This window comes from Coregonus lavaretus (assembly GCF_964263955.1).
Source record: "Coregonus lavaretus genome assembly, chromosome: 29".
NCBI classification, from domain to species: domain Eukaryota; kingdom Metazoa; phylum Chordata; class Actinopteri; order Salmoniformes; family Salmonidae; genus Coregonus; species Coregonus lavaretus.
In genome coordinates, this window is record NC_140016.1 from 32,905,851 (window position 1) to 33,034,134 (window position 128,284).

At 42.3% G+C, this 128,284-nt stretch overlaps 1 protein-coding gene across 1 annotated transcript; it reads left to right on the forward strand.

The window, feature by feature from the left end:
* Positions 1–44,512: 44,512 nt before the first annotated feature.
* Positions 44,513–109,733, forward strand: LOC311105185 (BTB/POZ domain-containing protein KCTD8-like; the record flags this gene model as incomplete). Its single annotated transcript, XM_084147241.1, has 2 exons — positions 44,513–45,335; positions 109,234–109,733. The coding sequence occupies 2 exons, from the start codon at positions 44,513–44,515 to the stop codon at positions 109,731–109,733; spliced, it is 1,323 nt and encodes a 440-aa protein (XP_084003367.1).
* Positions 109,734–128,284: the final 18,551 nt, after the last annotated feature.

The window sequence follows — 128,284 nt, forward strand, 5'->3', positions numbered from 1 at the left end:
GATAGTTCCCAACTGAGGGGGTATTGCTCAGTGGAAGGTCATTTGTCTGCAGATCAAGAGGTCTTAGTTCAAATCCTGCTGCCCACTTGAAATCAAGTACTCTATAAGTGTGTTTTGAGGGAGTTTTCTGTATTATGTACTGTAACTATTCATCTAAAATGTCACTTTTGAGACGGTATTTCTCCTTATTAGGATATATAACTAACAGAGGGGGTATAGCTCAGTGGTAGAGCATTTGACTGCAGATCAAGAGGTCCCATGTTCAAATCCTGGTGCCCCCTTAACATCAGCTACTTTTTAAGTGTGTTCTGAGAGAGGGAGTGTTCATTATTAGGAGATGTACCTCGTTATTAAAATTGTCTCTTGTTGTAAATTTTTTCACCCAATTAGATTGTTTCCTAACAAATGGAGTACAACTCAGCGGTAAAGCATCTAACTGCATATCAAGAGGTCCCATGTTCAAATCCTGCTGCCCCCTTCAAATCAAATACTTTATAAGTGTGTTTTGGGAGAGGGAGTGTTCATTATTAAGCGACATACATCTTAACCTAAAAAGTATTATTCGATTTTTCTTCTCTCCCTTAGATACTTCCCAACTGAGGGGGTATTGCTCAGTGGAAGGTCATTTGTCTGCAGATCAAGAGATCTTAGTTCAAATCCTGCTGCCCACTTGAAATCAAGTACTCTATAAGTGTGTTTTGAGGGAGATTTCTGTATTATGTGCTGTAACTATTCATCTAAAATGTCCCTTATGAGACGGTATTTCTCCTTATTAGACTATAACTAACAGAGGGGGTATAGCTCAGAGGTAGAGCATTTGACTGCAGATCAAGAGGTCCCATGTTCAAATCCTGGTGCCCCCTTAAGATCTGGTACTTTTTAAGTGTGTTCTGAGAGAGGGAGTGTTCATTATTAAGCGACATACATCTCAACCTAAAAAGTATCTTATTAGATTTTTCTTCTCTCCCTTAGATAGTTCCCAACTGAGGGGGTATTGCTCAGTGGAAGGTTATTTGTCTGCAGATCAAGAGGTCTTAGTTCAAATCCTGCTGCCCACTTGAAATCAAGTACTCTATAAGTGTGTTTTGAGGGAGATTTCTGTATTATGTGCTGTAACTATTCATCTAAAATGTCCCTTATGAGACGGTATTTCTCGTTATTATAATATAACTAACAGAGGGGGTATAGCTCAGTGGTAGAGCATTTGACTGCAGATCAAGAGGTCCCATGTTCAAATCCTGGTGCCCCCTTAAGATCAGGTACTTTCTAAGTGTGTTCTGAGAGAGGGAGTGTTCATTATTAGGAGATGTACCTTGTTATTAAAATTGTCTCTTGTTATACATTTTTTCACCTAATTAGATTGTTTCCTAACAAATGGGGTACAACTCAGCAGTAAAGCATCTAACTGCATATCAAGAGGTCCCATGTTCAAATCCTGCTGCCCCCTTCAAATAAAATACTTTATAAGTGTGTTTTGGGAGAGGGAGTGTTCATTATTAAGCGACATACATCTTAACCTAAAAAGTATCTTATTAGATTTTTCTTCTCTCCCTTAGATAGTTCCCAACTGAGGGGGTATTGCTCAGTGGAAGGTTATTTGTCTGCAGATCAAGAGGTCTTAGTTCAAATCCTGCTGCCCACTTGAAATCAAGTACTCTATAAGTGTGTTTTGAGGGAGATTTCTGTATTATGTGCTGTAACTATTCATCTAAAATGTCCCTTATGAGACGGTATTTCTCCTTATTAGAATATAACTAACAGAGGGGGTATAGCTCAGTGGTAGAGCATTTGACTGCAGATCAAGAGGTCCCATGTTCAAATCCTGGTGCCCCCTTAAGATCAGGTACTTTCTAAGTGTGTTCTGAGAGAGTGAGTGTTCATTATTAGGAGATGCACCTTGTTATTAAAATTGTCTCTAGTTACACATTTTTTCACCCAATTAGATTGTTTCCTAACAAATGGGGTACAACTCAGCAGTAAAGCATCTAACTGCATATCAAGAGGTCCCATGTTCAAATCCTGCTGCCCCCTTCAAATCAAATACTTTATAAGTGTGTTTTGAGAGAGGGAGTGTTCATTATTAAGCGACATACATCTTAACCTAAAAAGTATCTTATTAGATTTTTCTTCTCTCCCTTAGACAGTTCCCAACTGAGGGGGTATTGCTCATTGGTAGGGCATTTGTCTGCAGATCAAGAGGTCGCAAGTTCAAATCCTGGTGCCCCCTTAACATCAGCTACTTTTTAAATGTGTGTTCTGAGAGAGTGGGAGTGTTCATTATTAGGAGATGTACCTTGTTATTGAAATTGTCTCTAGTTATACATTTTTTCACCCAATTAGATTTTTTCCTAACAAATGGGATACAACTCAGCAGTAAAGCATCTAACTGCATATCAAGAGGTCCCATGTTCAAATCCTGCTGCCCCCTTCAAATCAAATACTTTATGAGTGTGTTTTGAGAGAGGGAGTGTTCATTATTAAGCGACATACATCTTAACCTAAAAAGTATTTTATTCGATTTTTCTTCTCTCCCTTAGATAGTTCCCAACTGAGGGGGTATTGCTCAGTGGAATGTCATTTTCTGCAGATCAAGAGGTCTTAGTTCAAATCCTGCTGCCCACTTGAAATCAAGTACTCTATAAGTGTGTTTTGAGGGAGATTTCTGTATTATGTGCTGTAACTATTCATCTAAAATGTCCCTTATGAGACGGTATTTCTCGTTATTATAATATAACTAACAGAGGGGGTATAGCTCAGTGGTAGAGCTTTTGACTGCAGATCAAGAGATCCCATGTTCAAATCCTGGTGCCCTCTTAAGATCAGGTACTTTCTAAGTGTGTTCTGAGAGAGGGAGTGTTCATTATTAGGAGATGTACCTTGTTATTAAAATTGTCTCTTGTTATACATTTTTTCACCCAATTAGATTGTTTCCTAACAAATGGGGTACAACTCAGCAGTAAAGCATCTAACTGCATATCAAGAGGTCCCATGTTCAAATCCTGCTGCCCCCTTCAAATAAAATACTTTATAAGTGTGTTTTGGGAGAGGGAGTGTTCATTATTAAGCGACATACATCTTAACCTAAAAAGTCTTATTCGATTTTTCTTCTCTCCCTTAGATACTTCCCAACTGAGGGGGTATTGCTCAGTGGAAGGTCATTTGTCTGCAGATCAAGAGGTCTTGGTTCAAATCCTGCTGCCCACTTGAAATCAAGTACTCTATAAGTGTGTTTTGAGGGAGATTTCTGTATTATGTGCTGTAACTATTCATCTAAAATGTCCCTTATGAGAGGGTATTTCTCCTTATTAGAATATAACTATCAGAGGGGGTATAGCTCAGTGGTAGAGCATTTGACTGTAGATCATGAGGTCCCATGTTCAAATCCTGGTGCCCCCTTAAGATCTGGTACTTTTTAAGTGTGTTCTGAGAGAGGGAGTGTTCATTATTAAGCGACATACATCTCAACCTAAAAAGTATCTTATTAGATTTTTCTTCTCTCCCTTAGATAGTTCCCAACTGAGGGGGTATTGCTCAGTGGAAGGTTATTTGTCTGCAGATCAAGAGGTCTTAGTTCAAATCCTGCTGCCCACTTGAAATCAAGTACTCTATAAGTGTGTTTTGAGGGAGATTTCTGTATTATGTGCTGTAACTATTCATCTAAAATGTCCCTTATGAGACGGTATTTCTCGTTATTATAATATAACTAACAGAGGGGGTATAGCTCAGTGGTAGAGCATTTGACTGCAGATCAAGAGGTCCCATGTTCAAATCCTGGTGCCCCCTTAAGATCAGGTACTTTCTAAGTGTGTTCTGAGAGAGGAAGTGTTCATTATTAGGAGATGTACCTTGTTATTAAAATTGTCTCTTGTTATACATTTTTTCACCCAATTAGATTGTTTCCTAACAAATGGGGTACAACTCAGCAGTAAAGCATCTAACTGCATATCAAGAGGTCCCATGTTCAAATCCTGCTGCCCCCTTCAAATCAAATACTTTATAAGTGTGTTTTGGGAGAGGGAGTGTTCATTATTAAGCGACATACATCTTAACCTAAAAAGTCTTATTCGATTTTTCTTCTCTCCCTTAGATACTTCCCAACTGAGGGGGTATTGCTCAGTGGAAGGTCATTTGACTGCAGATCAAGAGGTCTTGGTTCAAATCCTGCTGCCTACTTGAAATCAAGTACTCTATAAGTGTGTTTTGAGGGAGATTTCTGTATTATGTGCTGTAACTATTCATCTAAAATGTCCCTTATGAGACGGTATTTCTCCTTATTAGACTATAACTAACAGAGGGGGTATAGCTCAGAGGTAGAGCATTTGACTGCAGATCAAGAGGTCCCATGTTCTAATCCTGGTGCCCCCTTAAGATCTGGTACTTTTTAAGTGTGTTCTGAGAGAGGGAGTGTTCATTATTAAGCGACATACATCTCAACCTAAAAAGTATCTTATTAGATTTTTCTTCTCTCCCTTAGATACTTCCCAACTGAGGGGGTATTGCTCAGTGGAAGGTCATTTGTCTGCAGATCAAGAGGTCTTGGTTCAAATCCTGCTGCCCACTTGAAATCAAGTACTCTATAAGTGTGTTTTGAGGGAGATTTCTGTATTATGTGCTGTAACTATTCATCTAAAATGTCCCTTATGAGACGGTATTTCTCCTTATTAGATTATAAATAACAGAGGGGGTATAGCTCAGAGGTAGAGCATTTGACTGCAGATCAAGAGGTCCCATGTTCAAATCCTGGTGCCCCCTTAAGATCTGGTACTTTTTAAGTGTGTTCTGAGAGAGGGAGTGTTCATTATTAAGCAACATACATCTCAACCTAAAAAGTATCTTATTAGATTTTTCTTCTCTCCCTTAGATAGTTCCCCTTTGAGGGGGTATTGCTCAGTGGAAGGTTATTTGTCTGCAGATCAAGAGGTCTTAGTTCAAATCCTGCTGCCCACTTGAAATCAAGTACTCTATAAGTGTGTTTTGAGGGAGATTTCTGTATTATGTGCTGTAACTATTCATCTAAAATGTCCCTTATGAGACGGTATTTCTCCTTATTAGAATATAACTAACAGAGGGGGTATAGCTCAGTGGTAGAGCATTTGACTGCAGATCAAGAGATCCCATGTTCAAATCCTGGTGCCCCCTTAAGATCAGGTACTTTCTAAGTGTGTTCTGAGAGAGGGAGTGTTCATTATTAGGAGATGTACCTTGTTATTAAAATTGTCTCTTGTTATACATTTTTTCACCCAATTAGATTGTTTCCTAACAAATGGGGTACAACTCAGCAGTAAAGCATCTAACTGCATATCAAGAGGTCCCATGTTCAAATCCTGCTGCCCCCTTCAAATAAAATACTTTATAAGTGTGTTTTGGGAGAGGGAGTGTTCATTATTAAGCGACATACATCTTAACCTAAAAAGTATCTTATTAGATTTTTCTTCTCTCCCTTAGATAGTTCCCAACTGAGGGGGTATTGCTCAGTGGAAGGTTATTTGTCTGCAGATCAAGAGGTCTTAGTTCAAATCCTGCTGCCCACTTGAAATCAAGTACTCTATAAGTGTGTTTTGAGGGAGATTTCTGTATTATGTGCTGTAACTATTCATCTAAAATGTCCCTTATGAGACGGTATTTCTCCTTATTAGAATATAACTAACAGAGGGGGTATAGCTCAGTGGTAGAGCATTTGACTGCAGATCAAGAGGTCCCATGTTCAAATCCTGGTGCCCCCTTAAGATCAGGTACTTTCTAAGTGTGTTCTGAGAGAGTGAGTGTTCATTATTAGGAGATGCACCTTGTTATTAAAATTGTCTCTAGTTACACATTTTTTCACCCAATTAGATTGTTTCCTAACAAATGGGGTACAACTCAGCAGTAAAGCATCTAACTGCATATCAAGAGGTCCCATGTTCAAATCCTGCTGCCCCCTTCAAATCAAATACTTTATAAGTGTGTTTTGAGAGAGGGAGTGTTCATTATTAAGCGACATACATCTTAACCTAAAAAGTATCTTATTAGATTTTTCTTCTCTCCCTTAGACAGTTCCCAACTGAGGGGGTATTGCTCATTGGTAGGGCATTTGTCTGCAGATCAAGAGGTCGCAAGTTCAAATCCTGGTGCCCCCTTAACATCAGCTACTTTTTAAATGTGTGTTCTGAGAGAGTGGGAGTGTTCATTATTAGGAGATGTACCTTGTTATTGAAATTGTCTCTAGTTATAAATGTTTTCACCCAATTAGATTTTTTCCTAACAAATGGGATACAACTCAGCAGTAAAGCATCTAACTGCATATCAAGAGGTCCCATGTTCAAATCCTGCTGCCCCCTTCAAATCAAATACTTTATGAGTGTGTTTTGAGAGAGGGAGTGTTCATTATTAAGCGACATACATCTTAACCTAAAAAGTATTTTATTCGATTTTTCTTCTCTCCCTTAGATAGTTCCCAACTGAGGGGGTATTGCTCAGTGGAATGTCATTTTCTGCAGATCAAGAGGTCTTAGTTCAAATCCTGCTGCCCACTTGAAATCAAGTACTCTATAAGTGTGTTTTGAGGGAGATTTCTGTATTATGTGCTGTAACTATTCATCTAAAATGTCCCTTATGAGACGGTATTTCTCGTTATTATAATATAACTAACAGAGGGGGTATAGCTCAGTGGTAGAGCATTTGACTGCAGATCAAGAGATCCCATGTTCAAATCCTGGTGCCCCCTTAAGATCAGGTACTTTCTAAGTGTGTTCTGAGAGAGGGAGTGTTCATTATTAGGAGATGTACCTTGTTATTAAAATTGTCTCTTGTTATACATTTTTTCACCCAATTAGATTGTTTCCTAACAAATGGGGTACAACTCAGCAGTAAAGCATCTAACTGCATATCAAGAGGTCCCATGTTCAAATCCTGCTGCCCCCTTCAAATAAAATACTTTATAAGTGTGTTTTGGGAGAGGGAGTGTTCATTATTAAGCGACATACATCTTAACCTAAAAAGTCTTATTCGATTTTTCTTCTCTCCCTTAGATACTTCCCAACTGAGGGGGTATTGCTCAGTGGAAGGTCATTTGTCTGCAGATCAAGAGGTCTTGGTTCAAATCCTGCTGCCCACTTGAAATCAAGTACTCTATAAGTGTGTTTTGAGGGAGATTTCTGTATTATGTGCTGTAACTATTCATCTAAAATGTCCCTTATGAGAGGGTATTTCTCCTTATTAGAATATAACTATCAGAGGGGGTATAGCTCAGTGGTTGAGCATTTGACTGTAGATCATGAGGTCCCATGTTCAAATCCTGGTGCCCCCTTATGATCTGGTACTTTTTAAGTGTGTTCTGAGAGAGGGAGTGTTCATTATTAAGCGACATACATCTCAACCTAAAAAGTATCTTATTAGATTTTTCTTCTCTCCCTTAGATAGTTCCCAACTGAGGGGGTATTGCTCGGTGGAAGGTTATTTGTCTGCAGATCAAGAGGTCTTAGTTCAAATCCTGCTGCCCACTTGAAATCAAGTACTCTATAAGTGTGTTTTGAGGGAGATTTCTGTATTATGTGCTGTAACTATTCATCTAAAATGTCCCTTATGAGACGGTATTTCTCCTTATTAGAATATAACTAACAGAGGGGGTATAGCTCAGTGGTAGAGCATTTGACTGCAGATCAAGAGATCCCATGTTCAAATCCTGGTGCCCCCTTAAGATCAGGTACTTTCTAAGTGTGTTCTGAGAGATGGAGTGTTCATTATTAGGAGATGTACCTTGTTATTAAAATTGTCTCTTGTTATACATTTTTTCACCCAATTAGATTGTTTCCTAACAAATGGGGTACAACTCAGCAGTAAAGCATCTAACTGCATATCAAGAGGTCCCATGTTCAAATCCTGCTGCCCCCTTCAAATAAAATACTTTATAAGTGTGTTTTGGGAGAGGGAGTGTTCATTATTAAGCGACATACATCTTAACCTAAAAAGTATCTTATTAGATTTTTCTTCTCTCCCTTAGATAGTTCCCAACTGAGGGGGTATTGCTCAGTGGAAGGTTATTTGTCTGCAGATCAAGAGGTCTTAGTTCAAATCCTGCTGCCCACTTGAAATCAAGTACTCTATAAGTGTGTTTTGAGGGAGATTTCTGTATTATGTGCTGTAACTATTCATCTAAAATGTCCCTTATGAGACGGTATTTCTCCTTATTAGAATATAACTAACAGAGGGGGTATAGCTCAGTGGTAGAGCATTTGACTGCAGATCAAGAGGTCCCATGTTCAAATCCTGGTGCCCCCTTAAGATCAGGTACTTTCTAAGTGTGTTCTGAGAGAGTGAGTGTTCATTATTAGGAGATGCACCTTGTTATTAAAATTGTCTCTAGTTACACATTTTTTCACCCAATTAGATTGTTTCCTAACAAATGGGGTACAACTCAGCAGTAAAGCATCTAACTGCATATCAAGAGGTCCCATGTTCAAATCCTGCTGCCCCCTTCAAATCAAATACTTTATAAGTGTGTTTTGAGAGAGGGAGTGTTCATTATTAAGCGACATACATCTTAACCTAAAAAGTATCTTATTAGATTTTTCTTCTCTCCCTTAGACAGTTCCCAACTGAGGGGGTATTGCTCATTGGTAGGGCATTTGTCTGCAGATCAAGAGGTCGCAAGTTCAAATCCTGGTGCCCCCTTAACATCAGCTACTTTTTAAATGTGTGTTCTGAGAGAGTGGGAGTGTTCATTATTAGGAGATGTACCTTGTTATTGAAATTGTCTCTAGTTATACATTTTTTCACCCAATTAGATTTTTTCCTAACAAATGGGATACAACTCAGCAGTAAAGCATCTAACTGCATATCAAGAGGTCCCATGTTCAAATCCTGCTGCCCCCTTCAAATCAAATACTTTATGAGTGTGTTTTGAGAGAGGGAGTGTTCATTATTAAGCGACATACATCTTAACCTAAAAAGTATTTTATTCGATTTTTCTTCTCTCCCTTAGATAGTTCCCAACTGAGGGGGTATTGCTCAGTGGAATGTCATTTTCTGCAGATCAAGAGGTCTTAGTTCAAATCCTGCTGCCCACTTGAAATCAAGTACTCTATAAGTGTGTTTTGAGGGAGATTTCTGTATTATGTGCTGTAACTATTCATCTAAAATGTCCCTTATGAGACGGTATTTCTCGTTATTATAATATAACTAACAGAGGGGGTATAGCTCAGTGGTAGAGCATTTGACTGCAGATCAAGAGATCCCATGTTCAAATCCTGGTGCCCCCTTAAGATCAGGTACTTTCTAAGTGTGTTCTGAGAGAGGGAGTGTTCATTATTAGGAGATGTACCTTGTTATTAAAATTGTCTCTTGTTATACATTTTTTCACCCAATTAGATTGTTTCCTAACAAATGGGGTACAACTCAGCAGTAAAGCATCTAACTGCATATCAAGAGGTCCCATGTTCAAATCCTGCTGCCCCCTTCAAATAAAATACTTTATAAGTGTGTTTTGGGAGAGGGAGTGTTCATTATTAAGCGACATACATCTTAACCTAAAAAGTCTTATTCGATTTTTCTTCTCTCCCTTAGATACTTCCCAACTGAGGGGGTATTGCTCAGTGGAAGGTCATTTGTCTGCAGATCAAGAGGTCTTGGTTCAAATCCTGCTGCCCACTTGAAATCAAGTACTCTATAAGTGTGTTTTGAGGGAGATTTCTGTATTATGTGCTGTAACTATTCATCTAAAATGTCCCTTATGAGAGGGTATTTCTCCTTATTAGAATATAACTATCAGAGGGGGTATAGCTCAGTGGTTGAGCATTTGACTGTAGATCATGAGGTCCCATGTTCAAATCCTGGTGCCCCCTTAAGATCTGGTACTTTTTAAGTGTGTTCTGAGAGAGGGAGTGTTCATTATTAAGCGACATACATCTCAACCTAAAAAGTATCTTATTAGATTTTTCTTCTCTCCCTTAGATAGTTCCCAACTGAGGGGGTATTGCTCAGTGGAAGGTTATTTGTCTGCAGATCAAGAGGTCTTAGTTCAAATCCTGCTGCCCACTTGAAATCAAGTACTCTATAAGTGTGTTTTGAGGGAGATTTCTGTATTATGTGCTGTAACTATTCATCTAAAATGTCCCTTATGAGACGGTATTTCTCCTTATTAGAATATAACTAACAGAGGGGGTATAGCTCAGTGGTAGAGCATTTGACTGCAGATCAAGAGATCCCATGTTCAAATCCTGGTGCCCCCTTAAGATCAGGTACTTTCTAAGTGTGTTCTGAGAGAGTGAGTGTTCATTATTAGGAGATGCACCTTGTTATTAAAATTGTCTCTAGTTACACATTTTTTCACCCAATTAGATTGTTTCCTAACAAATGGGGTACAACTCAGCAGTAAAGCATCTAACTGCATATCAAGAGGTCCCATGTTCAAATCCTGCTGCCCCCTTCAAATCAAATACTTTATAAGTGTGTTTTGAGAGAGGGAGTGTTCATTATTAAGCGACATACATCTTAACCTAAAAAGTATCTTATTAGATTTTTCTTCTCTCCCTTAGACAGTTCCCAACTGAGGGGGTATTGCTCATTGGTAGGGCATTTGTCTGCAGATCAAGAGGTCGCAAGTTCAAATCCTGGTGCCCCCTTAACATCAGCTACTTTTTAAATGTGTGTTCTGAGAGAGTGGGAGTGTTCATTATTAGGAGATGTACCTTGTTATTGAAATTGTCTCTAGTTATACATTTTTTCACCCAATTAGATTTTTTCCTAACAAATGGGATACAACTCAGCAGTAAAGCATCTAACTGCATATCAAGAGGTCCCATGTTCAAATCCTGCTGCCCCCTTCAAATCAAATACTTTATGAGTGTGTTTTGAGAGAGGGAGTGTTCATTATTAAGCGACATACATCTTAACCTAAAAAGTATTTTATTCGATTTTTCTTCTCTCCCTTAGATAGTTCCCAACTGAGGGGGTATTGCTCAGTGGAAGGTCATTTTCTGCAGATCAAGAGGTCTTAGTTCAAATCCTGCTGCCCACTTGAAATCAAGAACTTTATACGTGTGTTTTGAGGGAATCTTCTGTATTATGTGCTGTAACTATTCATCTAAAATGTCCCTTATGAGACGGTATTTCTCCTTATTAGAATATAACTAACAGAGGGGGTATAGCTCAGTGGTAGAGCATTTGACTGCAGATCAAGAGGTCCCACGTTCAAATCCTGGTGCCCCCTTAAAATCAGCTACTTTTTAAGTGTGTTCTGAGAGAGGGAGTGTTCATTATTAGGCGACATACATCTTAACCTAAAAAGTATCTTATTAGATTTTTCTTCTCTCCCTTAGATAGTTCCCAACTGAGGGGGTATTGCTCAGTGGAAGGTCATTTTTCTGCAGATCAATAGGTCTTAGTTCAAATCCTGCTGCCCACTTAAAATCAAGTACTCTATAAGTGTGTTTTGAGGGAGTTTTCTGTATTATGTGCTATAACTATTCATCTAAAATGTCCCTTATGAGACGGTATTTCTCCTTATTAGAAGATAACTAACAGAGGGGGTATAGTTCAGTGGTAGAGCATTTGACTGCAGATCAAGAGGTCCCAGGTTCAAATCCTGGTACCCCCTTCAAATCAAATACTTTATAAGTGTGTTTTGAGAGAGGGATTGTTCATTATTAGGCGACATACATCTTAACCTAAAAAGTATCTTATTAGATTTTTCTTCTCTCCCTTAGATAGTTCCCAACTGAAGGGGTATTGCTCAGTGGAAGGTCATTTTTCTGCCGATCAAGAGGTCTTAGTTCAAATCCTGCTGCCCACTTGAAATCAAGTACTCCATAAGTGTGTTTTGAGGAAGTTTTCTGTATTATGCGCTGTAACTATTCATCTAAAATGTCCCTTATGAGAAGGTATTTCTCCTTATTAGAAGATAATTAACAGAGGGGGTATAGCACAGTGATAGAGCATTTGTCTGCAGATCAAGAGGTCCTAGGTTCAAATCCTGGTGACCCCTTAACATCCGGTACTTTTTAAGTGTGTTCTGAGAGAGTGAGTGTTCATTATTAGGATATGCACCTTGTTATTAGAATTGTCTCTAGTTATACATTTTTTCACCCAATTAGATTGTTTCCTAACAAATGGGGTACAACTCAGCAGTAAAGCATCTAACTGCATATCAAGAGGTCCCATGTTCAAATCCTGCTGCCCCCTTCAAATCAAATACTTTATAAGTGTGTTTTGAGAGAGGGAGTGTTCATTATTAAGCGACATACATCTTAACCTAAAAAGTATCTTATTAGATTTTTCTTCTCTCCCTTAGACAGTTCCCAACTGAGGGGGTATTGCTCATTCGTAGGGCATTTGTCTGCAGCTCAAGAGGTCCCAAGTTCAAATCCTGGTGCCCCCTTAACATCAGCTACTTTTTAAATGTGTGTTTTGAGAGAGGGAGTGTTCATTATTAAGCGACATACATCTTAACCTAAAAAGTATTTTTTTCGATTTTTCTTCTCTCCCTTAGATAGTTCCCAACTGAGGGGGTATTGCTCAGTGGAAGGTCATTTTCTGCAGATCAAGAGGTCTTAGTTCAAATCCTGCTGCCCACTTGAAATCAAGAACTTTATACGTGTGTTTTGAGGGAATCTTCTGTATTATGTGCTGTAACTATTCATCTAAAATGTCCCTTATGAGACGGTATTTCTCCTTATTAGAATATAACTAACAGAGGGGGTATAGCACAGTGATAGAGCATTTGTCTGCAGATCAAGAGGTCCCAGGTTCAAATCCTGGTGACCCCTTAACATCAGGTACTTTTTAAGTGTGTTCTGAGAGAGTGAGTGTTCATTATTAGGAGATGCACCTTGTTATTAAAATTGTCTCTAGTTATACATTTTTTCACCCAATTAGATTGTTTCCTAACAAATGGGGTACAACTCAGCGGTAAAGCATCTAACTGCATATCAAGAGGTCCCATGTTCAAATACTGCTGCCCCCTTCAAATCAAATACTTTATAAGTTTGTTTTGAGAGAGGGAGTGTTCATTTTTAAGCGACATACATCTTAACCTAAAAAGTATCTTATTAGATTTTTCTTCTCTCCCTTAGATAGATCCCAACTGAGGGGGTATTGCTCAGTGGAAGGTCATTTGTCTGCAGATCAAGAGGTCTTAGTTCAAATCCTGCTGCCCACTTGAAATCAAGTACTCTATAAGTGTGTTTTGAGGGAGTTTCTTGTATTATGTGCTGTAAGTATTCATCTAAAATGTCCCTTATGAGACGGTATTTCTCCTTATTTAGAAGATAACTAACAGAGGGGGTATAGCTCAGTGGTAGAGCATTTGACTGTAGATCATGAGGTCCCATGTTCAAATCCTGGTGCCCCCTTAAGATCTGGTACTTTTTAAGTGTGTTCTGAGAGAGGGAGTGTTCATTATTAAGCGACATCCATCTCAACCTAAAAAGTATCTTATTAGATTTTTCTTCTCTCCCTTAGATAGTTCCCAACTGAGGGGGTATTGCTCAGTGGAAGGTTATTTGTCTGCAGATCAAGAGGTCTTAGTTCAAATCCTGCTGCCCACTTGAAATCAAGTACTCTATAAGTGTGTTTTGAGGGAGATTTCTGTATTATGTGCTGTAACTATTCATCTAAAATGTCCCTTATGAGACGGTATTTCTCCTTATTAGAATATAACTAACAGAGGGGGTATAGCTCAGTGGTAGAGCATTTGACTGCAGATCAAGAGGTCCCATGTTCAAATCCTGGTGCCCCCTTAAGATCAGGTACTTTCTAAGTGTGTTCTGAGAGAGTGAGTGTTCATTATTAGGAGATGCACCTTGTTATTAAAATTGTCTCTAGTTATACATTTCTTCACCCAATTAGATTGTTTCCTAACAAATGGGGTACAACTCAGCAGTAAAGCATCTAACTGCATATCAAGAGGTCCCATGTTCAAATCCTGCTGCCCCCTTCAAATCAAATACTTTACAAGTGTGTTTTGAGAGAGGGAGTGTTCATTATTAAGCGACATACATCTTAACCTAAAAAGTATCTTATTAGATTTTTCTTCTCTCCCTTAGACAGTTCCCAACTGAGGGGGTATTGCTCATTGGTAGGGCATTTGTCTGCAGATCAAGAGGTCGCAAGTTCAAATCCTGGTGCCCCCTTAACATCAGCTACTTTTTAAATGTGTGTTCTGAGAGAGTGGGAGTGTTCATTATTAGGAGATGTACCTTGTTATTGAAATTGTCTCTAGTTATACATTTTTTCACCCAATTAGATTTTTTCCTAACAAATGGGATACAACTCAGCAGTAAAGCATCTAACTGCATATCAAGAGGTCCCATGTTCAAATCCTGCTGCCCCCTTCAAATCAAATACTTTATGAGTGTGTTTTGAGAGAGGGAGTGTTCATTATTAAGCGACATACATCTTAACCTAAAAAGTATTTTCTTCGATTTTTCTTCTCTCCCTTAGATAGTTCCCAACTGAGGGGGTATTGCTCAGTGGAAGGTCATTTTCTGCAGATCAAGAGGTCTTAGTTCAAATCCTGCTGCCCACTTGAAATCAAGAACTTTATACGTGTGTTTTGAGGGAATCTTCTGTATTATGTGCTGTAACTATTCATCTAAAATGTCCCTTATGAGACGGTATTTCTCCTTATTAGAATATAACTAACAGAGGGGGTATAGCTCAGTGGTAGAGCATTTGACTGCAGATCAAGAGGTCCCACGTTCAAATCCTGGTGCCCCCTTAAAATCAGCTACTTTTTAAGTGTGTTCTGAGAGAGGGAGTGTTCATTATTAGGCGACATACATCTTAACCTAAAAAGTATCTTATTAGATTTTTCTTCTCTCCCTTAGATAGTTCCCAACTGAGGGTGTATTGCTCAGTGGAAGGTCATTTTTCTGCAGATCAATAGGTCTTAGTTCAAATCCTGCTGCCCACTTAAAATCAAGTACTCTATAAGTGTGTTTTGAGGGAGTTTCTTGTATTATGTGCTGTAAGTATTCATCTAAAATGTCCCTTATGAGACGGTATTTCTCCTTATTTAGAAGATAACTAACAGAGGGGGTATAGCTCAGTGGTAGAGCATTTGACTGTAGATCATGAGGTCCCATGTTCAAATCCTGGTGCCCCCTTAAGATCTGGTACTTTTTAAGTGTGTTCTGAGAGAGGGAGTGTTCATTATTAAGCGACATCCATCTCAACCTAAAAAGTATCTTATTAGATTTTTCTTCTCTCCCTTAGATAGTTCCCAACTGAGGGGGTATTGCTCAGTGGAAGGTTATTTGTCTGCAGATCAAGAGGTCTTAGTTCAAATCCTGCTGCCCACTTGAAATCAAGTACTCTATAAGTGTGTTTTGAGGGAGATTTCTGTATTATGTGCTGTAACTATTCATCTAAAATGTCCCTTATGAGACGGTATTTCTCCTTATTAGAATATAACTAACAGAGGGGGTATAGCTCAGTGGTAGAGCATTTGACTGCAGATCAAGAGGTCCCATGTTCAAATCCTGGTGCCCCCTTAAGATCAGGTACTTTCTAAGTGTGTTCTGAGAGAGTGAGTGTTCATTATTAGGAGATGCACCTTGTTATTAAAATTGTCTCTAGTTATACATTTCTTCACCCAATTAGATTGTTTCCTAACAAATGGGGTACAACTCAGCAGTAAAGCATCTAACTGCATATCAAGAGGTCCCATGTTCAAATCCTGCTGCCCCCTTCAAATCAAATACTTTACAAGTGTGTTTTGAGAGAGGGAGTGTTCATTATTAAGCGACATACATCTTAACCTAAAAAGTATCTTATTAGATTTTTCTTCTCTCCCTTAGACAGTTCCCAACTGAGGGGGTATTGCTCATTGGTAGGGCATTTGTCTGCAGATCAAGAGGTCGCAAGTTCAAATCCTGGTGCCCCCTTAACATCAGCTACTTTTTAAATGTGTGTTCTGAGAGAGTGGGAGTGTTCATTATTAGGAGATGTACCTTGTTATTGAAATTGTCTCTAGTTATACATTTTTTCACCCAATTAGATTTTTTCCTAACAAATGGGATACAACTCAGCAGTAAAGCATCTAACTGCATATCAAGAGGTCCCATGTTCAAATCCTGCTGCCCCCTTCAAATCAAATACTTTATGAGTGTGTTTTGAGAGAGGGAGTGTTCATTATTAAGCGACATACATCTTAACCTAAAAAGTATTTTCTTCGATTTTTCTTCTCTCCCTTAGATAGTTCCCAACTGAGGGGGTATTGCTCAGTGGAAGGTCATTTTCTGCAGATCAAGAGGTCTTAGTTCAAATCCTGCTGCCCACTTGAAATCAAGAACTTTATACGTGTGTTTTGAGGGAATCTTCTGTATTATGTGCTGTAACTATTCATCTAAAATGTCCCTTATGAGACGGTATTTCTCCTTATTAGAATATAACTAACAGAGGGGGTATAGCTCAGTGGTAGAGCATTTGACTGCAGATCAAGAGGTCCCACGTTCAAATCCTGGTGCCCCCTTAAAATCAGCTACTTTTTAAGTGTGTTCTGAGAGAGGGAGTGTTCATTATTAGGCGACATACATCTTAACCTAAAAAGTATCTTATTAGATTTTTCTTCTCTCCCTTAGATAGTTCCCAACTGAGGGTGTATTGCTCAGTGGAAGGTCATTTTTCTGCAGATCAATAGGTCTTAGTTCAAATCCTGCTGCCCACTTAAAATCAAGTACTCTATAAGTGTGTTTTGAGGGAGTTTTCTGTATTATGTGCTGTAAGTATTCATCTAAAATGTCCCTTATGAGACGGTATTTCTCCTTATTTAGAAGATAACTAACAGAGGGGGTATAGCTCAGTGGTAGAGCATTTGACTGTAGATCATGAGGTCCCATGTTCAAATCCTGGTGCCCCCTTAAGATCTGGTACTTTTTAAGTGTGTTCTGAGAGAGGGAGTGTTCATTATTAAGCGACATCCATCTCAACCTAAAAAGTATCTTATTAGATTTTTCTTCTCTCCCTTAGATAGTTCCCAACTGAGGGGGTATTGCTCAGTGGAAGGTTATTTGTCTGCAGATCAAGAGGTCTTAGTTCAAATCCTGCTGCCCACTTGAAATCAAGTACTCTATAAGTGTGTTTTGAGGGAGATTTCTGTATTATGTGCTGTAACTATTCATCTAAAATGTCCCTTATGAGACGGTATTTCTCCTTATTAGAATATAACTAACAGAGGGGGTATAGCTCAGTGGTAGAGCATTTGACTGCAGATCAAGAGGTCCCATGTTCAAATCCTGGTGCCCCCTTAAGATCAGGTACTTTCTAAGTGTGTTCTGAGAGAGTGAGTGTTCATTATTAGGAGATGCACCTTGTTATTAAAATTGTCTCTAGTTATTCATTTTTTCACCCAATTAGATTGTTTCCTAACAAATGGGGTACAACTCAGCAGTAAAGCATCTAACTGCATATCAAGAGGTCCCATGTTCAAATCCTGCTGCCCCCTTCAAATCAAATACTTTATAAGTGTGTTTTGAGAGAGGGAGTGTTCATTATTAAGCGACATACATCTTAACCTAAAAAGTATCTTATTAGATTTTTCTTCTCTCCCTTAGACAGTTCCCAACTGAGGGGGTATTGCTCATTGGTAGGGCATTTGTCTGCAGATCAAGAGGTCGCAAGTTCAAATCCTGGTGCCCCCTTAACATCAGCTACTTTTTAAATGTGTGTTCTGAGAGAGTGGGAGTGTTCATTATTAGGAGATGTACCTTGTTATTGAAATTGTCTCTAGTTATACATTTTTTCACCCAATTAGATTTTTTCCTAACAAATGGGATACAACTCAGCAGTAAAGCATCTAACTGCATATCAAGAGGTCCCATGTTCAAATCCTGCTGCCCCCTTCAAATCAAATACTTTATGAGTGTGTTTTGAGAGAGGGAGTGTTCATTATTAAGCGACATACATCTTAACCTAAAAAGTATTTTCTTCGATTTTTCTTCTCTCCCTTAGATAGTTCCCAACTGAGGGGGTATTGCTCAGTGGAAGGTCATTTTCTGCAGATCAAGAGGTCTTAGTTCAAATCCTGCTGCCCACTTGAAATCAAGAACTTTATACGTGTGTTTTGAGGGAATCTTCTGTATTATGTGCTGTAACTATTCATCTAAAATGTCCCTTATGAGACGGTATTTCTCCTTATTAGAATATAACTAACAGAGGGGGTATAGCTCAGTGGTAGAGCATTTGACTGCAGATCAAGAGGTCCCACGTTCAAATCCTGGTGCCCCCTTAAAATCAGCTACTTTTTAAGTGTGTTCTGAGAGAGGGAGTGTTCATTATTAGGCGACATACATCTTAACCTAAAAAGTATCTTATTAGATTTTTCTTCTCTCCCTTAGATAGTTCCCAACTGAGGGTGTATTGCTCAGTGGAAGGTCATTTTTCTGCAGATCAATAGGTCTTAGTTCAAATCCTGCTGCCCACTTAAAATCAAGTACTCTATAAGTGTGTTTTGAGGGAGTTTTCTGTATTATGTGCTGTAAGTATTCATCTAAAATGTCCCTTATGAGACGGTATTTCTCCTTATTTAGAAGATAACTAACAGAGGGGGTATAGCTCAGTGGTAGAGCATTTGACTGTAGATCATGAGGTCCCATGTTCAAATCCTGGTGCCCCCTTAAGATCTGGTACTTTTTAAGTGTGTTCTGAGAGAGGGAGTGTTCATTATTAAGCGACATCCATCTCAACCTAAAAAGTATCTTATTAGATTTTTCTTCTCTCCCTTAGATAGTTCCCAACTGAGGGGGTATTGCTCAGTGGAAGGTTATTTGTCTGCAGATCAAGAGGTCTTAGTTCAAATCCTGCTGCCCACTTGAAATCAAGTACTCTATAAGTGTGTTTTGAGGGAGATTTCTGTATTATGTGCTGTAACTATTCATCTAAAATGTCCCTTATGAGACGGTATTTCTCCTTATTAGAATATAACTAACAGAGGGGGTATAGCTCAGTGGTAGAGCATTTGACTGCAGATCAAGAGGTCCCATGTTCAAATCCTGGTGCCCCCTTAAGATCAGGTACTTTCTAAGTGTGTTCTGAGAGAGTGAGTGTTCATTATTAGGAGATGCACCTTGTTATTAAAATTGTCTCTAGTTATTCATTTTTTCACCCAATTAGATTGTTTCCTAACAAATGGGGTACAACTCAGCAGTAAAGCATCTAACTGCATATCAAGAGGTCCCATGTTCAAATCCTGCTGCCCCCTTCAAATCAAATACTTTATAAGTGTGTTTTGAGAGAGGGAGTGTTCATTATTAAGCGACATACATCTTAACCTAAAAAGTATCTTATTAGATTTTTCTTCTCTCCCTTAGACAGTTCCCAACTGAGGGGGTATTGCTCATTGGTAGGGCATTTGTCTGCAGATCAAGAGGTCGCAAGTTCAAATCCTGGTGCCCCCTTAACATCAGCTACTTTTTAAATGTGTGTTCTGAGAGAGTGGGAGTGTTCATTATTAGGAGATGTATCTTGTTATTGAAATTGTCTCTAGTTATACATTTTTTCACCCAATTAGATTTTTTCCTAACAAATGGGATACAACTCAGCAGTAAAGCATCTAACTGCATATCAAGAGGTCCCATGTTCAAATCCTGCTGCCCCCTTCAAATCAAATACTTTATGAGTGTGTTTTGAGAGAGGGAGTGTTCATTATTAAGCGACATACATCTTAACCTAAAAAGTATTTTATTCGATTTTTCTTCTCTCCCTTAGATAGTTCCCAACTGAGGGGGTATTGCTCAGTGGAAGGTCATTTTCTGCAGATCAAGAGGTCTTAGTTCAAATCCTGCTGCCCACTTGAAATCAAGAACTTTATACGTGTGTTTTGAGGGAATCTTCTGTATTATGTGCTGTAACTATTCATCTAAAATGTCCCTTATGAGACGGTATTTCTCCTTATTAGAATATAACTAACAGAGGGGGTATAGCTCAGTGGTAGAGCATTTGACTGCAGATCAAGAGGTCCCACGTTCAAATCCTGGTGCCCCCTTAAAATCAGCTACTTTTTAAGTGTGTTCTGAGAGAGGGAGTGTTCATTATTAGGCGACATACATCTTAACCTAAAAAGTATCTTATTAGATTTTTCTTCTCTCCCTTAGATAGTTCCCAACTGAGGGTGTATTGCTCAGTGGAAGGTCATTTTTCTGCAGATCAATAGGTCTTAGTTGAAATCCTGCTGCCCACTTAAAATCAAGTACTCTATAAGTGTGTTTTGAGGGAGTTTTCTGTATTATGTGCTATAACTATTCATCTAAAATGTCCCTTATGAGACGGTATTTCTCCTTATTAGAAGATAACTAACAGAGGGGGTATAGCTCAGTGGTAGAGCATTTGACTGCAGATCAAGAGGTCCCAGGTTCAAATCCTGGTGCCCCCTTCAAATCAAATACTTTATAAGTGTGTTTTGAGAGAGGGATTGTTCATTATTAGGCGACATACATCTTAACCTAAAAAGTATCTTATTAGATTTTTCTTCTCTCCCTTAGATAGTTCCCAACTGAGGGGGTATTGCTCAGTGGAAGGTCATTTTTCTGCCGATCAAGAGGTCTTAGTTCAAATCCTGCTGCCCACTTGAAATCAAGTACTCTATAAGTGTGTTTTGAGGAAGTTTTCTGTATTATGCGCTGTAACTATTCATCTAAAATGTCCCTTATGAGAAGGTATTTCTCCTTATTAGAAGATAATTAACAGAGGGGGTATAGCACAGTGATAGAGCATTTGTCTGCAGATCAAGAGGTCCCAGGTTCAAATCCTGGTGACCCCTTAACATCCGGTACTTTTTAAGTGTGTTCTGAGAGAGTGAGTGTTCATTATTAGGATATGCACCTTGTTATTAGAATTGTCTCTAGTTATACATTTTTTCACCCAATTAGATTGTTTCCTAACAAATGGGGTACAACTCAGCAGTAAAGCATCTAACTGCATATCAAGAGGTCCCATGTTCAAATCCTGCTGCCCCCTTCAAATCAAATACTTTATAAGTGTGTTTTGAGAGAGGGAGTGTTCATTATTAAGCGACATACATCTTAACCTAAAAAGTATCTTATTAGATTTTTATTCTCTCCCTTAGACAGTTCCCAACTGAGGGGGTATTGCTCATTCGTAGGGCATTTGTCTGCAGATCAAGAGGTCCCAAGTTCAAATCCTGGTGCCCCCTTAACATCAGCTACTTTTTAAATGTGTGTTCTGAGAGAGTGGGATTGTTCATTATTAGGCGACATACATCTTAACCTAAAAAGTATCTTATTAGATGTTTCTTCTCTCCCTTAGATAGTTCCCAACTGAGGGGGTATTGCTCAGTGGAAGGTCATTTTTCTGCCGATCAAGAGGTCTTAGTTCAAATCCTGCTGCCCACTTGAAATCAAGTACTCTATAAGTGTGTTTTGAGGAAGTTTTCTGTATTATGTGCTGTAACTATTCATCTAAAATGTCCCTTATGAGACGGTATTTCTCCTTATTAGAAGATAGTTAACATAGGGGGTATAGCACAGTGGTAGAGCATTTGACTGCAGATCAAGAGGTCCCAGGTTCAAATCCTGGTGACCCCTTAACATCAGGTACTTTTTAAGTGTGTTCTGAGAGAGGGAGTGTTCATTATTAGGAGATGTACCTTGTTATTAAAATTGTCTCTAATTATACATTTTTTCACCCACTTAGACTGTTTCCTAACAAATGGGGTACAACTCAGCAGTAAAGCATCTAACTGCATATCAAGAGATCCCATGTTTAAATCCTGCTGCCCCCTTCAAATCAAATACTTTATAAGTGTGTTTTGAGAGAGGGAGTGTTCATTATTAGGCAACATACATCTTAACCTAAAAAGTATCTTATTAGATTTTTCTTCACTCCCTTAGATAGTTCCCAACTGAGGGGGTATTGCTCAGTGGAAGGTCATTTGTCTGCAGATCAAGAGGTCTTAGTTAAAATCCTGCTGCCCACTTGAAATCAAGTACTTTATAAGTGTGTTTTGAGGGAGTTTTCTGTATTATGTGCTGTAACTATTCATCTAAAATGTCCCTTATGAGACGGTATTTCTCCTTATTAGAATAGAACTAACAGAGGTGGTACAGCTCATTGGTAGAGCATTTGACTGCAGATCAAGAGGTCCCAGGTTCAAATCCTGGTGCCCCTTAACATCAGCTACTTTTTAAGTGTGTTCTGAGAGAGGGAGTGTTCATTATTAGGAGATGTACCTTGTTATTAAAATTGTCTCTTGTTATACATTTATTCACCCCATTAGATAGTTCCTAACAAATGGGGTACAGCTCAGCAGTAAAGCATTTAACTGCAGATCAATAGGTCCCAGGTTCAAATCCTGGTGTCCCCTTAAGATCACATACTTTTAAAGTGTGTTTTGAGGGAAGGCGTGTTCATTATTAGGAGATTTACCTCGTTATAAAAATTGTATCTTGTTATACATTTTTTCACCCCATTAGATAGTTCCTAACAAATGGGGTACAGCTCAGCGGTAAAGCATTTAACTACAGATCAAGAGGTCCCATGTTCAAATCCTGCTGCCACCTTAAAATCAAACACTTTATAAGTGTGTTTTGAGAGTGTTCATTATTAGGCGACATACGTCTTAACCTAAAAAGTATCTTATTAGATGTTTTTTCTCTCCCTTAGATAGTTCCCAACTTTTTTTTGTTTGTATTTTTATTTTTATTTTTTTATTTAACCTTTATTTAACCAGATAGCCAGTTGAGAACAAGTTCTCATTTACAACTGCGACCTGGCCAAGATAAAGCAAAGCATTGCGATAAAAACAACAACAACACAGAGTTACATATGGAATAAACAAAATGTACTGTCAATTACACAATAGAAAATCTATATACAGTGCGTGCAAATGTAATAAGTTATGGAGGTAAGGCAATAAATAGGCCATAGTGCAAAATAATTACAATTTAGTATTAACACTGGATTGATAGATGTGCAGAAGATGATGTGCAAATAGAGATACTGGGGTGCAAATGAGCAAAATAAATAACAATGTAAATAACAATAATGGGATGAGGTAGTTGGGTGGACTAATTACAGATGGGCTATGTACAGGTGCAGTGATCAGTAAGCTGCTCTGACAACTGATGCTTAAAGTTATTGAGGGAGATAAGTGTCTCCAGCTTCAGAGATTTTTGCAGTTAGTTCCAGTCATTTGCAGCAGAGAACTGGAAGGAATGGCGGCCAAAGGAGGTGTTGCCTTTGGGGATGACCAGTGAGATATACAGTGGGGAGAACAAATATTTGATACATTACATTTACATTTACGTCATTTAGCAGACACTCTTATCCAGAGCGACTTACAAATAGGTGCACTACCGATTTTGCAGGTTTTCCTACTTACAAAGCATGTAGAGGTCTGTAATTTTTATCATAGGTACACTTCAACTGTGAGCGAAAAAAAATCCAGAAAATCACATTGTATGATTTTAAAGTAATTAATTTGCATTTTATTGCATAACATAAGTATTTGATCACCTACCAACCAGTAAGAATTCCCGCTCTCACAGACCTGTTAGTTTTTCTTTAAGAAGCCCTCCTGTTCTCCACTCATTACCTGTATTAACTACACCTGTTTGAACTCGTTTCCTGTATAAAAGACACCTGTCCACACACTCAATCAAACAGACTCCAACCTCTCCACAATGGCCAAGAGCAGAGAGCTGTGTAAGGACATCAGTGATAAAATTGTAGACCTGCACAAGGCTGGGATGGGCTACAGGACAATAGGCAAGCAGCTTGGTGAGAAGGCAACTACTGTTGGCGCAATTATTAGAAAATGTAAGAAGTTCAAGATGACGGTCAATCACCCTCGGTCTGGGGCTCCATGCAAGATCTCACCTCGTGGGGCATCAATGATCATGAGGCAGGTGAGGGATCAGCCCAGAACTACATGGCAGGACCTGGTCAATGACCTGAAGAGAGCTGGGACCACAGTCTCAAAGAAAACCATTAGTAACACACTACGCCGTCATGGATTCAAATCCTGCAGCGCAAGAAAGGTCCCCCTGCTCAAGCCAGCGCATGTCCAGGCCCGTCTGAAGTTTGCCAATGACCATCTGGATGATCCAGAAGAGGAATGGGAGAAGGTCATGTGGTCTGATGAGACAAAAATAGAGCTTTTTGGTCTAAACTCCACTCGCCGTGTTTGGAGGAAGAAGAAGGATGAGTACAACCCCAAGAACACCATCCCAACCGTGAAGCATGGAGGTGGAAGCATCATTCTTTGGGAATGCTTTTCTGCAAAGGGGACAGGACGACTGCACCGTATTGAGGGGAGATCTTGGCCAGCAACCTCCTTCCCTCAGTAAGAGCATTGAAGATGGGTCGTGGCTGGGCCTTCCAGCATGACAACGACCCGAAACACACAGCCAGGGCAACTAAGGAGTGGCTCCGTAAGAAGCATCTCAAGGTCCTGGAGTAGCCTAGCCAGTCTCCAGACCTGAACCCAATAGAAAATCTTTGGAGGGAGCTGAAAGTCCATATTGCCCAGCGACAGCCCCGAAACCTGAAGGATCTGGAGAAGGAGTAGGCCAAAATCCCTGCTGCAGTGTGTGCAAACCTGGTCAAGACCTACAGGAAACGTATGATCTCTGTAATTGCAAACAAAGGTTTCTGTACCAAATATTAAGTTCTGCTTTTCTGATGTATCAAATACTTATGTCATGCAATAAAATGCAAATTAATTACTTATAAATGTGATTTTCTGGATTTTTGATTTAGATTCCATCTCTCACAGTTGAAGTGTACCTATGATAAAAATTACAGACCTCTACATGCTTTGTAAGTAGGAAAACCTGCAAAATTGGCAGTGTATCAAATACTTGTTCTCCCCACTGTACCTGCTGGAACGCATACTACGGGTGGGTGTTGCTATGGTGACCAATGATCTAAGATAACGCATGGATTTGCCTAGAAGTGATTTATAGATGACCTGGAGCAAGTGGGTTTGGCGACGAATATGTAGTGAGGGCCAGCCAACGAGAGCATACAGGTCACAATGGTGGGTAGTATATGGGGCTTTGGTGACAAAATGGATGGCACTGTGATAGACTACATCCAATTTGCTGAGTAGAGTGTTGGAAGCTATTTTGTAAATGACATCGCCGAAGTCAAGGATCGGTAGGATAGTCAGTTTTACGAGGGGATGTTTAGCAGCATGAGTGAAGGAGTCTTTGATGCGAAATAGGCAGCCGATTCTAGATTTAACTTTGGATTGGAGATGCTTAATATGAGTCTGGAAGAAGAGTTTACGGTCTAACCAGACACCTAGATATTTGTAGTTGTCCACATATTCTAAGTCAGACCCACCGAGAGTAGTGATTCTAGTCGGGCGGGCGGGTGCAAGCAGCGTTCGATTGAAGAGCATGCATTTAGTTTTACTAGCGTTTAAGAGCAGTGTTGTATGGCATTGAAGCTCGTTTGGAGGTTTGTTAACACAGTGTCCAATGAAGGGCCAGATGTATTAGGGGAGGGAATGGCCGGCAGGGATGTAGCTCAGTTGGTAGAGCATGGCGTTTGCAACGCCAGGGTTGTGGGTTTGATAAAATAATGTATGTGCTAACTGTAAGTCGCTCTGGATAAGAGCGTCTGCTAAATGACTAAAATGTAAATGTAAATGTATACAAAATGGTGCCGTCTGCGTAGAGGTGGATCTGAGAGTCACCAGCAGCAAGAGCGACATCATTGATATACATAGAGAATAGAGTCGGCCCGAGATTTGAACCCTGTGGCACCCCTAAGAGACTGCCAGAGGTCCAGACAACAGGCCCTCAGATTTGACACATTGAACTCTATCTGAGAAGTAGTTGGTGAACCAGGCAAAGGCAGTCATTTGAGAAACCAAGGCTGTTTAGTCTGCCAATAAGAATGCGGGGATTGACAGAGTCAAATGCCTTGGCCACGTCGATGAAGACGGCTGCACAGTACTGTCTTTTATCGATTGCGGTTATTATATCGTTTAGGACCTTGAGCATGGCTGAGGTGCACCCATGACCAGCTCTGAAAGCAGATTGCATAGCGGAGAAGGTACGATGGGATTCGAAATGGTCGGTGATCTGTTTGTTAACTTGGCTTTCAAATACTTTCGAAAGGCAGGGCAGGATGGATATAGGTCTGTAACAGTTTGGATCTAGAGTGTCACCGCCTTTGAAGAGGGGGACGACCGCGGCAGCTTTCCAATCTCTGGGGATCTCAGATGATACGAAAGTGAGGTTGAACAGGCTATTAATAGGGGTTGCGACAATTTCGGCAGCTAATTTTAGAAAGAAAGGGTCCAGATTGTCTAGCCTAGCTGATTTGTAGGGGTCCAGATTTTGCAGCTCTTTCAGGACATCAGCTATCTGAATTTGGGTGAAGGAGAAGCGGGGGGGGGGGGGGGGGGGGGGGGTGCATGGGCAAGTTGCAGCGGAGGGTGCAGAGCTGGTGGCCGGGGTAGAGGTAGCCAGGTGGAAAGCATGGCCAGACATAATTAAATGCTTATTGAAATTCTCGATTATTGTAGATTTATCGGTGGTGACAGTGTTTCCTAGCCTCAGTGCGGTGGGTAGCTTGGAGGAGGTGTCTTATTCTCCATGGACTTTACAGTGTCCCAAAACATTTTGGAGTTAGTGCCACAGGATGCACATTTCTGTTTGAAAAAGCTAGCCTTTGCTTTCCTAACTGATCGTGTATATTTGTTCCTGACTTCCCTGTAAAGTTGCATATCGCTTGGGCTGTTCGATATTAATGCAATACGCCACGGGATGTTTTTGTGCTGGTCAAGGGCAGTCAAGTCTGGGGTGAATCAGGGGCTATATCTGTTCTTAGTTCTGAATTTTTTGAATGGGGCATGCTTATTTAAGATGTAGAGAAAAGCACTTTTGAAGAACATCCAGGCATCCTCTACTGACGGAATGAGGTCAATATCCATCCATTATACCCGGGCCAGGTCAATTAGAAAGGCCTGCTCGCTGAAGTGTTTTAGGGAGCGTTTGACAGTGATGAGGGGTGGTCGTTTGACCGCGGACCCATTACGGATGCAGGCAATGAGGCAGATCCTGGTTGAAGACAGCGGAGGTGTATTTAGAGGGTAAATTAGTCAGGAATATCTATGAGCGTGCCCATGTTTACGGATTTAGGGATGTACCTGGTAGGTTCCTTGATAATTTGTGTGAGATTGAGGGCATCTAGTTTAGATTGTAGGACCTGTGTTAAGCATATCCCAGTTTAGGTCACCAAGCAGTACGAACTCTGAGGATAGATGGGGGTCAAGCAATTCACATATGGTGTCCAGGGCACAACTGGGGGCTGAGGGGGGTCTATAGCAAGCGGCAACAGTGAGAGACTTATTTCTGGAAAGGTGGATTTTTAGAAGTAGAAGCTCAAACTGTTTGGGCACAGACCTGGATAGTATGATAGAGCTCTGTAGGCTCTCTCTACAGTAGATTGCAACTCCGCCCCCTTTGGCAGTTCTATCTAGACGGAAAATGTTGTAGTTCGGGATGGACATTTCTGAATTTTTGGTGGCCTTCCTAAGCCAGGATTCAGACACTGCTAGAACATCAGGGTTGGCAGAGTGTGCTAACGCAGTGAATAACTCAAACTTGGGGAGGAGGCTTCTGATGTTAACATGCAAGAAACCAGAGAAAAATGAGTAAAATGCAGACGTAGAGAGGTTAAAGTCACCCAGAACTGTGAGGGGTGAGCCATCCTCAGGAAAGGAACTTATCAAGGCGTCAAGCTCATTGATGAACTCTCCAAGGGAACCTAGAGGGCAATAAATGACAAGAATGTTAAGCTTGAATGGGCTAGTGACTGTGACAGCATGGAATTCAAATGAGGAGATAGACAGACGGGTCAGGGGGAAAAGAGAGAATGTCCACATGGGAGAGATGAGGATTCCTGTGCTACCGCCGCGCTGACCAGATGCTCTTGGGGTATGCGAGAACACATGGTCAGACGAGGAAAGAGCAGTAGGAGTAGCAGTGTTTTCTGTGGTAATCTATGTTTCCGTCAGCGCCAAGAAGTCGAGGGACTGGAGGGTAGCATAGGCTGAGATGAACTCAGCCTTGTTGGCCGCAGAACGGCAGTTCCAGAGGCTGCCAGAGACCTGGAACTCCACGTGGGACCACCAGATTAGAATGGTAGCAGCCACGCGGTGTGAAGCGTTTGTATGGCCTCACGCTAGAGAAACACAACCTCATCGGACCAGTATCAACGCATCATCCCAGTTCCGACCAAACAGCAATAGGCTAGGCATATTGACATGGGAGAGAGGCATAACGCAATCACAGGTGTTATTCGAGAGGGCTAAGACAACAACTGGTAATGGCGCCGAAAGATTGGGATGAGGCTAAACAGATAAACAGGATGGGGAACCGTGTAAAGGAACAGTCCAGCAGGCATTAGCTTTGTAGCTGAGTGATCATAAGGTCCAGTGAACAGCAATAGGTAAGTCCGGGAGCAGTTCGTAGGCTGCTACAGCACAGGCGAGCAGGAGGCACGGTTGTTGATTGCGCGTGCTAGCGGGCCAGGGCTAGCAGATGGATCTTCATGTTCGTCGCAACGGGAAGCCTGTTGAAACCACATCAGACGATTACGTCGGCAGAGCAATCGTGATGGATCGGCGGGGCTCCATGTCGACACTAGGAGGTCCCGTCCGGTTGACAGAGAGATAGCCGGGAGATGGGCCTGGCTCGAGGCTAGCTCAAGGCTAACTGGTACGTCGGGACAGTGGTGATTAGCCAACAACAGCCATTTGGTTGTAGCTAGCTAGTTGCGATGGTCCGGTGTTAAGGTCCAGTGTTTCAGTGCTTCCGGCAGAAAATCCGATATGCTCTGGGTCGATAGCACGCTGTGCAGACTCGCCGATAATTGTCCAGGCTAGAGCTGGCTGGTAGGTAGTGCAGGCCACGGACAGTGGTGAAGACCGCTAACGGTTGCTAATAGCAAGTAGCTAGTTAGCTGGCTAGCTGGCAAGTTTCAGCCATAGGTTCTGGATAAAAATAAAGAAATAATAGAATCCGTTCCACATTGGGTGAGGCGGGTTGCAGGAAAGTATATTTAGTTAAAGGATGGAAAGTGAGATAGAGAAATATATATGGAAAAAAATACAAAAAACTAATTAAAAACAGGCTAGTTACACGAGGACACAACAGAATACACGACCGCACTGCTACGCCAACTTGGATATGAGGGGGCATTGCTCAGTGGTAGGGCATTTGACTGCAGATCAAGAGGTCTTAGTTCAAATCCTGATGCCCCCTTCAAATCAGGTACTTTATCATTGTGTTTTGAGAGAGGGAGTGTTCATTATTAGGAGATCTACCTCGTATTTAAAATTGTCTCTTGTTATACATTTTTTCTCCCCATTGGATAGTTCCTAACAAATGGTGAACAACTCCGTGATAAAGCATTTAACTGCAGATCAAGAGGTCTCACGTTCAAATCCTGCTGCCCCCTTCAAATCAAATACTTGATCAGTGTGTTTTGAGAGGGAGTGTTCATTATTAGGTGACATACATCTTAACCTAAAAAGTATCTTATTAGATGTTTTTGTCTCTTTAAAATAGTTCTGAACTGAGGGGGTATTGCTCAGTGGTAGGGTATTTGACTGCCGCTCAAGCGGTCGCAGGTTCAAATCCTCGTGCCCCCTTAAAATCAACTACTTTATAAGTGTCTTATGAGAGAGGGAGTGTTCATCATTAGGTGACATAGTTGGTAATTAAAATAGTCTCTTATTAGACATTTTTTCTTCACATTAGATAGCTCTTAACAGAGAGGGTATAACTCTGCGATAAAGCATTTAACTGCAGATCAAGAGGTCCCACGTTCAAATCATGCTGCTCCCTTAAAGTACTTTAAAAGTGTGTTTTTTGGGAGTGTTCTATATTATGTGCTGTAACTATTCATCTAAAATGTCCCTTATGAGATGGTATTTCTCTCCATTAGAGTACAAACTAGCAGAGGGGGTATAGCTCAGTGGTAGTGCATTTGACTACAGATCAAGAAGTCTCAGGTTGATATTCTGGTGACCCCTTAAAATCAAGTCCTTTACAAGTGTGTTTTGAGAGAGGGAGTGTTCATTAAAAGGCAACGTACCTTGTAAAAATAATTAACGCTTATTAGAAGTGTTTTCTCCCCTTCAGCTAATTCCTAAAAGAAGGGATATAGGTCAGCATTAAAGCATTTGACTGCAAATCAAGAGGTCCCACGTTCAAATCCTGCTGCCCCCTTAAAATCAAGTATTTAATAAGTGTATTTTGAGAGAGTGAGAGTTCATTATTAGGCAACAAACCTCTTAACCTAAACTGCCTCGTATTAGATGTTTTTTCTCCCCATTAGATAGTTCCTAACAAATGGGGTACAGCTCAGCGGTAAAGCATTTAACTGCAGATCAAGAGGTCCCACGTTCAAATCCTGTTTTCCCCTTAAAATCAAGTACTTAATAATTGTATTGTGAGAGTTCATTATTAGACAACATACCTCCTGAGTGGGGCAGTGGTCTACGGCACTGCATCGCAGTGCTAGCTATGCCACTAGAGATCCTGCTTCGAGTCCAGGCTCTGTTGCCATGGGCGGCGCACAATTGGTCCAGCGTTGTCCAAGGTAGGGGAGGGTTTGGCCGGCAAGGATGTGGGTTCGTTTCCCACGCGGGGCCAGTATAAAAAAATATATTTATATATAACCATGTATGCATTCACTAACTGTAAGTCGCTCTGGATAAGAGTGTCTCCTAAATGTAAATATCTCGTATTAGATGTTTTTTCTCTCCATTAGATAGATCTCAACTGAACGGGTATAGCTCAGTGGTAAAGTGTTTAACTGCTGATCAAGAGGTATAGTGTTCAAATCCTGCTGCCCCCTTAAAATCAAATACTTTATAGGGTTGTTTTGAGAGAGGGAGTGTTCATTATTTGGTAACATTCAATTTAACCTAAAAAGTATCTTATTAGATGTTTTAAAAGTACTTTAAAAGTATGTTTTTTGGGAGTTTTCTGTATTATGTGCTGTAACTATTAATCTAAAATGTCCCTTATTAGACGGTATTTCTCTCCGTTAGAGCATAAGTAACAGAGGGGGTATAGCTCAGTGGTAGAGAGTATGACTGCAGATCAGGAGGTTGAAATGCTGATGCCCCCTTAAAATCAAATTTCTAAGTGTGTTTTGAGAGAGGGAGTGTTCATTATTAGGCAACGTACCTAGTAATCATAATTGTCTCTTATTATACGTTTGTTCTCCCTGTTAGATATTTCTAAACAGCGGGGGTATATCTCAGAGGGAAAGTATTTAACTGCAGATCCAGAGGTCCCATTTTCAAATCCTGCTGCCACCTTAAAATCAAGTACATTATAAGTGTGTTTTGAGAGAGGGAGTGTAATTATTAGGAGATGGACATAGTAATTAAAATGGTCTCTTATTAGAAACATTTTCTCCACGTTAGATAGTTCCTAAAATAGTGGGTACAGCTCAGTGGTAAAGCATTTAACTGCAGATCAAGAGGTCCCACATTCAAATCCTGCTGCCCCCTTAAAATCAAATACTTTATAGGGTTGTTTTGAGAGAGGGAGTGTTCATTATTTGGTGACATACAATTTAACCTAAAAAGTATCTTATTAGATGTTTTTTCTCTCCATTAGATAGTTCACAACTGAAGGGGAATTGCTCAGTGGTAGAGCATTTGACTGCAGCTCAAGAGGTCTTAGTTCAAATCTTGGTACCCCCTTGAAATCAAGTACTTTATAAGTGTGTTTTGAGGGAGTGTTCTGTATTTTGTGCTGTAACAATTCATCTAAAATGTCCCTTCTAGACTGTATTTCTCTCCATTAGAGTACAACTAACAGAGGTGTATAGCAAGTGTGTTTTGAGCAAGTGTGTTTTGAGAGAGGGAGTGTTCATTTGGCGACGTACCTCGTAATTAAAATAGTCTCTTATTAGAAGTGTTTTTTCCACATTAGATAGTTCTTAACAGAGGGGGTATATCTCAGAGGGAAAGTATTTAACTGCAGATCCTGAGGACCCATTTTCAAATCCTTCTAACCCCTTAAAATCAAGTACTTTATCAGTGTGTTTTGAGAGGGAGTGTTCATTATTAGGCGACATCCCTCTTAACCTAAAATGCATCTTTTTTTATTGGCGGTGGTGATGCGGTTTAGGATACTCACATCAACCCATCTTGAGTAGTAGTCTGTTGTTACGAGGAGGTGATCTCCTATTGGAAACGGCACACACATGTCAATGGCTAGGATCTGCCATGGTTTAGCTGGTAGCTCTGTTCTGACTGTGGGGACCTGCTTTGGTAGTGTGCCATTGACTTGACACGCTGGACAGGACTTCATGAGCAGTTCTACCTCTTTATCAATGTTTGGCCAGCACACTTTTGTGCGCAGTCTCTGTTTTGTTTTTACTATCCCCTGATGCCTTTCGTGTGTCTTTCATCAACATCTGTTTCTGAGCTGCTCGTGGCATTATAATGCAGTTGCCTCATATAACTATCTGCCCAACAATAGAGAGTTCTTCTTGAACACATTGGTGTGCAGTGTCGCATGTACTCCAGTCACACTGTCTGATGCTTGTTTGTAGAGTAGATAGAACTGGGTCCATTTGCTGAAATGTATTCCAGCTCTCGTGTGGTGAATGCACATGGCACTGCGTGTCGTCCCCGTAGTGTGGAGACTCCAGAGGGTTCAGAGTCAACCGTGACAATGAGTCGGCTGCATTCTGAGGCCCAGGCTTGTATCCAACCTTGAATCTGTAAGGCTGTATTCTCAGTGCCCATCTCTCGATCCTCGCTGGTGGTTTGGATTTTGGAGAATAAATTGTCTCTAATGGCTTGTGGTCTTTACCATTACAAAGTATTTGCCATAGAGAAACACATGAAACTTCTCCCACGCCCAGACTATGGCGAGTGCCTCTCTTTCAGTCTGATAATAGTGTCGCTCTACATCTGTGAGAGCATGGCTAGCGTAGTACACTGTGGCCTGTGGCCCCACTGGACTAGCATCCACAATCACGTGTGTCTCTGCATCTTGACTGAAGTAGTCCAAGTTGTGTGAACTGGCTAGTGCAGTCTTTAGTGAGTTGAATGATGAGTCTTGTTCATCTCCCCATTTTCATTTGCATGATGCTTTTGTGAGTCTTCTCAGAGGTTTGGATGTGGTTGTCAGATTAGGGATGAATCTGCCATAGTAGTTCACTAGTCCTAAGAAACTCCTTACTTCATCAGCATTTGTCGGTCTGCGTGTGTTCTGCACCGCATCCACCTTTGACTGTGCTGCTCCGATGCCGTTCTTCGAACTCCATGAACTCCATCTCCATCAGTCGGAATTCACATTTGTCACTGTTGAGGGTGAGCCCCCTCTCCTGCAGTCGTCTCAGGACCTGGTGTAGTCATTTGTTGTGTTCTTCCCAAACACAATGATATCATCAGAGATGTTGTGGACCCCCTCGATGCCTTGTAGGACTTGGCGGATGATGTGCTGATATGTCTCTGGAGCAGAGACACCGAACATTAGTCTCTTGTAGCGCCACAAACGTGAGTCACAAATGTGTTCAAGGACCAAGACTCAGGTTTCTGTTCGATCTGATGATATCCCCACTTCAGGTCCAGTTTTGAGAAGACCATGGCTCCCGACATGTCCTCCAGTATCTCGTTGATGGTGGGGATGGGGTGTCGCTCCTGCAGAACAGCTTCATTTGCTCTACACATGTCAACACATACCCTGATGTCACTGGTATTCTTGTGTACTACAACTAATGGTGACACCCATGGTGTAGGTCCATTCACTTCCTCAATAACATCCATGTCCTCTAGCTCGTTCGTCTTCACTTCAACTAGCTTCCTGACACTGAATGGTATTCTGCTTACTGGCTGTGCAACAGGTGTGACAGTCTCATCTACATTAATTCCTAACTGGAAGTCTTTCAGTTTTCCCAGCCCTGTGAAACAGTCTTTGTTTTCCTCCTGCAGTGCAGCTTTGAATGTATTTGTATCATCAGCTTGGACTGAGTTTACGTGTGACTTTCGCCCTATGTGCAAAATGTAAAGAACAACTGCTGATTTCTTTCCCAGTACAGCAATCTGTTCATCTTTCACAACTAGAATGTCTGCAGTGACTGACTCAGAACTAACAACTGCTGTAATGTTGGCAGTGAACATGCCCTCAACTGCTAATGGTTGTGTTGAACCGTATGGGTAAAGTCTCTTGGATGTTGGTTTCAATTGCACAATGCATATGGTCTGCAAATGACAGACTGTTGCTGTGCCCACAATATTACAGCTAGCCCCAGAGTCAATTAACATATTAACTGGCTGGTCATTGACTAATAACATCAGTACTTCTGGTAAGTGTGAACACGTTAATAATTGTCATTGTTTGTTTTGACATTTTGTATAGCAGGTGTGTTTGTGACTTGATTTACATTTCAGTTTTTGTCTTTGTTCTGCACATTTTGGAGAAATGTCCATCTTTGCCACATTTGTTGCATTGTCCAGTATGGCCCTCCTGACACATCTGAAGCATTTGACCATGCCCGTCTGGGTTGTTTATGTTCAGATTTCCCATGTTGAATTGCATTGACATTCAGTCTTTCCATTCTGTCCGCCTGCTGGTCAACAGCCTCCATTGCTTTTGCTATATCCATTAGAGCGGTGAGAGTGAGGTCCCTTGCGCAACACATTTGAGTGACACTTGTCAATCACTTGTTCCCGTATGAAATAGTCTTTGAAATCTTCATAAACACATGTAACAGCCAACTGTTTCATTCTGCTCACAAACGTGTCCACTGATTCCCCTTGCGCTTGTTCAGCTTGCCCAAACAAATGTCTCTTGTGGGGAATATTTTTTGTGGAGTGAAGTACTCGTTTAGCTTTGTCAACCTGATTTCATAGTCCTTGTCTTCCCCCATGACATCTAACGTGGTGAATACAACCTGCACATCCGAACCTTCCAGGTGCAATAAAAGAGCTTGTTTTCGTGCTACATCTTTGACTCCTGAAGCAGTGATGAACAGTTGGAAACTATTAATCAATTTTGCCCATCGCAAACCAACACTGGCTGGGTCGGAATACACATCAAGTGGCAGAAGAGAAGGTAAGCTCAGTGCCATTGTTCTTAGTTTATTTTGCTAGCTAGTGCACTTGTTTGCTAGTTAGCTCTGTTAGCTGAACGGCTAGGCTAGGTTTTCGTGAAAGTCCCTTTACAAATTCACTTTTCCTGCACTCACGCAGCTTATTGAATGGAAAAGGTTTATTTTTTGATTTCCATATCCTCGTCGCCAATATATTGACTTGAATCAGAATCATGGGAATCATTGACCTGTACTTTATTCCTGGTCCCAAACCCAACCAACTGCATACCCAAGAATAGCCTACATCTGTGCATCACGTGCCTCATCGTGCCCTGGTTGTATTGCACCATTAATACACTACACTTCCTAACTTAGTTGCCTGAGAGAAAGGAAACTTCTCAGGGATTTCACCATGATGTCAATGGTGACTTTAAAACAGTTACACAGTGGCTTTGATAGGTGAAAACTGAGGATGGATTAACAACATTGCAGGTACTCCACAATACTACTCTAAATGACAGAATTAAAATAAGGAAGCCTGTACATAATACAAATATTCCAAAACATGCATCCTGTTTGCAATAAGGCACTAAAGTAAAACTGCAAAAAATGTGGCAAAGAAATGTACTTTATGTCATGAATACAGTGTTATGTTTGGGGCAAATCCAACACAACACATCAATAAGTACCACTCTTCATACACTACATGACAAAAGTATGTGAACACCTGCTTGTCGAACATCTCATTCCAAAATCATGGGCATTAATATGGAGTTGTTCCCTCCTTTGCTGCTATAACAGCCTCCACTCTTCTAGGAAGGCTTTCCACTAGATGTTGGAACATTTCTGCAGGGACTTGCTTCCATTCAGCCACAAGAGCATTAGTGAGGTCGGGCACTGATGTTGGGCGAGTAGGCCTGGCTAGCATCCCAAAGGTGTTCGATGAGGTTGAGGTCAGGGCTCTGTGCAGGCCAGTCAAGTTCTTCCACACCGATCTCAACAAACCATTTATATACGGACCTCGCTTTGTGCATGGGGGCATTGTCATGCTGAAACAGGAAAGTATATAATTGTATGCTGTAGCGTTAAGATTTCCCTTCACTGGAAGTAAGGGGCCTAGCCTGAACCATGAAAAACTGCCCCAGACCATTATTCCTCTTCCACAAAACTTTATAGTTGGCACTATGCATTCGGGCAGGTAGCGTTCTCCTGGCATCCGCCAAACCCAGATTCGTCCGTCAGACTGCCAGATGGTGAAGCGTGATTCACCACTCCAGAGAATGTGTTTCCACTGCTCCAGAGTCCAATGGTGGCAGGCTTTACACCACTCCAGCCGACACTCTGCATTGCACATGGTGATCTTAGGCTTGTGTGTGGCTGCTTGGCCATGGAAACCCATTTCATGAAGCTCCCGACGAACAGTTATTGTGCTGACGTTGCTTCCAGAGGCAGTTTGGAACTCGGTAGTGAGTGTTACGACCGAGGTCAGACGAGTTTTACGCACTACATGCTTCAGCACTCAGCGGTCTTGTTCTGTGAGCTTGTGTGGCCTACCACTTCGCGGCTGAGATGTTGTTGAACCTAGACGTTTCCACATCACAATAACAGCACTTACAGTTGACCGGGGCAGCTCTAGCATGGCAGAAATTTGACGAACTGACTTGTTGGAAAGCTGGCATCGTATGACAGTGCCACGTTGAAAGTCACTGAACTCTTCAGTAAGGCCATTGTACAGCCAATGTTTGTCTATGGAGATTGCATGGCTGTGTGCACGATTTTATACACCTGTCAGCAACGCGTGTGGCTGAAATAGCCAAATCCACAAATTTCAAGGGGTGTCCACATATTTTTGTATATATAGTGTATCATTCTTAATATATCTTGAGTAAATTCATCCGGTGGATATACAGTGGGGAGAACAAGTATTTGATACACTGCCGATTTTGCAGGTTTTCCTACTTACAAAGCATGTAGAGGTCTGTAATTTTTATCATAAATACACTTCAACTGTGAGAGACGGAATCTAAAACAAAAATCCAGAAAATCACATTGTATCATTTTTAAGTAATTAATTTGCATTTTATTGCATGACATAAGTATTTGATACATCAGAAAAGCAGAACTTAATATTTGGTACAGAAACCTTTGTTTGCAATTACAGAGATCATACGTTTCCTGTAGGTCTTGACCAGGTTTGCACACACTGCAGCAGGGATTTTGGCCTACTCCTCCATACAGACCTTCTCCAGATCCTTCAGGTTTCGGGGCTGTCGCTGGGCAATACGGACTTTCAGCTCCCTCCAAAGATTTTCTATTGGGTTCAGGTCTGGAGACTGGATAGGCCACTCCAGGACCTTGAGATGCTTCTTACGGAGCCACTCCTTAGTTGCCCTGGCTGTGTGTTTCGGGTCGTTGTCATGCTGGAAGACCCAGCCACGACCCATCTTCAATGCTCTTACTGAGGGAAGGAGGTTGTTGGCCAAGATCTCGCGATACATGGTCCCATCCATCCTCCCCTCAATACGGTGCAGTCGTCCTGTCCCCTTTGCAGAAAAGCATCCCCAAAGAATGATGTTTCCACCTCCATGCTTCACGGTTGGGATGGTGTTCTTGGGGTTGTACTCATCCTTCTTCTTCCTCCAAACACGGCGAGTGGAGTTTAGTCCAAAAAGCTCTATTTTTGTCTCATCAGACCACATGACCTTCTCCCATTCCTCCTCTGGATCATCCAGATGGTCATTGGTAAACTTCAGACGGGCCTGGACATGCGCTGGCTTGAGCAGGGGGACCTTGCGTGCGCTGCAGGACTTTAATCCATGACGGCGTAGTGTGTTACTAATGGTTTTCTTTGAGACTGTGGTCCCAGCTCTCTTCAGGTCATTGACCAGGTCCTGCCGTGTAGTTCTGGGCTGATCCCTCACCTTCCTCATGATCATTGATGCCCCACGAGGTGAGATCTTGCATGGAGCCCCAGACCGAGGGAGATTGACCGTCATCTTGAACTTCTTACATTTTCTAATAATTGCGCCAACAGTTGTTGCCTTCTCACCAAGCTGCTTGCCTATTGTCCTGTAGCCCATCCCAGCCTTGTGCAGGTCTACAATTTCATCCCTGATGTCCTTACACAGCTCTCTGGTCTTGGCCATTGTGGAGAGGTTGGAGTCTGTTTGATTGAGTGTGTGGACAGGTGTCTTTTATACAGGTAACGTGTTCAAACAGGGGCAGTTAATACAGGTAATGAGTGGAGAACAGGAGGGCTTCTTAAAGAAAAACTAACAGGTCTGTGAGAGCCGGAATTCTTACTGGTTGGTAGGTGATCAAATACTTATGTCATGCAATAAAATGCAAATGAATTACTTAAAAATCATACAATGTGATTTTCTGGATTTTTGTTTTAGATTCCGTCTCTCACTGCCCCTAAAAAGCAACTAATACCTTTGAAAGTGGCCTATTTGGCATCGTTATGAGCATCGATATGAGTCCGAAACATTTATTATACTGTCAGTAAGTGTAAATATTATAATTTTGGTCATAAAGTCAATCTCTTCTAAAACAGAGTTTGGAACCTCAGTGAGTCACAACGAGTAAATTAAGGTTGGGTTTGGATTACAATTATTTCAACAAATCATGCCCCTTTTTGCCAAGCTCCACTTGCAAATCACCCTCGGCCCACTTTGCTTCCCTTCATTGAATGGTGCTCCGTTGTTTCATCGCCCCCAAATGCGTTCAAAGGATCATGTGCCCTATACGGATTGACTAAACCTCCACAGCCAAAGTTCTATGGTTTGCATGCCCTGCTGAAGGGTCCTTGTATGCGGTCGGAATAGGTGGTTGGAGTTTGTCAGTCCCCAAGTCTGCACCAATAACGCTAGCTTGGTGTGCAACAACCGGTGGTGGTGAGTATAACCAGAGATACTGGAATATACCTCTCTGGTATAGCTTAGCTAACGACGTTAGATAACGTTATTGCTGGTTATGTAGGTAGCTACAGTGGGGGAAAAAAGTATTTAGTCAGCCACCAATTGTGCAAGTTCTCCCACTTAAAAAGATGAGAGAGGCCTGTAATTTTCATCATAGGTACACGTCAACTATGACAGACAAATTGAGAGAAAAAAATCCAGAAAATCACATTGTAGGATTTTTTATGAATTTATTTGCAAATTATGGTGGAAAATAAGTATTTGGTCACCTACAAACAAGCAAGATTTCTGGCTCTCACAGACCTGTAACTTCTTCTTTAAGAGGCTCCTCTGTCCTCCACTCGTTACCTATATTAATGGCACCTGTTTGAACTTGTTATCAGTATAAAAGACACCTGTCCACAACCTCAAACAGTCACACTCCAAACTCCACTATGGCCAAGACCAAAGAGCTGTCAAAGGACACCAGAAACAAAATTGTAGACCTGCATCAGGCTGGGAAGACTGAATCTGCAATAGGTAAGCAGCATGGTTTGAAGAAATCAACTGTGGGAGCAATTATTAGGAAATGGAAGACATACAAGACCACTGATAATCTCCCTCGATCTGGGGCTCCACGCAAGATCTCACCCCGTGGGGTCAAAATGATCACAAGAACGGTGAGCAAAAATCCCAGAACCACACGGGGGGACCTAGTGAATTACCTGCAGAGAGCTGGGACCAAAATAACAAAGCCTACCATCAGTAACACACTACGCCGCCAGGGACTCAAATCCTGCAGTGCCAGACGTGTCCCCCTGCTTAAGCCAGTACATGTCCAGGCCCATCTGAAGTTTGCTAGAGTGCATTTGGATGATCCAGAAGAGGATTGGGAGAATGTCATATGGTCAGATGAAACCAAAATAAAACTCAACTCGTCGTGTTTGGAGGACAAAGAATGCTGAGTTGCATCCAAAGAACACCATACCTACTGTGAAGCATGGGGGTAGAAACATCATGCTTTGGGGCTGTTTTTCTGCAAAGGGACCAGGAAGACTGATCCGTGTAAAGGATAGAATGAATGGGGCCATGTATCGTGAGATTTTGAGTGAAAACCTCCTTCCATCAGCTAGGGCATTGAAGATGAAACGTGGCTGGGTCTTTCAGCATGACAATGATCTCAAACACACCGCCCGGGCAACGAAGGACTGGCTTCGTAAGAAGCATTTCAAGGTCCTGGAGTGGCCTAGCCAGTCTCCAGATCTCAACCCATAGAAAGTATTTGGAGGGAGTTGAAAGTCCGTGTTGCCCAGCGACAGCCCCAAAACATCACTGCTCTAGAGGAGATCTGCATGGAGGAATGGGCCAAAATACCAGCAACAGTGTGTGAAAACCTTGGGAAGACTTACAGAAAACGTTTGACCTGTGTCATTGCCAACAAAGGGTATATAACAAAGTATTGAGAAACTTTTGTTATTGACCAAATACTTAATTTTCCACCATAATTTGCAAATAAATTCATAAAAAATCCTACAATGTGATTTTCTGGATTTTTTTCCCTCATTTTGTCTGTCATAGTTGACGTGTACCTATGATGAAAATTACAGGCCTCTCTCATCTTTTTAAGTGGGAGAACTTGCACAATTGGTGGCTGACTAAATACTTTTTTTTCCCTACTGTAATTACCACAGGTGGCCACCTATGTCTTCCGTCTGTCTTCCGTAAACAAGCGATGTCACATGGAGATATGGCCGTGTGTGGAACACTAACCCTATCAAGGTGTGTAGTAATTTAACCTTTACTTTTTATTTCTCGCTGATAAGAAAGATACGTTCCTTATGTTTCCAAATGCCACACCTGTCAGGTGGATGGATTATCTTGGCAAAGGAGTAATGCTCACTAACAGGGATTTGTGCACAACAATTTAGAGAAATACGCTTTTTTTGCATATGGAAAATGTATGGGAAGTTTTATTTCAGCTCATGAAACATGGGACCAACACTTTACATGGTGCGTTTATAGTTTTGTTCAGTGTAATTAATGGCATTTTTTTGTAGGGGTTGATGCATTTTTCATTAGGGTTGTTTGAGCAATAGGACTTTAAAGTTTCCAAAAGGAAGACTCCCATTATATATTTACAGAAAACCATTCAGGTTTCTTTTGTGACTTTTGCTACTGCTTTCTAAAAACGGATCTAAACAAAGTCGCACTGTTCTGCTGCCTTTAACACAGTCCAGTGCAGTGCAAGCAACATCAAAGTGAATGGCATATGCCCGTACACTAAATGTCCTTTCGTAGGATAGCTGGAGACAAACTCATTATTATTCGTTGGGTGATTGGTTGAGCCTTATTGGGGGTGTGACCTCCAAGCCCTTACCAAAACACAACACAATGGTGGACAATTTCAGTAGTAACCACCAACTTCAATGACAGCTATCTTAAAATTAAAAGACATATCTAATATTCCCGGACGCCAATAACATTGTCGCCGAGGAGGGTTTGTTAGCTAACTACAGGGTTTGAGTCACCTCAGCCGTTTTCTTATAAAACAGCTCAGCTAGCAACAATAGCTAGCTAGCTAATGTTAGCTAGACTGCGACTAGACTTGGCAGCTCATGGGCACATAGACATGTCACATAGGCTTCAGGAGCCAGCTGGTTAGATATGATTCCACCATTGGAAACAACAACAAAATATGTTCAACCCATAGCTAGTTTATCCAGTGACCACAGCATTTAGAATGATAGCTACTGACCATAGCCGCGGGACGTAGGGGTGCTGAGGGTGCTGCAACACCCCCTGAAAAATCTGAATAAAAAAACTAATAATAATAAAGAATTCACAAATTCACAAAAGTAGAGCACTGGGCCTTTACTAGTTCTGTATTAGTGGACCGATATAGCCTTCTGTAGCATGGGCAAACATTTTTATTCCCGTAGCTGCAGCTCTCGCTGTCCGACAGGTGATATTATTCCGCTCATAGCCTTCTAGGCCCTGTAGCATATGTGGGCACGTGTGATAAACTAACAAAAATACACATGAATCAATTTAATGCCACAAAATTATGCAAATTAACTTATAGACCAATAAGCATGACTGGTCAAATGTATTTTCGGCTGCTAACCAATTAACGGTTAGCATTAACATTCCTAATACAAACCTTTAAAACCACAACAAATTAAAGATACACCATGCAGAAATTGCTCTGCCATTTTCTGATTGCTAAAATTCTAATAGTTCACCTAATTTTACTTTATGAGACAAAACAAGCAGGTATAGTGTAGAGAATCATTGTACCATCTAAACCGCTGTGAAATATATTTTCCATAACAAAATATATTGTATTTTCAGGTGTTTGAAGCGGGTGTACAAAACCGAAAGTAAAAGATGCAAAAACAAAACTTGCGAACGGGAAGCATAGAAATAGCGCACATAGACCATATCTACCGCTTCTTAGACTTGCTTTCAATTAGAATGACATATCTATAACACACATTTCTGTGTGAATTTGGTCGGGTCGCCCAAAAAGTTACATATTGCAGCTTTAAGAGACAGAAATACAGTAGCATGTGGTGTCTCCCATAAACTGGGTCTGGTCTACTTAGTTCATTGACTTTTATAACTGCATTTGGAGGCCTATGTTGACCCCATGCATTTGACTGTAGCTCAAGAGGTCCCAAGTTTGAATCCTGGTGCCCCCTTTAAATCAACAGTTTGAGATAGAGAGTGTCCTTAATAGGTGCTTTTTCTCTCCAGCTAAAATGTTATTTATTAAACCATATGTCTCTCCATTCAATATATTAATAAGACGGTGTATAGCTCAGTGGTAGAGCATTTGGCTGAGGTTCTTGAGATGCCAGGTTCAAGTCCCTGTGTCCTCTTTAAATCAAACAGTTTAAACTCATAAGTTCTGGAAAGGGATGAGACCAGCCATGTTTCTCTTATATAATATCAGCTCTCTGATGTTCTTGCCTTTGTGTATAGTTTAGAGAAACGCTTACATATCATTTCTGTCCATATATTTCAAATATATGTAGGGTCTCTTACAAAAACAAATGGCTGCTAGCGAGAGGTTAAAGTTCACAGAGCCTGTCATAGGGCATGTTCCTCTGCCCAGCCGTTGCTGACGCATGTCAGATTTTTCCACGCCTGGAAAGGTATTTTAAGTATCAGCTAATGTTATTGCAATCTGTCAGTCGATGACACAGTTCATGACATGGCACACAATCATTGGTTGATGCATGCAACGTCTGAGCATTGGAAAGCAACCATAGTTTCTGCTGAGGCAGCATGATGGCTGTGACCCAGAGCTGTGGGTGCAAAGCATCGTGGCACATAAGATGAGATCAATTAAGACGTCCTCAAGCAGTAAGCATATTCGATGATGCTCTCTGTCCAAATAGATTGGGGAAAGTCTGACTTTGTCAGATATAATGATTTGAAAAGGTATTGGAGTATGTTCGGTTGAGCTAATGAGTTGGATCAGTATATGCTTGGGGAATGATTGGATCATCTTTAAACAGATATGTACATAAATATAAAAATATCGTTACAGAGAGACAGGAACATTTCTTAGTGATGTATGTGTTTATATAGGCATAAATCTCGTCATTTATTTTGGGTGTCTTCTGTTGTCTAACTGTTCATATTGAGATCGTCTCCTCAACAATATAAATTATAATTTACCCATTTTGTTAAACATTTCAACATTTCTAAATATTCATGTTATTTGTTAGGCAAAAACAAGACCTCAACCATATTTGAGTTTATTAGATATAGAAAATGTTAAGATCATGGGCTTCTTTGAAATGTTTTGCAGCATTCCAGCAGATGGCGCTGTGGGCTTCCAATTTCAACCCAAATGTTGAAATATAGAAATGTGTTGGATATTTTCCACTGCTACAGTATTGGTGCATTTCCAATCAACCCAAAATACATATTGTGTAGGAAATAGGGTTGTGTAGTATATTGGAGCATTTGTTAAAATGACACATGTGAAATATGTAAACAGATTGTGGCATATGTCACATTTTTATTGTCGATATTCCGGAAGCAACATTCGAAAATGCTGGGATTTGTGAGCGTCTGAAAATGTGTATCTGTTTATAATATTGTTTATATAATTTTTATTACCAGGTCATCTTCAGACTTTTGAAGGAGATGAAGTTGGGTAATATTGTAGCAGTACTTCCTCTTTAAAAGGCTGTAACTGCAGCACCTCCCCTTTCATTCAGAGGATGATGTCATCCGGGAGTCACTCAGTGTTTTTTCCCTCCTGCTCCATCGCTCTCTCCTCGCGTGTTTGCTCTCTCCATTAGTGAGGTGACAGGATACTTCTCTGTCTCTCCATCTTTTCTCTCTCTCTTCCACCTCAGCTTCCTCTAACAGCAGGGATGTAGTCCTCTGCCTCTTTCAAACTTCAGCACCTGCCATGCTGTGAACTCCTTGGTGACCTCTATTCATTCTATTGAGACCTTTTTCGTCTCTCGCTCCTCACTGAGATTTTTTGCTCCACTTGTTTGAGAGGATCTAAGAGGACCTTATTGGGTTTGGAAGGTGTTTGATTTCTCTCTATACCCTGGTGGAACAACAGGACCATGTCCATGAAGGAGACCATTCTGCCCATCAGCGAGGTGTCTGGCCCGGCCCAGGCGCCCTACCCGGAGGTGGTGGAGCTCAACGTGGGCGGCCAGGTGTACGTCACCAAGCGCTCCACCCTGGTCAGCGTGCCCGACACCACCCTGCACGCCATGTTCACCCGGTGCCCGCCACGGGAGCTGCCAAGGGACAGCCGCGGGCGCTTCTTCATCGACCGCGATGGCTTCCTGTTCCGCTACGTGCTGGACTTCCTGCGAGACCGCCAGCTGGTGCTGCCCGACCACTTCCCTGAACGTGAGCGCCTGCAGCGGGAAGCCGAGCACTTCCAGCTGGGTGAGCTGCTGCGCCTCCTGGGGCCCCGGGTGGGTTCCAAGCAGGGCTCCATGAATGATGAAGGCTGCCACAGCGACATAGAGGAGAGCTCACAAAGCAGTGAGTACCCCACAGGTCGTACCTTGACTTCCTCGGACAAGAGGTCAGGGTTCATTACCATCGGCTACAGGGGATCCTACACCACAGTGCGGGACAACCAAGCCGATGCCAAGTTCCGACGCGTGGCCAGGATCATGGTGTGCGGACGCATCGCCCTGGCCAAAGAGGTGTTTGGGGAAACGCTGAACGAGAGCCGTGACCCAGACCGGCCGCCGGAGAAGTACACGTCACGGTTTTACCTCAAGTTCACGTACTTGGAGCAGGCATTTGACCGGCTTTCTGAGGCGGGCTTTACAATGGTGGCGTGTAACTCCACGGGAACAGCCACTTTTGTCAACCAGTACAGGGATGACAAAATCTGGAGCAGCTATACAGAGTACATCTTTTTCAGTAAGTGCAAGATGACTTCTCACCCATTCACTAACATACATATTGGAAAGGTGGGTCCAACATGTTTTGTCAGGTTTTAGTATTGTGTCAAATTTCGCTTCACAAGTGAAATGATTGAATGGATTATTTTGACTTGGATTGTACAGGCTATTAAAGGTAAAGAATACCTTTTTCTCTGTGTGGTTCCAAATACTCATTACCAGCTTCTTCACTTTCCTTTAGAATATCCTCCCTGTTCCTCTCATCAGTTTTTGACATTTTCCAAATCACAATACATGGGTAAAAGTGAGAGAATAGATTAGAGAGAAAGGCGTGTATGAGAGTAACATATAGGGCTCTATTTTAACAAACCTAATGCAATGGTAAGTCTTAGCACTGGCAGTAGGCTATAAGTTCGGGGGTATGTCAGAAATATCTTTGCTATTTTCACAACCAGAATTATGGGCGCAGTAGCTGACGGTGGCGTGAAAGGCCTGGGTTTTGATGAATAGGCTTGACACCTCACTTGTCAATTAGAACATGCACCACGGCTAAATATGTGGTTGCTTCAAGTTGTCTATTTACGGTCTTTTATATATTGCATTGTCATCAAATCCAATACGAATGTTAGTCTGTTATAGCCTAGTTCGTTGAATTGGCTGCCCCATATTTGCTAAATATATTGAACATATTTGCAGTCCCATTGTTCTAATTGCATTGCTTCAATATGGAAATACATTAATTAACATAGGCTATAGCATTCACACTGATATAGAGGCTAGGCCAGAGGAGGCTGGTGGGAGGAGCTATAGGAGGACGGGCTCATTGTAAAGGCTGGAATGGAATAAATGGAATGGTATGAAACACATCAAACATATGGAAGCCACGTTTGACTCTGTTATATTAACCATTAAATCCATTCCAGCCATTACAATGAGCCTGTCCTCCTATAGCTCCCACCAGCCTTATCTGGGCTAGGCATACTGTAAATTGCAGTTTGGACATGCCAAACATAGTCACTAAGCAAGATTAAATTCACTAGAGTATTGATAAGGCTTAAAAAGACAGTGTATGATTCTAATCCAATTTTAGGGGAAAACGAAACAACTTGTTTTAAATAGGCTGTCTGAATACAGTTACAGGCATCATAATTGCTCCCCGTAGGGGCATATAATACAGACAAGGCAACTGAGACTATGGAGGGTTTTATGCACATCCAAACTTTTCACAGGAGCTGGACAAAGATGCAATATAAAGAGAAAGGGGGAATGTCCACTCATCGTTATACTGCTCACAAATCTAATCTTTTATAAACATCATGGAACCATCCTATAGGTCATATTTGGACTTCTCCAGAAATAGCAGACGAAATTGCATTGCATTCGAGCCATGTATGTTCTCAACATAAACCCATTGACGGTGAATCTTTCTAATAAGTTTGTTTTTTAATCAAATGAAAAGAAAAACAATCAATCCGTTTTTTAAAACAACAACAATATTTCTAAATAGGATCGGGTCAGAAGCATGATATCATAAATCGCATCTCTCGTTCTATGAGCATAAGGCAATGTGTGAACACGTAGGCCTAAAGGCTCTTTAGCAGAAGGCATGGATGTTTGTCCTATACATTGAAGATTGAAGTTTATTAAATAGTATACAGTAACCCTACAATAGGCCTAGTTATAACAAACATATAGCCAATCTAGATTCTTGTATTTTTTTCAATATGGAAATAGTCGTCTACACACATTGCATTCGTATTTCGAAAGTGTATGTTCAAGCCACGGACAATTGGACATTGCCCAAACGTTGTAATAAGATTAGCCTACCATTAGCCTACCATCCCGTGATTTGACAGGTCCAATAGGCTAGATGAAAGTGGAAGATGCAATTTTTTTACTAAATGACAAAGGAAAAGCAATAAGAAGTCTATTGTATTAACTTGATGTTCCAAAAACAGACTTCCTACAGTCACTAACACCTTTCATTCAATAGGCATCACACATAGGCATAATAAGTCCAAAGTTTTCACAGAAGCTGCATGGAGAAAAATAATGTCCAATATAAATAAAATAAAATGGGAATATCTGTTGACTGTTTTGCTGCTCCTGATATTTTAATAAAACATTGGTTATAGGCTACTGATTAGGCTACTGTGTGCCTCCGCTGGCAAAATCGATGCCATAACCAATCACATTACTGCTAAGACCAGCTTTTGGTGAGTCTTAAATATCACCAGCAGTGCTGCTTGAAATTGGAAAATGTGTATTTTTAAGGACACACCTCAAATATTTCCACCCCTCCCACCTCAGCGCAAGCCAACCCAAATAGCAGAGCGCTGGCTTTTGCAAGTCGAAATTTGCCAAAGAGCGTGGGTTTGACATTAGTGCCACATTAACACCAGCCGAAAACAGAGCCCCTAGTTCCATTGGAAGGAATGATTGAAGGATCGAAAACTGCCTGAGGGCCTTAAATAGATGGGGTTTTGGTGGGGTGAATCTAGGGATGAGGTGTGTCTGGGGAATATGGTCGGGCAAATCTAAACAGATTGGAGCAGTCTAATCAATACAAATAAATAATGAGAAAGAGGGGAGTGTGTGTGCATGGTAAGCCTTTGTGGATGTACATTACCAGTCAAAAGTTTGGACACACCTACTCATTCATGGGTTTTTCTTTATTTTTACTATTTTCTACATTGTACAATAATAGTGAAGACATCAAAAGGATGAAATAACACACATGGAATCATGTAGTAACCAAAAAAGTGATAAACAAATCAAAATACATTTTATATTTGAGATTCTTCAAATAGCCACCCTTTGCCTTGATGACAGCTTTGCACACTCTTGGCATTCTCTCAACCAGCTTCACCTGGAATGCTTTTCCAACAGTCTTGAAGGAGTCCCCAAATAAGTTGAGCAGTTGTTGGCTGCTTTACCTTCACTCTGCCATCCGACTCATCTCAATTGGGTTGAGGTCGGGGGATTGTTGAAGCCAGGTCATCTGATGCAGCACTCCATCACTCTCCTTCTTGGTAAAATAGCCCTTACACAGCCTGGAGGTGTGTTGGGTCATTGTCCTGTTGAAAAACAAATGATAGTCCCACTAAGCCCAAACCAGATGGGATGGCATATCACTGCAGAATGCTGTGGTAGCCATGTTGTTTAAGTGTGCCTTGAATTCTAAATAAATCACAGATAGTGTCACCAGCAAAGCACTCCCACACCATAATACCTCCTCCTTCATGCTTTATGGTGAGATCAATCCGTTCACCCACACCGCATCTCACAAAGACACGGCGGTTTGAACCAAAAATCTCCAATTTGGACTCCAGACCAAAGGACAAATTTCCACCGGTCTAATGTCCATTGTTCGTGTTTCTTGGCCCAAGCAGGTCTCTTCGTCTTATTGGTGTGCTTTAGTAGTGGTTTCTTTGCAGCAATTCCACCATGAAGGCCTGATTCACATAGTCCCCTCTAAACAGTTGATGTTGAAATGTGTCTGTTACTTGAACTCTGTGAAGCATTTATTTGGGCTGCAATTTCTGAGGCAGGTAACTCTAATGAACTTATCCTCTGCAGCAGAGGTAACTCTGGGTCTTCCATTCCTGTGGCGGTCCTCATGAGAGCCAGTTTCATCTGAGCGCTTGATGGTTTTTGTGACTGCACTTGAAGAAACTTCCAAAGTTCTTGAAATGTTCCATATTGACTGACCTTCATGTCTTAAAGTAATGATGGACTGTCGTTTCTCTTTGCTTATTTGAGCTGTTCTTGCCATAATATGGACTTGGTCTATCTTCTGTATACCCCACCTACCTTGTCACAACACAACTGATTGGCTCAAACGCATTAAGAAGGAAAGAAATTCCACAAATGAACTTTCAAGAAGGCACACCTGTTAATTGAAATGCATTCCAGGTGACTACCTCATGAAGCTGGTTGAGAGAATGCCAAGAGTGTGCAAAGCTGTCATCAAGGAAAAGGGTGGCTATTTGAAGAATCTCAAATATAAAATATATTTTGATTTGTTTAACACTTTTCTGGTTACTACATGATTCCACATGTGTTATTTCATAGTTTTGATGTCTTCAGTATTATTCTACAATGTAAAAAATTCTATAAATACAGTAAAGTGCTTGAATGAGTAGGTGTGTCCAAACTTTCGACTGGTAGTGTAGGCTATGTGTGCTTGTGTATCTTTGTAGATGTGTGTCAGCATGTGTGTTTGTATGCCTGCAAGTTCTTCAGGGGACTGAAAGGTGTTAATGAAGAAGAAATGCCCATTCCATTTGATGACCGTCTACGGTTCCAGACATTTTGCTCCCTTACTTGTTTCCAGACCCCTGTCTCACCTCCCCCGGTCACGCATCCCTGCTGCTAACGAAGAACTCGGGGCTGGGTCCCATTGGATGTGAAGGCTTTGACGGAAAGGGGAGGCTTGACGGGGGGAGAGCAGGCACACAGGAGCAGGGGGCAGCGGGGTCGACAGGGCCTGTCGGCCAGCTTTAGCGTGATGTGTTGCTGCCTAGCGGGAGCTGGCTGCCTCGTTATCTCATCTCTTGTCAGGTTGAAGAACGTGTCCGAGTGGCCTGGGAAGGAGGAAGACGATATATTGTTGCTTGTCAGTGGCAACTATTGTTTTTTTGTGAGGTGTGATTAGCAGCCATTGCTTTTTGAGAAAAGTAAGTGTGTATATATATATATATATATATACAGTGGGGGAAAAAAGTATTTAGTCAGCCACCAATTGTGCAAGTTCTCCCACTTAAAAAGATGAGAGAGGCCTGTAATTTTCATCATAGGTACACGTCAACTATGACAGACAAACTGAGAGAAAAAAATCCAGAAAATCACATTGTAGGATTGTTTATGAATTTATTTGCAAATTATGGTGGAAAATAAGTATTTGGTCACCTACAAACAAGCAAGATATCTGGCTCTCACAGACCTGTAACTTCTTCTTTAAGAGGCTCCTCTGTCCTCCACTCGTTACCTATATTAATGGCATCTGTTTGAACTTGTTATCAGTATAAAAGACACCTGTCCACAACCTCAAACAGTCACACTCCAAACTCCACTATGGCCAAGACCAAAGAGCTGTCAAAGGACACCAGAAACAAAATTGTAGACCTCCACCAGGCTGGGAAGACTGAATCTGCAATAGGTAATCAGCTTGGTTTGAAGAAATCAACTGTGGGAGCAATTATTAGGAAATGGAAGACATACAAGACCACTGATAATCTCCCTCGATCTGGGGCTCCATGCAAGATCTCACAAATGATCACAAGAACGGTGAGCAAAAATCCCAGAACCACACGGGGGGACCTAGTGAATGACCTGCAGAGAGCTGGGACCAAAGTAACAAAGCCTACCATCAGTAACACACTACGCCGCCAGGGACTCAAATCCTGCAGTGCCAGACGTGTCCCCCTGCTTAAGCCAGTACATGTCCAGGCCCGTCTGAAGTTTGCTAGAGTGCATTTGGATGATCCAGAAGAGGATTGGGAGAATGTCATATGGTCAGATGAAACCAAAATAGAACTTTTTGGTAAAAACTCAACTCGTCGTGTTTGGAGGACAAAGAATGTTGAGTTGCATTCAAAGAACACATTTTAGTCATTTAGCAGATGCTCTTATCCAGAGCGACTTACAGTTAGTGAATACATATATATATATATATTTTTTTTTTATACTGGCCCCCCGTGGGAATCGAACCCACAACCCTGGCGTTGCAAACGCCATGCTCTATCAACTGAGCTACATCCCTGCCAGCCATTCCCTCCCCTACCCTGGACGACGCTGGGCCAATTGTGCGCCGCCCAACACCATACCTACTGTGAAGCATGTGGGTGGAAACATCATGCTTTAGGGCTGTTTTTCTGCAAAGGGACCAGGACGACTGATCCGTGTAAAGGAAAGAATGAATGGGGCCATGTATCGTGAGATTTTGAGTGAAAACCTCCTTCCATCAGCAAGGGCATTGAAGATGAAACGTGGCTGGGTCTTTCAGCATGACAATGATCCCAAACACACCGCCCGGGCAACGAAGGAGTGGCTTCGTAAGAAGCATTTCAAGGTCCTGGAGTGGCCTAGCCAGTCTCCAGATCTCAACACCATAGAAAATCTTTGGAGGGAGTTGAAAGTCTGTGACAGCCCCAAAACATCACTGCTCTAGAGGAGATCTGCATGGAGGAATGGGCCAAAATACCAGCAACAGTGTGTGGAAACCTTGTGAAGACTTACAGAAAACGTTTGACCTGTGTCATTGCCAACAAAGGGTATATAACAAAGTATTGAGAAACTTTTGTTATTGACCAAATACTTATTTTCCACCATAATTTGCAAATAAATTCATAAAAAATCCTACAATGTGATTTTCTGTAAAAAAAAATCTCATATTGTCTGTCATAGTTGACGTGTACCTATGATGAAAATTACAGCCCTCTCTCATCTTTTTAAGTGGGAGAACTTGCACAATTGGTGGCTGACTAAATACTTTTTTCCCCCAATGTGTATGTGTATATATATATATATATATATGTATATATGTCATCAACCATAAGACTACCAACATTGAAAGTGCAAGCTCTGCTACTGCAAGGAGATTGAATGTTGTCCATTGCTGTATAATATGAGCACTAATAAATGTGATGTGGCCTACGATAAGCATTCCGATGTCGGCGCCGTTCATTGTTGGGAATAGTGGTGTGAAGTTGGGATCCATAACGTTCCGAAAAATCCCTACCCGAAAAACAATGTTTATTTTTTATTTTTTCACCCACAAAATTAAAATCACAGTGCAGTTATCAAAAAAATATATTATTTTCCATGTTAGGCCTATAGCCTAACTAGATGGTAGGCTATAAAGGCCTGGGGAAACTTGTAAATGTAATTAAACCAGAGAGGCATGCATTTGCGAGGCATGCAAGTCAAGACATTGCGAGATACAGATTACCAAGACATTTCTTCTGCCTGCGCCCTCCTCTCTCTCCCTCGAGCTGGCTCGCCTGCTCTTGCTCTTTGCTAATGATGCTAGTGTGTGTTCAGTCTTCGGTCTGTTGTGTGTAGAATATCCTAGCCTATTCATTGATGATATGCCCTGCTTTGCTGAAGTTGCAAGACATTGCAAGCCAAAAAATTGCAAGATACAGCATTCCATTGCGAGATACAGCTTTTGATAGGCGCAGTGCACTGCTCTGACTGTCTGCCTGAGGCTGACCTGCCTATACTGTGCCCCTCCCCTCTCTCTCCATCCCTTGCTAGCTCGCTATGAAATATGCAAGTGTTTGTGTTCTCAGAAGTATGGCAACTAATCAATCTCCTCCATGAAAAAATATTGAATCTTATAAGTCGATTCCAAGAGAAATCGAATCTTGACACTCAGAAATGGGAGTTGACTCCGGGAGTCTACGAATCAATTATTTTGGAGTTGACTCTCCACCACTACTTCATCTTCCTTAAGTTTGGAAAACCCTTTAGTTTATTGTAATGTAGAAATATTATATGATTACTGAAGGCAAATACTGTTGTTCATTTGCAAATTATTTTTTATTTTTTTTACACATGTTAGCTAGCTAGCATGCCCAATGAAATGTGACACTTCCCCTTGTGAGTGTTGCAGCTGACTTGGCTCACTCAAGATAACATGCTACGGATCAATTAAATATGTCTGGTTTAGACACAAAAGATTAGCTAGCTAGCTAGTAATGCAGTACTATAAAGCTGTAATTTACAATCAACAATGTAGTTATGAACACAAGTGGTCAGATTTTCATTTTGTGAAAAAGTAATGAAGCTAACGTTTTGTCTATTCATAATGAGGTTCACACTTTTATCGCCTATGTATTTTGCTTGCATTGATAGTGGTTATTACCTTGCCAAAATGTACAGTACCAGTCAAAAGTTTGGACACACCTACTCATTCAAGGGTTTTTATTTATTAATATAATAGTTAAATGCCAAGTGTGCAAAGCTGTCATCAAGGCAAAGGGTGGCTACTTTGAAGAATCTCAAATATAAAATATATTTTGATTTGTTGAACACTTCTTTGGTTAGTACATGATTCCATATGTGTTATTTCATAGTTTTGATGTCTTCACTATTATTGTACAATGTAGAAAATAGTAAAAATAAAGAAAAACCCTGGAATGAGTAGGTGTGTCCAAACTTTTGACTGGTACTGTATATATTAACACTATTGCAGTCATTTCAGCAGTTCAGATTTATTTTGATTTTCGGTAGCAAGCAATCAATATCATATAGCAAACTTGTTGAAAGCGAGAGGCAGCTTTGGTAATTTTTCGTCCTTTTTGAACCGCATCCCATTTCTTGCCACTCGCCTTCACTCCCCTCAAAGATGTAAAAGCATTGGATAGGTGTAGATTAAATGTATACCAATACAGTGCTTTTACATCTTTGAGGGTTGTGTGAACGAGTGCACAGGCAAGAAGGGATGTGAATTTAGCCTGACGGCTCAAACTAAATTCTTCCTCTACTCTGTCGTTCACCACATATTTTAGTCTGAGACTGCCGTCATTGAAGTTGTTTGTGGTGAGGAGAGGCACGGGGGGCATTGTACAAAACTAAGTAATCAGCGATTGAACCAATCAGAGTATCAAAGCCAATGACGAATTTACCCGTGTGTGTTCTAGCTCTGGCTCAACCCATCCGTTTTTGGACCAATCAGACGCCCCGAATTTGTTCGCATTCGGTGAAGGGTCGGGAGGTACTCAGATTCAGACTCACTGAGTATGGTTACATGCACACAATAATGTGATTATTGTGGATAGTCAGATTAATATAATAGTTCAATTAAAATGTTTACATGCTTTGCATGAAGAACGATTTCCCTAATAATCCTGTTTACATGGACACGTCTGAAATCAGGCTACCTGATGGCACTCAGATAAATGCAGCAAATCGGCAATCAAAATAAACATTCTACCACAGCCAGCATGTTATTTTTGGGAAGCATATTTGATTCTGAATTCGGACATACAGTGAGGGAAAAAAGTATTTGATCCCCTGCTGATTTTGTACGTTTGCCCACTGACAAAGACATGATCAGTCTATAATTTTAATGGTAGGTTTATTTGAACAGTGAGAGACAGAATAACAAACAAAAAATTCAGAAAAATGCATGTCAAAAATGTTATGAATTGATTTGCATTTTAATGAGGGAAATAAGTATTTGACCCCTCTGCAAAACATGACTTAGTACTTGGTGGCAAAACCCTTGTTGGCAATCACAGAGGTCAGACGTTTCTTGTAGTTGGCCACCAGGTTTGCACACATCTCAGGAGGGATTTTGTCCCACTCCTCTTTGCAGATCTTCTCCGTCATTAAGGTTTCGAGGCTGACGTTTGGCAACTCGAACCTTCAGCTCCCTCCACAGATTTTCTATGGGATTAAGGTCTGGAGACTGGCAAGGCCACTCCAGGACCTTAATGTGCTTCTTCTTGAGCCACTCCTTTGTTGCCTTGGCCGTGTGTTTTGGGTCATTGTCATGCTGGAATACCCATCCACGACCCATTTTCAATGCCCTGGATGAGGGAAGGAGGTTTTCACCCAAGATTTGACGGTACATGGCCCCGTCCATCGTCCCTTTGATGCGGTGAAGTTGTCCTGTCCCCTTACCAGAAAAACACCTCCAAAGCATAATGTTTCCACCTCCATGTTTGACGGTGGGGATGGTGTTCTTGGGGTCATAGGCAGCATTCCTCCTCCTTCAAACACGGAGAGTTGAGTTGATGGCAAAGAGCTCGATTTTGGTCTCATCTGACCACAACACTTTCACCCAGTTCTCCTCTGAATCATTCAGATGTTCATTGGCAAACTTCAGACGGGCCTGTATATGTGCTTTCTTGAGCAGGGGGACCTTGCGGGCACTGCAGGATTTCAGTCCTTCACGGCGTAGTGTGTTACCAATTGTTTTCTTGGTGACTATGGTCCCGGCTGCCTTGAGATAATTGACAAGATCCTCCCGTGTAGTTCTGGGCTGATTCCTCACTGTTCTCATGATCATTGCAATTCCACAAGGTGAGATCTTGCATGGAGCCCCAGGCCGAGGGAGATTGACAGTTATTTTGTGTTTCTTCCATTTGCGAATAATCGCACCAACTGTTGTCACCTTCTCACCAAGCTGCTTGGCGATGGTCTTGTAGCCCATTCCAGCCTTGTGTAGGTCTACAATCTTGTCCCTGACATCCTCGGAGAGCTCTTTGGTCTTGGCCATGGTGGAGAGTTTGGAATCTGATTGATTGTTTGCTTCTGTGGACAGGTGTCTTTTATACAGGTAACAAACTGAGATTAGGAGCACTCCCTTTAAGAGTGTGCTCCTAATCTCAGCTCGTTACCTGTATAAAAGACACCTAAGAGCCAGAAATCCTTCTGATTGAGAGGGGGTCAAATACTTATTGCCCTCATTAAAATGCAAATCAATTTATAACATTTTTGACATGCGTTTTTCTGGATTTTTTTGTTGTTATTCTGTCTCTCACTGTTCAAATAAAACTACCATTAAAATGATTGACTGATCATGTCTTTGTCAGTGGGCAAATGTACAAAATCAGCAGGGGATCAAATACTTTTTTCCCTCACTGTAGAAAGTTTGTATTTGAAAACGACTTCTAAAAGGCATACATTCAGTTGTTCCGAACTCACTTCACTTGCACTAATGAGGGAGGCTCACTCAGCTGGTGCTAGCACATGTGCAGATCAAATACGACGCTGGAATGCCGATTAAGGTCTTTACATGTCCTAATAATTCGAAAGATTGCTCAGAAAATCAGGTGTTTTAATCGGTGTATGCTTACTTCGATTGACCTTACTTCGATTATGAGTAAGGTGTTAAAATGAGTACATTTACATGCACAGTAATAATTTGATATTAAACTGATTATGGCAGAAGGCTGAGTATGGCATTAGTCATGTAAACACCTTACTCTGCTTATCTTAATCGGCATAAGGTCAAAATCGAAGTAAGCGTCGATGTCGATTAAAACACCTTGTTTTCTTGCAAAGCAGGTAAATGTTTTTAAATAACTATTATATTAACCTGACTATCCACAATAATCGCATTATTGTATGCATGTAACAGTGCTTGATGACTATTGCATTATCTGCCTATTGACATAATCAGTTTAATATCGAATTATTACTGTACATGTAAACGTACTTAATGAGGGAGTTATTTTACGCTGGCCTGGGTTGAACCGGGCAAAGGCCCTTCGCATCATCGCCGAAAGCGGACACTAATCTATGCCCGCTTGGTCATTTTGCCAACAAGGCAGCATGGTGCATCCACCAGAAACATACATCTCTTTTCCATGAAATAAATGTTTGCATTTTCGAACTAGTTTTCATTGGGAAGGCAGATAAAACGTTTTTATCAAAGGCAATCACTTTTGCATGGGAAAACACAGAATCCTACTCTTTACTACACATGCTTTAATTATGTCACTTTTGTTTTGAGCCGACTTCGCCGTCGGACTGAGCTGGGCACTTGGCTCACACCCAGGAGGCAGCCTGGTTCCAAATCAAATGCAATCAATTTTCAGCCAGTGCAAAACACGCCTACACGGACCCCCGGGTGAGATTAATCGAGCCCCCTCATTGCGGAGAAGAAACTTAACATTCGCGGGCATGGCGTAGCGTTTGGCCGGCGCAAGGAGTGTGGGTAGCCGGGCAAGTGCGAATTGGGATCGGGCCCCTGTCATCCTACAGCCTAGCACACAGCACATCAGTCATCAATCATCTTTGAAGTTGACAGCTGACTCCTCAGATAAATAACGATGTTTCTCGTTGTTTGATTTAGCTCATTAGTTCTCATTACTATGAGCAAAGTTGCCAGTATACTCTGAATTACTGGCAATCAATTATTATTTTATGAGTGGTCCCAACGATGGTCAACAAAGTGAGGAATCCATTCCAGTCACCTCATCATGGAGAGATGGAGAGATCATCTTCAACTAGGAGCAAGCAAGGTAAGCTCGCTAGCTAAGCTAACTAGTTAAGTACACAACTGCATTAGCTAGCCAGACTTTATAACTATCAGCACTACTTTGTGTTAGCCTAAATGTTTCACCGACTAGGCTATTTCACAAGCCATGGTATTTCTATCTCTCCTGTCTCCCACAAAACAAGCTAGCTAACAAGTGAATGTTAATTCATTGAGAGAGAGAGAAAGATGGATATTCATTAGAGACACACACGTGTGAAGAGGGAGAGAGACCCTTCTTTATGGATGTGTGTGTGTTTAAAATATTTGGGTCTCCATGACTATTACATTTCTTGTGGACCCAAATAAAATAGTCTGATAAAGCACTGAAGCATGTTTCCCCCCCCCCCTCAGGGTAAGATGGTGAAGGGAATGGGCAGACTCATGGATCTGGTGGCCAGTGCTGGATCCAAGGGGGGTCATCACCATGGAGCACTCAGCTAAGGTACTGTGTGTGTGTGTGTGTGTCACTGACAGTCTCTCCCTCTGACACACAAGCATAGAGAGAAAGACAGAGGACATTAATGATCACATTCAATTAGAGTTATCAGTAAACTGTTATGAATGATGACCTACAGTACCAGTCAAAAATTGGGACACCTATTCATTCCAGTGTTTTTCTTTATTTTGACTATATTCTACATTCTATAATAATAGTGAAGACATCAAAACTATGAATTAACACATATGGAATCATGTAGTAATCTAAAAAGTGTTAAACAAATCAAAATATATTTTATATTTCAGATTCTTCAAAGTAGCCACCCTTTGCCTTGATGACAGCTTTGCACACTCTTGGCATTCTCTCAACCCGCTTCACCTGGAATGCTTTTCTAACAGTCTTGAAGGAGTTCCCACATATGCTGAGCACTTGTTGGCTGCTTTTCCTTCACTCTGCGATCCAACTCATCCCAAACCATCTCAATTGGGTTGAGGTTGGGTGATTGTGGAGGCCAGGTCATCTGATGCAGCACTCCATCACTCTCCTTCTTGGTCAAATAGCCCTTACACAGCCTGGAGGTGTGTTGGGTCATTGTCCTGTTAATAATAATAATAATAATATGCCATTTAGCAGACGCTTTAATCCAAAGCGACTTACAGTCATGTGCGCATACATTTTTACCTATGGGTGGTCCCGGGGATTGAACCCACTACCCTGGCATTACAAGCGCCATGATCTACCAATTGAGCTACAGAGGACCACTGTTGAAAAACAAATGATAGTCCCAGTAAGTGCAAACCAGATGGGATGGCATATCACTGCAGAATGCTGTGGTAGCCATGCTGGTTAAGTGTGCCTTGAATTCTAAATAAATCACATACAGTGTCACCAGCAAAGCACCCCCACACCATCACACCTTCTCCTCCATGCTTCACGGTGGGAACCACATATCTGAGATCATCCGTTCACCTACTCTGCGTCTCACAAAGACACGGCGGTTGGAACCAAAAATCGCAAATTTGGACTCATCAGACCAAAGGACAGATTTCCACCGATCTAATATCCATTGCTCGTGTTTCTTGGCCCAAGCAAGTCTCTTCTTATTATTATTGGTGTCCTTTAGTACTGGTTTCTTTGCAGCAATTCGACCATGAAGGCCTGATTCACGCAGTCTCCTCTGAACAGTTGGTGTTGAGATGTGTCTGTTACTTGAACTCTGTGAAGCATTTATTTGGGCTGCAATCTGAGGTGCAGTAACTCTAATGAATATATCCTCTACAGCAGAGGTAACTCTGGGTCTTCCTTTCCTGTGGTGGTCCTCATGAGAGCCAGTTTCATCATAGCGCTTGATGGTTTCTGCGACTGCACTTGAAGAAACTTTCAAAGTTCTTGAAATTGTCGGGATTGACTGACCTTCATGTCTTAAAGTAATGATGGACTGTCGTGTCTCTTTGCTTATTTGAGCTGTTATTGCCATAATATGGACTTGGTCTTTTACCAAATAGGGCTATCTTCTGTATACCACCCCTACCTTGTCACAACACAACTGATTGGCTCAAACGCATTAATTCCACAAATTAACTTTTAACAAGGCACACCTGTTAATTGAAATGCATTCCAGGTGACTACCTCATGAAGCTGGTTGAGAGAATGCCAAGAGTGTGCAAAGCTGTCATCAAGGCAAAGGGTGGCTATTTGAAGAATCTCAAATCTCAAATATTTCTTGATTTGTTTAACACTTTTTTGGTTACTACATGATTCCATATGTGTTATTTCATAGTTTTGATGTCTTCACTATTATTCTACAATGTAGAAAATAGTAAAAACAAAGAAAAACCCTTGAATGAGTAGGTGTGTCCAAACTTTTGACTGGTACTGTAAGTAGTTTGTGTTTGTTAGCGATCTCTTTGTGTTTGTTTGTCAGAGAGAGAGAAAGCCCCAGTCAAATTAATTAACATAAATAGGAATTAAATCCTTCCTGCCCACTGCATTTGTCCTCCAACAACACCAGGTTGCAGTCAACACTTGACACTACCCAGTCAATGTATTTGCTCTTTATTTCACACTAGGGGCTCCATTTTAACAAAGCTAACTCAATGGTAAATCTTACACACGATGTCCAGCAGATGCATATCCCTTTTCTTTTGCCGGAGGTCGAGCACCCATTTTCCGTACTTGACGCACATGCTTCGCTTTTCAACTAAAAGCTAGCTAGTTGGAGTATGTGTGTGTACTTCCGTTTGTATCACCGATAAAGCCACAGCATGAGTTGAAAAATGGATATGTGTATGTGTTCCACAAAAGTTCAACCTTCTGCTACCATTTATTTTTCTACATTTTGTTACGTTACAGCCTTATTCTAAAATTGATTCAATAAATACAATTCCTCAGCAATCTACACACAATACCACATAATCACAATGTGAAAACAGTTTTTTAGAAATGTTTGCAAATGTATTAAAACCTGAAATACCTTATTTACATAAGTATTCAGACCCTTTGCTATGAGACTCTAAATTGAGCTCAGGTGCATCTAGTTTCAATTGATCATCCTTGAGATCTTTCTACAACGTGATTGGAGTCCACCTGTGGTAAATGCAATAAAATGGACATGATTTGGAAAGGCACACACCTGTATATATGAAGTCCCACAGTTGGCAGTGCATGTCAGAGCAAAAACCAAGCCATGAGGTCGAAGGAATTGTCCGTAGAGCTCCGAGACAGGATTGTGTCTAGGCACAGATCTGGGGAAGGGTACCAAAACATTTCTGCATCATTGAAGGTCCCCAAGAACAGACGGAAGCCACTCCTCAGTAAAAGGCTGTAACACTCTGGCTCTATGGACGTTGATTTTGAGCCAGGGTTGTTCATTTTTCTTTTGGGTGTATTTCATTTGGTGGTGTTGGGTAGGGGTGAGTTTCATTTGTTTGTGTTTTTGGTAATTTAGTTAATGACTCCCAATCGGAGGTAACGAGTGTCAGCTGTTCGGCTCGTTATCTCTGATTGGGAGCCATATATATTCTGTGTGTTTTCACCTTGTGGTTGTGGGTTATTGTTTCTTTGTAGCTGTTAGTCGGATTTCAGTTTAGAACTTCACGTATCGTTATTTTGTTGTTTTCTTCGTGGTTACTTTAATTAATAAAGTCATCATGTTCACTCGCAACGCTGCGCATTGGTCCAATCCTTCAGACGATCGTGACAGAATAACCCACCACAAGAGGACCAAGCGGCGTAACAAGCGGCAACAGGACCTACCTACGCAGGATGTATGGACGCCTCCTAAGGATTTTTGGACTTGGGAGGAGATTCGGGCTGGAAAGGGTCCTTGGGCACAACCGGAGGAAGATCACCGCCCTCGTGAAGAGCTGGAGGCAGCTGCAGCCGAGAGGAGGTGGTATGAGGAGGAATATCACCGCCCTCGTGAAGAGCTGGAGGCAGCTGCAGCCGAGAGGAGGTGGTACGAAGAGGAAGCGCGGAGTCGAGGCTGGAAGCCCGTGGTTACTCCCCAAAAATTTTTTGGGGGGGGGCACATGGCTTGGGCGCCTGGGCAGCAGGAGGCTGCCACAGGTAGAGCTGGAGAGAAGGCTATCGGATTACGGGAGCCATTGGCGAATAGAGGGAGGGAAGTTGTTGTGGCACGGCATGAGAGACTGAAGTGTGTTCCCAGTCTGGTCCGGTCCGTTCTTGATCCTCAGTTAAGGCCAGTGGTGGGTGTTCCCGGTACGGGCCGGTCTGTTCCTACTCCACGCACCAGGTCCACGATGTGCGTCGCCAGCCGGCCAGAGTCTGCCGTCTGCCCTAGGGCATCTGAACTGCCCGTCTGCCAAGCGCTGCATAAGCCGCCCGTCTGTACTGAGCTTGCAAAGCCGTCCGTCTGCCATGAGCCTGCAGAGCCGTCCGCCAGACAGAATCAGACACCTGCTATGGAATCAGCAGGAGCCGACGCAGCCCATACTAGACTGGAAGCTCAGGTTCGGAACCAGAAAGAGCAGATCCTGCAGATGGGAGCCGCCCTGCTGGAGGTGATGACTGCTATCCGAGGCTGGGGTCCGCCTCCACCGCCAGCCTCCCAGCCAGCACCATCAGCCAGCCATGAGCAGCCAGATCCGTCAGCCAGCCATGAGCAGCCAGACCCGTCAGCCAGCCATGAGCAGCCAGACCCGTTAGCCAGCCATGAGCAGCCAGATCCGTCAGCCAGCCATGAGCAGCCAGATCCGTCAGCCAGCCATGAGCAGCCAGACCCGTCAGCCAGCCATGAGCAGCCAGATCCGTCAGCCAGCCATGAGCAGCCAGATCCGTCAGCCAGCCATGAGCAGCCAGATCCGTCAGCCAGCCATGAGCAGCCAGATCCGTCAGCCAGCCATGAGCAGCCAGATCCGTCAGCCAACCATGAGCAGCCAGACCCGTCAGCCAGCCATGAGCAGCCAGATCCGTCAGCCAGCCATGAGCAGCCAGACCCGTCAGCCAGCCAGGATCCGCCAGAGCTGGCCAGCCAGGATCCGCCAGAGCCGGTCAGCCCGGATCCGCCAGAGCCGTCCCGCCAGGATCCGCCAGAGCCGTCCAGCCAGGATCAGCCAGAGCCGGCCAGCCAGGATCCGCCAGAGCCGGTCAGCCCGGATCCGCCAGAGCCGTCCCGCCAGGATCCGCCAGAGCCGTCCAGCCAGGATCAGCCAGAGCCGGCCAGCCAGGATCCGCCAGAGCCGGTCAGCCCGGATCCGCCAGAGCCGTCCCGCCAGGATCCGCCAGAGCCGTCCAGCCTGGATCCGCCAGAGCCGTCCAGCCTGGATCCGCCAGAGCCGTCCCGCCAGGATCCGCCAGAGCCGTCCAGCCAGGATCCGCCAGAGCCGTCCAGCCAGGATCCGCCAGAGCCGGCCCGCCAGGATCCACCAGAGCCGTCCCGCCAGGATCCGCCAGAGCCGTCCAGCCTGGATCCGCCAGAGCCGTCCCGCCAGGATCCGCCAGAGACGTCCCGCCAGGATCCGCCAGAGCCGTCCCGCCAGGATCCGCCAGAGCCAGCCAGCCAGGATCCGCCATCTAGTCAGGTGCTGCCCCTTAGCCCGGTGCTGCCCTTTAGCCCGGTGCTGCCCCTTAGTCCGGTGCTGCCCCTGAGTCCGGTGCCGCCCCTTAGCCCGGTGCTGCCCCGTAGTCCGGTACTGCCCCTTAGTCCGGTGCTGCCCCTTAGTCCGGTGCTGCCCTTTAGCCCGGTGCTGCCCCGTAGTCCGGTGCTGCCCCTTGTCCCGGTGCTGCTCCTTATCCCGGTGCTGCCCCTTATCCCGGTGCTGCCCCTTAGGCCGATGCTGCCCCTTAGTCCGGGGTTGGCCCTTAGTCCAGGTGGGGTTAGGTGGAGGGTGGTCATTGGGAGGAGGCTACCGAAGCAGGTTGTGACTGTGGTGGGGTGGGGATCACGACCGGGGCCAGAGCCACCACCATGGACAGACGCCCACCCAGACCCTCCCCTAGTCCTGATGTTGGTGCGCCCGGAGTTCGCACCTTTAGGGGGGGGTACTGTAACACTCTGGCTCTATGGACGTTGATTTTGAGCCAGGGTTGTTCATTTTTCTTTTGGGTGTATTTCATTTGGTGGTGTTGGGTAGGGGTGAGTTTCATTTGTTTGTGTTTTTGGTAATTTAGTTAATGACTCCCAATCGGAGGTAACGAGTGTCAGCTGTTCGGCTCGTTATCTCTGATTGGGAGCCATATATATTCTGTGTGTTTTCACCTTGTGGTTGTGGGTTATTGTTTCTTTGTAGCTGTTAGTCGGATTTCAGTTTAGAACTTCACGTATCGTTATTTTGTTGTTTTCTTCGTGGTTACTTTAATTAATAAAGTCATCATGTTCACTCGCAACGCTGCGCATTGGTCCAATCCTTCAGACGATCGTGACAAAGGCACATGACAGCCCGCTTGGAGTTTGCCAAAAGGCACGTAAAGACTCAGACCATGAGAAACAAGATTCTCTGGTCTGATGAAACCAAGGTTGAACTCTTTGGCCTGAATGCCAAGCGTATCGTCTGGAGGAAACCTGGCACCATCCCTACAGTGAAGCATGGTGGTGGCAGCATCATGCTGTGGGGATGTTTTTAAGCGTCAGGGACTGGGAGACTAGTCAGGATCAAGGCAAAGATGAACAGAGCAAAGTACAGAGAGATCATTGATGAAAACCTGCTCCAAAGCGCCCAGGACCTCAGACTGGGGCGAAGGTTCACCTTCCAACAGGACAGTGACCCTAAGCACACAGCCAAGTCATCACAGGAGTGGCTTCGGGACAAGTCTCTGAATGTCTTTGAGTGGGCCAGCCAGAGCCCGGACTTGAACCCGATCTAACATCTCTGGAGAGACCTGAAAAGAAACTCCCCAAATACAGGTGTGCCAAGCTTGTAGCGTTATACCCAAGAAGACTTGAGGCTGTAATTGCTGCCAAAGGTGCTTCAACAAAGTACTAAGTAAAGGGTCTGAATACTTATGTAAATGTGATATTTCAGTTTTATTTTATTTTATAAATTAGCAAACATTTCTAAAAACCTGTTTTTGCTTTGTCATTATGGGGGATTGTGTGTAGATTGATGAGGGGAAAAAAACAATTCAATCAATTTTAGAATAAGGCTGTAATCTAACAATGTGGAAAAAGTCAAGGGGCCTGAACACTGCATTTGCCTTGCAGCATTGCGTTCTAGAGGCAGTTGCAGTGCGTTCAGTGTGGTGCATATGTTGGATTTATCGAATATATGCATCAAATTGTATGCGTAGACAGCTTGACAGAAATGGTAGCAGAAGGTGAAAGTTGAACTTTTGTTGCACACATATTCAGATGATGCTGCGTACCATTTTGCGCAATGACACTGTAGGTGTGATCGAGGCCTATAGCTACCGCCAGCGCTTTAAGGACAAAAGCTGGTTCAACAGCAATGCTTCTGGCACCTTTCTTATCCTGGCCATGCATTCGCCAAGTAGCGTATCCATAAAAGGTTTCTAAATGGTCTACTCATGAGGCTTTTGCCGACATGCTTTTGCATTATTTACAATTCACATAGGCCTACCTGCAATGTATTCTCCATTCGGCTTGTATCCGTCCCCATTTCCAAAGAGCGCCTCTTGTCCGGTTACCAAAGACGCGCTCCTCCAAGCTTATTTAAATTATTCAGTCCCATAATGTAGTATCAACCGTAGGCCTAGGCTATATCTTGTTTTTTGAGAATGTGCCTCACACATACAATACAATACAATACAATACAATACAATACAATACAATTTACAGGAGCCTAGTTTGTTTTGTTTGAGGAGAAGTGCGATGCGTCAAGGCCTATACTCGTTGAAGCCAATTACAACAATGTTGACTGTCAACACTCCAAACATAGAGAAAACACTGGTGTCTTTAAAAAAAAACTGTTGCTGTCACTTGTTACTGTAGCCTATGCAATTTAATCAACTGTAGTATCAATCCACAATGGACTAGGCCAGAATATTCCATGACCCTAGCTGAATTGGAGTTGACAATGCAAAGACCATCAATAACATACAGAACATGAGACAAATGCATGCAGTAAGTAGGCTACCCTTAGTAGGGTAACGCCTTGATCACACCGACAGTGTCTTGCGTAGAATGGTACGCAGCATTATCTGGATATGTGTGCAACAAAAGTTCAACATTCACCTTCAGCTACCATTTCTGTCAAGCAGTCTACACATACAGTTTGACGCATACGTTCGATAAATCCAACATATGCACCAGACAGAACGCACTGCAACTTCCTCTGCAACGAAATGCTGCAAGGCAAACGCAGCGTTCCATTGGAAATGAATGTACTTCTCGTGTACCAAAATGCAATGATGTTGTCGGTGTGATCGAGGCGTAAGGGTAGCCTAATAAGGACTTGTTTGTTAATCAAACAAAATGGAAAACAAGCAATTGTTACAGGAAAATAACTTACATGTTTCTAAATATGAGTGACACCGGATTATTTTTTACGCACATCCAAAATAATAACAGGAGCTGGCTAAAATAATGTAAAAGCTTACATAGATAAAAACAGGATGTCCTCACTGTTTTGCTGCTGTCAAACTTGCTCTTTTAATAAAGCTTTGGTGATTTAAGATTTATTTCGAAGCGGTCTCACGACCCAAACCCTTTAGCTATAGCCTTGAGTGACTACTTGGCGAATACACTGGGCAGGACACTGGGCTTGGTTTTTAATCAAATGAAACGGAATAGGCGAATAACATTTGTTTTTTTATGTTCATAAATACAAGGTTTACAGGCACAAAAAGGACATCTCTTTTGTTCCATGTTCATTTGAGCACTGTGCGTCACGGCTGGATAGGATGCGCTTCCGTTGTCAAAATCCATCCCATAACCAACCACGACACAGCTAAAACCAGCTTTCGGTTGGTCTAAATATCCCCACCAGCTCATATTGAAATTGGCACTTTGGTGCACATTTTTAAGGACACACCTCAGATATTGCCACTCCTCCCACCTCAGAGCAAGCGAGCTCATATAAGACAGGTAAATTACCAATCCTGGCGCTAGGGTTTCAAAATAGAAGAGCACCGGCTTTAACAGGTCGAAATTGCAAATGAGCGTACGTTTTACAATTGCGCTGGCTTAACGGCAGCTGAAAATAGAGCCCTAATACTGTACTATTTTACTTGCCTCGCTACATTGTTATATTTATGTTGTGTGTGATTGTCTTGTATTGTTGTGAGTATTTGTATTCTTTTTACTATGCCTCTGACAAACTATTTTAATCTAATCTCTCAGCAGCTAAAATTGTTCCACCTGGACATGTCGGTGTCGGCAACTCGTTCCAGTACCAGTTCCTGCAAGCTGAATTTCAATTATTATCATTATTTTGGGCCTCATTTGAGCCATCTTTCATGCCATCCAGTGTTGTGTATAGTGAGGGAAAAAAGTATTTGATCCCCTGCTGATTTTGTACGTTTGCCCACTGACAAAGAAATGATCCGTCTATAATTTTAATGGTAGGTTTATTTGAACAGTGAGAGACAGAATAACAAAAAAAATATCCAGAAAAACGCCAAGACCAAAGAGCCCTCCAAGGATGTCAGGGATAGGATTGTAGACCTACACAACGCTGGAATTGGCTACAAGACCATCGCCAAGCAGCTTGGTGAGAAGGTGACAACAGTTAGTGTGATTATTCGCAAATGGAAAAAACACTAACTGTCAATCTCCCTCGGCCTGGCGCCATCCATGCAAGATCTCACCTTGTGGAGTTACAATGATCATGAGAACGGTGAGGAATCAGCCCAGAACTACACGGGAGGATCTTGTCAATGATCTCAAGGCAGCTGGGACCATAGTCACCAAGAAAACAATTGGTAACACACTAAGCCGTGAAGGACTGAAATCCTGCAGCGCCCTGCTCAAGAAAGCACATATACAGGGCCGTCTGAAGTTTGCCAATGAACATCTGAATGATTCAGAGGAGAACTGGGTGAAAGTGTAGTGGTCAGATGAAACCAAAATCGAGCTCTTTGGCATCAACTCAACTCGTCGTGTTTGGAGGATGAGGAATGCTGCCTATGACCCCAAGAACACCATCCCCACCGTCAAACATGGAGGTGGAAACATTATGCTTTGAGGGTGTTTTTCTGCTAAGGGGACAGGACAACTTCACCACATCAAAGGGACGATGGACGGGGCCATGTATCGTCAAATCTTGGGTGAGAAACTCCTTCCCTCAGCCAGGGCATTGAAAATGGGTTATGGATGGGTATTCCAGCATGACAATGACCCAAAACACACAGCCAAGGCAACAAAGGAGTGGCTCAAGAAGAGGCACATTAAGGTCCTCGAGTGGCCTAGCCAGTCTCCAGACCTTAATCCCATAGAAAATCTGTGGAGGGAGCTGAAGTTTTGAGTTGCCAAACGTCGGCCTTGAAACCTTAATGACTTGGAGAAGATCTGCAAAGAGGAGTGGGACAAAATCCCTCCTGAGATGTGTGCAAACCTGGTGGCCAACTACAAGAAACGTCTGACCTCTGTGATTGCCAACAAGGGTTTTGCCACCAAGTACTAAGTCATGTTTTGCAGAGGGGTCAAATACTTATTTCCCTCTTTAAAATGCAAATCAATTCATAACATTTTTGACATGCGTTTTTCTGGATTTTTTTGTTGTTATTCTGTCTCTCACTGTTCAAATAAACCTACCGTTAAAATTATAGACTGATCTTGTCTTTGTCAGTGGGCAAACATACAAAATCAGCAGGGGATCAAATACTTTTTTCCCTCACTGTATATATTGTCAAAGTGTTTATTTTTAAGAATTTGTTGTTTGCTGTTCATAATCGCCCTGAAATGTATTTTTTGGTTGCTCCAATTCAAATATATTTATATGTTATTGTTCATTATAATAATTAGTTCTAGTAATTAGTAGATTATTTAATGCAAACAACACAAGCAGTTTTTCTCTCATGCCTCAATGGAATTCAAATGAAACGGAATGGAATCTTGGAATGCTGTTTTCTCACTTTTTACTTTTTGACAGAAGTCAACTTTAAAAGCTCATAACTTGGGTTCTGATAAAGATATCTCAGTTTGTAGTTTTCAGAACTATGAAAAGTGTATTTTTTTTATCCAGCATGTGAATGGTTTTCCTAGGCAGTCACACAAATGGTTCAATGTTTTTCTTCTTTCAGTAGTTCTTGTCTAAAGGATGATCTATAGCCTGAACTATTACCACTGTAACATTATCTATCACTGTACTGAACTGTTGTCTGTTCTTTGTGAGACAAGTATTGAATAAGCACAGTAAAGATTTCCGTTATATCAATACACTACCAAGATATTGGTTGGTTTCCTTTTCATCAATATTGTACAAGATAATGGCATCCACAACATAAAACACAGTTAGATTTTTTGAAATGGAGTAAAATACATTAAATAGACCCTTGACCTATCAGTCTCGGCTACCAGTTAAACAAGATAGGGCTACTTTCACAAGCCTGTATCATGCCAAGGTGTGGCAGAGAGAGCTCAGAGGCGTGATGTAAAATGCTTCCATGGGAGATGTTCTATTTTGAAGGAAGAACAAGATGCCAACATAACAGATGTATGTGAGAACACTCCATTGGTGGGGGGGTGTCATATCTGACATATACATATACTGTATCTTACCCCCCTGCCATTCAAGGCCCTATGGTAGTATAACACTTTTGAAAGTGAATTGTGCTAGAGCACATAAATATGCAGGGGGTAATGGATAGGGTGACGAAGCAAAAGTGTTGCGTGACATCGGAGAAATTTGAGGCTACGGCAGCCGCTGACAAATGCTTGTCTGGCTAAGAGGTTGAGGAGGCTGTTTCGATTGGGTTATTTTCATCTAAACTTTTCTTAGTCTCGGTGGAAGTGTTGGCATTGCTGTACACACTTCTTCTCTCTTCTCTCCGCTGAAGCTGATCCGCCTGCGTGATCCTGCTAGGGTCTTACATAATTCATTAGCCACTCTGCAACAGGGCATTGTATTGATATTTATGAAGGAATCAAACCTTAAATCTTGAGCAATGTTAGAGCATCACTGCGATAACAAAGCAGATTTGTCCCCTGTTGAATACAGTATAAGCATTGAGCTGCTATTATGCTCAAAGATAGGCTAACTGCTGGACATGTGTTCTAACTGCATGCTGTTGTTGTTCTAAATGTGATTTGATACACTTTTCATATGCCATTACAAGGAAATGTCACATAGGCCTATAGGTAACATAATGGCATGTTACAGTATATTAAAATATAACAAATGTTTTACAGTGCAGGCACATTGTTTGTACATTATGAATATTCATGCTTTCAAATGTATTCTATACTGCTATAGCCAATTCCACACAGTGGTGATTAGTCCATTTCCAGCCTGACATTTAATAAGTCTAAAAATACAAGAGAGACTATCATGTCTAAGACATAAACTGCAGATAGCAAGCATTGACCATGTTGTCGAACAGTTCCCTTTAACCATGTTAAAAGGATACTGCGAGATTCTGGCTATCGCTACTTTACCTGTAGATTTCCAGTCACTGCGCTAACACTAGTTGACATTGGCTCGTGAAACTACCTCCAACGTCCTTCAGGAGGAGATATAGGAGGACGGGCTCATTGTAATGTCTGGAATGGGATTAATGAAACAAAGTCAAACGTGGTTTCCATATGTTTGATACCTTTCCATTCATTCTATTCCAGCCATTACAATGAGCCCGTCCTCCTATAGCGCCTCCCACCAGCCTCTTCTGCTTACTTCATACTGCATGCAGAGACATAAAAAGGGTATCCACAAGTTAATCTGACTGGGTAAGCAGAAAAACAGCCAGAATCTCACAGTTTCCCTTTAAAAGCTGTACGCTGCCTAAACCATTAAGTTCAGCATTGACCACACTTGAAAATATTCAATAAGAAAGCTTTTTCCAACACTGAGTTATCCATCCCACATCTGGCATTATACACTTGTAACCTTTATTCCTGAACCAGACTGAAGCACCTTATCATGCATTATACATGCTATAATGGTTTAGCAATTTCACACTGTTTGTTTCTCAGACCAAATACATTGATTGCCAATGTCTGTGGTCTGATGAAGGTCAATAGACAGAAACGTTGGCAATAAGCTAGAATACATATGTGAAACTTTGCAAACAAGGAGTGTGCAATGGGGCGGCAGGTAGCTTAGTGGGTAAGAGCGTTGTGCCAGTAACCGAAAGGTCGCTGGTTCTAATCCCCAAGCCGACTAGGTGAAAAATCTGTCGATGTGCCCTTAAGCAAGGCACTTAACCCTAATTGCTCATGTAAGTCACTCTGGATAAGAGCGTCTGCTAAATGACTGAAAATGTAAATGCAATATACAAAAAAATATATCATGTTTCATATTCCAGCATCATACAAACTTATTCTTGACATGTAGTACTCTTAGATAAAACCCAAAGGCTTTTGCTGGTTGAGTGTGTCTAATAAGGTTTTGCTCATACAGTAGCTGGTATTCCACAGAGACCGCACACACATTCGACGCACACACACACACTTGTTCAATTACTTCTATTGAGTTAAGCCTCTTTGCAAGGGATATATAGGGAGTCAAAACCCTTAGTCCGTCCGAATCACAGCCCATTCTTATCTAAAGCCCCACATATACAGCACACTGTGAACAGTTCTCAAATCTGTACTGTGCATTAGGCCTATCTTCTTCAGCTATATTAATGTCTTACATTTTGTCATTGATATGTCTCCAGTCTACAGTTTGGGTGGTTAGAGTTCTTGTTACAGCATCATTTTTGAGGCTATTAATAGTCCTGAAGAGTCTGCTAGCCAAAGTTCCAACAAGACAAAAAAAGTATTCCCTGATGCATTGTCAGTTAAAGGGACATTACGCACCAAAATCAGAGGTATTCAGACCTCAAATGTTGAGATAGGTTCACGTCCCAGGCCATCTGTTGTGTAGATTCAGCTTTATGCCACACCCCCAAATGAATGGAAAAGATAAGCATACATATAGCTGCATCTACACAATTGATGGTGTGGGACGTGGATTCATCATGACAACAGACTAAAAGCATCTGACATATTTAGATTTTGGACTTTAAGAGAATGGTAAAACAGAAATGTCAATGTATGGCCTCAGTCTTAAATATGGCCTGAGTTGGTCATCAATTTCCAGAGAGCATCCTAGAACTGTTGTGACTTAATACGATTTGCATGCAGATTTCATTTTGACACTACCTTTTTTTCTGCCAAGCCAAGCGAAATGCCAACAAATAAGAACCGAGAGGCATGACAGAGCAAGGTTGTTTTATGCGGTGACATTCTTCAATGCAGATCCAACCCTGGGACAAGTGACAAATGTGGTGGGACTCTGGCCAAATGATGGATTTCATCTGACGTCAGGCGGAGGGTGGGCTTTGACTTTCTCACCGTTCCCTCACTCCTTAAACTTCACTCCATTTCCCCCCTGCTTATCAACATTCGCAAGGTGAATGATGTGTTTTCCCATGCGTTGAATGAGTTTATATGGCCATCTTGTGTAGACAACAAACCTACAGGGTTTACCCAGCATTGTGCTGCATTGGGTTTGTCAATTTAAATAAGGCTTGCAATCCTTTCATTCATTTAGATAAGCATTCGGGGTAGGCTCGGAGACAGGTAGTTGATTCTCTATTCAAAACAAATAATCCCAATTCCCAATTGCTCATTTGATTTGCTGCTATTGTTGTGCTTTGGAATTGTCAACCGCACAAATAATTTAAGTGTGTAATAGAGATAGTGAGCACAATAGTAGGAGCATAATTATCCTTCAACAATGTTTATATTTTTTTACTGTAAAATTCCTTTAAATATTAGGAAATATTAGGATATGCTTTCATTCAAATTACCTTTGTATTTTATGACCTTTGTCTCTATGCACACTCACATATCTACCTCTATCACGCCAGTATCCCTGTACATTGTAAATATGGTATTGGAACTGACCCTGTATATAGTATGCTTACTTTCTCTTGTATTTCTTATTTTTATTTATTGTGTGTTTTTTGGTCTACCTTATGTTTTTTTGTATTACATTGTTATTGATTAATGCATTGTTGGGATTAGAGCTTGCAAGAAAGGCATTTCACTGTACTTGTGCACGTGACATAAAAAAACTTGAAAGAGGGAGTGATCATTGCTTGGTTTACATTAGCTGTAAGCTTCATGGATAAAGTGCGGAAGGAAGTCTGGACAGAATGTGATATATATTCATATGCTGGGCTGCTACATATATTACAATAATGTGTTGATTTATGCATTAACAAAAATGTGTTCATATTTTCCCAACATTTTCAAATGTTCTACGAGTTATGGTTAGAATGACTTCCATCAGTACAGTTAATTTTCTAAACAATCTCTACTATAGCCACACAACAATCCCTTTCACAATATAAATTTAGGCCATAAATGGTGCAGTCTGGTAGGCTACCTGGTCATCTGCTCAATAGCCCAATCCCTCAGCTGCATACCAAAACAAGTGGCAGGGCTAACATTTTGCTGAAAAAAATGTAATCCCAGATTGTAACTTTTTTAGTAAGTGTAATTGCGCTGGGGATTCTTATCAAGCAAATGCCAGCTGACTATGGTGGGCTTTATCCGCCTAAGTCTCATTAATTAGGCAGAAAGCTGTCTAATAACATGCCTGAAAGATAGTGGCGGTTGCCACTTTGCCTGTTGTTTAAATCCAGATAGACACCAGGAATGTAAGTTGTCATGACCAAGTAGTAGAGTCATTGTGGACACTACCGGACCATGAAAATGGACACAGATGGGAATGTTCCATGCACAAGATTAGGAGACAAAAGCAGGAGTGAATACAATATGTTTACACCGTTTCCATGTGCATTATTTCTAGGACAATGTTTTGGCCCCAGATAAATAATTAACTTGTGAGGCCATCTGCTCTCCTAGATTATTACACAGGTTGTGAGCCTGAGTATGAACAGATTAGTGCTTTCATTGTAATTGGATGTTCACTAGCAGGATTTTAACTTGTTTCGATAGCCATCGCTACTACAGAGTACATTTGCACATTGATTTACAGATTACAGGTTGCTTTAGTTTGTAATTGGGCGGCAGGTAGCCTGGCGGGTAGAAGCGTTGGGCCGGTACCCGAAAGGTTGCTAGATCAAATCCCAGAGCAACGCAGTTAACCAACTGTTCCCCGGGCGCCGGGGATGTCGATTAAGGCAGCCCTCCACACCTCTCTGATTCAGAGGGGTTGGGTTAAATGCGGAAGACACATTTCAGTTGAATGCATTGAGTTCTACAACTGACTAGGTATAACCCTTTCCATAATCTATGTAATGTAAGTGTTGGAACATAGTTCTTAAAAAGTCAACTGCCACCTACCTGTCTGAAAACACCTAGCTGAGAATGTACTGCAAGTGAAATTCTAATTCTCACATGAGAGGAGAACCATCCTCCTCTTCCTCAATACACCAGTCTCCACTGACATACATGTATTCAATACAATCTCTATAGTGCTGAAGTATAGAAACAACCTGTATTTTTGTGGCCTAAGGCTTGGTCATGCTGTTGCTCTCCCTCTGTATAGGCTAAAGCCATTTCCCCATGGGCATCATCGGTAATTGAGAATCTTCTTTGTTTTTTAAAATTCCATCCACTTCTTTTCTTTCAGCTGCTGAGAGATAGGGAGACATGCATTTCAATTATAGATTGGTATCACATTCAACTCATTCTTTTCTCTAATCCCTTTCCCTTGACAAAGGTCAAAACCTGCTCCATCTTTTTCAGTCTCACCATCTTTAAAATCATACTTTATGAGGCCTCTGCTTTCCATTCTGATCCTTCACCTCTATTATATTCATTAGTAACATGAACTGAACGTACACAGATATGATAATTCTGACCATCTTTAACATAATTATATCTCCATATTTGTGTTCTTTATTCCTGCTATGAAAGCCTATCTCCTATTACCCATGTCATATCTCTTTATTTCAACCATTACCCTTATCAAATGTCATTACCCTGATACATTATCCATCATATTTCTTTCAAACCATGCACTTCATCCCAAATGTCAAACAGGATGTTGAATAGGGAATTGTATTACAGTTATCTGCTGTTCCTTTTTGAAATCACGGTTTTCTTGACACACATACATACATATATACATTTTTTGTCAGGTCAGGTGTACATCTGTTGTTCTGCTAGTATTCAGCTGAGCTTTCTAACCTACTTATTAAGATTCACCATGTCTTTTCAACATAATTGCACCTTTCATCCTCAGCACACAGCTAGTTGTACTGTAATTTGCCTCCATTTCTTGGATGTGCACACAATGATGCATTATCGGGAGCACTTATATAATATGTTTTTCAATACTTTATTAGATAATAGATGTCTTCCTTAGCCGTTGGTGTGCTTTCTTTCTTATCTCACTTGTCAGAAAGGCTTTTTTTAATGTGGTGTCCATTCAACATGGTCTCGGCAATTTGAATTATTCTGTATGTAAATCTGTGACACTCCATTTAGTATGGTATGTTACGTTAGGTTACATTATGAATGGAATAGCGGTCGTACAATAGCATATGAATTAGAGGACATATAGTATCATACGTCTTACCTGGTTATACAATAGCATACAAATGGAATGAAGTAATTATCATACATCTTGGAGGACGTATAGTATTGCACATCTTTATCTGTGACCAGGTTGCTTGTTCCACGTAAAAACAAAGGAGAAATACGGGAAAAATGTGCGTTGTAGAGGAACTAAAGACAAAGGTTAGGAGAAGTAAAATGACAAATGTTAAGTACATTTATTGAGCAGGTTAGGTGAATTGGGTTAAGTTTAGAATAAGGGTTAGAGGAAGGGTTAGCTATAATGCTACAGTTGTCCCCAACACTACTCGAACATGCAACCTTTGGTTTGCGACACTGTCGCGGATTACTCTTCCCCATCCTCCCCGACCAACCTCCCTACTTTCATTTCTGTATCAAGTAACAAGACCATTAGTAGGTATCATACGTCTTGGAGGTACTCAGAAATACGTAAAGTATATTTTGTATATGGGTAATTCCATGTCATTTCAGCAAGCCATGACACCCGCCATCTCAGATTGTTCTGAAATTGTTTCTGTAGTTAAAAACCAATAAGGTAAGCATTCCGGAAACATTATTTTGTTGAAATATAATTTGATCTCTGAGAAATGTAACTAATTGATTGCACCCAATTTGCCATTTTAATTGATAGGATACATATAATATTAAATAATTATAGTACCTAACATCCGATTTGGACTAAACCTTTTTCTAACAATGAGTAAGACATGAGGAATCCAAAGAAGTGGTCAAAAGCCATCTATGGACCCCACCACACCACACCCCACGCCAATCCCACCTCAACAAAGAGTATACAGAATCAGTTCTCTATGTTTGACAAGTAGTATGGAGCTGCGACTCGGAGTATTGTTTCTTCAACCTATGTAATGTATTCTCAGTGAAATTGGTGATACTTTTTCCCCCTGTTCAGAGAAATTAGTAATTTAAGTTGTTGGGTTTATGTCCCGTTCTACATCCTGATATTACCTGGTTCTGACCACTAGATGGTGATGTTCCTGCTATTGGGTTATTATTTTTAAAAGAATAACCCCCCCCCCCCCCCCCCCACACTTTTTAATTAAATAATTAATTTATATTGAATATTAAATCATACAATCTACTTGCATTGAAGCCGCTCAACATTAAAATGACATTCAGTCATCTAAGAGACTCCCATCCAGAGCTACCACAGAAACAATTAATTGCAATTAATCTGATCACTCTTCATGACATTCTGGAGTATATGCAAATTGCCATTATCAAAACTGAGGCAGCAGACTTTGTAAAAATTAGTATTTGTGTCATTCTCAAAACTTTTGACCACGACTGTATATGCATGTGTACACGCACGCGTACAAACACCAGCGCGGCATCAGCCTTAGGCAAACAGGCATTAGATTTAACAACGTTGCCCCTCAGTGTCATTCAAACTGACTTTTTGTTTAGTTTTATTTTGACTTAATTTTTTGACTTTTATCTTTGACCATTCTATCCCCTGCCCAGCACCTCAGCTCCCACTTGTCTCCAATTCCACATCCCAACCCTCAGCTTCCCTCAGCCCATCCCACCTATCTCTGCTGGCCACCCTCTTCGGATTTCTACGTACCATATATCTTTCAACTAAGCTGTGATGTTTAACATACAATTTGAATCTATCTAATCAAATAGAATCCACAGATTGCGAGTTGTAGATAAATACTTTTACTAAGAGTATTAGTGTATTAGTAATTGACTGACCAGGTCTCTCCAGATCTCCCAACAATGCTATTTCTAGGGTCAATTTTAGATTAATGTTATGCTTTTTCAGCCATTCCTGAACCTGAGACCAGAAACAGGCTACCTGAGGGCAGTAACAAAACAAACGGTCTATTGATTCTGTATCCTCACAACAAAATCTGCAGAGCTGCGATGATTGTATGCCCCAAATATTCAACATTTTGTTGGTTGCAAGAATTATGTACAATAATTTTAGCTGAAAAACAATGCTTGTTTGAAAAAGAGATACTTTGAAAAAGGTTTCATTTTCAATTAATCGACATTCCCTATCAGCAAATACATTGTGATCACAGACATTTGATTCAAGTAAATCATAGAAATGATTCTGCTTAGGAGGCCAATAGCACACACCAACAAGTATAGGACGACATTTAGGAAGAAGGATATCTACCCATGCAACCTCAAGACCATCCATTTTCAGATCTGAACGAGAGTTAAAATGCACATCATTCCTATTAAAAACACACACGCCTCACCGTTTCGGTTTCAGTCAATTCTATGAATGCTATAACCCGGTAGCTCAACCTCATTGTCCTCAATTGACCCATTGAGCCATGTCTCAGTCACAGCAACTACTGCAGCCTGTGCGTTAGAAGCGAAGAGTTTTAATTCCTCTAATTTTGTCAGCAGGCTCCGTGCGTACACATGAATAAAGTGAAGTCCTCTCTGATTGAAACAGTCAAACGTCATTTTCTGTGCCCACTGCTGAAACATCGACTACCTCATCTAGATTGCATTCATCATCCCTGCTTGTGTCCAGCATCCCAATGTTTGGCACTCCATTTAAATAGCATACATTGCAAACAAGCGAAATGTTACTTTGAAACTTTACAGCTTCATCATATGACAAGGGTTGAATATCTCCACACTTTATGTGAACAAACAAATCACAAATGTCGCAAGCCACCGCTTTTGATTTCTTCCTTACGGTCTTACCGCAGTTTGGGCATAGTTTTTTAGCTTGCTTTGTGGTGTTTGGGCCAGGACAGGGGTGTACAGTCGTGGTCAAATGTTTTGAGAATGACACAAATATTAATTTTCACAAAGTCTGCTGCCTCAGTTTGTATAATGGCAATTTGCATTTACTCCAGAATGTTATGAAGAGTGATCAGATGAATTGCAATTAATTGCAAATTCCATCTTTGCCATGAAAATTAACTTAATCCCAAAAAAACATTTCCACTGCATTACAGCCCTGCCACAAAAGGACCAGCTGACATCATGTCAGTGATTCTTTCGTTAACACAGGTGAGAGTGTTGACAAGGACAAGGCTGGAGATCACGCTTTCATGCTGATTGAGTTAGAATAACAGACTGGAATTTTAAAAGGAGGGTGGTGCTTGAAATCATTGTTCTTCCTCTGTTAACCATGGTTACCTGCAAGGAAACACGTGCTGTCATCATTGCTTTGCACTGCTTTGCACAAAAAGGGCTTCACAGGCAAGGATATTGCTGCTAGTAAGATTGCAGCTAAATCAACCATTTATGGATCATCAAGAACTTCAAGGAGAGAGGTTAAATTGTTGTGAAGAAGGCTTCAAGGCGCCCAAGAAAGTCCAGCAAGCGCCAGGACCGTCTCCTAAAGTTGATTCAGCTGTGGGATCGGGGCACCACCAGTGCAGAGCTTGCTCAGGAATGGCTGCAGGCAGGTGTGAGTGCATTTGCACGCACAGTGAGGCGAAGACTTTTGGAGGATGGCCTGGTGTCAAGAAGGGCAGCGAGGAAGCGACTTCTCTCCAGGAAAAACATCAGGGACAGACTGATATTCTGCAAAAGGTACAGGGATTGGACTGCTGAGGACTGGGGTAAAGTCATTTTCTCTGATGAATCCCCTTTCCGATTGTTTGGGGCATCCTGAAAAAAGCTTGTCCGGAGAAGACAAGGTGCCATCAGTCCTGTGTCATGCCAACAGTAAAGCATCCTGAGACCATTCATGTGTGGGGTTGCTTCTCAGCCAAAGGAGTGGGCTCACTCACAATTTTGCCTAAGAACACAGCCATGAATAAAGAATGGTAACAAATCCTTCGAGAGCAACTTCTCCCAACCATCCAAGAACAGTTTGGTGACGAACAATGCCTTGTGATAACTAAGTGGCTCGAGGAACAAAACATTGACATTTTGGGTCCATGGCCAGGAAACTCCCCAGACCTTAATACTCAATAGGTGGGTAGACAAACAAAAACCCACAAATTCTGACAAACTCCAAGCATTGATTATGCAAGAATGGGCTGCCATCAGTCAGGATGTGGCCCAGAAGTTAATTGACAGCATGCCAGGGCAGATTGCAGAGGTCTTGAAGAAGATGGATCAACACTGCAAATATTGACTCTTTGCATAAACTTAATGTAATTGTCAATAAAACCCTTTGACACTTATGGAATGCTTGTAATTATACTTCAGTATACCATAGTAATATCTGACAAAAATATCTAAAAACACTGAAGCAGCAAACTTTGTGAAGACCAATACTTGTGTCATTCTCAAAACTTTTGACCACAACTGTACATCGCCACAGAGTAGCAGACTGAAAGTAACAAGCAGCTTGATGGGCTTGACACCAATCTCAGCTGCGTTGCAGTGTTTCCTGTGTACATTCCCCGAGCGGCTCAGTAGGAAAAGTGATATTAGGTGCCGGTAAAGTTGTTAATGGCCGAAGTTCACACTATGAAAGCAAAGATTTCCATCCACGTCTTTTGTGTAGGTGGAACGTGAGTTTGGGATAATGTTCGAATTGTAGAATAAATCAGGATCTCCAAAGCAAAGCTTCTGCCTAGAGCTATAATCCCCGGTATGTAGATGGTTTTTCCACTCCTGCCTGCGGAAAATGATGATAGTTGGTGATAGCTTGTAGAGTGATTTCCTTTACAGTCCATTGAGGTACTTAACACTGTGTTATAGTCTCCCACCATGTAAATTCAATGAATTGGGTTAAATATTTTCGAAGAAGTATGGATCATCCTGATTTGGACCATATAGATTTTATGAGCCAAATCTCTTTTTCATCCATGTTCATATTCAAAATGATCCACCTTCCTTGCAAATCATTCCTGACTATTTGTACATTCAGATCGGAATGTCTGTTAATTAATATCATCACACCTTTTGAGTTCCTTTGTCCATTAAAGACAATTATTTCACCACCCCATTCCTTTTCCACCAATGTCATATAAAGATTTAGAGTGAGTTTCCTGTAAACAGTATATGTTTTATTCCTTTTCTTTTAGTCACATAAAGACTAATCTTCTTTTTTATAATCTGCTAAACTGTTACAATTATAACTGGCTATACCTATTTCAACCCTTACCATAACTAAATACTATTCTCAGTCTAAATTGACCATAATTAGTGCTTGTGAAGTTACTGCCATAAGAGGTATTATGATAGAGATTTCAAATGTTAGAATTCAAGAAACAGGTTCTAGTAATATTTGTTTTATTCCATTGCCTGTTTGCCTGTGAGCCAATGCCACAGATGTTAGAACATTTTGTCAAGATATTATGTGTGTAGTAAATCTGAGTAGGTTGATGTGTGTGATATTGGATGTGATTTAGTGAGAGTGTGTATGATTTCTGGATAGGAGTAAGACTATAATGTGTGATGTCCAAATAAATAATAACCCAGCCAATTTGCATGGTTGAGTGTCTGTGTGTAACATGAAGTGAGTATAGCCTTAATATTAAGGATGATAATTGTAATCCAGATTGTATCACCATCATAGTTGCATCATAGTTGCATCATAATTACGTTTAACATCATTTTCATAGAAAAACACATCCCAGCATTTCCATAGCAATTGATGTTTCACATGATTATGAAAGAGACCTTGCATTACTATATAAACGGCTTCACTACAATACAAATGTATCCCGTACAATATGTTGTTATTCCCCAACATCCCTGTTCTGATATCTTCCCATTGCTTGTTGTAAACATAGATAAATATGTAGACAAAGACATAGAAAAGATAGACAAACTAAAAAAAAAACATATTAAATTATAGAAATGTTGTCGACAATAGAGAGCGAGAGGAGAGAGGGAGAGAAGACAAGAGAGAGAGAGTGAGAGAAGAGAGAGAGATCAAGTGTGTGTAAGTGAGCGTGTAATTGAGGGAGTGTGTGTGCGCATATCAACTTCATAGTGTTCAGATATTTTTTTTCTAGGACATTAAAGAATCCCCCCCACCCAACATTGTTAAAGGGATAGTTTGCCAAAATTACAAAATTACATCTGGGTTTTCTAACCCTGTAAACATTCTATGGACCAGCTATGACAGCAACCAATGCTTTGGTGTTGTTTATCTAACCACCGTTTCAAATGCAAACTTTCTTGCATTTCTTGTACTTTTTGAGGTGCAACGACCCATATGGCCCTGAGGCCAGGCTGGTCCATTTGTTGAGGCTGGTGTGTCAAGGTATTCTTAACCAAGGAATCCTGCCTTAATTATATGCTGTTATTCATTGAGATTGATTACTCTTTCACATAAACATTTCCAATATGAGAAAGTACTGGATGTACTTCTCCAACCCCACTTTACAATGTTATGTTCTTCAACGGAAGCTTCTTTAGCATCAGATATGTACAGTGCAGTGTCCCTCAGTGCAGTTGCCTTGGGCCGTTACGCTTCTCTATTTTTACAAATGATTTGCCACTGGTCTTACACAAAGCAATAATTAGTATGTATGTGGATGATTCCACACTATACGTCAGCACCCAAAGCCAGTGAGCTCACTGAAATGTTAAATCAGGAGTTACAGTCTATCAGAATGGGTGATTAATAATAAACTGGTCTTAAAGGGATACTTCAGGATTTCGGCAATGAGGCCCTTTATTTATGTACTTCCCCAGAGTCAGATGAACTCGTGGATACCATTGCTAACAGGCGCTAGTGCAATTGCTAACTAGCGTTAGCGCAATAACTGTGCTAATGCTAGTTGGCATTGGCATGCGAAATTACCTCTAACTTCCTTTATACTGGACAGAGACATAAAAATGGTATCCACGAGTTCATCTAACTCTGGGGAAGTAAATTGCCAAAATCCGGAAGTATCCCTTTAAATATAGCTCAAACTAAAAGCATTTTATTGGGTTCAAAACATTCTCTAAGACCTAAACCTCAACTGGAGTTGTACATAAAGGGTGTGACCATTGAGCAAGTTGAGGAATAACATTAGATGGCCAATTATCATGGTCAAATCATATAGACAAAGTTGTTGTGAAGATGGGAAGGGGTATGTCTGTTATAAAAATATACACTGCGTTTTTGAAACAAAAATCAACTGTACTAGTTGTTCAGGCTCTGGTCTTGTCCCATCTTGATTACTGTCTGGTAATATGGTCAAGTGTTGCAAAGAAAGACCTAGCGAAGCTGCAGCTGGCTCATAACACTGCAGCATTCTTTACCCTTAACTGCACATACTGAACTAAGGTAAACAACATGCATGCCAGTCTTTCCCGGTTAAGGGGTTGATGAGAGATTATCCACTTCTCTTCTAGTTTTTATGAGAAATATTACTGTGACGAAAATTCCAGATTGTCTGCATAATCAAATAACATTCAGCTGAGACACCCATACATACCCCATAAGACATCTCACCAGGTGATCTTCACAGTCCCCAAGTCCAAAATGAATTCACAGCAAAGCAAAGTTTTATACAGAGCCATGATCGCATGGAACTCCCTTCAATCTCCAATTACAGAAGGCAAACAGCAAAATTACCTTTAAAAATTGATTAAACTCAACTCCTGTAATGGTGGGAACTGTGAGCGGACAAACACACGCATGCACGTACACACTCTAACACACACATTGTGCTTTAGTTGTATTGTTTGTATTATTTTTGTTGTTGTATTGTTTGTATATTGTTGTATTTTAAATTTGTGTGACTTTCCTTGTCTATCATATCAGTGTTTTGTTACTTGTCATGTTTTTTTGTGGACCCCAGGAAGAGTAGCTGCTGCTTCTGCAAAAGCTAATGGGGATCCAAATAAACAAACACAAGATTTCCCTGAGAAGATTGTATCTTTCCATCATCAAAAACAGGCAAAATACAGGTAACCTAAACTGTTGGGAGAAACTACAAAGCCATTGTGTGTGTGTGTGTGTGTGTGTGTGTGTGTGTGTGTGAGTGAGACTACATACTACTATGATCAGTGGTGGAAAAAGTACCCAATTGTCATACTTGAGTAACTTAATAGAAAATGACTCAAGTAAAAGTGAATGTCAACCAGTAAAATCCTACTTGAGTATTTGGTTTTAAATATACTTAAGTATTAAAAGTAAATGTAATTGCTAAAATATACGTAAGTATCAAAAGTAAAGGTACGAATAATAATAAAAATCCTTTATATTAAGCAAACCAGACGGCACAATTTTCTGGTTTTTTAATTTAAGCATAGCCAGGGGCACACATCATTTACAAACATAGCATTTGTGTTTAGTGAGTCCGCCAGATCAGAGGCAGTAGGGATGTTCTCTTGATAAGTGCGTGAATTGAACCATTTTCTGTCCTGCTAAGCATTCAAAATGTAACGAGTACTTTTGGGTGTCAGGGAAAATGTATGGAGTAAATAGTACATTATTTTCTTTAGGAATGTAGTGAAGTAAAAGTTGTCAAAATATAAATAGTAAAGTAAAGTACAGATACCCCATGAAACTAATTAAGTAGTGCTTTAAAGTATTTTTACTTAAGAACTTTACACTACTGACTATGATGACGTAGTGCCAATAAAAATAACTTTTGCGGTTAAATTCCCATGTACCGAATAAAGAACACAAGTTACATTAGTTTCCATTGCATTTTCAACTTTACTGATGATTTTGTAAAAAAAAAATGTTGCGTTACAGTATATTGCGAGTGTGTCCGCTCTGGTCTTGGCACATGCGCTCTAGCCAACAGCTCACAGATACAGTGCAGGTAGGATAGCCTACATGATTAGAATATTATGGACAAAATATGATTTTTATTTGTCAAAAGGCAGCCAAGCATCAATCATAATGTCTCCAGAATAACACCCTCGATATTTATTGGAAAGGAGCAACAATCAACTTGTGAAGTTCATCAGAACTTATTTAATCTGTAGCCCAATAAACTACTTTCTTTCCTGACAAGTCGTTGTGGGAGGACCACACAACATGTCATCGTTTGACTCCAAGTTTATTTCGATATGATGGTTATTATATTCATATTTTTGCATAAAGGCATTTCCATCGCCATTTCTCATATAATTAATTATACAGACAGAAAAAGATCCCACCTTGTCTAGCGTATTTTGTTCTGTCAACATTTGGAAAGTTTACCGACAAAAGTGCTGTTTCCATCAGGCCTGTCCTGACTTTTATTTATCCGACATGTACTTTACTGGCATAAAAAGGTTGGATGGAAAGCTGGTTATAGTTCCAATGTCACCGGAGAAGGGCGGTGGCAACAGTGGTCCTAATTCAGCACTGAGCGACCCCACCGGAGTAGCCTGTCCCTATTTTCCCCAGGGCTCAGTGATGATTGTGCAGCCCTGACAAAGACTCTTCCAGAGAATCGATCTGAAACATGAAGACTCAGCAGGGAATTATATGGGAGAGTGGTTATAGGGAACTAGACCCTTTTATTGGGAGGGTTGAGATTTGACTCCGTTCAATAGTAGATAGCCAGTTTGTCCTTGGATGTGAACAACTATTAAGTTCTAATATGTAATTTGGTAACACTTTACATTAAGTTGCCACTATTACTATGCAACTACCCAATAATAACTGTAGTAACATTTACATTTACATTTTAGTCATTTAGCAGACACTCTTATCCAGAGCGACTTACAGTTAGTGAGTGCATACATGTTTCATACTGTAACAACATAGTAGTTACATACGTGTTAGTATGTAATTACTTGGTAATAAGGTTTTAGCCCTATAAGTTATTACACAATTGGAACAAGGAATGTGTAATTACACATCCACTTGCTGAAAGTTATTCCACATGTGTAATTACTGATGTTGTTACACATTTTAAAGTCACCTGTGAATCACCACGTTAATAACTCAAACCAAAATCTGACCTTTTTACTTGTAACTACAAGGTGCCACTATCATCAAATCCACATGTAATACCCGGGTTGAAAAATAGGCTACGACCTGGTAACAACAATTGTAACAAGGCACACCCTGTCATTTACTTCCGGTCATTTTCAATTTGTGTATTTCTATGTTATGACCTGGCTCAATGGCTGTACCGAATCAAGTGTAATGTAAGAACAATGTAGTTACATAGGATACGCACAATTGGCCCAGCGTCGTCTAGGGTAGGGGAGGGAATGGCTGGCAGGGATGTAGCTCAGTTGGTAGAGCATGGTGTTTGCAATGCCAGGGTTGTGGGTTCGATTCCCACAACCCTGGCATTACGCCAGTATGAAAAATTAAAAAAATTATGTATGCACTCACTAACTGTAAGTCGCTCTGGATAAGAGCATCTGCTAAAATGACTGAAAAGTGCAGTGCCTCAGAAAGTATTCACACCCCTTGCCTTTTTCCACATTTTGTTGTGTTACAAGGTGGGATTAAAATTGATTTAACTGTCATTTTTTGTCAACGATCTACACAAAATACTTTGTAATGTAAAAGTGGAAGGAAAATTCTAACATTAGTAAAATATTAATGAAAAATAAAACACTAATATATCTCGATTACATAAGTATTCAACCCCCTGAGTCAATACATGTTAGAATCACCTTTGGCAGCAATTACAGCTTTGAGTCCTTCTGGGTAAGTCTCTAAGAGCTTTGTACAACTGGATTGTACAATATTTGTACATTATTCTTTTAAAAATTCTTCAAGCTCTGTCAAGTTGGTTGTTGATCATTGCTAGACAGCCATTTCCAAGTCTTGCCATAGATTTTTAAGCTGATTTTAGTCAAAACTGTAACTAGGCCACTCAGGAACATTCAATGTTTTGGTGAGCAACTCGGTGTATATTTGGCCTTGTGTTTTAGGTTATTGTCCTGCTGGAAGGTGAATTTGTCTCCCAGTGTCTGTTGGAAAGCAGACAACCAGGTTTTCCTTTAGGAATTTGCCTGTGCTTAGATCTATTCAAACTTCCCGGATCTTTGTGGTTGAATCTGTGTTTTGATGGGGTTGAGGTCAGGGCACCGTTTAGGCCAGTCAAGTTCTTCCACACCTATCTCGACAAACCATTTCTGTATGGACCTCGCTTTGTGCACAGGGGCATTGTCATGCGGAAACAGGAAAGGGCCTTCCCCAAACTGTTGCCACAAAATTGGAAGCACAGAATAGTCTAGAATGTCACTGTAGCGTTAAGATTTCCCTTCACTGGAACTAAGGGGCCTAGCCCGAACCATGAAAAACAGCCCCAGACCACTATTCCTCCTCCACCAAACTTTACAGGTTGGCACTATGCATTCGGGCAGGTAGCGTTCTCCTGGCATCCGCCAAACCCAGATTAGTTCGTCGGACTGCCAGATGGTGAAGCGTGATTCATCACTCCAGAGAATGCGTTTCCACTGCTCCAGAGTCCAATGGCGGCGAGCTGTACACCACTCCAGCCAATGCTTGGCATTGCGCATGGTGACCTTAGGCTTGTGTGCAGCTGCTCGGCCAAGGAAACCCATTTTGTGAAACTCCCGACGAACAGTTCTTATGCTGATGTTGTTTCCAGACGGAGTTTGGAACACGGTAGTGAGTGTTGCAACCGAGGACAGACAATTTTTATGCGCTACGTGCTTCAGCATTCGGTGGTCCCGTTCTGTGAGCTTCTGTGGCCTACCACTTCGCGGCTGAGCCGTTGTTGCTCCTAGACGTTTCCACTTCACAATATCAGCACTTCCAGTTGACCGGGGCAGCTCTAGCAGGGCAGAAATTTGATGAACTGACTTGTTGGAAAGGTGGCACCCTATGACGGTGCTACGTTGAAAGTCACTGAGCTCTTCAGTAAGGCCATTCTACTGCTAATGTTTGTCTATGGAAATTGCATGGCTGTGTGCTCTATTTTATACACCTGTCAGCAATGGGTGTGGTGAAATAGCCGAATCCACTAATTTGAAGGGGTGTCCACATACTTTTGTATATAGTGTATAATTTACTCTGTTTGAGCGGATTGCAACATCCCTAAAATGTCTGTGAGATATTTGGTCACTGCTCCTCCAAAATGTTATTGTGGGAAAAGCTTAGAAAGTGCATGCTGCTTTCTCTTGACCGGAGTTCATATTATGACACTGTTAAAGTTTCTATCCTTCAGGCTTACGAGTTGGTCCCAGAGGCATACAGACAACAGTTCCGTAAATTACAAAAGATAGAATCAAAAAGCCATGCTGTGTTTGCAAGGGAACAAGCATGTCTTTTTGATCAGTGGTGTGGTTTTCAAGAGGTCAAGGACATTGAGGATTTAAAGACATTCATACTTCTCAAGCAGTTCAAAAATTGCCTTCACGAAAGGGTTGCTACCTACATTTATGAGCACAGGGATCTCACTCTTGAGAAAGCTGCAGTTCTGGCAGATGAGTTTGTGTTGGCACATAAAACTACCTTCACAAACAATGCACCCAGTAGTTATCCCTACGCAAAAAGCTACAGTGCCCAAAGATAAAGATCGGCAGAAAACTGGTTTTTCGCTTATGCCAGTTTGTCATTATTATCGTGAGAAACGACACATTGTCTCTGTGTCCTAAGTTGAAACAGAAAAATGTGAGCAAAAAAAAGCTGTTTCTTCTTGTGGGAGCACTCCAGTCCATTAAGTCGCTGGTATCTCCTAAACAACATTTTGGATCAGATGTGTGTGAACCCTTTGTTTCAGACGGGTCCGTGTCTATGCAGAGTGGCAATGGTGTTAAGCAGCCAGCGAAGATACTGCTAGACACTAGGGCAGCCTTTCATTTTGGAGGGTGTTTTGCCTTTGTCTGACACTTCAGCAACTGGTTACAGTGTGTTAATAAAAGGTGTGGAGATGGGTTGCATGGAAGTTCCTTTGTATAATGTGGAACTCAAGTCTGATCTTGTTTCTGGGTCCTTTGGAGTGAGTCCTAGCCTACCGATGAAGGGGGTCTCATTCATTTTGGGAAACGATTTGGCTGGAGGGAAGGTTGTGCCAAATCCTGTCGTTTGTAAGGAACCCAGAGTAGAGGAACCTGATCGGTTATCAGAAAAGTACCCTAGAGTGTTCCCAGTGTGTGCCGTTACACGTGCTATGTCCAAGAAAGTCGCCGGGAGAAAGTCTAGTGTTGAGGAAGATGTCAGCAATCCCACCATGGTCGATCTGTCTGAGACGTTTATGGGTGATCCTGATTTCAGTAAATCTCCTGAATTGACCGTTTCCTTTGAAAACCCCAAAGGTGAGCGGGTTTGTAGGACCACTGAAGGAAGAGAGGGTTCCTAAAGTTGACACTTCGATGTCTAGGAAGCAGCTGATTGCTGAACATATTAAAGATGTTTAGATCTCCCCTTTTTGCTGCGATACATCCAGAGGAAAAGTTTGATGAAGTAAGGGGTGTATACTTTGACAGAGATGGTGCTCTAATGAGGAAATGGCTTTCTCGCGCCACTTCTGGGCAAGGCGATTGGCCCAGTTTATCTCAAATTGTCGTTCCAGTTACGCTTCAACAAGAGGTTGGCTCACGATGGTAGTATGGCAGGCCATCTTGGGGTCAACAAGACGTATGACCGTATCTTGCGTAACTTCTTCTGGCCTGGTCTGAAACAGGATGTTGTCTCTTACTATAACTCATGTCACGTTTGCCAACGCACGGGTAAACCGAACCAAGAGGTGCCGGTTGCACCGTTGCAGCCTATTCCTGCTTTTGACAAACCTTTCAGCAGGGTTCTGGTGGACTGTATTGGTCCTTTGCCCTAAGCAAAGAGTGGTAACCAGTTTCTCTTAACCATCATGTGTGCTGCCACATATTCCCTGAGGCAATTCCACTGAGGAAAATCACGAGAGGAAAGTTACTACAGACATTTCCGTGGTAAGACAACTTGGTTGCTGATTGTTTTTCAAGGGTGGGAAGTCAATACGTTTTGTGTTTTGTGTTTGGCCAGTGTGTAGCTCTGGCTCACAATTTATTTTGACAGCACGTTTTGCCGTTTTGGAGATGAGTTTTGTATTGGTTAGGCTCGTTCCAAGGGGATAAGAGTTATAGAAATGTAAGTGATTTTACCTCTTCTCAGAACGAAAATAGTGTATATATATTTACAAAAAAAGGTGGCTGTTCTGTCTGGAATTTTAAGTGTTGACAGCCAGTAGACACAATGTTTATATCGGAGGAGGCGACACGTTTAAGTAGTAACACATTTAAGTTAATCATGTTGTGAGATGATTGTTATTTTCTGTTGGTTGTGAGCAAACTTGTCCAACAAAAATATAGGATATATTTGTTGTCTTAGGGGGGAAGGTGTTACAGGCTTAGATTTATCCGTGTATATTTCAAGGTTGGACGTTAGGTGTCACTTCGTTAGGCGATTGGTGTCACCTCGTTAGTCAGTATGTGTTACAACTGTGCTGGCTTGTCTATCTCGTTAGTTGGAAGGTGTTTCACCTGTGCTGGCCCAGGTGATATTTAAGAGTTGCTGGCCCAGTGCTCCAGTTGTCTTGAGGGATGTGGATAGTTAACACCTTTAGTTGCTGCGCCCTATTTGATTTCTGGACAAACAATCTTTTATCTGATCTGCCCTGTCTTTTTCTCCACTTTTTGGTTTTCTTCCTGTGTAAGTTTGGTGTGTGTTTTTCTTTTGTTTGCCTGTTCTTGGGCAAATTTAGTGGGTGTTTTTTAGGTCCCAGTTGTTGTTGCTAGTCAACTTTCAGTGGAAACCCCTGTAAGTGTCTTTCAGAACCCCTCCTAAAACCCCACCTGTTTCATTTTGGTTGTTATCAGTGACTCTTTGTTAGTTTTCCCTTCTGTTTGAGTGGAATTTTTTGTTTTCTTGCTAGGGAACGTAACAAAATGAACAGCCTAACCAGCTCTGTTAGGGCAAGTAAAATCGTCAGAGTGAGGAACGCTCGGATCAGCCCTACTCCTTGGCCAGAGCGTCCAGTGTCACTAGTGCAGTGTACGCTCTGAATTAATGAATAGACAATCTGACAACGCTCTGAATTTACGAACGATCCAGAGCGCACTCTGATACACTGGAGGCAATTTACAAATGCACCCTTAGTTGTCAATCAAATGTATTTGGCATCGATCAAATGGGCTGGCAGGCAACTTCCCATTCAGTTGTCAAAACGTGAGTTGGGACAAGCATGCATTGGCAGACAAACTGCAGAAGGACGAGCAGGCTACTACTCCCCATAGTTTATCAGTGTAATTTTGACAGTCAACTAGCTGAAAACGTTTTTGAGGGTTTAGCTAACGTTCCCTTGTTAGAGTTTAGCTCATCTCGCTCTGGCTAGCATTGGTTGTTGATGAGCATAACTGAGGGAGCGAGAGCCTACCTTTTCATGGTTGTTTGATCAATAGGACTGTAAAGTTCCCAAATGTAAGAGGACTCCCGTGGTATTTAAATATTTGCAGAAATCCATTCAGGTGTATTTTTTGGCGAATGCGTTCGTTCTAATGATCTAAAGTCACGCTGTTGCTATTGCCTGTAAAAACACAGTCCAGTTCGAAGTGAATGATTGCAGGCCTGTGGCAAATTGCTTATTTGTGTAAAGGCCTACTGTAGCTCTGACTGTAGCACACTGGTCTGAGTAGACGCAGGTCCTGGATGAGACAGATGTTTTTTAGGTTTTATTTACTGAAGTGTCTGTTAATTGTCCAAAATTGTGGCCGCTTTCCCACTCTATATTGATATAGAATTTCACAAATGCCTTACTCTACGTCATTCCCAAACATTCTATGAAAACATGAAAATGACCATAGCTGTGTTCGAATACTCATACTAACCATACTATTTGTGACGTAAATTGAATATGTAGTATACTTATTGGTCATAGTATGGATACAGTTAGTATGCCAAAAGTTCCCAGATGTCGTACTACATTCGGCAAAATACGAAGTATACAAGCAGTGGACACTATTTCTATGCTTTTAGGGCCCATAATGCAATTCTTCAGAAAATGGGCGTGGCTTCATAACATTTTAGGATTTGAAGAAAATTGTGGAAAATATGCAGCTGAAGTCCGTCGAGAGCGGATACAAATTCATTGCTTTAACTATGACAAATGTTAAGAAAATGTTGAGCAATGTAATAAAGTAATGACTTTTCAAATAAGTTACACGTTATGTTGGCTGACAATTTGTTAGTCACGCTATCTTTACAAACCGCATATCATTACAGCAGTATGTACCGGTATGTTAGCTAGCTACCTAATGTTAGTTGGCTAATAATACATTGAACTTGCCAGTATATTAACTATATGCTATCTAACTACCCAACGTTTATTGACTTGATTATTCACGTCATTCTTAGCTTAGCTAAATGGTATAGTCGTGCGTTCTCAATGGACATTGTTAATTCGGGTGCATTCTTAAATTCGATCTGGCTATCTACTCCAATTTCAGAGCACTCTCGTCTGAGTGTGCCAGAGTGCAGAATAACTGTTGAATTTACGAACGCTCAACACCCGTTGAATATGGCTGGTGTCAATAAACGTCGGCAAGAAAGCGTAATTATAACATGACGCACTGGATAACATGAAAACAGCCTAACCAGCTATGCTAGGGTGAGTAAAATGGTCAGAGCGAGGTGTTCTCTCATTTGGGTCTGGAAGTAGCTAGGAGGCTAGCCAACTTTAGCCAGTTAGCTTGGGTGCTTGACTGCCGTTGAGGTCAGAATGCTCGGATCAACCCTACTCCTCCGGCAGAGCATCCAGTGTGTGCGAGCAAAACGCTCTGAATTTATGAACGGACATCTGACAACGCTCTGAATTTATGAACGGCCAGAGCGCACTCTGGCACTCCAGATTGAATTTAATAACACACCCGAAGTTGTAAAATGTCTAGCTAGTCATTTGTTATGCTAACAAGCTAGCAAGAGCTTGCATAGCAGCAGCATCAACTTCCGGTAGACAGGCAAAGAGCTAGTACGCTCAACTGAAAGGATACCGTTTGTTTACAGTACACTAAAATGAACTAATAGTATGTAGCATATACTCATTAAGTATGTAGTATACCATATGTTAGTATGGGTATTCGAACACAGGTCATATCTAAGTGCTCACTTAAAAAAAAAGGTGTAATTCTTCTTGGGGGTGTATATGAACAGATTTTAATAAGATTTATGTTGCTAAAACACTCAGTTCCATTTTCTTGTAAAGTGTTCTATGGACACTTTGTTTTAGGTGTGGTTCTGTATTGCTGACAGTAACGCTGTGTTCTGTTTGACATGACTGCTGTCATCACCTATTATGATAACCCTCTGTCCTAAAGCAGAAGACAAAATAAACAGTTTAATTGTTTCATTTTACATTTTTTACATTTTAGTAATTTAGCAGACGCTCTTATCCAGAGCGACTTACAGGAGCAATTAGGGTTAAGTGCCTTGCTCAAGGGCACATTTACGTCATTTAGCAGACGCTCTTACCCAGAGCGACTTACAAATTGGTGCATTCACCCTATAGCCAGTGGGATAACCACTTTACAATTATTATTATTTTTATTTATTTTTATTAATTTTTTTTTGGGGGGGTAGAAGGATTACTTTATCCTATCCCAGGTGTTCCTTAAAGAGGTGGGGTTTCAAATGTCTCCGGAAGGTGGTGAGTGACTCCGCTGTCCTGGCGTCGTGAGGGAGCTTGTTCCACCATTGGGGTGCCAGAGCAGCGAACAGTTTTGACTGGGCTGAGCGGGAACTATGCTTCCGCAGAGGAAGGGTAGCCAGCAGGCCAGAGGTGGATGAACGCAATGCCCTCGTTTGGGTGTAGGGACTGATCAGAGCCTGAAGGTACGGAGGTGCCGTTCCCCTCACTGCTCCATAGGCAAGCACCATGGTCTTGTAACGGATGCGAGCTTCAACTGGAAGCCAGTGGAGTGTGCGGAGGAGGGGGGTGACGTGAGAGAACTTGGGAAGGTTGAACACCAGACGGGCTGCGGCATTCTGGATGAGTTGTAGGGGTTTAATGGCACAGGCAGGGAGCCCAGCCAACAGCGAGTTGCAGTAATCCAGACGGGAGATGACAAGTGCCTGGATTAGGACCTGTGCCGCTTCCTGTGTAAGGCAGGGTCGTACTCTCCGAATGTTGTAGAGCATGAACCTGCAGGATCGGGTCACCGCCTTGATGTTAGCGGAGAATGACAGGGTGTTGTCCAGGGTCACGCCAAGGCTCTTCGCACTCTGGGAGGAGGACACAACGGAGTTGTCAACCGTGATGGCGAGATCATGGAACGGGCAGTCCTTCCCCGGGAGGAAGAGCAGCTCCGTCTTGCCAGGGTTCAGCTTGAGGTGGTGATCCGTCATCCATACTGATATGTCGGCCAGACATGCAGAGATGCGATTCGCCACCTGGTTATCAGAAGGGGGAAAGGAGAAGATTAGTTGTGTATCGTCAGCGTAGCAATGATAGGAGAGGCCATGTGAGGATATGACAGAGCCAAGTGACTTGGTGTATAGGGAGAAAAGGAGAGGGCCTAGAACTGAGCCCTGGGGGACACCAGTGGTGAGAGCACGTGGTGCGGAGACAGCTTCTCGCCACGCCACTTGGTAGGAGCGACCGGTCAGGTAGGACGCAATCCAGGAGTGAGCCGCGCCGGAGATGCCCAGCTCGGAGAGGGTGGAGAGGAGGATCTGATGGTTCACAGTATCAAAGGCAGCAGACAGGTCTAGAAGGACAAGAGCAGAGGAGAGAGAGTTAGCTTTAGCAGTGCGGAGATCCTCCGTGACACAGAGAAGAGCAGTCTCAGTTGAATGACCAGTCCTGAAACCTGACTGGTTTGGATCAAGAAGGTCATTCTGAGAGAGATAGCAAGAGAGTTGGCTAAAGACGGCACGCTCAATAGTTTTGGAAAGAAAAGAAAGAAGGGATACTGGTCTGTAGTTGTTGACATCAGTGGGATCGAGTGTTGGTTTTTTGAGAAGGGGTGCAACTCTCGCTCTCTTGAAGACGGAAGGGACATGGCCAGCGGTCAAGGATGAGTTGATCAGCGAGGTGAGGTAGGGGAGAAGGTCACCGGAGATGGTCTGGAGAAGAGAGGAGGGGATGGGGTCAAGCGGGCAGGTTGTTGTGCGGCCTGCAGTCACTAGTCGCAAGATTTTATCTGGAGAGAGAGGGGAGAAAGAAGTCAAAGCATAGGGTAGGGCAGTGTGAGCAGGACCAGCAGTGTCATTAGACTTAACAAACGAGGATCGGATGTCGTCAACCTTCTTTTCAAAGTGGTTGAGGGAGGGGGGGGGGGGGATTCAGCAGTGAGGAGAATGTGGCAAAGAGCTTCCTAGGGTTAGAGGCAGATGCTTGGAATTTAGAGTGGTAGAAAGTGGCCTTAGCAGCAGAAACAGATGAAGAAAATGTAGAGAGGAGGGAGTGAAAAGATGCCAGGTCGGCAGGGAGTTTAGTTTTCTTCCATTTCCGCTCAGCTGCCCGGAGCTCTGTTCTGTGAGCTCGCAATGAGTCATCAAGCCACGGAGTTGGAGGGGAGGACCGAGCCGGCCGGGAGGATAGGGGACACAGGGAGTCAAAGGATGCAGAAAGGGAGGAGAGGAGGGTTGAGGAGGCAGAATCAGGAGATTGGAGGGAGAAGGATTGAGCAGAGGGAAGAGATGATAGGATGGAAGAGGAGAGAGTAGTGGGAGAGAGAGAGCGAAGGTTGCGGCGGCGCGTTACCATCTGTGTAGGGGCAGAGTGAGCAGTGTTGGAGGAGAGCGAGAGAGAAAAGGATACAAAGTAGTGGTCGGAGACATGGAGGGGAGTTGCAGTGAGATTAGTAGAAGAGCAACATCTAGTAAAGATGAAGTCAAGCGTATTGCCTGCCTTGTGAGTAGGGGGGGATGGTGAGAGGGTGAGGTCAAAAGAGGAGAGGAGTGGAAAGAAGGAGGCAGAGAGAAATGAGTCAAATGTAGACGTAGGGAGGTTGAAATCCCCCAAAACTGTGAAGGGTGAGCCATCCTCAGGAAAGGAACTTATCAAGGCGTCAAGCTCATTGATGAACTCTCCAAGGGAACCTGGAGGGCGATAGATGACAAGGATATTAAGCTTAAATGGGCTAGTGACTGTGACAGCGTGGAATTCAAATGAGGAGATAGACAGATGGGTTAGGGGAAAAATTGAGAATGACCACTTGGGAGAGATGAGGATTCCTGTGCCACCACCCCTCTGACCAGATGCTCTCGGGGTATGCGAGAACACATGGTCAGACGAGGAGAGAGCAGTAGGAGTAGCAGTGTTTTCAGTGGTAATCCATGTTTCCGTCAGCGCCAGGAAGTCGAGGGACTGGAGGGTAGCATAGGCTGGGATGAAGTCAGCCTTGTTGGCGGCAGAACGGCAGTTCCAGAGGCTGCCTGAGACCTGGAACTCCAGGTGTGTGGTGCGTGCAGGGACCACCAGGTTAGAGAGGCAGCAGCCACGCGTTGTGAGGCGTTTGTGTAGCCTGTGCGGAGAGAACAGGGATAGGCAGAGGCATAGTTGACAGGCTGCAGCAGATGGCTACAATAATGCAGAGGAGATCGGAATGAAATGAACTAAACATCTGGGAAAGGAGAGAGCAGGCCTCCCTCACCCAAAAAAAAAATATATATATAACTCTCCCAACTTCCACCTCAGAAACTATAATTGTTTCACTGAACCACCCGAATAAAACTCTCCCAACTTCCACTTTAGAAATTAGAATTGTTGTAAACTACAGCAGACTGTTATCAGTAGCTGTAATTAAGTACAGCAGCTACCAACCACCTAACGTTAATGCCTCGGATAATGAGGTTAGAAAAACAGCTGAATGGTGGCAGCTAGCTGGCTCAATCACAGGTACTCTTAAGCATGAAATAACATTGGAAACAACTAACCACAGTTGCTAAAAGTTACCAGTAGCTACCCGCTAGCTAGCTAGCTAGCTTTGTTGGTCCAAGTAGTGGGTAAGCTAGCCTCGTGCTTCGCCGGGGTCCGCCGAATACAATACTTACCTACAATAATTACCTACAATAACCTACAATAACTACCTGAGTAAGCTACCTATAATACCAAACTACAATACCTGCCTACAATCTAAATACAAAGTTTAAGCTTTACTCAACACCATATAAGAAGCCAAGCTTACCTTTCATAACGCAGCAATGATTAAACGTTGGGTAGCTAGCACAAATATATTGTATTTAGCTACTACAGTACAGCCAGCTGGTAGTGTTGGCTAGCTAGCAATGGCTGCTGTGTTGACTTTGTTTGAAAAACGGCGTCGCTGCGAACGAATGTAGCTGGCTAAAAGGATATTGTTTTTAGTTGCTACCGTTGCTAATAGCTACTCGCCAGCTAATCCAGGAGGTGAGTTAGCTAGCTAGCTTCGTGCTACACCCGGCACCGCCGAATACAAAAGTAACCTACAATAACTACACAACAACTACCCACAACAGCCCACGATGCCTACCTATACTACTTAATAATATACAGCCCACGATGCCTACCTATAATACCTAACTACAATCTAAATACATAGTTTAAGCCTTACTCGACAAAGCCCAAGCTATGTATAAAGCCAAACTGGCAGACTGCAATCAGTAGCCGTAATTAAGTACAGCAGCTACCAACCACCTAACGTTAATGATAATGAGGTTAGAAAAACAGCTGAATGGTGGCGGCTAGTTGGCTCAATCACAGGTACTCTTAAGCGTGAAATAACATTGGAAACAACTAACCACAGATGCTAAAAGTTACCAGTAGCTACCCGCTAGCTAGCTAGCTAGCTTTGTTGGTCCAAGTAGTGGGTAAGCTAGCCTCGTGCTTCGCCGGGGTCCACCGAATACAGTCCTTACCTACAATAATTACCTACAATAACCTACAATAACTACCTGAGTAAACTACCTATAATACCTAACTACAATACCTACCTACAGTCTAAATACATGGTTTAAGCTTTACTCAACACCATATAAGAAGCCAAGCTTACCTCCTGCTAGAGAAAACACAACCTCTCCCGTCTCTCCCGATTCACGATTCTCAAACACACTTCATCTCTGCTTTCCTCATGTCAAAATAAAAGTCCCCCACAAGTTATAATTTTTTTGTGCACATTGGCACACGTGCATGACTTTTATTTTGACAGTGGTAGTGTTATCCATTGCTATTAAGTGTTATGCAAGACATACCAAGGTGTTGCATTACCTTATTGACACATCTCAAGTGTTAGTTAGCTACAACTTGTCAATTTTATTCTTGTGGCTGAATTTGATCAAACCTGACATTTGAATAGCTATGCGTCTTTTTATCCATGCACTACATTTTCTTTATTTTACAGTCATTTAGCAGTTCTTATCCAGAGGTGCATTCAACTACAGTAGCCAGTAGGTAAAACAATCACATTTAAAAAACTATGCAAGTGAACCCTTTCATCAAACTAGCCGCTATCCGCTAACACTACAACTACTGCCCGTGCACACACTCTTATTCTGAAAACTGGAAGTTTTCCTGCTATTAAATACAGTACCCCAAACCATTCTGCAATTTAATTTGACTCTGCTGATGAAGCTATGTTGACACTTCCTTTAATACTGCAATGCGGTTTTGATTGAATAACGTCTCTAAGCCTTATCGAGATAGACTCCCATCTGCTTCAGAGAGGGTGCCAAGAACCATCCCACACAAAAGCACATTGATGACTGCTTTGATGTGCAGTAATAGAGCCTTTGTCTCAGCGAGGTAGTAAACCTTGGATGGCACATTTTCTCTATGGGCCTGGTCAAAGGTAGTGCACTATACCTCATCCCCATATTATTATTTATTTTGCTCATTTGCACCCCAATATCTCTATTTGCACATAATCTCTTGCACATCTATCATTCCAGTGTTAATACTAAATTGTCATTATTTTGCACTATGGCCTATTTATTGCCTTACCTCCATAACTTGCTACATTTGCACACACTGTATATATATTTACTGTTGTATTTTTGACTTTATGTTTTGTTTACCCCATATGTAACTCTGTGTTGTTGTTTTTTATCGCACTGCTTTGCTTTATCTTGGCCGGGTCGCAGTTGTAAATGAGAACTTGTTCTCAACTGGCTTACCTGGTTAAATAAAGGTAAAAAAAAAAAATGGAGAATAGGGGGTCATATATGACATAGCCTTTGTCAAACAAGATGAAAGAAGGAGAAGAAGAACTCAATGGGAGGGCCTTACTCCTTGTATGATATGCTATTAATCTAATGGAGTCACATTTTCTCCTCTGATGTTCTGGCTCCCTAACTCTAAAGTCCCTCTATTATCCTGACTTTAGTTGTCTAAGCATTGAGAGTAGCAAGTTATTCATGCTCTATTTTCAAATCAAATGGGAGACAGTCGGACAGAACATTCTCATTTTATTTTAATTTTTTTTTAGTCCCAGGGAACATTCTAAATTGGTTTGCTTTCTACTGACCCTCTCTGCAGTCTATTTGATTATTTTCCCATTCGTACCAGTGAGAGTAGAGAAAGACAGAAAAACGAAACCTGGCACTGATTCGATTCAACTTAAAAAACTGCTGTGTGGAGGGGGGGACAGAGAAGCGATAGAGATACAGCATGTGTGTGTGTGCACGTGTGTGTCAGAGATAAAGAGATATGTCTCTATCACTGCTGTAAATCCCAGAGGTAGGAACATCTCTCTCCACACAAAGAAACTGCATTGTGGGATGAGTAATCTAGGATCTACATATGTAATTGGTTTCTGTGGTGGAGGCAGTCATTGTGAATTATGTTCGGCGTCCTTGGGGGCTGAGCTGCTGTTGCTATTAGTGAGATAGTAAACCAAAGTGGAAGCCTTTGCATTACAATGCCTTTGAAGTACATCACTAATTGACAGCCTGCATGTGTTTGCTAATACGGGCATTCAGCATTTGAACACAAGCCATGTCAGCTATTGTGATTGTAGATAAGTGTTGTTTTTGTTTATTTTGCAGTGGGTAGGGGGGTGTAGTACATTCTTACATTTACGTCATTTAGCAGACGCTCTTATCCAGAGCGACTGTGACGAGGTGTGAAAGGAATCAGGCGCAGGAGGTAAAATACCGAAGTCCAGAGTTTAATCCGTTTGCATAAATCAAGCGTCAAACGAAACTGTACAAGGGAAAACATCCACCTTGGCAATAACACAGTAGAAATGTAGCTCAACCGAGCTACACGCTCTCACAATAAAACAATCACTCACAAAGACAAGGGGAACAGAGGGAACACCTATACACATACTAATTAGGGGAATGAGCACCAGGTGTGTGTGATTGACAAGACATGACAAGTGGAGTGAAGAGAATGGGATCGGCAGTAGCTAGTACTCCGGTGACGACGAACGCCGAAGCCTGCCCGAACCAGGGGGGGGGGGGGGGCAGCCTCGGGGCGCGGCTCCAGCAGTGGGGACGGCCAGGAGGACGCGGAGCAGGGCGAGTCGGATGGCGACGGTGGAAATCCCTCAACAGGGAGGGATCGAGGATGTCCCGCTTTGGGACCCAGCACGGACCTCCGGACCGTACCCCCCAGCTGGACACTGCGGTGGAGATGAATCTGTGCATAATGCCTGCGCTATATCTGCGTCCATCGCCCATACTACCGGCGCCACCATGCATGAGGCCAGGAGTATGGGGGTGTTGTCTCTGGGCCTCTCCTCTATGTCATACAGCCGGGACAGTGCGTCTGCCTTCACGTTCTTCGTACCCGGAATGTATGAGAGTGTGAAATCAAACCTGGGTGAAGAAGAGGGCCCACCTGGCCTGGCGAGGATTCAGCCTCCTCACTGCCCGATTGTACTCCAGGTTACGGTGGTCTGTCCAGACGAGAAAAGGGTGTTTCGCCCCTTCGAGCGAATGTCTCCACACCGTCAAAGCTCGGACAACAGCCAACAGCTCCCGATCACCAACGCCGTAGTTCTGCTCTGCCGAGCTGAGCTTCTTAGAAAAGAAGGCACAGGGTCGGAGCTTGGGTGGCGTGCCCGAGCGTTGGGATAAGACAGCTCCTATCCCTACCTCGGACGCATCCACCTCCACTACGAACGGTAGTGATGGATCGGGGTCAGCCAGTACCGGAGCTGAGGTGAAATGACCCCGCAATCTACTGAATGCCAAATCAGCCTCAGCAGACCAGCGGAGCTGGGACGGCCCACCCTTCAACAAGGATGTAATGGGAACTGTGACCTTGCCAAAACCCGAATAAACCTTCGATAATAGTTGGCAAAGCCAAGGAAGCGCCAATTACGCACTAAGTGCAATGCGGTCTCCCTCCATCTCCACACCTGTGGTGGTAATGCGATATCTGAGGAAGGAGATTGACTGCTGGAAAAACTCACACTTCTCGGCCTTGGCATAAAGATCATTTTCCAGCAGTCGGACCAGTACTTTGCAAACCAGGGACACATGCTCAGCACGCGTAAAGGAATACACCAGGATGTCATCGATGTAGACCACCACACCACGACCAAGCATGTCCCGAAACACCTCGTTCACAAAGGACTGGAAAACGGATGGAGCATTCATCAATCCGTAGGGCATCACCAGGTATTCATAATGCTCCGAGGTTGTGCTGAATGCTGTTTTCCACTCATCCCCTTCCCGAATACGCACCAGGTTGTAGGCACTCCTGAGGTCTAATTTGGTGAAAAAATGGGCCCCATGCATTGACTCAATCACTGAAGGAATGAGGGGAAGAGGATAACTAAATCGTACCGTCACATTATTCAGTGGTCGATAATCAATGCACGGGCGTAAACTGCCATCTTTCTTCTTCACAAAGAAGAAACTCGAGGAGGCAGGTGAAGTGGAAGGACGTATATACCCCTGGCGCAAGGACTTGTGACGTATAATAATAATAATAATAATAATAATATAATAATAATAATAATAATAATATGCCATTTAGCAGACGCTTTTATCCAAAGCGACTTACAGTCATGCGTGCATACATTTTTGTGTATGCACGCATACCTCCGTTTCAGCCTGCGACAGGGGATACACATGACTCCTGGGAGGTACAGTGTCTACCCAAAGGTTTATCGCGCAATCCCCCTCCCGATGAGGTGGTAATTTAGTCGCTTGCGTCTTGGAAAACGCAAGCGCCAGATCATGGTATTCGGGGGGGAATGTGCACGGTGGGGGTACGGTCTGGACTTTTCACCGTGGTCGCACGAACGGAAACACCTAGACACCTACCCGGAAACTCACACAACCACCCCGTAAGAACCCTCTGTGGCCACGAGAAATTGGGGTTGTGAAGAGTTAACCACGGGAACCCCAAGACTACAGGGTAAGCAGGAGACTCAATAATCATAAAGGTGATCTGCTCAACATGTGTCTCCTGCGTAATCATGGTGACTGGTACAGTAACTTCCTTAACCAACCCGCACCCTAATGGTCAACTATCTAGTGCTCTGATGGGGAGTGGAATGGTTAGGGGAACCAATGAAATGCCTTGACGGTGTGCAAATGCCCTGTCCATAAAATTCCCAGCTGCGCCTGAATCGACTAGCGCCTTACAATGGGAACCTACCAAGTGATCTGGAAAGGAGAAAGATAAAGTACAGTGCGCCGCAAAGGGCTCTGAACATGTTTGGGTGTTCGTTACCTGGGGAGATGTGTGAGGACCCTGCCTACCGCCTCCAGACCCAAAAGAACGTTGAATGCGACATTACATTTACATTTTAGTCATTTAGCAGACGCTCTTATCCAGAGTGACTTACAGTTAGTGAATACATATTTTTTTTATACTGGCCCCCCGTGGGAATCAAACCCACAACCCTGGCATTGCAAACGCCATGCTCTATCAACTGAGCTACATCCCTGGTGGCCATTCCCTCCCCTACCCTGGGCCAATTGTGCGCCGCCCATGAGTCTCCCGGTCGCGGCCGGCTGCGACAGAGCCTGGATTCGAACCAGGATCTCTAGTGGCACAGTTAGCACTGCGATGCAGTGCCTTAGACCACTGCGCCACTCATGAGAAGGATTGTCCCTTCGTGCCACCAGAGTGGCACTGTCGCTGTCCTCCTGCGCTCTCTTGATTGGCGGCTCACCCCAGCTCCATCTGCTCGGGGTCAGAGTCGTCCGGAGTGGGAACTGGCAGACCCCTTCCAGGACGTCCTCTGGCTGCTAGCAGATTGTCCAGCCGGATGGCCATGTCCACCAGTTGGGAGAACGATAGCATGGTATCCCGGCAGGCTAGCTCCCGTTGGACGTCCTCCCTTAGGTGACACCGGAAATGGTCTATCAGGGCCCGCTCGTTCCACCCGGACCCCGCTGCCAGCGTCCGGAACTCCAGCGCGTAGTCCTGAGCGGTCCTCGTCCCCTATCTTAGATGAACCAGTCGTTCGCCCACCTCTCGACCCTCAGGCGGGTGATCAAAAACGGCCCAAAAGAGGCGAGCAAACTCCCCGTAGTTCTCCAACGTGGTACCTCCCTCGTTCCATACCGCGCTCTCCCACAAAGGCAGGAAACGAGGACGGATACCTTCTCCCGCTCCCGGGGCTCCGGCCTGATGCTGGAGAAATACAACTCCAGTTGGAGTAGGAATCCCTTACATCGCGCTGCAGTCCCGTCAAAGGAGTCAGGCGCAGGAGGTAAAATTCCGAAGTCCAGAGTTTAATCTGTTTGCATAAATCAAACGCCCCAAGTGTCAAACGAAACTGTACAAGGGAAAACATCCACCTTGGCAATAACAAAGTGAAATGTAGCTCAACCGAGCTACACGCTCTCACAATAAAACAATCACTCACAAAGACAAGGGGAACACCTATACACATACTAATTAGGGGAATGAGCACCAGGTGTGTGTGATTGACAAGACATGATAAGTGGAGTGAAGAGAATGGGATCGGCAGTAACTAGTACTCCGGTGACGACAAACGCCGAAGCATGCCCAAACCAGGAGGGGGGGCAGTTAGTGAGTGCATACATTTTCATACTGGCCCCCCGTGGGAAACGAACCCACAACCCTGGCGTTGTAAGCGCCATGCTCTACCAACTGAGCTACAGGGGACCCATTTATATTTGTTGATGAAATTCATGTTTCATATTTCGATTAAATGTTATGGGCAAATTGTAGAACTGACATAATACAAATTCTGCCTCTTGTTCTGATGCTATAAAACCAGGGGTTGGATTAAACCAAACTCATTCCACAAGAAATCTGCACTGTGGAATATCACAAAATACCTATGCTGCAAAAAGGCACCATTTCACTTTAATCAAAATGAGTTATTTCACCTAATATTAAATAACAATGCGCTAATTGATAACATCACTCAAAATGTGGCTCAGTAACAATAGTATTTTTCGGCTGTGAAAAAGTGATTGAATTCCAGCCCAGTCTGAGGACGTTTGCCTAACAAACTCCTAGTTCGGTGAAAGAAACAGCTTCAGCATAATAATACAGTTCATGAAATAGTGAGAGGCCTGTCCACCTGATGTTATGTTTTGGTAGGCAATCTCAGAGACTGTCATTGACAGCATCCCATACCATGAAAGATACAGCAAAGTAACCATCCATCTCGCTCACATCTCTTACAGTCAGTCATCTTTCACGGTGTTAAATAGGTGGGAGTCGCTATTAAAGTGGTACCCTTCAAATAAAGGGTAAAGTGTTACCAATAGTTCCCACTTGGATAAAACTATTTCTTCCTTCCTTTAAACTTGACTGGCGATCAATAGCCAACAGTGTTAATGAGTGGCTCATGTCTAGCTCTCAGCCCCTAAATCCCCATGATCTTCCTGTGAAGTCAGCTACCCGGCTAACCTTAGGTCTCGCTGAGCTGATATATAACCCAGTGAGGGGCATGCTTAATGAGGTCTAATGGACTCCTGGTGCCTTCAGATCTGGAGATTGGCGTTTTATCTTATTAACATGCCCATCTGAGTACCGGGACGCTCTGAAATTATATTTTGGGGAAATAAACAACAAACAATGTATGTTTTAAGAGGATTTAAGTGATTTCATTTGATTTATTTATGAACATTTCAATGTTTTTCTTTCGATGGCTTACAGTGCATAATCAGCCGACAATTAAAATGTTGAGTGACATTATCTATTTCTTATTTTCATGCGACTGTGGTTTTGGTCAAAAAAATTTAAACATACTATGGTTAGGCAATTATTTTGTAACATACTGTACCATGCTTCAGTGGTTTTTAAGCAATGGTCCTTCCTCCATGGTTCACTTCAAAATGCATCAATTCATTCATGCTGTACAGAGTAACTGCAAAAGGCAGAGAACATACAGTAGTTCCTGGTGAAATTTTAAGAAGTAGTTGCTGAGGAAGCTGTTTGCCACAGCCAGGAAGCAAAGGGCCACTGGTCTCAGCACTCACAATGACAATTCAGCTGAGCTCCTTTTATACTGAACAAAAATATAAACGCAACATGTAAAGTGTTGGTCCCATGTTTCATGAGCTGAAATAAAAGATCCCAGAAATGTTTCACACGCACAAAAAGCTTATTTCTCTCAATTTCGCACACATTTGTTTAAATCTCTGTTAGTAAGCATTTCTCCTTTGCCAAGAAAATCCATCCACCTGACAGTTGTGGCATATCAAGAAGCTGATTAAACAACATGATCATTACACAGGTGCGCCTTGTGCTGGGGACAAAAAAGGCTACTCTAAAATGTGCAGTTTTGTCACACAACACAATGTCACAGATGTCTCAAGTTTTGAGGGAGCGTGCAATTGGCATGCTGACTGCAGGAATGTCCACCTGAGCTGCTGCCAGAGAATTTAATATTCATTTCTCTACCATAAGCCTCCTCCAACATTGTTTTAGAGAATTTCTGTCTGTAATAAAGCCCTTTTGTGGGGAAAAACTCACTGATTGGCTAGGCCTGGCTCCCCAGTGGGTGGGCCCACCCATTGCTGCATCCCTGCCCAGTCATGTGAAATCCATAGGTTAGGGCCTAATGAATTCAATTGACTAATTTCGTTATATGAACTGTAACTCAGTAAAATCGTTGAAATTGTTGCATGTTGTCTTTTAATATTTTTGTTCAGTATAATTTAACATACTGACTTAAAGAGCGACTGCAGATTTGGATTCATTATGAAATGCTAGCGGCTATAACTGAATTCAAACGTGAGTTCGTTTCAGGGTGTGATTTTATGTTGGTTTCTTGTGTGTGTGTTTGAAGATGGGAAGAGTTAGACAATTAGCTTCAGTTGGCTGGTGTGCAACCGTGGCAAAATTGGTTTGAGTTTGGATAGCCTATCTCCAAGGCTAGTTAGGGACCGTCAATAAATTACAATGTAAATGATACAATATTTTCATGTTGCACACCTTTTAGTTTTCTCATTAAATGCTTTCAATATTTGTATATTAATTTCTACAATTTATAGTCATTGAAATTAGGGGTTATTGGAATTAACATATCATCCCATGTACATTATATTATTTATCGATGGTCCCTAACTAGCCCCATAGGGATATCTAAAGTTAACCCAAATTTACCCCAGACATTACAATCTGGTCGCGTGTAGCTGCACTCCGAATTTATGATTAATTGTGTGCTGTGGGCATGTGGGCAGGATTGAAATAAACCCAACCTTCATTTACGTTGTGATGCAGTCATAACCAGAAGTCTCACAAAACTCCATTTGGACAAGACTGAGTTTATGACCAAAATTATCCTATTTAGACTTTGTAGTCAATTTCGACAGTAGAATAAATGTTTGACTCATATCAATTCCACATAGGCTGTTTTCTAAATGGGAAGTTGGTTTATAGGGCCAGTTAGTCTTTTCAACTTGGTTTGACTTTATAGTGTCACACTAACCAGCTTTCCATCCAACCTTTTTATGCGAGTAAAGTACATGTTGGGAAAAAAATGTAATGACAGACTTGATGTCAACAAAACAGAATACTCTAGACAATGTGAGATATTTTTGTGTCGGTAAAATGAATTATGCGAGAAATGTCAGTGGAAATGCTTTTATGCGCAAATCTTGATATAATAACCATCATATCGTAGTAAACTTGGAGTCACACAATGACATGTTGTGTGGTCCTCCTACTACGACTTGTTGGGAATGAATGCAGTTTATTAAGCTACAGATGAAATAAGTTATGAACTTCACAGGATGCTGAAAGTGCAAGGTGATGAGTTTGATGCTCCTTTCCAATAAATATATATTGTCTTATTCTGGTGACATGATAATCGATGCTTGGCTGCCTTTATAAAAATAAAAATAAATAGATCTTGCTCTTTTGTCCATATAATCTCATGTAGGCTATACGTGTGCTCTAGCCAACAGCGTGCAGAGAGTGTTTTTGGCGCATCGGGAACCGCCAGGGGTTGGGCACGGGATAATATAAAACAAATTATAATTAGGAACGCAACTCTTGAAAGTTGTAATAGTAGAATGCACAAGGTGCTATTTCGAAATTGGGTAATGCATCATCAGTCAGCTAACGTATTTTTTTTTCCCCATACATTTTTGTAGTAATGTTTGAGTCACTCAAATATCACATGAATACACATTAGACATTTATAGAATTGCAAGAAAATTTGCTTTAAAACTGCAAAATGTTCTCTGCACCCCATGACAAAATGTGTAGAATTGCAGGAAATAATCTTTAAACATGCTAAATTTTGCTTGTGCCCAAAGAAATAGACGTGACGCGGGCAGGGCGATATTTCCAATGCTGGAAGGGGGGCCTGAGTGAAAAAGTTTGGGAACCCCTGCGCTAGAGCGCATGTGCCAATACCAGGTTGTGCACACTCGCTATATAACAATGTGTTTGTGAGAAAACAGTAGAGTTAAAAATGTGATGGAAACTTTTTTTATTTGTTTTTTTTATTTAATTATTTTGTACAAGGGAATCTAACCGCAAAATGTATTTTTATGTGCACTTCGTCATCACTCACAGCATTTAAACTACATTTGATGGAAACATCTCTGGTAGGAAAATGCGCATATAGTTTTTTATGCAGATTTTAGAATATTTGCATGAAAATCTGTAGCCAATTGGATGGAAAGCTAGCTACTGACAAGGATTTTATGCTGGGTGCTGAGAGGCATTAGCCTTCTTACTGTAACCCTTCTTGTTTATGGGTCTACAGCGTGCCGAGAGAGAGAGTGGCTGAGCTAAGGGAATTTCTCATTACATTAGCTTGTTGTGTTTCCAACTCTGACTGTGTTACCTTCGGGGTGAATGATTTAACCTGATAATGGTAGTGGAAGACTGGATTCATGTTCTCACAGTGCAAGACTGTAAGATAGCCAACACAAAAGCCCACTAAAGTTGTGAAAGTATTACTACTGTGTGGAGAAATCTATAGAGGATTTTTTATGTGTGTTTTAATTTTATCCCATGGACATTTCTCAGACAGCAGATGAGGTATTTGAGGACACTTTACAGTTATATCGTACAATAATGTCTGTTTCTCTCAATTTTTGTCTTTCACTCATCTTTTCTTGTGAAATCTATTTGCATACATTGATTTAAGTACACTGCTCAAAAAAATAAAGGGAACACTTAATCAACACATCCTAGATCTGAATGAATGAAATAATCTTATTAAATACGTTTTTCTTTACATAGTTGAATGTGGTGACAACAAAATCACACAAAAATTATCAATGGAAATCAAATTTATCAACCCATGGAGGTCTGGATTTGGAGTCACCCTCAAAATTAAAGTGGAAAACCACACTACAGGCTGATCCAACTTTGATGTAATGTCCTTAAAACAAGTCAAAATGAGGCTCAGTAGTGTGTGTGGCCTCCACGTGCCTGTATGACCTCCCTACAATGCCTGGGCATGCTCCTGATGAGGTGGCGGATGGTCTCCTGAGGGATCTCCTCCCAGACCTGGACTAAAGCATCCGCCAACTCCTGGACAGTCTGTGGTGCAACGTGGCATTGGTGGATGGAGCGAGACATGATGTCCCAGATGTGCTCAATTGGATTCAGGTCTGGGGAACGGGCGGTCCATAGCATCAATGCCTTCCTCTTGCAGGAACTGCTGACACACTCCAGCCACATGAGGTCTAGCATTGTCTTGCATTAGGAGGAACCCAGGGCCAACCGCACCAGCATATGGTCTCACAAGGGGTCTGAAGATCTCCTCTCGGTACCTAATGGCAGTCAGGCTACCTCTGGCGAGCACATGGAGGGCTGTGCGGCCCCCCAAAGAAATGCCACCCCACACCATGACTGACCCCCCGCCAAACCGGTCATGCTGGAGGATGTTGCAGGCAGCCGAACGTTCTCCACGGCGTCTCCAGACTCTGTCACGTCTGTCACATGTGCTCAGTGTGAACCTGCTTTCATCTGTGAAGAGCACAGGGCGCCAGTGGCGAATTTGCCAATCTTGGTTGTTCTCTGGCAAATGCCAAACGTCCTGCACGGTGTTGGGCTGTAAGCACAACCCCCACCTGTGGACGTCGGGCCCTCATACCACCCTCATGGAGTCTGTTTCTGACCGTTTGAGCAGACACATGCACATTTGTGGCCTGCTGGAGGTCATTTTGCAGGGCTCTGGCAGTGCTCCTCCTGCTCCTCCTTGCACAAAGGCGGAGGTAGCGGTCCTGCTGCTGGGTTGTTGCCCTCCTACGGCCTCCTCCACGTCTCCTGATGTACTGGCCTGTCTCCTGGTAGCGCCTCCATGCTCTGGACACTACGCTGACAGACACAGCAAACCTTCTTGCCACAGCTCGCATTGATGTGCCATCCTGGATGAGCTGCACTACCTGAGCCACTTGTGTGGGTTGTAGACTCCGTCTCATGCTACCACTAGAGTGAAAGCACCGCCAGCATTCAAAAGTGACCAAAACATCAGCCAGGAAGCATAGGAACTGAGAAGTGGTCTGTGGTCACCACCTGCAGAACCGCTTCTTTATTGGGGGTGTCTTGCTAATTGCCTATAATTTCCACCTGTTGTCTATTCCATTTGCACAACAGCATGTGGAATTTATTGTCAATCAGTGTTGCTTCCTAAGTGGACAGTTTGATTTCACAGAAGTGTGATTGACTTGGAGTTACATTGTGTTGTTTAAACCAAATCAAATCAAATCAAATTGTATTGGCCACATGCGCCGAATACAACAGGTGCAGACATTACAGTGAAATGCTTACTTACAGCCCTTAACCAACAGTGCATTTATTTTTAACAAAAAAGTAAAAATAAAACAACAACAAAAAAAGTGTTGAGAAAAAAAGAGCAGAAGTAAAATAAAATAACAGTAGGGAGGCTATATATACAGGGGGGTACCGGTGCAGTGTTCCCTTAATTTGTTTGAGCAGTGTAGTTAATGGAAAATATGAAAGAATGTGCATAGATAGAATGTATGCCAAATAGTTCCCCCCACCCCCCATGTCAATACCTTGGATAGCTGCATTTCTGTATGGCAGTGTTTCCCTAACATATCCTTGATTAGCCCCAGCTGTTCCACTCATTTGATCTATTCCGGTAATAAATAAGTGGAATGGCTGTGGGCACTCAAGGAGAAATTTGGGGAAAATGGCAGCATGACATACACAGGTGCTCCCTACTCCAATTGTCTCAACATGTGACTGACCTTGTCTCTCTGCTGTGTTTGGCAGGGCCGACATCAAAGATGATCTCCCCCAAGCAGGACTGTGAGGAGCGCCAGAAGGACAAACTGGGCACCGACAAGGGCAGCGAGAGCGGCACCTCCCTCAACGAACTCTCCACCTCCAGCTCTGAGACCCACTCCGAGGCCACCTCGCCCCAGGATGGTCCCAACTTGGGTGGGGGAGGCGGCGGGGGATCCGTGGCCCCCTGCGGAGCCCTCCAGTCCGTCTCCCGGCAGCCCAGCACCCTCACCCTGGGGCGGCCCTCCAAGAAGGGCTCGTCAGTGCAGTGGATGCAGCTGCCAGATAAGCGACGCAACAGCGAGCTCTTCCAGTCGCTGATGGGGCGTGAGGGCGGCCTGAGCAGGAAGAAGAACACGGAGAGACCCAGCGCAGAGGAAGAGATGAAGCAGTGCATCCAGGACTTTAACAACATCAAAATCCCACAGGCTTTCCCCGAGCGCAAGCGGCAGTGGCAGTCCGAACTACTCCAAAAGTATGGTCTATAGGGGCCCTTTTCTATCCCCATGCCACATGCGGTAGTCATTTTATTTTGGATTCCCTCCATTTTGACTGGTTGTAAGTGCTATGATTCATTCTAAAATATCTTCCAGTTAAAAGGATCATCAACCAGCTGTTTTTGTGAGGGCACAAGGTTAGTTAGCACATGCATTTCTGGGGCACACGTTAAAAGAAGCACAGCAGAACTCCCCTTTACAAGTATGTTGTCTCTTCAATTCTAGATTGCATTGGAGATTACTTTTGTAACATTATGCCTATGTGAACAGTATTGTGACTACACTTAGTGGACAGTTTATTAGGTACATCATCCCGTTCACAAAAATGGTTTTCTCCTACAGACAGCGGATCACGTGGCCATGGCATGCTAAATAAAGCAGGCAGACAGGCATCGAGACATTCAGTTACTGTTCGATTTAATATTAGAATGGGCAAAACAAGTGACCTAAGCGACTTTGAGCGTGTATGATCGTCGGTGCCAGGCGCGCCGGTTCCAGTATCTCAGAAACGTCCGGCCTCCTGGGCTTTTCATGCACGACAGTGTCTAGGGTTTACCGAGAATGGTGTGACAAACAAAAAACTGTCAGCAGCAGTCCTGTGGGCGAAAACAGCTCGTTGATGAGAGATCGAAGGAGAATGGCAAGAATCGTGCAAGCTAACAGGCGGGACACAAACAGGCAAATAACGGTGCAGTACAACAGTGGTGTGCAGAACGGCATCTCGGAACTCACAACTTGTCGGTCCTTGTCACGGATGGGCTATTGCAACAGACGAACACACTGGGTTCCACTCCCATCAGTTAAAAACAAGAAGTGGCTCCAGTGGGCACGCGATCCCCAACACTGGACAATTGAGGAATAGAAAAACATTGCCTGTTCCGACGAATCCCGGTTACTGTTGCGCCATGCTGATGGCTTGGTCAGGATTTGGCGTAAGCAGCATCCTGCCTGGTGTCAACGGTACAGGCTGGTGGCGGTTGTGTAATGGTGTGGGGAATATTTTCCTGGCATACTTTAGGTCCCTTGATACCAATTGAGAAACATTTCCATGCCCCGAAGAATTCAGGCTGTTCTGGAGGCAAAGTGGGGTCCAACCCGGTACTAATAAACTGGCAACTGAGTGTATATTTCCATTCTTTGACACATTCAGTGTCATTTCCACTCCTCTCTCGTGAGAATGTATTGAAATTGATGTGAATGCAGATGACTGTTGTTAACAAAATAAGAAAGCATAGATATACTGTACATCACTAAAGACTTTAAAGTACATCATTCTCTCTGTAGATAATTAAGTGTTCAACATGTGAATTGTTTAAGAAGTTTTGTATATCCAGATAGTGGAAAGAGTGGAAGATGTCCATTCAGTATCTACCATGGATGTCGTTTGTGTGTTTACTGTTGTTGTCCATGGTCAATGTGTGAGAAAATAACAATTATTGCTACTTTTTTTATAAGAATTCCACAATAAAATATATCATGTTATGACACCTTTTAGTCCAGGACCAGGCTTAATCAGAGTCCGGGAAACCAGCTTTTTATGTATAAATCTCTCGGTGATGGGCTAAGAAAGGGGAAGATTTTCTTGCAATGACTCTTAGAGGCTGGTTTTGTCATATTTTACATAAGGATTTGAACCTTGGGAAACCGAAGAGTTGAAAGGGCAATCAAAAACAATGGTTGGAGCAGCACAGTTTCGGAAGGGTTTGTAGAGAACCGCAGTAAATATGGTGTTAACCCCAATGCCGTCTTTCTCTTGCTCACCCAATAACTTTTATGAAAATGACTGAAAAATCTGATTACTGAGCATTGGAAGAGTGTTTTTGTAAGTCCCTATTTGTTGAAAATCTTTTATCTAATAAAGTGTTGCGTAAAGCTGAAAAAGCTGCTGGCCATTTTTATGAGTTTCCTACTTCCCCAAAGACCTGGATTGGAGATCAGGAGTTTTTAATTTATAACAGAGGTTAGCATGCCTTGATGTTCTGTTTTGAGGCAATGCATAATGTCAGGCTATCTTTTTTTGCTCTGCAGACGTACATTAAGAGCTGTGTATGATATTATCAGGTGGCCAGTATATGCCAGTTGTTTTGGTAGTGTACAGCATATTTTCAAGGTGAGATGTTTTGTTTTAAAGGGATACCTTTTGTTTTAAAGACATTTAATGCATTCAATAAAATGATATGTTATAAACTTTAGGAACTACAAGATTTCCTACAACACATTTTCTCAGACATATTGTGTACAACCCAATTACGAATCCCTTACCATGAGCACATTGCACAAAGCAAAAAGCAAAAACAAACCCAAGCTTAGTAAATTGAAGAAAACACAACACGCCAAATTGCTTTGACAGATGGAAAATGTGGTGGCAAATTACATGAACACTTCACGTTTTGCTATTTGAATGAGAAGAAAATTAGCTTCAGAGACTCTTAAAACATGCTTCACTGAGTTTAACCCCGCTAGTCTGAATTGTCTCGATCCATGGTGCTGAAATGATCATGCAGTTAGTCTCAAATGAGATTGCTGTGTATCACAAGATTTAGCAGGTGAAGTTCTCTTCTCTGCCAGAGACCAAACGTCTGAAAATGGAAATATGAACAATGTTTTTAGATAATTGATTATTTCACTGATGGTTGAAGTGGAACTGAAACTGACAAACTGTCTGATATGCTGTATTTGTCAGAAACCAGTAATGTGGTAAGATTTTCTTAAAACAGGCCTGGTCCATCTCTTGCAATCGGGGCTCATCTACAAGAGGTCAGCAAGAGGCCCCATTTGAATATATTCAAACAGAAAATAAAAGATTAAGATTTGCTGGCATTGTTAGCATTGTTTCCATGGTAATGCAGGAAAGTGGATGGACTCTCCAAACATAATGACAGCCACACACTCTGGGGTAGATAGTGCTGGTTGATGCATGCATAGGCAAGAATCTTACATTCAGAAGTCCATGTCAACACACACAGCATTAATAATTTAACCACGGGGAGAAAATTACAGAGGCAATTATGAGTCTCTCTTGAATCCAGCTATCGCTGTGTGGGACTGCCAAGGCCATGAGCAAGTCCCAGTGAAATGTATTATTCATCAAATTGCGTGTGATATGAACCATTTATTGCTTTGCATCTGTTTTTGCAAATCTAGTGCTCACGGGGCATTTACTTTATGAATTAGATCTGTCAATAGAGGATTGACCATTAGACAAGACTGAGAAGCCCTCTGAAGTGTCTGACCGGTGTTGCTGGACAATTTTTCCCCATGTGCCCTTTATAAAAATGCACCAATTTGCATAGTGCTGAGCAATTAACCAAAATTAGTTTTTGGGGGGGATTGTTAAACTAATTGACTGTCGTTTTTTTGGTGAGCTCAACGTGCCGTTTCTCTAGAGAGAAATCAAATCATTCAGGAGAAAAACTTTGTCAAGAACTATGTGGGACGCTAGGCTTATTGAAAGTTGCAGTTTTCATTATTCAAATATTCAACCTGGATCAGAGCAGAAACGTGGTAATTAACTACAATGAAAGCCAGAATATGGGTTTGCACTCAGGCTAGAATGGAAGGTGGCTGGTGCGTAGGAGAAAAAATATATGTAGAGTTCAAAAGGTACTCGCACTCAAAACAATGAAAAGGAATACCCCAAGGAGGCAGAGATGCAAAAATAATGTACTTAATTTAATCCATGCTCAAAATAATACAGAAAGTGCAAGGTGCTATGAAACAAAAGCGGAGCAGACGTTTCGGCCTCATGCCTTCATCAGGGCTGTACAAACAAATTAGGAAGGCAAGTACTTAAGGAGACACACCTGCTGTGAGTAAGAGGCGCAAGCAGATAGTTGATTAGATAGGCTACTGGCGAATAGGGAGTCAATGCCTATTAGCAAGGAATATGTAGAAGAATATAAAATATGGACAATTCAAATGTCACATATAATTGAAAAAAGACAACGATCTAGACTACATAACAATATCAGAAGCAATACATATGAAATACTCCAGTAGGCTAAAAAAAAGCAGAGTTCAGTGGGAGGGACAACTGGTGAGTGTAGACAACTTTTCAAGAAACATGCAACAAGGTCCAATTCCTCATTAAGCCCTCCAATTCCTCATTAAAAACTCTACACCCCCAAGGGCTTAATGAGGAATTGGACCTTACATGTTTATTGTAATGTTGTCTACATACACCAGCAGTCCCTTCCCCCTGCACTCTGAGCTTTTACATGAAGTCATTTTTTTATTAAAATGCGGGTGAGTTTCTCTTAATTCAACTACATTATGTAAACACTTTCATTGAATACACAGTTTTCCTTACTAAATCTTAGCCCGAGGGCAGAAATATCCCAAATGTAAAAATAGTATTACTAGAAATGCTTTCAATATTTGGAGGATGAAATTGTTTAAGTAAAGTACCAATGCAGCTGTTTTTCTCTCATTATCAAATCATTTCTGGGTAAAAATGAAATACCTTAATGTGATTGTTTTCAATTAAAATTGTCAAAAAGAAGAAAGAAAATACCTTCTTAGCGAAGACCAATTTCTCAGGCAAGAATTCTGCTAGGACTGTCAGTGGTTTGAGTGGGGAGGGGAAAACTGAAAATGAGCTGTTATTGGCAGAGCATTTTGGTCTTTTAACTAATTTACCACATGGTGATGTCACTGTGGAAGGCCATAACTCCCTCCCAACAAAACAGGCTGAAATTTCAGGTGGTCTTTTCAAACAGCTCTTACACTAAAAGGGCATTATCATAATTTTCACAATTTCACAGTATTATTCCAACCTCATAATGTCTAAACATATATAAAACACAGGAAAATCACATTTTTGACTGCACTGGACCAGACATGCCATATCGGGTGTTCAACAGATAACATGAGAATCTGTTGCACTATCTGAAGTCTGCCTTGGGGCAAAATGTCATCCAATACCGCATGGACATGATGGTGACAACAAACCATAATGTAAAACCATAACCCAAACCGATAGATCTTTCCTCAATTAGTTTGGTGTGATTATTTTGTACCATTAGCTCAGCCAACCACTCTACTGAAAAAAATATCAAACAGATTGGAAATGACATTGGAACTACATGGAAATTAACATTTGCATATCTCGTTTCATTTGGCCTCTGAGTGTGGACATCAAAGAGGGTACTTGCACCTGCCAAATGAGACTGCAGTACATTAAAATTGATCGATTTTGATGTTACATATATTAATATTTAAAAAAGCACAGGAAAATGAGCTGATCTTCAGAAACCTGAAGGTTGGAGTCTTTGACAATTTTTTGGGCCTTCCTCTGACACCGCCTAGTATATAGGTCCTGGATGGCCGGAAGCTTGGCCCCAGTGATGTACTGGGCCGTACGCACTACCGTCTGTAGCGCCTTACGGTCGGATGCCGAGCAGTTGCCACATCAGGCGGTAATGCAACCGGTCAGGATGCTCTCGATGATGCAGCTGTAGAACCTTCTGAGGATCTCGGGACCCATGCCAAATCTTTTCAGTCTCCTGAGGGGTACAATGATACAGTAGCTATATTTCCATGAACTTGTCCTGTGATTCTTTGCAAAAATTTTGAACGTTTGCATAGAAAATAGATGCGACAATTGCCAATTGCATTAACACATTGGCGACAGTCTATATGCCCTCCAACCATCTGTTTCATGTTTCAGGAAGTCCGTGAAAGCCAGCATGGATAGAATGCAATAATTGACTGTTGCCATACACTGTATACTAATAATTCTCATTTGCCAACGTATCGCCGTGGTCCATGCCATGGTGAAACTTCAACTCCTGTAGATTGGAAATAATTGGATGGTGAAACTTGCCTGCCAACCAGAAAGGCAAAGCAATTTAGGCATTCTTGAAAGTCAGGATGATCCTTGTCCTGCAATGAGATTATTTTTATAGTTGAAAAACATTATTTTACCAGCAGTAGGCATTTTGAATGAAATATGGAGTGGAGCTTTATAGTTCCGGGATGACATCACGTTCCCCGCATATCTTCAAAATTATAAGGCAGTCATCATTTGAGAAGGGTGAAACTGCAGCCCGCAAATCGGGGCGTTCCTGCATGTGAGCATTCCTGCATCTGCAGGAACCCCTCTTTATACTTCTATTGGTCACAGAACACAGTGTGCTAGCTTAGCCAGCTAGTCCAAGGAGGACTCCGGTACACAGCAGGCAGGGGCGAAACCTTGTGTTAACTATAAAGCTAGTTAGTACATGGTGTCGCCCCAGCCTCCCGTTTTCTGTGCTGTGCTATCAGGAGGCGGGGACGACCGGTAGACAGTGTACTTCGCCCCCACCTGTCGGGCACGGTTTTCTCTGGTACACAGCAGGTGGGAGGCGATACCGTGTGCTAGCTAGCTAGCTAACTAGCAAACTAGCTAGTTTGTGCTTGGCCCTCCTATGTTGAACATAATAAACATCTCCCTATCCTCCGGATGTGTACCGAACTCACTAAAAGTGGCAGTTATAAAGCCTCTCCTTGACCCGGAAAATGTTGAATCTCCCATTCCTCTCAATTTTTGGGAAAAAACTCACAGCCTTCCTGAAAACAAATAATGTATACGATATGCTCCAGTCTGGTTTTAGACCCAATCATAGTACTGAGACTGCACTCGTGAAGTTGATAAAATTACCTTTTAAAGGCTCTGCATCTGTCCTCGTGCTCCTAGACCTTAGTGCCGCTTTTGACACCATCGATCACCACATTCTTTTGGAGAGATTGGAAACTCCAATTGGTCTACACGGACAAGTTCTTGCCTGGTTTAGATCTTATCTGTCAAAAAGAAATCAGTTCGTCTCTGTGGATGGTTTGCCCTCTGACAAATCAAGTTTCGGTGTCCCTCAAGGTTCCGTTTTAGGACCACTATTGTTTTCACTGTATATTCTACCTCTTGGTGATGTCATTTGGAAAAACAATGTCAAATTTTACTGCAGACATAAGGAAGTGGATGGCGACAAATGTTTTACTTCTATACTCGGACAAGACAGAGATGCTAGTTCTAGGTCCCAAGAAACAAAAAGATCTGCTGTTTGATCTGACAATGAATCTTGATGGTTGTACAGTCGTCTCAAATAAAACTGTGAAGGACCTCAGCGTTACTCTGGACCCTGATCTCTCTTTTGACATACATATCAAGAATATTTCAAGGGCAGATCTTTTTCCATCTTCATAATATTGCAAAAATCTGAAATATTTTGTCCGAACATTATACAGAAAAGCTAATCCATGCTTTTGTCACTTCTACCCGGAGAGCACTAAATAAACTAGTGCTAAAGTTAGTGCTAAATACGGCTGCTAGAATCTTGACTAGAACCAAAAATGCATATCATATTACTCCAGTGCTACCCTCTGGCTTCCTGTTTAGGCTAGGGCTGATTTCAAGGTTTTACTGCTAACCTACAAAACATTACATGCACTTGCTCCTACCTATCTCTACGATTTGGTCCTGCCGTACATACCTACATGTACACGACGGTCAAAAGACGCAAGCCTCCTTATTGTCCTTAGAATGTCTAAGGAAACATCTGGAGGCACGGCTTTCTCCCTTTTTATGCAATGGTCTGCCTATCTATGTGAGAGACTCAGATACAGTTTCGACCTTTAAGTGTTTACTGAAGACTCATCTCTATCAGTAGGTCCTATGATTGAGTGTAGTCTGGCCCAGGGGTGCGAAGGTGAACGGCAAGGCACTGGAGTGACGAACCGCCCTTGCTGTCTCTGCCTGGCCGGCTCCCTTCTCTGCACTGGGGTTCTCTGCTTCTGACCCTATTACGGGGCCTGAGTCACTGGCTTACTAGCTCTTCCATGCCGTCCCTAGGAGGGGTGTGTCATGTCGTGCCAGGCTTTTTTCGCTATACTCGACAGGCTGTGCTTTGGCAAAGTGGGTGGGGTTATATCCTTCCTGGTTTGCCCTGTCAGGAGGTATCGTCAGATGGGGCCACAGTGTCCCCCGACCCCCCGTAACAGCCTCCAGTATTTATGCTGCAATAGTCTGTGCCGGGGGGCTAGGGTCTCCTCTCTCTCTCGCTCTCTCGCTCTCTCTCTCGCTCTCGCTCTCTCTCGCCAGTTTTGCCTGTGGCTATGGAACCCTAACTTGTTCACCGGACGTGCTGTTTTTCACCCTCTCTCTCGCTCACTACCGCACCTGCTGTCTCGACCTCTGAATGCTCGGCTATGAAAAGCCAACTGACATTTACTCCTGAGGTGCTGACCTCTTGCACCCTCTACAACCCCTGTGATTATTATTTCACCCTGCTGGCCATCTATGAATGTTTGAACATCTTGAAGAATGCTCTGGCCTTAATGGCCATGTACTAATATAATCTCCACCCGGCACAGCCAGAAGAGGACTGGCCACCCCTCAGAGCCTGGTTTCTCTCTAGGTTTCTTCCTAGGTTCGTGCCTTTCTAGGGAGTTTTTCCTAGCCACTGTGCTTCTACATCTGCATTGCTTGCTGTTTGGGGTTTTAGGCTGGGTTTCTGTATAAGCACTTTGTGACATATGCTGATGTAAAAATGGCTTTATAAATACATTTGATTGATAAATCTTTCCAAATATAATGGTAAACACTTGATGTTTCTCAGCACTTTGCACTTGTCTGAATAGTCAGCAACAAAGCAATCATAAAGTTTATATGATTATATTGGACGTGTTATCCTTTATCACACAGGATGAAGTAGCCTAGGCCTTCTAATCTAGTTAGATTGCATCATATCACTTTTCAATAGTAGTTACCAACTAATATAAAACCATGTTATCTTAAACATCGGTGTCACCACAGGTGCGATAGTTGTATGAATTAATCCGAATGCAAGCCTACTCATTAGGAAAAAACAACAGCTCTAATGCAATATTAGCTTCAGAGTGAAACACCACTATTCTGGCTATTAATCATTCTTAAACAGTGAGTAAAATAGCTTATTTAGCAATCTCAAAAAATCGTAGCCTGTACGATATCATGAATGCAAGCTTACCTGTCCTGTCCACAACAATGGAGCAGCAGACCAAGCAACATGCAAGAGAGGACCCTATACCGTAGGATAATTATTCTGGTCGGTGTCAACTTCATTCATGAACAGGTACTGAGGAAATTGATTCTACTACTTGTTTACTTGTTATTCATGTCAGATATTTCCATTTTAGGTAAATTGCTAGCACTGGTTGCTCACGCTGCTACAGTGGCTACAATGTGGCTACATACAGTGAGGGAAAAAAGTATTTGATCCCCTGCTGATTTTGTACGTTTGCCCAATGACAAAGAAATGATCCGTCTATAATTTTAATGGTAGGTTTATTTGAACAGTGAGAGACAGAATAACAACAAAAAAATACAGAAAAACGCATGTCAAAAATGTTATACATTGATTTGCATTTTAATGAGGGAAATAATATTTGACCCCCTCTCAATCAGAAAGATTTCTGGCTCCCAGGTGTCTTTTATACAGGTAATGAGCTGAGATTATGAGCTCCTAATCTCAGTTTGCTACCTGTATAAAAGACACCTGTCCACAGAAGCAATCAATCAATCAGATTCCAAACTCTCCACCATGGCCAAGACCAAAGAGCTCTCCAAGGATGTCAGGGACAAGATTGTAGACCTACACAAGGCTGGAATGGGCTACAAGACCATCGCCAAGCAGCTTGGTGAGAAGGTGACAACAGTTGGTGCGATTATTCGCAAATGGAAGAAACACAAAATAACTGTGAATCTCCCTCACCTCTCCCTCACCTCTCACCTCGTGGAGTTGCAATGATCGTGAGGAATCAGCCCAGAACTACTCGGGAGGATCTTGTCAATGATCTCAAGGCAGCTGGGACCATAGTCACCAAGAAAACAATTGGTAACACACTACGCCGTGAAGGACTGAAATCCTGCAGCGCCCACAAGGTCCCCCTGCTCAAGAAAGCACATGTACAGGCCCGTCTGAAGTTTGCCAATGAACATCTGAATGATTCAGAGGAGAACTGGGTGAAAGTGTTGTGGTCAGATGAGACCAAAATCGAGCTCTTTGGCATCAACTCAACTCGCCGTGTTTGGAGGAGGAGGAATGCTGCCTATGACCCCAAGAACACCATCCCCACCATCAAACATGGAGGTGGAAACATTATGCTTTGGGGGTGTTTTTCTGCTAAGGGGACAGGACAACTTCACCGCATCAAAGGGACGATGGACAGGGCCATGTACCGTCAAATCTTGGGTGAGAACCTCCTTCCCTCAGCCAGGGCATTGAAAATGGGTCGTGGATGGGTATTCCAGCATGACAATGACCCAAAACACACGGCCAAGGCAAAAAAAAGGAGTGGCTCAAGAAGAAGCACATTAAGGTCCTGGAGTGGCCTAGTCAGTCTCCAGACCTTAATCCCATAGAAAATCTGTGGAGAGCACTGAAGGTTTGAGTTGCCAAACGTCAGCCTCGAAACCTTAATGACATGGAGAAGCTCTGCAAAGAGGAGTGGAACAAAATCCCTCCCGAGATGTGTGCAAACCTGGTGGCCAACTACAAGAAACATCTGACCTCTGTGATTGCCGACAAGGGTTTTGCCACCAAGTACTAAGTCATGTTTTGCAGAGGGGTCAAATACTTATTTCCCTCATTAAAATGCAAATCAATTTATAACATTTTTGACATGCGTTTTTCTGGATGTTTTTGTTGTTATTCTGTCTCTCACTGTTCAAATAAACCTACCTTTAAAATTATAGACTGATCATGTCTTTGTCAGTGGGCAAACGTACAAAATCAGCAGGGGATCAAATACTTTTTTCCCTCACTGTACATCTTACGCTCGGTGCAATGTCAATGCGTTTTCACGCGATGCTGCCTACGAAATCATCCGAAATGGCAGTAACATGCTGGAAAAGTGCTACCTATTAAGGTAGGTGCCTTTGGCGACCGGTAGGCAGCAGCCTTTGGATTGGTTAAATAATAACAATAGGCTACATCAACATCAGTTTCCATTCAGTACAGAAGAGGTCAGATGACGCAGATGCTAAGCTACAGGACTGTTTTGCTAGCACAGACTGGAATGTGTTCCGGGATTCTTCCGATGGCATTGAGGAGTACACCACATCAGTCACTGGCTTCATCAACAAGTGCATCGATGACGTCGTCCCCACAGTGACCGTACGTACATACTCCAACCAGAAACCATGGATTTCAGGCAACATCCTCACTGAGCTAAAGGGTTGAGCTGCCGCTTTCAAGGAGCGGGACTCTAACCCGGACGTCTTATAAGAAATCCCACTATGCCCTCTGACGAACCATCAAACAGGCAAAGCGTCAGTACAGGACTAAGATTGAACCGTACTATACCGGATCTGATGCTCGTCGGATGTGGCAGGGCTTGCAAACTATTACGGACTACAAAGGGAAGCACAGCCGCGGGCTGCCAAGTGACACGAGCCTACCGGACAAGCTCAATGACTTCTATGCTCGCTTCGAGGCAAGCAACACTGACGTATGCATGAGAGCATCAGCTGTTCCAGACGACTGTGTTATCACGCTCTCCGTAGCCGATGTGAGTAAGACCTTTAAACAGGTCGCAGGGCCAGACGGATTACCAGGACGTGTACTCCGAGCATGCGCTGACCAACTGGCAAGTGTCTTCACTGACATTTTAAACCTTTCCCTGTCTGAGTCTGTAATACCAACATGTTTCAAGCTGACCACCATAGTCCCTGTGCCTAAGAACACTAAGGTAACCTGCCTAAATGACTATTGACCCGTAGCACTCACATCTGTAGCCATGAAGTGCTTTGAAATACTGGTCAAGGCTCACATCAACACCATTGTCCCAGAAACCCTAGACCCACTCCAATTTGCATACCGCCCCAACAGATCCACAGATGATGCAATCTCTTTTGCACTCCACACTGCCCTTTCCCACCTGGACAAAAGGAACACCTACGTGAGAATGCTATTCATTGACTACAGCTCAGCGTTCAACACCATAGTGCCCTCAAAGCTCATCACTAAGCTAAGTACCCTGGAACTAAACACCTCCCTCTGCAACTGGATCCTGGACTTTCTGACGGGCCGCCCCCAGGTGGTAAAGGTAGGTAACAACACATCTGCCATGCTGATCCTCAACACTGGGGCCCCTCAGGGGTGCGTGCGCAGTTCCCTCCTGTACTCCCTGTTCACCCATGACTGCATGGCCAAGCACGACCCCAACACCATCATTAAGTTTGCCGACGACACAACAGTGGTAGGCCTGATCACTGACAACGATGAGACAGCCATATAGGGAGGAGGTCAGAGACCTGGCCGTGTCATGCCAGGATAATAACCTCTCCCTCAACGTGATCAAGACAAAGGACATGATTGTGGACTACAGGAAAAGGAGGACTCAGCACGCCCCCTTTCTCATCGACTGAGCTGTAGTGGAACAGGTTGAGAGCTTCAAGTTCCTTGGTGTCCACATCACCAACAAATTGTCATGGTCCAAACACACCAAGACAGTCGAAAAGAGAGCATGACAAAGCCTAAGGAGACTGAAAAGATTTGGCATGGGTCCTCACATCCTCAAAAGGTTCTACAGCTGCACCATCGAGAGCATCCTGACTAGTTGCATCACCGCCTGGTATGGCAACTGCTCGACCTCCGACCGCAAGGCACTACAGAGGTTAGTACATCACTGGGGCCAAGCTTCCTACCATCCAGGACCTCTATACCTGGCGGTGTCAGAGGAAGGCCCTAAAAATCTCTGCTACCGCACGGCAAGCGGTACCGGAGCGCCAAGTCTAGGTCCAAAACGCTTCTAAACAGCTTCTACCCCCAAGCCATAAGACCCCTGAACAGCTAATCAAATGGCTACCCGGACTATTTGCATTGTCCCCCCCCCGCACCCCACCACACCCCCTCTTTTACGCTGCTGCTACTCTCTGTTTATTATCTATGCATAGTCACTTTACCTCTACCTACATGTACACATTACCTCAATTACCTCGACTAACCTGTGCCCCCGCACATTGACTCTGTACCGGTACCCCCTTTATATAGCCTCGCTACTGTTATTTTATTGTTGCTCTTTAATTATTTGTTCTTTTTGTTCTTTTTAATTTTTTACTTCTGTTTATTTTAGTAAATACTTTATTAACTGTGGGAGCAATTATTAGGAAATGGAAGACATACAAGACCACTGACCATAATTCTGCCCATACATAGTTATGTCTTGTGAGACAGATGATTACTTGTGAGACTATGGTATAAATACTATAGTACTGGCTGTAGTGTTTTTGCAGACTTTACTGTAGTGGAAGTTTTCTACTTCAGGAACCCTACTGGACAAATACTAAAAGAGCACATTTTCCATAACCTGTAGGTAGTTCCAGGGTCTGAACAGATAGTTCAGAAATTCATCTATTTTCTGAAACCTGTAGGGAACACAATATATGGTCTATACTTGACATACTTGACAGGGTTCTCACTTATGGGTAGCACAACTTGTGATATGGAGGAGGGGAATGGGCAGGGTATATGAAAATTAAATACTGTAGTATTTACTATATTTAAAAATGTGGACATTACTATAGTATTTACTATAGTATTCTACAGTATACCACACAATTCTATAGTAAGCACTACACGATCGAGGGATACTACAGTGTGTAGTATAGTATTCTACAGTATAGGGGAGAGTGGGTTATGTTGAGCCAAAGGGTTAGTTGAGCCACCCCTTGTTTCTGCCACCCCTTGTTTCTAGTAAACCATACACAAAATGTATCATGTGGCCAAATATTTAGGAAGAGGTCATCATTTCATGGAGTCTGTGAAGAAAGAAATCACATTTCTACACCAAATGAAACCCCATTTGACACATAAAGCTGCTCATGTATACTGTAATTGAGTAAACATGGTGTCACATGGTGTCACATAACCTCTAAAACATACAGTACACTCTTAGAAATAAGGGTAGAAAATTGTTCCCTGGGGTACAAAAATATCAAAATACACAATGTACTTTCAGAGGTACACATTTGATCTCACGTGGTACTCTTCTGTACGTTTTTAGGGTACATGTGCGGATAAAGAGTATGATGGTACATTTTTGTACCCAATATTTGAATATTAAGGTACAATCATCACACTCTCAACGTACGATGAAGGTACATTTCTGTTTCCTAGGGTTCAACTCTTGATGGTACTAATCTGTACCTTTTGATCAGCAGAAAAGCAATGTATTTAAGGTACATATTTGTACCCACCATAAGGTACAATGATTCATTTTTGCCACCTAAAAAGGAACTAACGGCTTTGTCACAGGGGTGGTACCCTAAAAAGGCACATTTGTACCATAATCATTATCATATTTCCCAGCATGCTCTACTGCAGGTAGATTTTTTAAATATCTGTGCTTTTGCATGTGCAGTACATTCATTCAGTTAAAATCCCTGCTCTTGCGATAAGTGCCAGGGGATTTATTTTTTAGACCATAGAAAGTCAGAACCTTGATTTAAAATTATCACATCGAGAACTTACAGTGAGTTATCCCTATAGCTACTACCCCAATGTAATGTGGTCTTCATAGGGAGGAGTGCCCAACTTTGGCCCTAACACCACCTCCATCACCCTGTCTTTCCCCAGCAGTCTCCCATCCAAGTACTAAGCAGACCCAACATTTAGTAGTATAACACTTTGAAAGGCCACTACTTATTTTTAACATAGATTAATAATCTAGAATAGATCAACACAATATAGTATGTTTCATATCCCATAGAGAGACAAAGCTGTATAGCATAATTCCATTTTCATACATGTATGAACACAGTTGACATTCATTGGACAGCACTGAAACGGACACCAGATTAAAGTAACATTTTGAGTTTTATAACAGTAAAATATATTACAGGTATTTTATCATCTCGAGTTTGAAAATCAAATTACACTTGGCATGTTTTACAGCTTGCAATAAAATACATGTCTTGTGCATTACAGATTTGATTAAGGCTTGACCGAGAATGTTGTCCTTCTCACTGCAGTTTCTTGAAATGATGTTCCCTCATGACAAAACTTTAATCCGCATCCAATTTTATGGGCTGCACATCATTATTCAAGACTGAACAGCACTTTTCTGCATTGAGTTGTTTTTGCAGATTAATTTATGATATAACAGCAAACCAATTGAGCAAAGAGTTGGCATACATGTTTAAAATGTGAGATGTGTTGTCCACATCAAGTAAAACCAAAGGAAAAAAGTGAGTATGTTGTAGCCCTGAAACAAAGGTATAAGCTGATCCTTTGCATGTTTGAGTGGATTTGGCAAATTGTTCAAATTGACCTATAATCTGACATTTTGTTGAGATTGGCTTGACATGACAGGGGCTTCGCTTGACAAAACTTTTAGGAAAAACTGACTTGAGCTCCTTTTCCACATCAGGACAGTTTGTTTACAGCAAAATAATAATAGCATGCCTGAAACCTCAAACCTGACCATTTAGCATTGCACTGCTGTTATGTTGTGGCAATGTAATAAAAGATACAGTTGGGGTCTTGGGGCTTGACATGGGGGTAAAATATGCAGCCTATGCCCTTGAACCACCACCACGGGAGGTGTAACCTTTAGCGTAGCCACAGCACCCTGCCCTTGTGTGCACCACTAGGCCTACTTGAGCACCATGCATCCAGGCACACACTCCGCCTGATTAGCACTTCGGGAGAGGGGAAGCCAGAGTAATAGAGCTGTTCCCGCAAATCACCAACGCTCCAAACTGATTCACTACTATCAAGACACGGGACGAAAGAGACACACTCCCAATCACTCGGTTTAAACCAACCGTCTGATAGCTATGATTTGGCTCGCGAGGAGGCCTCGAGACATCCGTTCTAGGGGTTTGTTTTCACTTCCCTTTGATATAGGTTTAGGTATTTTAAAAGAAGCCCTCCGGATTGCACTAGACAACAAACTGTGTGAAAAAATCTCCACAGACGCTACATCTCTGCAGATGCTACATGGTCACAATTTGTTTTTTCAGTCCTCCTCTATTTCTCAGTGTGGTTCTGTTTGGCCTGCGGGACTTCCCTTAGCATTTGTCTGAGCTCCCTGTGAGTTTTCTAATGCATTTTCCTATAAAGTAAGTCATTGTGGACCTAGGCACATCCCCACATTCTGGCCTACGTGCTAAGGTGCTACACTAATGCACATCCACTGTGTATACAGTGGCCTGCGAAAGTATTTACCCCCCTTGGCATTTTTCCTATGTTGTTGCCTTACAACCTGGAATTAAAATTGATTTTTTTTGGGGGGGGGTTGTATCATTTGACAACATGCCTACCACTTTGAAGATGCAAAATATAAAAAAAATGTGAAACAAAATAAGAAGTAAGACAAAAAAACAGAACTTGAGCGTGCATAACAATTCACCCCCAACTCCCCCCCCCCAAAGTCAATACTTTGTAGAGCCACCTTTTGCAGCAATTACAACTGCAAGTCTCTTGGGGTATGTCTCTATAAGCTTGGCACATCTAGTCACTGGGATTTCTGCCCATTCTTCAAGGCAAAACTGCTCCAGCTCCTTCAAGTTGGATGGGTTCTGCTGGTGTACAGACAATCTTTCAGTCATACCACAGATTCTCAATTGGATTGAGGTCTGGGCTTTGACTAGGCCATTCCAAGACATTTAAATGTTTCCCCTTAAACAACTTCAGTGTTGCTTTAGCAGTATGCGTAGGGTCATTGTCCTGCTGGAAGGTGAACCTCTGTCCCAGTCTCAAAACTCTGGAAGACTGAAACAAGTTTCCCTCAAGAACGTCCCTGTATTTAGCGCCATCCATCATTCCTTCAATTCTGACCAGTTTCCCAGTCCCTGCTGATGAGAAACATCCCCACAGCATGATGCTGCCACCACCATGCTTCACTGTGGGGATGGTGTTCTCGGGGTGATGAGAGGTGTTGTGTTTGCGCCAGACATAACGTTTTCCTTGATGGCCAAAAAGCTCAATGTTTGTCTCATCTGACCAGAGTACCTTCTTCCATATGTTTGGGGAGTCTCCCACATGCCTTTTGGCGAACACCAAACGTGTTTGCTTATTTTTTTCTTTAAGCAATGGCTTTTTTCTGGCCACTCTTCCATAAAGCCCAGCTCTGTGGAGTGTACGGCTTAAAGTGGTCCTATGGACAGATACTCCAATCTCCGCTGTGGAGCTTTGCAGACCTTTCAGAACAGGTGCATATATACTGAGATCATGTGACAGATCATGTGACACTTAAATAAAGTCCACCTGTGTGCAATCTAACTAATTATGTGACTTCTGAAGGTAATTGGTTGCACCAGGTCTTATTTAGGGGCTTCATAGCAAAGGGGGTGAATACATATGCACACACCACTTTTCCGTTCTTTATTTTTTAGAATTTTTTGAAACAAGTAATTTTTTTCATTTCACTTCACCAATTTGGACTATTTTGTGTATGTCCATTACATGAAATCCAAATAAAAATCAATTTAAATTACAGGATGTAATGCAACAAAATATGACAAACGCCAAAGGGGAATGAATAATTTTGCAAGGCACTGTATGCATACCAGTGGCTGTCCATGCCATTTAAGACAAGGGAGGATTTTCTTTTGAGCATGGCCTTTTTTCTGTTACAGCATATTGGATGACTCTCATTCATATTCCATTCACCCAGCTCAATGTAACATCGATAGATTTAGGCTACCACACAATACTCAAATTTTCCCTTTACCCATCATGAGGTTGCTACAACCTAGCCTGTGAAGGAAAGTTTACAACGTAGGTGCACAGGTGGATATTTTTTTTTGTAATCAAGGTGACAGACATTGACACATTCAATACTGCCTTGCAAACTCTTGCCTGCATCTAGCTGATCTAGGGTGTAAACATTAGTCCAACAGTTGCAAATGTGAGTTTCTATTGGACAAATTCAGGTATGTTTATCCCCGTTTCATTCTGTTTGCTTCCATTTAAGAAAAGTTTTTTTCAACAGAATTGGCGGACTGAATACACCCCTGATCACGCGCAAACACAGTTCACTTTAATACCAGACACATACAAACAGCTCGTTGTACATATAATAGGTCTCCTGAGTGGCGCAGTGGTCTAAGGCACTGCATCACAGTGCTAGCTGTGCCACTAGAGATCCTGGTTCGAATCCAGGCTCTGTCGTAGCTGGCCGCGACTGGGAGACCCATGGGGCGGCGCACAATTGGTCCAGGGTATGGGAGGGAATGGCCAGCAGGGATGTAACTCAGTTGGTAGAGCATGGCGTTTGCAACGCCAGGGTTGTGGGTTCGATTCCCATGGGGGGCCAGTATTAAAAAATAATAATGTATGCACTCACTACCTGTAAGTCGCTCTGGATAAGAGCGTCTGCTAAATGACTTAAATGTATAATTATTTCTCGCATCTATCTACGCGCTCTCTCACCTTTTCCCTTAGCTTATGGACAACAGTACACAACACATCAGCTGTCTGTGACCAGGTGAGAAAAACTTTCCAAACCTTCGTATCATGACCGCTAACCGCTACACACAGCCTACATCGTTGTCTCATCATAATCAATATAGCTACTAGAAC